The sequence below is a fragment of the Sorex fumeus genome, unplaced genomic scaffold (genome assembly GCF_029834395.1).
Source record: "Sorex fumeus unplaced genomic scaffold, SorFum_2.1 ptg000029l, whole genome shotgun sequence".
Classification (NCBI taxonomy): domain Eukaryota; kingdom Metazoa; phylum Chordata; class Mammalia; order Eulipotyphla; family Soricidae; genus Sorex; species Sorex fumeus.
Window position 1 is genome coordinate 8,387,658 of NW_026606086.1, and position 121,896 is coordinate 8,509,553.

General features: G+C 45.4%; 2 protein-coding genes across 3 annotated transcripts; one reads left to right on the plus strand and one right to left on the minus strand.

Annotated features, from left to right (window-relative positions):
• The first annotated feature begins 7,008 nt into the window (after positions 1-7,008).
• WDR33 (WD repeat domain 33) lies at positions 7,009-115,664 on the plus strand. 2 transcript variants are annotated; one of them, XM_056115453.1, is made up of 23 exons: positions 7,009-7,147; positions 29,232-29,328; positions 44,112-44,338; positions 45,481-45,549; positions 46,050-46,154; positions 48,598-48,693; positions 48,862-49,013; positions 50,702-50,799; positions 89,596-89,722; positions 90,738-90,892; positions 90,995-91,073; positions 91,837-91,947; positions 92,467-92,561; positions 92,819-92,905; positions 93,631-93,770; positions 94,385-94,537; positions 97,040-98,110; positions 101,338-101,446; positions 106,134-106,572; positions 111,844-112,007; positions 112,096-112,188; positions 113,354-113,569; positions 115,058-115,664. In XM_056115453.1, the coding sequence occupies exons 3-23, from the start codon at positions 44,135-44,137 to the stop codon at positions 115,285-115,287; spliced, it is 3,993 nt and encodes a 1,330-aa protein (XP_055971428.1). In that variant the 5' UTR covers positions 7,009-7,147; positions 29,232-29,328; positions 44,112-44,134; the 3' UTR covers positions 115,288-115,664. The 2 variants fall into 2 exon arrangements, with proteins under 2 accessions (XP_055971428.1, XP_055971429.1); XM_056115454.1 differs by lacking the exon at positions 29,232-29,328.
• Positions 115,665-119,427: 3,763 nt separating this feature from the next.
• SFT2D3 (SFT2 domain containing 3) lies at positions 119,428-120,074 on the minus strand. Its single transcript, XM_056115707.1, has one exon. The coding sequence runs from the start codon at positions 120,049-120,051 to the stop codon at positions 119,428-119,430; it is 624 nt and encodes a 207-aa protein (XP_055971682.1). The 5' UTR covers positions 120,052-120,074.
• Positions 120,075-121,896: the final 1,822 nt, after the last annotated feature.

The window sequence follows — 121,896 nt, forward strand, 5'->3', positions numbered from 1 at the left end:
TTTCTATAGAATATGCTGGTACACATACTTGTAACATATCTCCTAATAAATTTAAAATCCATTAAATCAGATCTGTAAATAATTTTCACAGTTTCAAAGTTTACTCCTCTAACTCAGCACTTCTTTTTTTTTTAATTTTTATTAGTGAGACATCATGAGGTACAGTTGTAGACTTACAAATTTTTGTGCTTGGATTTCAATTATACAATGATCAAATACCCATCCCTTCACCAGTGCCCATTTCTCACCACCATGGATCCCAGTATCCCTCCCACCCTGAATCACTGTGAGATAGACTCTTAGAAAGCTATTCATGATTGGATTTCAGTCACACAATATTCCAACACCCATCCATCCACCAGTGTACATTTCCCAGTACCTCTGTCCTCAGGTTCCCTCCCATCACCTTCCATCCCCCACCCCCTGCCTGCCTCTATGGCAGGCACTTTTTTCCTTCCTTCTCTTTCTCTCTCTCTCTCTCTCTCTCTCTCTCTCTCTCTCTCTCTCTCTCACACACACACACACACACACTTTCTTTCTCTCCCCTTTCCCCCCCCTCCTCTCTCCCCCCTCCTTTTGGGCATTGCAGTGCAATACTGATACTGAAAGATTACCAAGAATATCCCTTTACCCACTTTTAACACTCAGTTCTTATCTAGCATGATCTTTCTCTGCTATTATTGTCATACGGATCTCTTCTCTATCTTACCTACCCTCAGCCCCACACACACTTGTAGTTAGATCCAACCATTGACCAGTCCTCCTAATCCCTGTTTTCTCTGGCCATGGATATTAGGCTTCTGCTATATATATTTTTATATATCACAAATGGATGCAGTCATTTTTTATCTGCCCTTGTCCTTCTGACTTATTTCACTCAGCATGATACTTTCCATGCCCATCCATTTACAGTCAAATTTCATGAATTCATTTTTCCTAACAGCTGCACAGTATTACATTGTGTAGATGTCCCATAGTTCCTATATTCATTCATATGTTCTTGGGCACTTGGGTTGTTTCCAGATTCTGGCTATGGTAAATAGTGCTGCAATGAACATTTGTGCGCAGATGGTGTATCTGCTGTGTGTTTTTGGGCCCCCTCCCCCTCCCCACAGATATATTCCCAGAAATGGTATTGCTGGGTCAAATGGGAGCTCAATTTCTAGTTTTGTTTTTGTAAAATGTCCGTATTGTTTTCCAAAAAGACTGGACCAGTTGGCATTCCCACCAACAATGAAGGATAATCCCTTTCTCCCCACATCCACGCCAACACTGGTTGCTTTTGTTCTTTTGGATGTGTGCCAGTCTCTGTGCTGTGAGATGATATCTTATTGTTGTTTTGATCTTCATCTCCCTGATGATTAGTGATGAAGAGCATTTTTTCATGTAACTCAGCACGTTTTTGTTTTGTTTTTTTGAGCTGCATCCAGCAGTGCTCAGGGCTTACTCCTGGCGCTGCACTCAGGGATTGCTCCTGGTAGGGCTTTGGTGACCATATGGGTTGCTGGGGGATGGAACATGGGTTGGCTGTATTCAAGGCAAGAACCTTGCCCACTGAACTGTTGCTCTGCCCTTATTCTGCGTATTTGAAAGAACTGCAAGGATTCGGATACTTGGATATGACTGAATGGCTTCCCAACTCCTTGCACCTCAGCCTAGGAATAACCCAGTTGCTTGTCCCCTTTACTCCTCATCTTTAGGACTTCACTGAAGGGTTAAAGGCACCTTCCTTCTTCCACACCCCTCCGAGACTCCTGTCTTCCATCTGGCTTCTGTTTAGGGTTTCTGTAGCAAGGTTTGGTGATCTGATACAATAGGATCTGAGAGAATTCTCAGAAGGCCTGAGAAACACCTTAGTATATGCAAGAAAAGACCTGGGGAAGCGTGTTTCCATTATTTAAATAACATAGATAATCTTTAGTTAAATAAATGTCATAATAGGCAAACTGGGTTTGATCTCTGGCATCCCATATGGTCTTCTGAGCCTGCCAGGTATGATCCCTGAATACGGAGTCAGGAGAAAGCCCTGGGCCCCGCCTGGTGTGGCCCCAAAACAAACAAAAATAACCTGAAAATAAAAAAAAAACATATACCCTGGGGAGGGCAGCTTGTTCAGCAGCTGGTGGAAGGCTTGAGTTTGGTCCCTGGTGCTGCATGGTCTCCCAGTACTGACAGGAATGACCCCCAAGTACTCAGCTAAAGAGTATACTCTGAGCATTGCCAGATGTGACCTAAATACGCAAAACCAAACCAAACCAAAAAAAAAAACCTACAGAAAAATTAAAAAATTACATTCCTCAGTGATTACAAAAGCAAAACAAAACATCTGTATTTCCTTATGTTCTTGTTCTGTTGGGGGTTTGCATCCTGTGGTGCTTAGTAATCAAAGCCAGGGGTCACATATGGAAGCACACACGGTACCACTTAAGCCTATCATCTGTCCAACAAGGTGTTTTTTTTTTGGGGGGGGGGCGTGGGGCCCAGAATCAATGGTGCTCAGGGCACCGTGAGGTGCCAGCAATGAATCCTAGGACCATGTAAGCTATCTATCTTTATTTCTTGCTTTTTTTGGCCACACCTGGCAGTGACCAGGTGTCACTACTAGTGTGGTACGTGAAGGTGCTTCTGGGACCATGAAATGCTGGGGTTCAGACCTATACATTCCACATGCTAGTCTTTGGCTCATCTAGTTTTTTGGTCTATCTTCCTGGTGTGTGTGTGTGTGTGTGTGTGTGTGTGTGTGTGTGTGTGTGTGTTTAGGCACTCAGGGATCACTCCTATTGGTTCTTGGGACCAATCTTCAGTAACTGGGATTTAAGAGGGTTTGACTGCATACAAGACAAGTGCCTTAACTCCTGAACTCCCATACTGTCAATCTAAAAATTTAAGATCATTTCTTAATCCCCCATTCCAGAAGGATGATTCCAACCCCTCTGGAATGGGGGATTAAGAAATACAGAACTTGACCAGAGAAACATTTCAGGGTTAAGGCACTTGTCTTGCACATGGCTGACCTTAGTTTGATTCCTACACCGTGGGCCCCAGAGCACTGCCTGGAGCAACCCCTCAGCACAGAGGCAAGGGGCAGTATTCTCACAGCACCTGCCAGGATAATCCAACAAGCTCTCCATTCCTAAAAAGCAATCCTACCATTTTATTTCCTTACAAAAATTTTCATATACATATTTTTTTATTTTTTGTTTCTCTTTTTTTCTAATGTAGGAGTACTGCTATTTATTCAGCCATTGATTAAGCTGATTGAATTGAGCATGAACTCCATATTACTTTTTCTTTTTTTATTCAGAGTGTCACAAAAGGCCTACTTCTAAAGTATTGTAAATTGTATATAGTTTGGAGGTTATGATTTTCAAGCACTTAGTTTTGTCAGGAGGTTATCTGCATTTCTCAGGACATCTGGATGACTTAGCTAAAAGGGTCAGACTGACTATGAAGATCCAGTGATGCTAGGGAGAGGACATAGAGAGCTAGTGATTGAACCTGGGACTCTGCATGCAGGGCATGCTTCTTTGACCTTTGAGTCATCTCCTTGTACCCATTTAAGCAATATTTATATTCTTTACACATACTTTGTTATTTGTATATAGTAAGCTTATTTTGAGGCTGGAGCCATAGCACACTGGGTGGGGCATTTGCCTTGCACATGGCCAACCCGGGTTTGATTCCTCCGCCCCTCTCGGAGAGCCCGGCAAGCTACTGAGAGTATTTCACCCACACGGCAAAGCCTGGCAAACTACCCGTGACATATTCGATATGCCAAAAACAGTAACAAGTCTCATGATGGAGACGTTACTGGTGCCCGCTTGATCAAATTGATGAACAACGGGAGGACAGTGCAGTGCTATTCAGAATGTTAATTTTATCTTATTGTTTTATTATTGGTGGTCGTTCTGGGAGTTCTCTTCTTAAACTTTGCAGCCCTTTCTCCGCGCTCTGTGAAGTAGAATTTCGCACGAAGGAAATGGTGGTCTGATCCCGTTTGGAATTTTGGGACAACAGCGACATGGGTCAGGCAAAGCTGTTGACTGAATATGATGTGGTCAATTTTGTTGTGGAACTGTCAGCCGGGAGACTCACATGTCCAACATTTAGATTCGGCCTTCTGGAACTGTGAGTTACCATGGGTGGTCTTGGTCAACATGATGAACTCAGACAGTCTCTCACCCTGTTTGTTCCATTCTAGGCCATGGGTCCTGATGTGGAGTTCTTCGGGCGATCTTCTTGGTTCTATCTTGGCGTTAAAATCACTGACAATGACCTTGTAGAAAGTGTGGTCTTCTTTATAGAACTTCTCCAGCTCCATGTAGAACTTCTTAATTTCTTCATTGTAGTTGGATGTTTGGGCGAGAGTATCTCGCCCGCACAGCAAAGCCTGGCAAGCTACCCGTGACATATATTCAATATGCCAAACACAGTAACAAGTCTCAAAATGGAGCCGTTACTGGGTCCGCTCGAGCAAATGGATGAACAACGGGAGGACAGTGACAGTGACAGTAGTTGGATGTTGGTGCGTAGATGACAAAGATAGAAGCTGCCGGCAATAAGCCATATCTATTCAAACATAAGTATCCGATTCAGGTTGTTAGGCATTTGAATGAATCAATGCTCATGGCCAAGTTTGTGTTGACAAGGACACCGACACCACAGATGCCTCTACTGTAGCATGTTCTGAGGAACAGTTCTTCTCTAGTGTCGAAAACGGCCTGATATCATCGATGCCTTCTCGTTTCCGTCAATTCAATGACGTTGTTCTTGGTCTTCTGTGCTTGCACCATCAGGTCCTCGATGAATGCTTCTGATGCCACGTGTGTTAAACGTGCAGATAGTCATTTTAGTCTTTCTTTGTTTTGGCAGCTTAGTTCGGCCCTAAGATTTTAGCAGCCTCTCCTTGCTCGTCCTTTTCAACGCTGCCATATTGGGGGCTCTTCCAGGGTCAGGGGAATGAGGCCCATTTTTGTTACTGTTTTTGGCGTATCGAATATGTCATGGGTAGCTTGCTAGGTTCTTCCGTGTGGGTGGCATGTTGGTTCGCTCTTCGCCGATTGGCACCGTTGCCATCCCTTGCCACGATAAGGCGGTGAACCATTGAGAGGGTGAGGTGGTGAACTCTTTGGCATTATTGTGGAAATATGGGAAGATACCATTGTTGGCAACATCTACGAAGAATACAATTGACTGGTTCAGCATCTTCATGATTGTGCCAGGAACGCTGAGAGAGAGAAACCCACAAAAAGATCCCTGTCTTTGGAAACTCTTGAGCTCATTTGTCAATGTGGTTTGGTTTGGGCCTCAGGCAATCACAAGCTAATGTCCTAGCTCTCAAAGCTGTGCAGAGAAGCGATAAAGACCTCAAAGAGAGAAGAACAGTAGTGTTGGCCGACGTGGCAGAAGCCAGGAAAAGTATTCGCAATGCCAGCCTGTCCTTCGCCAACTCTAAGACCAAGATGACTGCCCTCCAACGTCCTGATGGATCTATCACATTTTCCAGAAGGGCCATGGAAATGGTTATCCACGACTTCTACCTGGATCTACATCGGATCTACATTGGCTGCTAATGTACTCACCCTGCAGGTACAGGTTGACCTGCTGGCAGCACCATACCCCCTCATATACATATTTATAATTTCTCATTTTCATGTTTGCTAAAAGCCAATTATAAGTATTTGTGGTATCATAAAAACTGTGCCCTGAAAATGTAGCTTAGTGGTAGATAGCATGCTTCAAGTGATGTTATGAAGCCCGGGGTTTGATCCCTGGTACCAATAAACAAAAGGAAGGAAACCAAGCATTGTTTTCTGGTTTTGTGCCATACCCAGTGGTCTCAGGGATCATTCCTGGCAGTGCTCAGGGGACAACATGGAGGGCTGGGTATTGAACCAGGGTTGTCTGAGTACAGGCATGTTCCCTGCCGTTTGTACTATCTCTCTAGCCTCTGTTTAATTTCAGGTCATATGCACATTACCCGCTGTGCTATGCTTTCCAAACGTTAGAAGACAACTTGTTTTTAAGTTGTATTCTCAACAGTTAATTTTAATACTATTATCTAGTGGTTTTTTTTTTTTTTGCTTTTTTTTATGGGGGGCTGTCACACCCACCCAGTGATGCTCAGGGGCTACTCCTGGCTCTGGACTTAGGAATTACTTCTGGCAGTTCTTGGGGGACGATATGGGATGCCAGGGATTGAACCCAGGTTGGAGGTGTGCAAGGCAAACTCCCTACCTGCTGTACTATCGCTCAGGCCCCTGTTCTTTATGTCTGATACAGTAATTTTCCTAATATTCAATCGGGTTGGAGGCATTTAACTATATTTTTGGGTTGTGTTTTGGGGCCACACTGGCCAATGCTCAGGGTTACTCCTGCCTCTGGACTCAGGGATTCCTCCAGGCCGTGCTGGGGGCAGGCATCTGAATGAGCTTTCCAAAGTAGCTGTGCACGGGACTCTGTTTTTGTAACTTGGACTCGGCCTTAAACGAGGGACGAGGGACGGAGACAACCACCGCCCAGGCTGGCATCAGATAAGGCATAAACGCAACAACCGGGAGAGAGGGGCGTGGGGGATGCTTTGACTTAGGTTCTCGAACCTTGGCCAGTGGGGCCTCTCCTTGCAGAAGGACCTGCCTTCGCCTGTAAGCGCCGCAGGGGGAAAAAGTTTCTTCCTCAAATGCTGGAAGTTGTTTCTTTTTTTTTTTTTTTTTAAGCCACCGAGGTTAGCTGACAATAGGCAGAGAGCGGGTCAGGCGTCGGGTCCCGGGCACCGGGCCCGCACCCCGCTTGGCTTTCCGCGCCCCTGCCCCTCGGGAGGGAACAAAAGACCCAAAGACGCCGCCGGGGCGCCGCGTGCGGCCCCGCGGGCCCCGCCCCCGCCCCGCGGGCCCCGCCCCGCGCCTGCGCACAGCGGCCGACGGCCCGGCGCCCCGAGCGCGCTGACGTCGCCGGGCGCGCTGACGCGTGGCGTGATGACGCGATGACGCCGTGCGTGCGCTCGGGGCTGACCGGAGAACATGGCGGCCGCGGCTCCGGCGGAGAGGGCCTGAGGGGCGGAGGGGGAGGCCGGCCGGCGGGAGCGCCCCGGGGAGCGACGCCGGACGCCCGCTCGCCCGCTCGGCGGCGCGCCGCCCCGCGCCGGACGGTGAGTGCCGCGCCGCCCGCGCGCGCGCCCACGGCGGCCGCCGCGCTCCGCCATTTTCCGGCGCGGCCGTTGCGTGCTCGGGGGCCTGAGGGGCGCCGGGGAGCGGCCGGCGGGGCGGAGGGCGACGCGGGCCTCGCGCGCGGCCGGGGCGGGCGGGGTGGGGGGACCGGGCGGGGGGCGGCGGCGCAGGCCCCGCGGCGCCGGGTCGGGGCTGCGGGCGGGAGCGGAGCGGAGCGGAGGCCGGGCCGAGGCGCCGGGCGAGGCTGCGCGCGCGGGCCGGGGCCGGGGCCGCGGGCGCGGGCGCGGGGACGGCTTCCGGCTGCTCGGTGGGTGGGGGGCGCCCCCCGTGCGGCCCAGACGCCGGCCGCGGGGGCGGGACCTGGCCGAGTGTCGCTTTCCAGGAAATCGCTCCGTCGGGGGTGGGGGGGGGGGTCCCGCGCTCCGTGGACTCGGGACGCGGGGGTCGCTCGCGGCGGCCGCGGGAGAGGGAGGCGACCCCCACGCTGCCCCCTCGGGGTCTGATCGGAACCCGCGTGGCGGCCTTTTCCGGGGAGGGCCGGGGGGTCGATCCCGAGGGGCGGCCCGAGCCGTCCGGAATCGGGCGCCAGAGCCGCAAAGCGCGGGTTACTTTTGAGGGCGCCGGGCACGGCCGCTTTCCAGTGCAGATGAACAGGGGACTGTCGCGGAGCTCTGGGGGGGACAGTCTCAGAACAGAAACCCGGGCTTGGAACGGCGTCCCCTCACCCCCGTGAGCCAGCTCAGGGCTCGCCTAAGGACTCCCCCGGGGCCCCGCGCCGCGCACTGTTGGCTGTTCGGGGAGCGTGGACCTGTTTAGTTCGAGCTGCAGAACCGTCGGAGCAGGTTCGCCGAAAGGAAAACCTGCTAATTGTTCCCCTGGTGGCATTTATTTTTTTTTCCCTTTTCCTTCTCCTAATCTTAATTGCATTTGACATCCATTGTCTTTTTGCATTTTTTTCAATTGGTCACCTTGCCTAGCAGAAGGCCAGACACTGGGTCCCAGGGAGTTGGTGCTAACTGCTTGCCTGCTGAGTCCATTTTCTTTTAACCTAGGGGAATCTTTTTTTTTTTTTCTTCAAATCAATCATTTTGTACCAGTGGGATGAGTTTGGATAGGAAGTTGGCTTTAGCTTCGCGGGGCTTCAGGAAAAGTAAATCCTCATCTATGTACTTGGTGGCTTTACTTGTGTTCTCTGGCTTGTGGGAAACATGCAAAACGCCAGATTTGGGGACTGGAGCGATAGTAACTCAGCAGTGAAGGTGCTGCGTGGCGGACCGGGACTTGGTCTTCAGCATCGCGCATGGTTTTCTGAAGTGCCACCGGAAGTGATCCCTAGTGCGGAGCCAGGAGTAAGCACTGAGCATCAGTTGTGGCCTCCTGCCCCGGCCCCGCGGCCCCCCTCCCCCACAAGAGAGACAGATTTCATCATTCAGTGTTATCTTGACCTAAGATTTTAGTTATTTATTTATAATTCAGAACTCTGCGAGCTAAAAGCTACTCCATATATTTTCCTTATTGCCACAGTAGAACTTGCTATTATTGTAGACGGTAAAACGTTCATATTTCAGAGTAATAAAATTACAGCCAGACTATGACTGCCTTGACAAAGATATCAGTGAAAGTGTATTTACTGATGTATTTAGGCCTTTGAGCTGGCTTTACAGAAAGTTAGGACTTTTGGAGGCCAGATCAGGCTGGGCACTTGCCTTGCATGTGGCAGACTAAGGTTTGAGCTCCAGCACCACCAGGAGTAATTCCTGAGTGCACAGCCAGGAGTAACCACTGAGTATCCCCAGGTGTGACCGATCCCCTCTCCCCCCCAAAAATTAAGACTTTTCTTAGTTTTTGTAACTTTTGTTTGTTTGTTTGTTTTGAGGACTTAACTGGTGATGCTCAGGGCTTCCTCCAGGCTCTGTGCTCAGAGACTACACCTGAGTGTGCTGGCAGACCATATGATGTGGTGATCAAACCTTGTCTGCCTCCAGCAACTGTACTATCCCTTCATTCCCTAATCAAGTACATTTTCCCGTTGTTTAAGTAGTAAAGGTTCTACCCTTTAAGATTCTCGATTGACTTCGTTTTCTGCCGAACATTAATTGCTCCAGGGATTTTTTTCTTTTTGGTTCACACTAGACAGTGCTCAGGGCTTAGTCCTGGCATTGTGCTTTGGACTTACTCCTGTCAGTGCTGGTGGGCCATATGTAGTGCCAGGAATGGAATACAGGTTGGGTCATTTGCATACAAGGCAAGTAAGTGCCCTACCTGCTGACCTGTATCTCTGGCCCCTGTTGCAGGATTTTGTGTTGAGACTTTTGTTAGGAAGAGATGTTGAATTTTTTTGTTTCTCTTTTGGGTCACACCTGAGATATACTGGGGTTATTCCTGTCCCTGCACTCAGAAATTACCCCTGGTGATGCCCAGGAGACCATGTGGGATGACAAGGACCAAATCCAGGTCATCTGCATGCAAGGCACTGTATTCTCCAGGTCATCTGCATGCCCTGCCCACTGAATTCTCTCTTCAGCTCCAGTACTTTTATTTTTGAATGCGTTTCCTTGTTGGTAGCATATTTCCATTGCAAAGAATTTACATAACTAGTCTTAGGGCACAGAAGACTTGGAAAATCTTAGACACACAACTCATTCTTTCTGGCCCTTGTAATTTTAAGGTGCAGTTATGAACTTCATAAGGTTTGTATTTTACCTTATATTTAGAATTTGACTGTTTATAAATTCCCAGAACTAGATGTCATATTGGAAAGTACCTTTGATGTCATTAGTGGCCTGGCATTGGTTTCTGTGCTATGCTGAGCACTAGATCAAAAAAATTTTTTTTAATTAATTTTTTTTGTTTTTTTTTTGGGGGGGGACACCTAGTTGTGCTCAGGGATTACTCTTGGCTTTTTGCTCAGAGATTCCTCCTGCTAGTGTTCAGGAAACCACGTGTGTTGTAGGGGATTGAACCTGGGTGGGCTGTGTGCATGGTAAGGGCGTAACCCCTGTATTAACTCTGTGGTTCAAACTAATGTTCTTATATTAGGCCAATTAGTTCAAGTGTTTGAACTTTAGTTTTCTTTTTTCTTTACAACTTTTTATTTAGGTTTTATGATTTACAGTACTGTTAATGATGGTTTCCTGTGCACATAATTCCAACAACAGATTCCTCACCAGTGTACCCCACCTCCTTTTCCCAGGGAATAGTTTTCTTTTTTCTTTTTTAAATATTTTTATTTTATTATTTGGGCTGGAGTGATAGCACAGCGGGTAGGGCGTTTGCCTTGCACGCAGCCAACATGGCCGACCCGAGTTCGATTCCTCCGCACCTCTCGGAGAGCCCGGCAAGCTACCGAGAGTATTCGATATGCCTTCAGACCCTAATTATTCAAATTTGTGTCTGGAGTGTCTGGAGATGACACCTGGCAATGCTGAGGGGTAATTTCTGGCTCTGTGCTCAGGAATTTCTCCTGGCAGTGTTAAGGTGACCCAGATGCTAAGGATTGAACCTGGGTTGCCCTACCCACTGTACTATCACTTTGTCCCCTATAGTTTTCATCTTTCTTTTTTCTTTTTTTGACTTTTTTTTTCTTTTTGGGTCACACCTGGTGAAGCACAGGGTTACTCCTGGCTCTGCACTCAGGAGTTACTCCTGGCGGTGCTCAGGGTACCATATGGGATGCTAGGAATCGAACCCGAGTCGGCTGCATGCAAGGCAAACGCCCTACCCGCTGTGCTATCTCTCCAGCCCTTTTTTTGACTTTTTGGGTCACACCTGGTGATGCTTGGTTTACTCCTGGCTCTGCACTCAGGAATCACTCATGGCGATGCTTGGGGGACCGTAAGGGATGCTGGGGATTGAACTCTGATCCGCCACGTGCAAGGCAAATGCTCTACCTGCAAATGCTCTAGCCCCTAGTTTTCTTTTTTGAAAAACGTTAAACAACAAAAAAAGTTAAACATATTATGAATTAGTGTGATTCGCAGTACTGTTGGTGATAGGGTCTCATGCATATAGCATTCCAACACCAAACCTCCACCATTAGTCTGCTCCCCTCTGCCATTAACTGTAGGTAATCCAGCGCCCTTTCTTTCTTGTTCCCCAGCACCACTTGAAGAGACTTTACTTGCTCCATTAACACCCCTTCTTTTAGTTTTTTTTAAATATATGAAATGTTAACTACAATAATATCTCAAAGGTGAAAGGAAATGTTGAAACAGGAAAGTCCGTAGATTTTGACATTTTTCTGTCTGTGAAGAAAAGTCGAATTTAATTGAAGTCATTTTCAGTTTTATCGTTTGTTCTTTGGGTCACTCCCGGAGTGTTCAAGAGTATTCAAGGTTTACTCTTGACTCTACTGAGGGATCACTTCTCTAGGGGCTCAGGAAACCCAATGTGGTGCTGGGGATCAAACCTGGGTCCCCCATATATAAGGCAAGTGTCCTACCCACTGTACTATTATTCTGTCTCATTTTCAGTTTCTTTTTAAAGGGGGGAAGCACACTTGGAATACTTGAGCTGTTTCGGCTCTGTGCTAGAGTTGCTCGTGCTCAGAGGACAGCAGGGAGCAAGGAGCAAACTGTTGTCTGATGTGCAAGAGACATAACCCCTGTACTGTCTTGTTAGCCCTTTTCAGGGTTTTGTTCTGTTTTGGGGCCACAGCAGGTCATTCTCAGGCTTTCGCCTGTTCTCAGGGATCACTCATAAACCATGTGCAGTCCTGAAGATTGAACCTAGGTTAGGCTCCCTTGGAAGGCAAATACCTTACCTGCCTAGCCTCTTAATTTCAGTTTTTAAAGCACTGTAGCACTGTCCTCCTGTTGTTCGTGGATTTGCTCTAGCGGGCACCAGTCATGTCTCCATTGTGAGACTTGTTACTGTTACTGTTTTTGGCATATCAATACACCATGGGAAGCTTGTCAGGCTCTGCCATGTGGGAGGGATACTCTTGGTAGCTTGTCAGGCTCTCCAGGAGGGATGGAGGAATCGAACCCAGGTTGGCTGCATGCAAGGCAAACAACCTACCCGCTGTACTATGTGCTATGTGTTTTTAAAGATGAACTGAAATATCTTTGTTGAGGATTTTCTGACGGTCTCTGGTACACCTTTAGTGCTATCAGTTGTCTTTTGTGTATGACTAATTAATTTTGATTGTTTCTCTTTTCCTACTTTTGTTAGGTCTTTGTAGACAGGTAATATAGTGTCACATATTTGGGGAGGGGGTGTTTTCTTTTTTTGGGCACAGCTTACTTCTGACTCTGCATTCAGGGATTACTCCTAGTGGTATTTGGGGGAACATATGGTATGCTGGGGATCAAACCTGGATCAACTGTATCCAAGGTAAATGCTCTCCCCTCTATACTATCGCTCTGACCCCAGTGTCTTACATTTTTGTATTTGCATAGTAGGCATAAAAATTGCGGAATGGAAGAATTTTCTACAGATATCATGATTACTGGAATTTTTATTTAATACAGCCTTGGTTTAATTTTGATCCTCATTGATTTTTGACACCATAGAGCCCTTCAGGTCTAGCTGGGTGCATCCCTGCATCACCACTGGTGGTTCCAGCACTGCTGGGTTGATCTGGTTAATCCCCAGCATGCAAAGCCCAAGCAGCATGATCCAGCATGCGAAATGTGTGCTTAGCTCTTGGAGTTATTGCCAGATCTCTTCCCTCCCCCCCCCCCCCCCAATTTTGGGGTCGTACCTGGTGATACTTGGAGACTACTTTAAGTAGGGGAATTGTTTGGGGTTCCAGGAATGAATCATATCCTCACACATGACAAGGCAAACTGTTTTACCCCTGAACCACATCTTTGGCCAATGTCTGTATTCCTATTTTCTGTCTTCTTATTTTCCATGCCAAAGGATGAACCCAGGTCACAAGCATTCAAGGTATGCACTCTATCAATCTCAACCATCTTCCCAGCCTGATAAAATATTATAACTTTAATTTGGGGAGAGGATTTTGGACCATCCCCAGTGTTGATTAGGGTTTATTTCTGGCTTTGTGCTCAGGGGTCATTTTGTGGGTGCTCAGAGGTCCATATAAGGTTCTGCGGATCGAACTGGGATTGGCTGCTTGGATTATAAAACATTTTTATTTGGTTTTGGTTTTGGCCACACCCAGTGATGCTAGGGGTTACTTCTGAGTCTGTACTCAAGGATCACTCCTGGCAGGACTCAGGAGACCATACCATGCTGGAGACCAAACCATGGTCGGCCGTTTGCAAGGCAAGGACCCTACCCACTGAATGTCTCTGGTCCCAATTGTAAAACATTTAATTGTAAAAATTCATGGGGTTGCACTTGGGTTTGATCCCCAGTACCCTATGGCCCACCAGCACCAACCTCCAGGAGTGATTCCTTAGTGCAGAGCCAGGAGTAAGCCCTGAGTACAGGCAGGATTTGACTCCAAAACCAAAAGTAAATGAAAATCAGTAAAGTTGGGGCTGGAGCTCTAATATAGCAGGAAGGTGTGTGCCTTCTGTGGGGTAGGCGCAGAGTCTATCCCTTGCACTACAGATGGCTCCTTAAGCACTGCCAGGAGTAATTCCTGAACTCAGCTGGTATGATCCAAGCCTCCTTCCCCAAACAAACAAAAGCTAGTAGTGTTCAGTGTGAATTACACTGTTACAGGTCTGGGAGCATCTTTTGTCTTGAAATGAACCACACCTGTAGAACAACTGATACCTCATTTCCCCTAAGAGTCATTGTTTCTATAAAGTTATCAACTTAACTCATGATTGGAATCATTTAGTGTTTGTTTTCTTTCTGCTTTTAACATTTTTTTTTCTTTTTGGGTCACACCCAGCGATGCACAGGGTTTACTCCTGGTCCTGCACTCAGGAATTATCCCTGGTGGTGCTCAGGGGACCATATGGGATGCTGGGAATCGAACCCGGGTCTGCCGCGTGCAAGGCAAATGCCCTACCCGCTGTGCTCAATAGCATATGGAGCCCCTAGCATATTCTTTAATATTCATTTAGCAGTATGTAACATGATTTCTTTTTTCCAGTTGATAGTTATATATACACCACAGTTTTGTTGTGTACCCTGTGGTGCTCAGGGATCACTCCTGGCAGTGTTTGGGGGGACCATTATGGGGTGCCAGAGATTGAGCTGATATTCGCCACAAATAATATACCTAAGCATACTATTTCCATGGCCCTGCTTTAATTTTGGTTCTTCGACCCATCTGGTGGTGTGGTGTTCAGGGTCTGCTCACCTCTTGGAAGTCACTTTCAGCCATGCTTTGGGGACCAAGTGGTGACAGGGATGTAACTCAGGACTCTTGCATATGAAGTATGCACTTCAGCACTTGAGCTGTCTCCCTGGTCCAAAGGACTGTTCTCTTTTTTTTTGCCAGTGAATGTGCTTTATTGTGACTGGCTCAGGCCTTGATCACCAGATCCATTTGCTCCTTCCACTGCTGCTGCTTGGTCTTCAGGCGCTCATCATGCCTTCATGACTCAAGAAGAGTCGGTGACGCATGATCTCTCTCCTTGGGCTGCAAATAGAGTGTCTTGTACTTCTTGCCCTTGTAGAATTTTTTGAAGATCTCTTTCTAAGTCTGGTGACTGATGGTGAGAACATGGGTGATGGATATGAAGAGCTTGGACGTTGGGCTGCCTGCCACTTTGGTGACTTGCAGCTGGGACTGCTTCACCTTTAGGTCATCCAGCTGCTTGAGCAGCTTCTCCTTCGTTCCAGGAAGGTCTTGAGCCATGACTGTTCCAGCTGCTACCGCTGCAGCGTGCTCTGAGGGAAAGAGCAGGACTCGATTCTTTTCTGTTGTGGGGGAGGGCGTACTCCTGACTGGCTCTCTGGCAGTGTTTGAGTGTGTCTGGGTTGTTGACTAACTCGAGATTTAGGCAGAGTGGTGGACTCAGAGCTCACGGGATCTAGTTCTAAAGCACTGGGTTGAGACCAGAGAGAGAGTACAGTAGGTGGTGTGTTAGCCCAGTTTGATTCCTGAGCACCTGTAGGAGTGATCCTTGAGCCACACAGTCAGGAATAAGTATGCCCTGAGCATAGCTGTCTATGGCGTAAAAAACAAAACCAAATTTTAAAACTCGTGCAAATTTATGCAAGTGGGGCCAAAAATACAGTACGGTGGGTAGAGTGCTTGCCTTGCACACAACCGACCCTGGACCCCATAATCCCCCAAGCACCGTTAGAAGTAGTTCTTGAGTGGAGTTCATGCCTGGTTCAGTCAGCTTAACCAATGGCTGAATAAATAGCAGTACTCCTACGTTTCAAAAAAAAAAAAAGTAATTCTTGAGTGCAGAGCCAGGAGTATGCCCTGAAAATTGCCAGGTGGAACATGGGCAGTTGTATATGGTACCTGGTATTGAGTCCAGCATCCGTAAGGCAAGTGGCCTATCTGCTGCCATATTGTTTTTCTATTCCTGAAACACTGGGTTGTTTTTTGTTTATACTGAAATGGTTGTTTGTGTATTTTTAAATTTTCCAGTTTTTTTTTCTTTTTGGGTCACACCCAGTGATGCTCAGGGGTTGCTCCTGGCTCTGCACTCAGGAATTACTCTCGGCAGTGCTTGGAAGACCATATGGGGTGCCAGGGATTGAACCTGGGTTGGCCTCGTGCAAGGCAAATGCCCTACCCGCCGTGCTATCACTGCAGCCCCTATCAGTGTTTCTTCAATGATTAGGGTTTGCATGGACTTGGTTTAATGCTCATTTGAGACTTGTACTTTTGGGGGGAGGGGGACGTGGTTAGGCCACACCTGGCAGTACTTATGACTTGCTCCTGGCTCGGTGCTCCATGATCATTCCTGGTGGGGATTTGGGAAAGCATGTAAGGTTCTGGGGACTGAACCTGGGTTGGCCACGTGCAGGGCAAGCATCCTACCCTCTGTACTATTTCTCCAGCTTAGGGAGTCACACACTTGATTTAGGTGCTGCCCAGGACTTACATCTGTACACTTGGTTGTGGTTCTTGTACATACTTGGTGTGACTGAAAGGGACTGCATGGGACCGGAACAGTTGTATAGCAGGTGGGGTGTTCGCTTCGCATGTGGTGAACCTGGGTTTGATTGCTAGCATCCCATGTGAGGGATGCCAGGAGTAACCCCTGAGTATTCTGGTTATAGAAAAGCCAAAAAAGAAAGAAGGAAACGAAAAGAGAAAGGGAATGCACTGGGGCTTGAGCATGTCGCCAACCTGAGTTTGATCCCTGAGCAGCACCAGGAAGTGGCCCCCCTGCCCAAAAAAAGAAGAAAAGGAAAAACTAGCAAGGAAATGTGCAGGTGATCTCACATTCTGCCATTAGTAGCCCTACACTTCAGAGATGCTAGTGTCATACTTAAGTATATGCGGCTGTGCTAGATGTTGAACTTGGGGCCTCATGTTTGCAAGGCAGGTGTTTGTCCACTGAGTTATCACTATCCTCTCTGTACAAGTTTTTTGTGTGGATGAATATATTCAGTTTTATTATGACTGCACCTAGGGCTGTAATTGTTGGGTTATATGATAACACTGTCTTTAACATTTATGGAAATGTTACACTTACTTTCTTTTTTTTTTAAAAAAGTTTATTTTTTATTGAATCACCTTGAGTTACACAGTTACAAAATCCTTCATGACTGAGTTTTAGTCATACAATGTTCCAATACCCTTAGCACATGCACATTTCTCACTCACTTTTCTCACCCCACCCCACCATGGCTCATCCTTCCCCACCCTTTCTTTTTTTTTCTTTTAGGCACTATGGTTTGCAATACTGTTACTGACAGTGTATCATGTACAGCTGCACTTAGTTTTTCAAGTATACCAAATGTACATTGCAATCAGTAGTTAGTGTTTTATTTTACTTTTATAATTTTTATTAAAGCACTAATTTTTATGATTTTTTTGCTTTTGGATAATACCTGGCGATACTCAGGGTTTACTCCTGACTTTGCGCTCAGGAATTACTCCTTGTGGTGCTGGGGGGACCATGGGATGCCGGGGAATGGAATCGGGGTCGACTGTGTGCAAGGCAAATGCCCTACCGGCTCTCCAGCCCCTATAGCACTGATTTATAACTTACTAAAGTATTGTGATTTAGATAGTTACTGATAGTTGAGTTTAGGCATATAGTATTTCAACACTAGTCCCACTACCAATGTCCGTATCCCTCCACCAGTGTTCCCATACTTGATCCCCTTTCCCACATTTCAAAGTTTGGCAGTTGCTGCTTAGATCTCATGTTTTCAGTGTTGTTGGGTCTGTGGCTTTATCACTCTCCCATATCACCAGTATAACTGATGCCCTCACCCCTGTATTTCATTACATCTCTTTCTCATCTTTTTTCTTTTCCCCTTGATTTTTTTTCCCCCTTCTCGTTCTTCTCCTTTGGCTCTGGGGTCAAGAGTGATCCTGGCAAAAACCCCCCCCGCCCCCATTACTACATTACATTTCCATATCCTACAGAGAAGTGAGATCATCCGATGCTTGTTTTTCTCCTGATTTGCTTCACTCAACATACCTTCCTCTTCCAGGTTTCAGCCAATTGCATGATTTTATCGTTCCTTGCAGCTGCATAGTATTCCATTGTATGTATATACCACATCTTTATAATCCATTCATCTGTTGTTGGACGCCTGTTATGGGTTGATTCCATATCTAGCTACTATACTAAGTGCAGCAATGAACAACAGTTCCTTTTTTTTTTTTTGTCTTTTTGGGTCACGACTGGCAATGCTCAGGAGTTATTCCTGGCTCTTCAGTCAGGAATTACTCCTGGCGGTGCGTGGGGGACTATATGGGATCCCAAGGATCAAACCCATATCAGCTGCATGCAAGGTAAACACCCTACCTGCTATACTATGGCTTCAACCCCTTGAATGAATGTTTTTAAGTATTGGGGGTAGATCCTCAAGTGTGGAATTGCTGGGTCATTTGGCAGTTCAATTCTAAGTTTATTGAGGGCATTCGTACTATTTTTCTATAGGGATTAAATAAAAAAAATTCTCACCAGGAGTGGATGAGAGAGTTCTAATTTGTTAGCATATTTACCAGCACTTGTTAGTGTGTTCAGGGCTTTCCACTAGCTCTGCTTAGGGATCATTCTTAGAGGTATTCAGGGGACCATATTGGGTACTGGGGATTCAAACCAGGGTCATGACTTTTGCAGTTGCATATAAGTCAAGAACCTACTCCTGTATTCTCTCTGTCCAGAAAATAATTGTTTGGTCGGTCTCTCTCTTTCTCTCTCTCTCTCTCTCTCTCTCTCTCTCTCTCTCTCTCATTATGGGGTGAAGCGCACACCAGGAGGTGCTCAGGGATTACTTCTGGCTGGCTGTGGGACCATATGGGGTGCCAGGATTTAACCTGGGTTGGTTGCATGCAAGGCAAATGTCCTATCCACTGTACTGTTTCTCCAAACCCTTCATTTTGTGGGGGCTTTACATAACATCGAAGGTCATGTTTTATTGGTAGCATTTTTTTCTAAACAGATCACACCCAGCCATACTTAGGGATTTAGGGTCCTGCTTCCAGTGGTCATTTGCTTGGCATTGTGTGTTGGACAGCTTGGTTCTTGGACCAGCACCGTAATGTTGGATCCTGTGGTGTGGGTACCACTAGGGACACACTTGGCAACGTTCAGAGCACCATTGTGGGGCCAGGGATTGAAGTCAGGTCTGTATACTTGCTCTACCACTTCCTTTATCTACCCGGTGCTGGTCAGGTTCTTTCCTCCCTCCCTCCATTCCTCCTCATTGTGCTCAGGAGTGTGTGTGGTTTTGTTTTGTTTTTGGGCTAAACCTGGCTCTGCACTCCGGGATCAACTCCTGGTGGGCTTGGGCCATATGAGACCCGGTCAGCCATGTGTATGGCAAGTGCCTAACCAGTTTACTATCTCTCTGTCCCTTTAAAAGAATTAATTTGGAGTCTCATCCAACTCTGAGAAGTTCTGTTCTAGGCTCAGTGCTCAGGGTTTCTCTCCTATTGGTGCTCAGGGGGCCATGTGGTGCTAGGGATGGAACCCCAGCTTTCTGTGTGCAAAGTATGTGTTATAGTCCTTTGAGATATCTACCTGGCTCCCAGCAACTCACCTGGCTGTGCTCAAGAGTTACTCCTGGCTCTGCTCAGAAATCACTCCTGGTGGGCTCAGAAGATCATATGGAGTGCCTGGGATTGCGCACAGCCAGCCTCAGCTCAATACAAATCCAAGGATAGTCCTTTGAGATAACTCCAAATACATTTATCTCATAAATACAGGTAACTATACATGATATTAGGGATTGAACTGGGTCCACTATGTACAAGGTGAGAACCTTACTTTCCCTGTACTATCTCTCTACCCCAAGATCCAGGGTTTGATCTTCAATTTTTAAAATTTATTTCAAAAACTTTATAAATAGGCAGGGCACTTGCCGTGCATGCTGAATTGAGCATGCCAGGAGTAATCCCTGAGAATCGAGCATCGATAGGTATGGCCTCGAAACTTAAAAAAGCGGGGGGGGGGAATGTAGAGAAATAATTTTTGTTTTTGTGACCACACCTGGCTGTTTTCACTGCTTACTCCTGCTTAAGGATAATGGTGGTGCTCAGGGGACCACCATATGTAATGTTGGGGATTACAAGTGTGTGTATAATGCAGGTTCCTTAACTGCTCTTAGAGTGTACTATCTCTCTGGTCCCTAGACCTGTCTCTTAAGGTACAAGTGGATATATGTAATTTGTCTTCTTTATGCAGGTTTTTGTTTTGTTTTGGGGGCCACGTCTGGTGATCTTAGGGGTTACTCCTGGTTCTGTGCTCAGAGATCACTTTTTATTTTTTTTCTTTTTGGGTTACACCCGACGATGCACAGGGGTTACTTCAAACTACTCCTCGCGGTGCTCATAGGACCATATGGGATGCTGGGAATCGAACCTGGGTTGGCTGCATGCAAGGCAAGTGCCCTACCTTCTTGTACTATTGCTCCAGCCCCGTCTGTGCTCAGAGATCACTTCTGGCATTCTTGGGAGACCATCTGGGATGCTAGGTGTTAAACCTGGGTGGGCTGCGTCCAAGGCAAGTGCCTTGTGTGCTGCACTATTTCTCAGCCCCTTTCTGCAGTTATTATCTAAATCCCTTTTCATCTGTCCAGCAGCTTCTGTTACCATCATGTCTTGTATTACCTACTCTTTCAGAGATAATTCAGGCTATCATCAGATGTTTTGCTATGTCCCTGTTCCCCCCACATACATAGTAGTCTATATGCAGAATACATGTGTTCTTTGGGTTGTGGCCCATATCCTGCAGTGCTGGGGTGGGTGGGCTGGCTCTCAGCTTTCTGGTTCAGTGCTTGAAGTTGTTGTGCTCTCAGGAGCATGCAATCTCTGGGTTAAAACTGGGCTTTCGGGCTGACAAGATAGTACAATGGGCAGGGCACTTGCCTTATATATTGTTTAATCTCTGGCAATCCCATATGACTCCCTGAGCCTCTCCAGGAGTGACCCCTGGGTACAGAGCCAGGGGTAAGCCTTGGACACAGCTGGGTGTGGCCCCGAAACAAACAAAATATATATGAACAAAAATCTGGGTTTCCCACATGCAAAGCATGCACTCCTGCCCTTTGAGCAGTCTCCTCTGCTTTCCTTTTGCTTTTTTGTTTGAAGGGGTTTTCTTTTGGTGCTGCTAGGGACTGAAGGCTCAGTGCTGCTCTGGAGGCCAGGTGATGCCAGGGATGGAACCTAGGTTGGGTGAGTGTAAGGCACGTGCCCTTAGGTTCCCTCTGTTTTTGTTTCTGGACCATGTACTCCTGGCTCTGCGCCTCAAAGATCACTTCTGAAACAGTGGAATACGTGGTGCAGGGCACCTTATCTTTCTGACCCTACTTTATTATTATTTTTTTGATTTTCAAAGAGTTGTTCACAGTAGTTGATTACATTCAGTATTTCAACACCAATCCCACCACTATTACACCTGCCCACCCAAGCCTGCCCCAAAGGCAGATGCTAACTTATTTTGTATTGCTTGTTATAAATGATTGACTAAAAATGTTCCAGAAAGGTTTCTTTAGAGGAAAATGTGTGAAAATTGTTATATCTCATCCTGGAGCCATTATGTGATGTGATCCCTGAATTAGAGATCACTAACATGTTGTTAGTTTGAGTTTTGAGTTTGAGTCTTGAGTGCTAATACACACACACACACATATGTGTATGTATATATGTATCTATTTTTTATCAAGATTGTTGTCTTCTACCTTACACCCGTCAAATGTGGTGTGCTACTCTTGGTATTCAGTGGCATAATTGTATGAGATGTCCTGGAATTCTAAAAACATTTTTTTTTTTTTTTTTGCTTTTTGGGTCACACTGGAGATGCTCAGGGGTTACTCCTGACTTTGTACTCAGGAATTAGTCCTGGCTGTGCTCAGGGGACCATGTGGGATGCTGGGAGTCAAGCCCGGGTTGGCCGTGTGTAAGGCAAACAAAATGCCCTGCCCACTGTGCTATTGCTCCAGCTCCAAATTCTAAAAATTTTTCATAGGGTGCTAGAGGATGGTGATTTTGGTGTCTGGAGGCATCTTTGTAGCGTGCTGCTCTCTTCTGAGATTAACTTGTGAGTCTGGATCATAGCCCACTGAAATGGCACCCAGAGGCAGTTTTGGGGGCATGACTGTCAGGAAAGTGGAAGTGAGGGAGATGGGTGGAGGGGTCCATCCGCTCCTCCTGAAGCCTGGAGATTGAGTCACAAGTCCCACATATCTGGGATTTCTGGTGGATTCAATCTCGGATGGGTGGGTGGGGGGGCTCAGGGTGAGCCTGTGAGGTTGGCTGTAGTGATTGGGTTTGGAGGTTTGCAGCTTCTGACACAACTTTAAAAAAAATACATATCTATATATCCATATATAGGTAGAGGGCTGGAGAGATAGCACAGCAGGTAGGGCGTTTGCCTTGCACGTGGATGACCCGGTTTCAATTCCCGGCGTCCCATGTGGTCCCCTGAGCACCTCCAGGAGTGACTCCTGAGTGCAGAGGCAGGAGTAACCCCTGTGCATCGCCAGGTGTGAACCAAAAAGCAAAAAAACAAACAAAAACATATAGGCAGATATAGGTTGGAACAATATCTGTTGGAACAGCACCTGGGGTGGGGCCTAAGCACAGCCAGATGTTTATTCTTCCCCCCCATAAAAAAAAAACTCACAATCTCTACACACACATACACACACAATGTTTAGAACTACCTTCGTATAAGTCATATAACTCCTTAGAAGTTATACACTTGCTTGGATAGTTTGCTACTTTTACTAGTCCTGAATAAACAATGCTGCTTTGGATATATTTGTCTGTTTGAGCAACATAGGAACATATTTGTAGGGTTGAGTCTGTAAATGGAGGTGCTTAGTCAAGGTGTGTGCACTGTCATGTGTAATTACGGCTTTTCTCACATCAAACCAACAATTTGTATTATATATTTTGCTGCTTTTTGTGTTCTGGGTTGTACCAGCTGAGTTATGATCTTAACTCCTGCAGGGCTCAGGGAATAGAACCCAGGTCTCCTGTGTACAAGGTGAGCGCCTTACCCCCTTTATTACTTCTTCAGCTTCTGTATTTTGTTGTTTTTTGTTTGTTTGCTTGCTTGTTTGTTTTGGGGCCGCAACAGCGATACTTAGGGGTCACTCGGTGGCTGGGGATTGAGCCCGGGCAGGCCACGTGCAGGGCCAAGTGTCCTGCCTGCTGTGCTATTACTCTAGCCTGTATTGTTGATATTGTTTATTTTACTTTATTTTGGAGCCATACCCTGTGATGCTCAGAACTTTCTCGTGACTGAACTCAGGGATTACTCCTGGCAAGGCATGGGACTATATCGGGTTCCAGGATAGCTTTATTGAATATAATTGACATCACTAAATATGTTTGGGCTGGAGTGATAGCACAGTGGGTAGGGCGTTTGCCTTGCACGAGGCTGACCTGGGTTTGATTCCTCCGTCCCTCTCAGAGAGTCAGGCAAGCTACCGAGAGTATCCTGCCTGCATGGCAGAGCCTGGCAAGCTCCCCTGGCAAGTGGCGTATTGGGTATGCCAAAAACAGTAACAACAGGTCTCACAATGGAGATGTTACTGGTGCCCACTCCAGCAAATCAATGAACAACGGGATGGCAGTACTACAGTGCTACATACATTTAAGGAGTACGACATGATTCTTCTAGGGGGATGGGAGGCCTTTCATTACTTAGTCTCTCAGGGGGCCTCTCAGCTCATTGTGGCGTGCTGAGGAAAGTTCTGTGCAGATGGAGGAGAGCAGGGCTGGTCTGTGTACACAGTTGGCACCTGCTTCAGCCCTTCAGACTGTCTTCCTAACCCTAGAGATTGTTTAGAGTCTGTGTGTACTTCAATAGTACAGTGCCCTGCCCACTGTACTATCTCTGGAAACCCTATCTCTACTTTTAGCTTGCATTTTTCCTTAATTAGGGATTTGAAGAGTTTTGGCCGACACCTGTGGTGCTCAGGACTTACTCCTGCTTTGTGCTCAGGGATAGAACCCATGTCGATGCCTTACCTGCTGTACTGACCCCTGATCCTAGCTTCTTAATACATCCTATGCACATACATTCTGTAAGTTTGTCTTTTCATTTTGTTGATATCTTTTACTGTGCAGAAACATGTGGTTTAGTTTCAAATATGCAGGTTGTGTACATTATGTGGGTTGGAGCGATAGCACAGTGGTAGTGCGGTTGCCTTGCGCTCGGCCTTCCCTGCCGAGCTGGGTTCAATTGCTCCGCAATTCCTCCGCCCCTCTTGGAGAGTCCGGCAAGCTACTGAGAGTATTTTTGCCTGCATGGCAAAGCCTGGCAAGCTACCCGTGAAGTATTCAATATGCCAAACACAGTAACAAGTGTCACAATGGAGAGGTTACTGGGACCGCTCAAGCAAATTCATGAACTCCGGAGGACAGTGCTATTAGTGTACATTACGTACATTAAATCCTGAAAGGCAATCCAGTGTGATGGTAAAATTTTGTAGATTTTACTTACTAACCATTTTTTGTTTTTTGGATCATAACTGGTTATGTGCAGGGGCTACTCCTGGCTCTGCGCCCAGGAATCACTCCTGACAGTATTCGTGGGTCCATGTGGGATGTTGGCGATTTAACCCAGGTTGGCTATGTACAAGGCAAGCATCGTGTCTGCTATACTAACTAGCTAGCTCTTTGGCTCCAAAACTTGCAGATTTAAACAAAACATAAATAATTTGGGACGGGGGTAAGATATAGGTGAATAATGAAGGTATGGCATATATACACACAATGTGATACTATGCAGCTGCCAGGAATAATAAAATTATGCAATTTGCTGCAACTCGAATGGAATATGAAGAAGTTAAGAAGAACGTTCTCATTTAGCTATGGTTATGGAATAACATTACTGAAAAGTAATGTATCCAAAGAAAACCCTTGGTCCTAGATTACAGAGATGGTAAGGCCAGAAAATGAGAGAAATGGAGCAGGGAATTAAAAGAGATGGTGATCTGTCTGCTCTTTCTAATGTCAGGCACAAAAGTTAGGTCAAAATGGTTAAAGATCTCAGTATCTGACCTGAATTCATAAGGTACATGGACGAAAACATAGGCAAAACCCTCCAACATTGAAACTGAAGGCATCTTCAAAGATGAAACCTGCTGACCAAGCAAGTGGAAGCAAAGATAAACAAATAGGATTACATAAAACTAAGAAGCTTCTGCACCTCAAAACAATCTTTGTCTAAGATACAAAGAAGCCCATGGTATAGGAAAAATTATTTACCCTGTAGCCATTTGTTAAAGGGTTAATATCATAGTTATATATGACACTGGTAGAACTTTACAAGAAAAAATACATCCAACCCCATCACAAATGGGGAGAGGAAATGAACAGAAATTTCCTCAAAGAAGAAATACAAATGGACAAAAAGCACATGAGAAAATGCTCTATGCCACTAATCATCAGGGAGATGCAAGTCAAAAAAACAATGAGATATCATCTTATACCACAGACTGGTACACATTCAAAAGAACAAGAGCAACCAGTGATGGCACAGGTGTGGGGAGAAAGGAACTCTTCTTCATTATTGAGGGGAATGCCGACTGGCCCAGTCTTTTTGGAAAACAATATGGATGGTCCTCAAAAAAAAAATGAGAAATCGAGTTTCCATTTGACTCAGCATACCTCTTCTGGGAATATACGTTGGGAGCACAAAAACATAGCAAAAAATGCACTTCTGTGTTCGTTGCAGCATTATTCACAATAACCAGAATCTGAAAACAATCTGTGTGCCCGAGAACAGATGACTGGATATAGAAACCATAGTACATCCACATAGTAGAATACTACACAGCCATTAGAAAGAATAAAATCATGAAATTTACTTATAAATGGATGGACATAGAGCGCATCATGCTGAGTGAAATGAGTCAGAAGGAAAGGGACAGGCATAGAATGACTGCATGTGTGGGAAATAAAAATAGTCTGAGACGAATATCCAAGCCCAGGGTAAATGGGGGCCAGGAGAACTGGTCAGTGATTGGAAGCTTGCCACAAGAGTGTTGGGTGAAGGGCAGTTAGCATAGAGAAGGAACCAACATGACAATGATAATTGGAAATGATCGTTTTGGACAGGAACTCAGTGTTAAAAGTAGGTAAAGGGATAAACATAATAACTTCTCATTATCTTTATTGCAAACCATAAGACCCAAAAGGTTGGGGGAGATGCCTACCGTAGTGGCAGGTTGGGGGCAGGGGGTGGCGGGAGGGAAACTGGGATCATTGGTGCTGGGAAGAGTACACTGGTGAAGGGACGGGTATTTAAACATTTTATGACTGAAATCCAATCATGAACAACTTTGTAATTGCATATCATTGTGATTCAGTTAAAAAATATATAAAAAAGAGGCGGTCCTGGGGCTGGAGCCACAGCTGGTAGGGCGTTTGCCTTGCACGCGGCCTACCCGTGTTTGATTCCCAGCATCCCATATGGTCCCCCGGGCACCGCCAGGGGTAATTCCTGAGTGCATGAGCCAGGAGCAACCCCTGTGCATTGCCAGGTGTGACCCAAAAAGTGCAAAAAATAACCAAAATGGTCCTGGGGCCGGAGTGATACTACAGTGGGTAGGGCATTTTCCTTGCATGTGACTGATCCGGATTCGATCCCTGGCATCCTATATGGTCCCCCAGCACCGCCAGGAGTAATTCCTGAGTGCAGAGCCAGGACTAACCTCTGAGCATCACTGGGTGTGACGCATAAAGAAAAAGAAAAAATGGTGGTCTGGAGGCAGCAGGGGGCAAGACTCATGAGCCTTGGATTTAGCTCAGGTGTAGAGGCAGGTATCTATTTGTGTCCACTAGAACCAATGCGGCTGTACACATGAGTCCTAAAGTACAGTAATTAAACTTACAATTGTTGCTGTTAAGGAGGTTGATTGGGAATGGTGGGAGGGACCTTGGGGACATTGGTGACAGGATGCTAACTCTGGCAGTGGAATCGGAGTTGGTATACTGTCCAAATTTCTGTTGACAGATTTGCAAATCATGATGCCGAACTAAAACATTAAAAAATTTTGGGTGTAGTGGTTTGGGCCACATCATACGGTGTTGAGTTATTCCCAGTTCCTGCTCAGGATTGACCCCTGGTGGTGCTTTGGGGATTGTATATGGTTCCAGGGATAGCAAAACAAGAGCTATACCTCTTGTATCCACTTTATTTTTAATCTTTTTTTTTCCTTTTTGGTCAACCAAGTTTTTTCTTTCTGTGCAACCCAGCGATACACAAGGGTTACTCCTGGCTCATGCACTCAGGAATCACTCCTGGCGGTGCTCGGGGACCATTATTTTTAATCTTTTGATTATACCGGCCAGCCCCCCTGGAGCGATAGCACAGCGGGTAGGGCGTTCGCCTTACAAGCGGCCAACATGGCCGACCCGAGTTCGATTCCTCCACCCCTCTCGGAGAGCCCGGCAAGCTACCGAGAGTATTCGATATGCCAGACACAGTAACAACAAAGTCTCCAATGGAGACGTTACTGGGCCCGCTCGAGCAAATCGACGATCAACGGGAGGGCCTTTACCTTTACCTTTACCTTATACCGGCCAGTGCTTACCTGAATCTACTTTCAGAGATTACTCCTGGTGTTGGAGAACCATACAGGGTGCTAGGGGTTGAACTGTGTTGGCTTTGTGAAGGAAAGTGCCCTATCCACTGTACTGTACTATCACTTCAGCCCCTCTAAATTCTTACTAGTTTTGAGTAATTTTATGAATGTACTGAAGTTTGTCCATTTGTCTGCTGAACGCTGTCTGGGTTGCATGTGAGTTTTGGTGTTCATGATTAAATGTGCCGTACTCTACCAATAATGCAAACGAGAATGCCTAAAGGGAGGGAGCTGGAAACAGGAGAGGGGAGAGGAGAGAGCCTGCTGGAGAGACAGGCTGGGGTGAGGGTAGGTGGGATGGAACTGGGACATTGGTGCTGGGAATTGTACACTGTTAAAGGACCGGGTGTTGGAAAAGTCTATGACTGAAAGCCAGTTAAAACAACTGCTGTAGAAATCCACGAGTGAAATTGTTCTCATGAACATGTGATCTCAACTCCTTGGGGAAATATTATGTTGTGGAATTACTGAACTGCTTGATGTGCTGCCAAAGAAATTGAGACATTTCAATTTGGATGGCCACATCGACGAGCCCATATGTATGCGTGGTGGATACCTAGTGGTCTTAACTATCCTTTTTCCCCCATAGATAAAAAACTGTGACTATGCAGTTTAGATTCAGATAAAACTTGTTTTCGGGTCGTATATGCCCAGTTGTTCTCAGGGCTTACCTCTGATTCTGCACTCAGGAATCATTCCTGGTGAGGCTCAGGGAACCATAGGGGGTGCTGGAGATTGAACCTGGGTTGTCCATGTGCCAGGCAAGCACTCTACCCACTGTATTATCTCTCTTGTATCAGGTAAAACATTTTGAAGAATAATTATCATTAGTCACATGGGACTATTATATATTTTTGGTTTGGGGGTCACACCAAGTGTTCATTGCCTCTATGCAGATGGTTCTGGGGAGATACTCTGAGCTTCTGGCATGCAGAGTATGCTCGTAGCCTAGTATGAAGTAAAGCTCCTCACCATGTGGGTAATTTTGTACACGCATAGCTGGAGGCACATAAAGTCATGCTTTCCCCACTTCTAATGACAGGAGGTGTTTTGGTTAATGTAGTAGCAACTAGATTTTACTCATAATAGTTTCCTTTTGAAATTTAAAGTTATTTTTGGTATAATAGCATTGTGTGAATTGTTCCTGCTAAGTAACTATTCACTTAAAAAATTTTTAAGTGGAAGAGGAAAAATAATATTCAGGATTTTATTTATTTATTTATTTTTTTGATTTTGAAGTCACACCTGGCGATGCACAGGGGCCACCCCTGGCTCATGCATCCAGGAATCACTCCTGGTGGTGCTCAGGGGACCATATGGGATGCCAGGAATCGAACCCGGGTTGGCCGCATGCAAGGCAAACACCCTACCCGCTGTGCTTTTGCTCTAGCCCCAGGATTTAATTTTGATATTTAATTTTTTTTCTTAAATTAAGAATGGAAATTATTTACATGATAAAAGATTTTAGAACATCAGTGGGATGAGAAACTTGATGTGATGCCCTTTTGGGTGGTGCTACCATACAGTGTTCAGAGGCCTGGGGTCTATTTCCCAGCATTGCACGCCACCTCAGGTGCCTTGGCCCTGATACCGTGCTGCTTAGTCCTAGTGGTATTGAGAATCAATATGGTAGCCCCAGAATTGCTTGGGGGGCTCTGCAGTGCTGGGAATTCCACTTGGGGCTTAATGTTCCAGGCATGTTCTCCAGCCCGAGTCCTCTCTCCAGACTCTCCCTACGTCTTACCTAGATTTTGCCAATATGTCTTACCAGACTGTTTTCTAGAGACTGGCTCAAGAACAGCGGTATTCAGAAGGTAGGTCATAGTGGTGGGAGCATCAATTATAAAGATCTTAAAAATGTATCTATGTTTTGCTGGTGTGGGGGTGGCGGCTGTGGTCTCTCCCCAGCCCCAGCCATGTTTTTTGTTTGTTTGTTTTTTTGCTTAGGGGCCTAGGATCCAGATAAAACTTGGCTGAGTGGTGCTGGGGATGCAGTTCTACGTAGGCCCTGCCATGCTGCGTGGGGGGAGAGCATGTGCCTCAGGTATGTGTCCCCGTGTCCCCTCCCTCTGAGTGACCGACCGTGTTAAAGCCTTCTACAAATTGCTGAGTCAAACTCCCGAGGGCTGAGACCTAGAAATCAGGGTTTCAGACACACCGCATAAACGTGTGTGTTCGTCCGTCGTGTGTCACCCCCCCGCTTTTTAAACATCCTGTATTAAGGCCCTCTCATGCCTGTGTTCTTCCTTGAACATGTGTCTCCACTTGCTGCTTTTATGCTGGAGAGGCTGAAGTTTGCATATTCCTCTCTCTGCCCTTACGTTTTTCTAAGTAAATTTATTCAGTAAAAACTATCTAGCTTTGCTTAAAAAAGTACTAACTCTGAAAGTGTGCTGTAGATGATTTAGTTTTTACCTTTTTTGGGTGGTGCAGGGGCCACTATCTGTGGTTTATGTGGTGTCCCAGTCAAACCCTGGTTTCAGGTTTTGTGAGGAATGCATGCTAGCCCTTTGAGCATCTATCTCCTCAGCCCCTGGATTATCTTTAAACAAATTAAGAAATAAAAAAAAATGTAAGTGTCTGGGAGTATTGATAATTTCAAACTATGTAAATAGGCTGCTGCTGCTGCGGAAATTCTGTTCTACTAAATTTAGCATTCATTGGTGGTACCTATATATGGTATGTATTACTTAGTGTTCCAGTGGTGGTATCTCGTTTTCCTATGTACCAGGGCACTTAGAATATCAAGAATAAAAAGCATTCAATGTTTGCTTATAAGGAATTCATAGGGTGACAGGTTTTTGATATGAACAAACAGAAAACGCCTTCATATGCACCCATGGCCTCTTGCACTCCCCTGGATCATCCCAGTGTTTCATTTTTTTTATTTGGTGTCTTGCCCAGCAGGGGTCAGGGGTCTTCCTGGATTTCTGCTCAGGGTTCACTCCTGGCATTGCTCAGTAGACCATATGAGGTACTGGGGAGTGGACCCTGCTAGCTGTATGCAAGTTACATAACCCCATGAATACTGTCCTGACCCTAAAAATTTTGTTGTTTTTCAGCCCCGCCCATTCTTGCTGGGGGAAGTGTACATGGGCATTATTTGCACTCTGCCTTTTGAACTCTTCTCCAGCCCCTATGTAGTCTTTTTGTTCTTGCCTTCTGGCCATATCCTGTGATACTTGGTTTCTTCTGCCTCAGTATTTGGGGTTACTTGTGGCAATGCTATGGGGCCGTGTGGTACCAGAGATTGAACCTGGTCCTACTACATGCGAAGCACGGAGCACTCTGGCACTATTCATGTATATCTTTTGGGGGGTGGGGTGGTGATTGGGATTTTGGCCACACCTTGTAGTTTTCAAGGTGCATTGTGTTGCTCTCAGGGATGCTTGGAGGACCATGCCATGCCAGAACTGAACCTGGGCCTTCTGCATGCAGAGCATATGTTCTAGCCCCTTAAGTCATCTCTCTGGCTGTTATGCATGTATTTGTGCTAGTGTCAACAACTATGAATAGTGTTAGAGTAACACTAGAATTATGCACGATGTATTTTGGAAGTGCAAAGACTGCTAAATACATTGAGCATAGTAAGCATAAATTTACAAAAATATTTGAAAATATAGGTATGGGAATATACTAACAAATATGGGAGTATTTGGCAAAATCAGATTTTAGAAAAGCATATGAGAAGAAACCCCATAGCCCCAACAGTTGTTGAGTGGCAGAGAGCACAGTTCTTGGAAGCATCAGCCTGTGGTGTCTTGAGTCTGAGCCCTGTACTTGACCCCAATTGCAGGCACAGTGCCATGACAAAACTATGTCATGAATATTAACAAATGTGGCTTCTGTAAAAATGTGTTCGGCTGTATCATAGTATGTGTACCCCTTGGTTATTACAGAAATAACACAAAAGAAAGGGCAGTTGAGGGGGAAATCACCCTATATAGGGACTGGAGTGGTTAGTACAGTGGGGATGATGTTTGCCTTGAATGCAGCCAACCCAGGTTCGGTTCATATGGTCCCCCGAGTACCACCAAGAGTGATTCCTGAGTGCAGAGCCAGGAGTAACCTCTGAGCATTGCAGAGTATCTACAAAACCAAAAATACATTTTTTTTAAAGAAAACAAAACCAAAAATACATTTTTTAAAAGAAATCACCCCTACATCATTATGTGACCCATATCTATGTGGCTATTATTTTTCTTTTTCTTCTTATTATTTCGTTGTTTTGGAGCCATATCTGGTGGCACTCAGTGGTTACTCCTGGCGGGCAGGGGACCATTATGGGATGCCAGGGATCGAATCAGCTGCATGCAGGATAAGCCCTCCACCCATTGTACTATCTCTTCACCCCCAGAAGGTTTCATCCAAACTTCATGCTCTTACCTTTTGAATTTATTTCTTCGTATTTTAAAATTTTGTGGTACCAAGTATCGAACCCAGGGTCTTCCTTGCTTTCCTTCTATTTTGCAGCTATTGTGCATGTGGCTTTTTCTTTTTCTTTTCTTTTTTTTCTTTTTGGGTCACACCTGGCAATGCACAGGGGTTAGTCCTGGCTCTGCACTCAGGAATTACTCCTGGCGGTGCTCAGGGGACCATATGGGATGCTGGGAATTGAACCTGGGTCGGCCGCGTGCAAGGCAAACGCCCTACCCGCTGTGCTATCACTCCAGCCCCGCATGTGGCTTTTTCAGCATAATTTTTCTTCACATTATTTTTTTAGGTTGTATGCATTTTGTTAAAAGCGTCAAGCCTGTTTGCTGTTGGGTATTTTGGGCTGTACCCAAGCGGGCTGAGTGTACTCCCTCTGTGTCTGGTGTTGGCATCTGTCGTTCTCAGAGCACAGGTGGTGCTGGGGATTGGACCTGGGCTTCCTGCTTGCATTCTGGGTTGAAGAGATAGTACAGAGGTTAAGGTGCTGGCGCTGCATGGTCCCTTGAGCACTGTTGGGAGTGGGACCTGAGGACCACTGAGTGTGGCTCAGAAAGCACCAGCTCCCCTCTGCCCTGCTCAGATCTATCACCCATGTCACACAGCCCCTGTGTTATCTCTCTCCATAGGCTCCCCCTTTCCTCTTAGTTTTCCTCCATGGCGATCAGGGGTTACTCTTAGATCTGTAATCTGGATTCCCTTAAGGAGAATTTTATCACCTTAGTTTCAAGATTCAAAATAATTTTCTTCTTTCTTTTCCTTTGGCTTTTTCTTTTGTCTATGCCGGCTATATTTTATTAACCAAACCATTTGTCTAATAGATTATTTTGTAATCTTAGTTTCTGTGATCTATGTTTTTTCTATTTCCTTTAAATTGGAGGAGAGTTACAGGGAGCTAATAAAATTGTTTACTTTTGATAGATGTAGGAACACACTTTTGGGGGCTAGAGAGAAATAGTACAGGGGTTAAGGGCGCTCACCTTGCATGGAGCCAACTTCGGTTTAATACTGCATAGGGTTCCCCAAGTATCATCAGGAGTGAGTCTTGGGCAGAGTCATGAGTAAACCCTAAGCAGCATTGGGTGTGGGGGCAATCCCCCACCCCCAAATAAAGAAATATGATTCTGTCTGTTTAATAGGTGTGGCCTTGCTGTAAGGAAGACTTTATCAGCTTGTTTGGCATTAAATTTTTCATCATGTAGCTTATTCCCCTAGAACTGATTCTTCTGATCTCCATAGCATCTGAATTATTAGTAGATTGAGTTTGGAAATAGAAATTATGTATTGTTTAAGCACATGTGAAAAGTGTATTAGTTGTATTTTCCATTTAAACTGTTCTGTACAATGCATTTAAAACAGACTTTAGAATTAAACTCTGCTGTTTCCTTTTCCTTTCTTCTTTTTCTGGTTGCCCGAGCAGTGCTCAGGGATCCCTGGGCCATGCTCCAGGCCATCAGGACAGCCTGGGTGGTGTATGCATGTGGGCCTGTGTGTCAGGAACCAAGGCAGGCATGTGCAACAACCCTTTAATCTCTTTCCCTAGTCATGCCTTCTTTGTTTTAAGTAACAAAGCTCAGATTTTCAAAAATACCGTATTGGACTGAATGGCATGTATGTTGTCATTGAGTCAGACACAGCTTTCAGATAAAACTACTCTGAGCTTTTGGAAAGCTTACTAATCCAGCAAAGAATAAAAAGCTTGGTTTATATTTTTGTTCTTTATAACTTAATACATGATCAGTCATCATTCCCCTCCTCACTATCCTCAAGTAGATTCTTCCTATTTGGTATGACTCAGTAGGTAATTTTTGGGTCTGGAAACGCTAGGGTTTCTGTCCAGAGAGACAAAGTAACCCCAGGTGTCCCTGTGAGGGTGAGAGGGATGGTTTGGGCACATGCTTTGCATGTGGGAGCTTAGGTTTTGACCTTCAGCACTGCTTGGTCCTCCACATATTGTTGGGAGTGACCCTTAAGCAGAGTCAAGAGTAGCCCCTGATCATCACTGGGCATGGCCCCCTCCACAAAATAATTCACTAAATCATACAAAATAGGAATGTTCTACTTTGGGGGGGGGGCACACCCAGTAATGCTCAGGGCCTCATCCTGGCTCTACACTCAGGGATCAGTCCTGAAGTGCTTGGGGGACCATATGAGATGCCAGGCATCTAACCTGGATTAGCAGCGTGCAATGCAAAAACTCTACCTGTTGTATTATCGATCTGGCCCAAGAATTATATTTTCTTAAAAACAAAACTGAGGGGCTGGAGGGATAGTACAGTGGGTAGGGCGTTTGCCTTGCACATGGCCAACTCGGGTTCAATTCCCAGCATCCCATATGGTCCCCCAAGCACTGCCAGGAGTAATTCCTGAGTGCATGAGCCATGAGTAACCCCTGTGTATCGCCGAGTGTGACCCAAAAAGCAAAAAGCAAGCAACAACAACAAACTGAGGCCTGGAGAAAGTACAATGGATAAAGTGCTTAACTTGAATGCTGCCACCCTTATTTGATTGAATTTGGCTCCCTGAACACCTCCAGGAGTAACCCCCAAGTGTAAGCTTGAAATAACATCCTCCTCCCAGCACTGCTGGGTGTATATAACTTGCCACTCCTTTATCCCCTACGAAAAAGAACTAAGGCGCTGGGAGGGAGTTTACAGGGCTGAGCGAGCTCTGTCTGATGTGTGGGAAATCTGGGTTGGAGTGCTCACACCGCATGGTCCCCCAGCATTTCTTGAGTGATCCAGAGTACAGAGCTGGGAGTAACCCCCAAATAGTGCTGGATATGGCCCAAAAAAGAACAAAAACTAGAAGATCTGAATTCTGGTCTGTATTTTCCAAGTTGAGTAAAAATTTAGTCTTTTAAGTTGTTTTTGGTTTGGTCCTGGAGCTCAGCGCTCTTTACTTAGAGGTCACTTCTGGCAGTGCTTGAGAACCAGGTGTGGTGATGGGGATCAAACCCTGGTGTACCTTACCAACTCTACTATTTCTTTGGCCCATTTAAGTTGTTTTTTAATGTACCAAATTATTAGATACTATGTGTAAAAGAATTTTGAGTTCCCAGAGTAATATTTTAAAATGTATTTATAATAGTACATACATGTACCTTCACGAGGTATTGACTTAGTTTCTTTTGGGGATGGTGGTGTAGGGTAGTGCACCTGACAGTATGTAGGGCCAATACTTACTACTCAGAAATCACGCCTGGTGTGCTGTGATTCCAAGGGGACCATGTGCCTTTTCAGAAATCAAACAGGACTCAGCCATATACAAGGCAAAGCGCTTCAACCTCTGTACTGTCTTTGGTTTGATAAGTATCATTTGCTGTCCCAAAAATGTGTCCAGGGGACAACCATTTCTGATGATATGTGGCTGGTTAGTACTGTGGCCCGATGCCATTCTCGAATGTACTTGGCTGATTAATGCTAGGTTAGGTGCTGCTTCCTGGTGATGCAGATTCTGCCTGGGTGGTGCTGGGGATAAAATTTAGGAGGTTTGCATGCGAGCAAGAATCGTGCTCCATTCTGAAAGTATAGTCTGCATTCTAACCTATTTTAACCTCTATGTTGTTGAGACATTTGGACATCATATAAAACAAAAAACTGAATCTCAGTCCCTGCAGAAATGAACTCAAAATAGAACAGAGCTCTGAATGCATATGGTAAAAGATTTCTTAGAGGCCCAGGTAGAAGATTGGAATGGTTTGCATGTATGATTTGCATGTATGATTTTGGGTTCTGTCCCTGACACCACATGGTCCTTTCCACACTGCCAGGTGTGACCCCAGAAAACCTCAGATAGTTCTTGGATGAGATCAAAAGCTCAAAATAGGAACTTGACAAACTTCTCTTTGAAATGTCATGTTGAAGTATACTGAGAATGAAAGAGCAGCGTATGAAAACATTCACAAACCACGTATGTGATACCCAAAAAAAAGACAAGATTTGAACAGAATTTGTGCTGGAGATGCTATATTTTGGGAGGCAAGCAAGCACCCAAAATGATGAGCAAAAAATTACCCATTATTAGGGAAATGCAAACAAAAACTGAAACCACGATGAGATCCGGGTATTCATCTATTAGACTGAATGAGAAAACTACTGTTTTCTTTTCCTAGATGACAATAGATAGTTTTTGTGAAGATGTTTTTGTGAGGATGTTTGAACAGCTGGAACTTTCATGTATCTCTGGTGGAGTGCAAAATGGTATACATACTTGGGGTGGGGGGGAGTTTGGCAGTTTACTCTAAAGCTAAACAATTTTTTTTTTTTTTTAGATTTTTATTAGTGAAACACCATGAGGTACAGTTGTAGATTTACAAATTTTGTGCTTGGGTTTCAGTTATACAATGATCAAATACCCATCTCTCCACCAGTGTCCATACTCTACCACCACTGATCCCAGTATCCCTCCCCCCCTTCCCCCATCCCACCTTGCCTCTGTGGCAGGGCATTCCCTTTTGTTCTCTCTCTCTCTCTCCTTTTGGGTGCTGAGGTTTGCAAAAGAGGCATTGAGTGGCAATCATGTTCGGTCTAAAGTCTACTCTCGGCACGCATCTCCCATCCTGGGAGGATCCTCTCAATACCCTTTATTTGGTCCTTCCTTCTCTATCTCAGCTGCCTTTTCCCCTAGCGTGTGCAGCTGGCCTAAAGCTAAACATTTTAAACATGCACCTCAATGTAGGTTTTCTTTTAGGGACTGTGGTGGGGGGAGAGAGGACATCTGATGATACTCAGGGCTTACTCCTCACTCAGGAATTACTCCCGGTGGTGCTTGGGGGAATATGTGGGGTGCTGGGGATCAAACCTGGGTCTGCTACCAGCAAGGCAAACACCCTCCCTGCTGTATTATCGCTCCTGTAACCAAATTGCCAAGCACTGGGGCTGGAGCTATAGTACAGCGGGTAGGGCGTTTGCCTTGCACATGGCCGACCCAGGTTCGATTTCCAGCATCTCCCAAGCACCGCCAGGAGTAATTCCTGTGTGAGTGAACCAGAAGTAACTCCTGTGCATTGCCAGATGTGACTGCTCCGCGCCCTCCCCCCCCCCCCCGCCCCCCAATGCCAAGCACTGTCAATAATCTGAATGCTCTTGCAATGTTGAATGAACTGATACCTTCAAAGAGTTCAGCAGTAAATAAGAGGAATTTATTTTGGTATCCCACATCTAGTGGTGTTTGGGGATTACTCTCATCTCTTGTTCAGAGGTTCTCTTGACAGTGTTGGGGATGGGACACACATTTCTTGTGCTGGGATCAGAGCCAGGCCTTATGCATGCACTGCAGCAGCTCCTTGAATGGCCTACTTGATTTATTTATTTATAGTATGGGGGAGGAGTTTGTCAGTTTACGCTCATGATTTATTTATGTTTGGGTGCCTCACCTGATTGTGGTGCTCAGGAATCACTCCTGACAGGGTGCAGGGCACCATATAGAGTGCCTGGTTGGCCCTTGTGGGTTTTTTTTTTTTTTTGATATTTGAGTCACACCTGGCAATGCACAGGGGCTACTCCTGGCTCATGCACTCAGGAATTACCCCTGGTGTTGCTCGAGGGACCATATGGGATACTGGGAATCGAACTCAGGGCGGTGACATGCAAGGCAAATGCTCTAACCACTGTGCTATCACTCCAGCCCCTTGGCCCTTGTGTTTAAAAAATTTTTTGTTTGTTTGTTTCTTTTGGGTTTGGGCCACACCCCTTGATATTCAGGGATCATTTCTGGTGAGCTTGGCAAAATTTTTTTTTTCTTCCTTGCTTTTTGTGCCTATGTGTTTTTGGGGGTGGACTACTCTTGGCTATGTACTCAAGGGCCACACCTAGGGGTACCAGATTCAGACCATTGTAGCTGAAGCCACATCCATGGCAGATGCCTTAACTTCCGTACCGTTTCACCAATTTTGGCTTTTTACCCTCTAATAATAGCGTTTCTCAGTGTGAGGTTATATTTGTCTTAAAAAATGTATTTTATTAAGGTTCCCCTCCGCACACAGACCTGGCGGTGCTCAGGGCTTACTACTGGCTCTGTGCTCAGGGATCACTTCCTTGGGACCATCTGAGTTCCAGAGATCAAAACTGGTTTGGCTATGTGCAAGGCAAGCTCCTTATCTGCTCTATTTATCTAGCCCTTAAGATTTTATTTTTTTTATTATTTATTTTTTATTTTTTTATTCAGAGTAGGTAAAGAGCTTACCTTGCACACACCCAACCTGGGTTTGATGCCTGGCACCACACGTGGTCCTCTGCCCTGTCAAGCAGTGCTCAGGGCTTACTTCCGTATTGCAGAGCTAGGTGTGATCCAGAGCCAGTGAATTCAGTCCCTGGCACAGTATATTGACCCCCAAGCATCACCAGGGGTTACTCTTGAGGACAGAGTTGGGAATGACCACTGAACACCCTTGGGTGTGGACCCCCCATTTCTTCTCAATTTCCGTCCTTCCAAGTAAGCAACTTACTGAGTCTGGGGGAAAAAAAATAGAGTGCTAGGTTTAAGCTGTTTGCCTTGCACATGGCCAGCCCTGGTTGATCCCTGTACGGCATTGTCCTTTGAGCACTGACAGGAGAGTTCCCTGAGCATCACTGGATTGTGGCCCCAGAATCCCAAAGAACAAAATCTATTTTGTTCCCACCATAAGTGTATATATCTATCTCACAGTTCCTTTCCTGGCTATTTTTTTGTTCATTCTGTTTTTGAGGTTTTGTTAGCATGCAATTTACTCAGAGGTTTGGGTTTTATAAAATGAGTCATTGTTTGTGCAGAAACACTGGAGAGCCAAGTCTGGGCGTTCCGGTTTGTTCAACATACCGGTCACTAGATTGGCTGGTGGAATATTGAGGGAAGTAACTTTGATGTCATGGAGATACCCCCACCCCTCCAGGTCCCTCTGAGAGTGCTCAGGGCGTAATCCTGACTCTGCACTCAGGGATCATTGCTGCACTCAGGGATGAGTCCTGGCAGTACTCAAGGGACTATATGGGATGCGGGGATCTAACCTGGGTTGGCTGCATGCATCCTATCCACTGTACGAGCTCCTAGTTTATTTGTCTTGAGCTGCTTTTCCCTTGCCCAACCCCTTCTCTTCTCTGTCATTGTCTCACTCCACCTCAGATGTGAGGTAAATGAAATTTATTTGAGGTAAATGAATATATATGTAAATATAAACTTCAAACCCTTCTTTGTAGTTTAAATGGCGGTGTTTTGTTACTGTAGTGCGAATGAGTACGGCAGTGAGAAGAAATTTTTTTTTGTTTTTGGAGGGGGGGGTCACACCCGGCGATGCACAGGGGTTATTCCTGGCTCATGCACTCAGGAATTACCCCTGGCGGTGCCCGGGGGACCATATGGGATGCTGGAAATCGAACCTGGGTCTGCCACGTGCAAGACAAACGCCCCCCTACCCGCTGTGCTATCACTCCAGCCACAGAAATTGTATTTTTATAAATGAAACTTTTCTGCATTTGTGTGTATACAAATAAAATACATGCAAATGAAAATACATTCCAGTTTAACATGAATTCTGATCTATAATAGTAAATATGATTAGTAATAGTAAATATATCGATACCTTTCATTTTACTTTCCTTATATTTAACTTTTGGACTTGAGTGATAGCACAGCGGGTAGGGCGATTGCCTTACACGCAGCCGACCCGGGTTCGATTTCTCCGTCCCTCTCGGAGAGAGCCTGGCAAGCTACTGAGAGTATCCCACCTGCACGGCAGAGCCTGGCAAGCGTATTGATATGCCAAAAACAGTAACAAGTCTCACAGTGGAGATGTTACTGGTGCCTACTCGAGCAAATCAATGAACAAAGGGGGGACATTGCTAAGTGCTATGTATTTGACTTTTGGTACTCCGTTAAAATAATGTGATCCCCCCTCCCCCCACTATCACCCTGTTGTTTACCGATTCGCTCAAGCAGGCACAGTAACATCTCCATTTGTCCCTGTCACGGGATAGTGTAGCCCGATGACATATTGGGGGCTCCTTTAGGATCAGGGGAATGAGGACCATTCATTGTTACTGTTTTTGACATACCGAGTACGCTACGGTTAGCTTGTCAGGCTCTGCCGTGCGGGCGGGATACTCTCGGTAGCTTCCGGGCTCTCCAAGAGGGATGGAAGCTTTTGGGGCAGCCTGTAATCACCTTTACAGGTGTTCCTAGTCAGGCATGTAGGCGGTATGATACTCTCAGTAGCCTGCCGGGTTCTCTGAGAGTGAGAACTAGAGAATAAGAGCTCCCGGGAGCTTGGTTTAAAAGTCTCTGGATCCTGGCCATTGATGGGGTTACACGGCAGTTGGTGGGTGTAAACTGTCTAGCTACTGGAAAGTGGGGTAGCTGGTGGAGGAGGCCCAGTCCCAAACCGAGCAGGCTTTGAGATCTCAGCCCCGGGTTCCGTACACCTGGGTTCCTCTGCCGGTTCCTCGTCCAAGCGTGTGGAGAGTGGTCTCAGCATGGCTTTGGCTGGGTCCTGGAGGTCTTCAGCTGTCGGGGGGTCTGCTCAGGGCGGAGAGGGAAACTCAATCCGCCCTCCTCCACGGGGCCCCGGTGAGGACAGCCAGGCGTGGGGGCAGGAGACTCTGCCTTGTTCTCTTCCTGGAGCTTGGTTTTAGAGTCTCTGGATCCAGGCTGTTGATTTTTTTTAAACAAATGTTTTATTTACTCTCTGGCGGAAAGTTGTTTCCCGTTCTTTAACTGAAGTTGTAATCTCATACCATAAAGTCTATTGTTTTAAAGCATTTTAAAGCATTCAGTTTAGCAGCATTTAGTACATTAACAGCTTTACCTCTTTCCAAAACATTTTCATCTTCTCCAAAGGAAACTAATCTTGTTAGCAGTTAGTCCCCATTTTAACCTTTCCCTGTCCCAGGCATCTGACAGTCTGTTTGGTGTTCTGTATAACTATTCACCTCGTCTGCATTTTTAACGTAAATGGAATTATAAATTTGTGACATTATACTTGACTCGTTTATATTGTTTTTGAAATTTATCCATGTGTTGTGGCATGTCTTGATATTTTAATAATCTTGTTTTGCTATGAATTATTTAAGCCACTTTTGATGTATGTTTTATGATATTTTATTGGAAACGAGTATTATGGTCATTTTTTTCTAATAGAAATTTGGTTATGAAGCAAAAATAGTAAATTTGAAATACAGTTTTCAGAGTTGTGTCTTTTAAAAATTACTGGCATTAACATTTAAGGGTTTATTGGTGGGAAAGAGGCAGTGCACACCTGGCAGTGCTCAGGACTTACTCCTGGCTCTTCACTCAGGGATCACTTCCTTGTGGGCTCCGGAGACCATATGGGGTGCCAGGGTTCACAACTGGTCGACTGAATGTAAGAGAAATGCCCAGCCTGCTCTGGCCCCTTAACATTTAATATAAGCCATTGGGCCTGAGAAACAGCTCGGTGGTCTGAGCATGTGCTCGACTGATAGGAGGCCCAGTTTCTATATATGGCACTACATGTCCCCTGAGCATAGACTTGAGTAGCCTCTGAGCACCTTCCAGGTGTGTTTCAAAAATAAATTAAAAATAAATTAAAAATACCCCCAAATAAAATATAGGTCATTACTGAGATTTGAATGCTGAAACTGGATTCATGGGTAGCTAAGTAAATTTTTTCACCAAACAAAATGCTTTCAGTGCATTTTTGTGTATTCTAATTTAATTCATTGATGGCTTGTCATTTTTTGGTGGATTAATTTTGGGGGCTATATCCAGCAGTGCTCAGGACTTAACTCTGGCTCCGTGCCCAGGGGTCAGTTCTGGCTGTTCTTAGGAAATAGCAGTCTGACTGCTGTCAGCTACGTGCAAGGCAAGCGCCCTAACCCCTGTATGATCTCTCCAGCCTCATTTTTTCCAGTGATTTAAAAAATATATAATAATTTAAATAGTATGATTACAACAGTCTTTTAAATTTGTGGGGTTTTTTCCCCCCCTAGTATAGAGTTTGGGCCATACCCAGTGGTACGTAGGGCTTCCTCCTGCCTCCATGGTCAGGGTTCACTCCTGGTGGTGCTCAGGGGGCCATATGTGGCCCCTGAGATTGAACCCAGGTCAAGATTAGTTGCCTTAACCCCTATACTATCTCTTCAACCCCAGGTTCATGGTATTATGTACAAAGTTACTGCACACTTCCAGCACCAAAGTGCCCGTGATTCTGCACCACTGTCCTTATGTCACCTCTGGTCTGATCTACTTTTCCCCACTGTCCACTTTTCTTTCCTTTTTTTTTAGGGGGTGGGGGCACACCCGCCAGTGCAACTGATTAAGGGACGATATGGGATGGGGGATCGAATCCATTTCAGCCACATACAAGGCAAATGCCTTACCTGTTGTACTATCTCTCTGGCCCTGTCACTTCTGCTCTGACACTACGCCTATTACCCCTCCACTCCCATTTCTTTTCTTTTGGATTTTTGGGCTACACCCAGCAGTTCTCGGATTATTCTTGGCTCTGCACTCAGTAATCACTCCTGACGGTCTTAGGGAACATAAGGGCTGGGGATTGAACTGTGTGGGTCATGTGCACTGCAAGTGCCTTGTCCCTTGTACTATCTCTGGCCCTGGCCTTCAACCCATTTTTTTTTTTTTAGATTTTTATTAGTGAAACACCATGAGGTACAGTTGTAGACTTAAAAATTTTTGTGCTTGTGTTTCAGTTATACAGTGGTCAAGTACCCATCCCTCCATCATTGCCCATTTTCCACCACCACGGATCCCAGTATCTCTCCCACCCCCCATTTCCCCCATTCCACCCTGCCTCTGTGGCAGGGCATTCCTCCTTGTTCTCTCTCTCCTTTTGGGTGCTGTGGTTTGCAAAAGAGGCATTGAGTGTCAGCTCGGTTTTTGATAAATTTTATAATCCCAGACTCAGTGGCCTTCTCAGATTGCTCAAGAGTATAGGGATGGTGTGTTAAATGCACGTTTTTATTTCGCTGTTTCTGTGTTGTGGGAGCTAGAACTTCTCTCCCCATCTCCTTACCTTGTGCTTGGGGAACCATGAAGGCCTGGGGAGGGAACCCTCAGCCGTCATATGCAAAGCGTGGGTGTCAGCCCTTTGAAACCTTCCCCCTGCCCCAGAGTTAATTTAGTTTTTGTTTGTGGGGGTCGCACCTGGTGACACTTAAGATTTAACCCCAGCTCTGTGCACAGAGCTTACTCCTAGCAGTGCTTAGGAGACCATATGTGGTGTTAAAGATTGAACCTGGGTTGGCCACGTTCAAGGCTAGTGTCCTTCCTGCGGTATCTTCTCGACAGCCCAAGTCCTTTTATTTTGATGCAGTATAGATCTTTTTGAATATGTTATTTGTTTTGCTATTCCAGAAAGATGAACACACTTAGCAGGTTTTTTTGTTGTTGTTGTTGTTGTTCTGTGCCAGGGAGGGTGTGATGCTGGATTCTGTTGTGCACTGTAACCTTATCATTAATGTTACTGTAAACCACATTGCCAAAAATAAAGTTTCGTTTTTGTTTTTGGGCTACACCCAGCGATGCTCAGGGATTACTCCTGGCATTGCATTGAGGCATTATTCCTGCCAGTGCACGGGGGACCATATGGGATGCTAGGGATCGAACCCAGGTTTGCTGCATGCAAGGCAAACACTGCCTGTTGTCCTGTCTCTTCATCCTTTGAAATAAAAATTTTTGACCTGACTAGCAATAAATATATAGCAATAAATGTATACACATGTATACTTTGATTCTTTATAGTTTGATTTGTCTGTGAAGAGTCATCACTTTAAAGTGATAACTTTAGTAGGTAGTGAGATGTATTTGGGAGTCCCAGAGTAGTAGTTCAGTGGTTAAGGCATTTATCTGTGGCTGTGGCTACAGCAATGGTTAAAATCCTGACACTGCTTATGGTCCACTGGACACTGCCAGTATTGATTCCCCCTCCCCCCCAAAAAAAAATAAAGAAAAGGGCTGTATTTGGGGGGAAGTTCCTATATAAATTCACTAAGATGAAACTATACTTAAAGGAAAAAACAATATGTAACCTTCTAGAGGAATACTGATAGTGAAGATGTGAGGATGATTATTTTCTAAAGTATTTCAGAACTCCAGCATTTTTATAGGAGATGGTGATTGGGAAAGGTGAAATAAAATAATTTCATCAAAAAGTATTGTTTTAGGGGTTGGGGAGAGAGTACAGTGGGTAAGGCACATGTCTTGCATGGGGCTAACCTGGGTTTGATCCCTGGTACCCTATATGGTCCCCTGAGTACTCCTAGAAGTGAACCTTGAGTGCAGAGCTAGAACACCCCTGAACACCGTTGGGTGTGGCCCCATGCCCTGCTCCCTGCAAAGCAAAGAGTGAAATGTGTTTATTCAGAAATGTTTTAGATAGTATTACAGTGCTGCTATTTGTAGTGAACATCTTTTTCCCTACCTTAGTGTTCTAGGACGAAAGCACCACCATGGCTACAGAAATTGGTTCTCCTCCTCGTTTTTTCCATATGCCAAGGTTCCAGCATCAGGCACCTCGACAACTGTTTTATAAGCGACCTGATTTTGCGCAGCAGCAAGCAATGCAGCAGCTTACTTTTGATGGAAAACGAATGAGAAAAGCCGTAAACCGGAAAACCATAGACTATAATCCATCCGTAATTAAGTATTTGGAGGTAAGTACATGGCATACCTTTTAGATGTGCAGGCTTAGCCCTTTTTTTTTAAAAATAAGGTTTTTAAAGAGTTGGAAATGTAGTTTAGTGGTTTACATGTAAAGCAAGTAAGAGTTCTGTAGAAAAGAACTCTTATTTGCTTTCCATGTATGAGGACCTGGTTTAATCTCTCTTGTTTTTGTTCTCTGCCTGGCAGTACTCAGAGTTTAGTCCTGGCTGTAAGCTCAGGGATCACTCCTGGTGGTTTCAAGAGCCCATGGAGATTGAACCATGGTTGACTATATAGAAGGCAAACATCCTACCCACTATTACTGTTACTGTTACTCTGGCTTCTGAGTTTCAATCTTTAGCAGTACAGAACGAGAACAAAAATGTAAAACTGCAGGGTAGTAAGTTATTTAAAACAAGATTTTGGAGGCTGGGGGAAAGGCTCCCAGGTGGTGCTTGGTATGTATCGGGGCCCTACCTAGCGATTCTTGGCCACTGGCTGGTGTTCCACGGAAAGACCTACCTGTGTGGTGCTACCGGGTCGCTCTGTTGCAGTGCTTCCAGTCTCTGGCACTGTACCTGGTGATGGTTGGAGATTGTGTGCTATTGGGAATTGAACCCTAATCACTGTATTGCAACACCCACAATTTTGGGGATAGGTGATTGGTCTACCCCTGGCTGTGATCCTGACTGTTCATAGGTTGCTCTTGGCAGTGTTTGGGGGCTATATGGGTGCTGGGGATTGAACCATAATTGACTGCATGCAAAGCACCCCTGTACTAGCTTTCCGGCCCATAAAATGCCCACTGTTGAACCTTGATTTCAGTCTCTAACACCTTATTCTCTCCTGTCCCATCATTGGTTCCTATAGAGGGGACTCGAAGATACCCACTATCGTTTATGTTTGTGTGATTTTGGGGCTATGCCCAGCAGTGCTCCTATAGAGACCATATGGAATTCTAGGGATCAAACCCTAGTGGACTTCATGCAAGATAGAAGTGCCCTACCTGCATGTACTATTGCTCCAGACCCTTGTTTATGTTTTAGAACTGAGAATAATTTTGTTCTGTCTTCATTTAGTCACAGCTTATGTTTTGTTAATTGCTTAATTTCAAACAGACCATTTAACAATTTAATTAATTTGGTTTCAACAGAATAGAATATGGCAAAGAGACCAGAGAGATATGCGGGCAATTCAGCCTGATGCAGGTTATTATAATGATGTAAGTATGGAGTGCTACTCTTGTTTAATATGTGATCTGAAATTCAAGTATGCACATATCCTAATACATCCTTAAATTGAGATAAGCCATTCCCAAGGAGACATTAATACAACTGTGTAAACCTCGGTTATTCCCTTTGATCTCAGTTTAAATTCTGTTTTAAATCTATTGACAAATGAGCCTTTTGATTATGGGCTTAAAGTAGTGTCTAACAAAATGTACTTCCTCAAAAAGTGTGTAATGAAAAAGGTTTAAATTTAGCTTGATGTGAATATGCATAGGGAATCTTGTCCTTAATTGTTACTGTTTAGTAGTAATAGACATTCAACTTTATTTTATCTCCATTTTCCTTAACTTAGGTTATAATTTATTAAATATTTTTGAATGCCCTAGAATTTATCTTTAAATGTTGAAATGAGTACCTTACCATGCCCTTGGTTTATGCCTTGTGAATAACCAGGAGCTTTTAGGAACTAATTTTCTTGTTTTCTTTTTTGTAGTTGGTCCCACCTATAGGAATGCTGAATAATCCTATGAATGCAGTAACAACAAAATTTGTTCGGACATCAACAAATAAAGTAAAGTGTCCAGTATTTGTTGTTAGGGTAAGTATTAGGCTATGTCTTTCTATTTATCTATCTATCTATCTATTCTTTTTTTTTTTTTTTTTTTGGCTTTTTGGCTTTTTGGGTCGCACTTGGAGATGCTCAGGGGATGCTCTGGCTCCTCACTGAGGAGTTACTCCTGGCGGTGCTCAGGGGACCATATGGGGATGCTGGGGATCAAACCTGGGTTGGCCGCGTGCAAGACAAACGCCTTACCTGCTGTACTATAGCTCCAGCCCGACTTTGAATATTGTGGAGAAAAATAGACCCAAGTTAGTCTGCAGATATATTCAACAGAATAGCAAGAATTTGGGGTAGGGTACTTTACGTGTGTGCTGCTGGCTTGGGTTCAGTAGTGCACTATCTGCTACGCTAACCCACAGTGCATAATCTCTGAGCACTACTGGGTGTGGCCTGACCCCAGAAGAGACAGTGATGGACATACATAGATGCAAAGGAAAATAAGTAGATCTTAGCAGATAATAAACTAGGAAAACAAGAAGGTTTTGTTTATAACAATCAGTGTCACAATAAATAAAATTCCAGGTTTCCTATATATGTATAGCTATGAAATTTAGCAAGTAGTCTTCATTTTATATATGTAATATCCCTTTTTCCTGTTATAATATTTGTAATTTTTTCATCTGATAGTTTTATTTTGGATAATGGGGTTGTTATGTTATTTTATTTACATCTAAGGAAATGGATGTCGTTTATCATAGAAATCAAGGGAATAAGTATATTGTAGTTTGACTTAGTCAACATAGTCACAGATTCTCCTTCAGTATGCAGATTGTGATATGCTGTGACTGGTATATTAGGGGTTTAATTTATTTATTTTTTATTATTATAGACCCTTGATTTCACAGGTTATTTATAAAATAGTTGCTTCAACCAATAAATGTTCCAACACCAATCCCACCACCAGTGTCCCTAGTTTTCTTCCCAACCATCCCAGCACAAATTTACTTACTGTTATAGCACAAAGGCAAATGGAATTATCAAATTTTAGATCAATAAAAGTGAAATTGTGTAACTGTTATATCCCACCTATAGGAATGCTGAATAATCCTATGTAGTTGAATTATCCCCATATGGTCCCCACAATGATGTTGACCAAAGTCATAGTCTGAGGATCTGTTTTGCTAGTTAGTGCTAGTTGAGCCTCTGTTATTTATTGTTCATCAAGCTTGGTGAGGTATTATCTGAACCACATATACGACTGCGCAGTTCAGAAGCTATAGATCTAATACAGTTTGGTGACTTGGCGGTTTTGGGGTTTTTTTTTTCCCCTTCTCATTTTTTTGATAAGGTTCAGTTGAGCTGGACAATTTCTAAGTCAAGAGTGTTGGATGTGACTGTGGGATTCTGGGCTTTCAGGCAGAAGGGTGAATTTGTCCTCTCCTGTTCTGAGAAGGGCCCAGAGTTTTTTTCCCCGAACCGGTCTGTTCTCTTGGAGCATCTTTAAAAAAATTTTTTTTTGAGTAAATATAACATGATTTTTCACTGCTTTGTTCTCAGTGGAAGAGAACTTTATTCCACCTTGTTTTCAGCCTCCTCCCTCTTCTTTCTTCCCTCCTTCCTCCCTCCTTTTCCCCATCTCTTCTTTATTACTACTACTTCTACTACTGCTACTGTTATATTTTGTTCACACCCAGCTATTCTCATAGTTTGCTTTTGGCTCTGTGCTCGGGGATCACTCCTGTTGATACTTTGAGAACAACTCTATGTGTGTGGTACCCAGAATCAACCTCATGCAGGCCAAGCACTTTACCCCATGTACTATGTTTCCAGCTTTGGCAGGGAGCTTTAAAACATTGCTTGTTATAGAGTATATTTAATTGCCAGGAAATTCTGTAGCCTTGGTATTCTTTAATTAGTCTGTACCCCATCCCCCTTTCATTTAAATGCTGGTACCTTTTTTGTCTGAATTGGTTTGTTGATAGTTATAATAAGCCAAATTCTTTTTTTAAATTTTATAACTTAATATTAAGTCATCTCTTTAGTTACAGACATTCAATATTCCAACACCAATCCCATTACCTTTGCCCCTTCTGGCCACCTGTAAGCTGAATTCTTGAGTTAGAGTTTTCCTAAGTAGCTAACCCATCTAATTTATGTCAGCCTTCCATATACTGTAGGTAATTGAGATCCTTACATATTTTGTTTTGAAATGCTCTTTAACAGTTGTTTATAACTTAACTCGGTACTCATAAGGCACTTAAGTTTGAATTTTGGTAATTAGCTCAAGAGCTATCCTGTGTTAATGCAAGTTCTTTTCATGATTCTTGCTTATAAAGCTGACCTACATTTAAATGGAAGCACTTTTTACTTGATATCAGTTGTGCCAGTTTTATTAAAGACTTTATGTGTTTCAGAAATTTCTTAGGGTTGGGGATGAGGATTTGTTACCTTATATAATTTGTCTTTTTTTCTTCTCCAGTGGACTCCAGAAGGAAGACGGTTGGTCACTGGAGCTTCTAGTGGAGAGTTCACCTTGTGGAATGGACTCACTTTCAATTTTGAAACAATATTGCAGGTAACATTAATTCTCAGATGGCAGCACAATTCTGTGAGAGAGACTGTAAAGTGCATGACATTATTAACTTAAAATTGGACAAATGATCACTGAGTATTTATGTGCCTGTATAGATTCATACTGCTTTCTTTCATGTACGGTGATTCCAAATGTTTTCTGTTTCCATAGGCTCATGATAGCCCTGTGAGGGCCATGACTTGGTCACACAATGACATGTGGATGTTGACGGCAGATCACGGAGGATATGTGAAATACTGGCAGTCGAACATGAACAACGTCAAGATGTTCCAGGCACATAAGGAGGCGATTAGAGAGGCCAGGTTTATACACAATATACCATTTTTTGTAGTCCCTATTGTCATGGTTAAATTATTCTCTAAGTGTATTCTGGGTGCAGAGATGCATGGGCTCTGTCACATTCTGGGAAACTTTCTGCACCCTATAAACACAATATTTTTCTTTGTTTTCACACATTCACCATTTTGCTGGCACTTTCCTGAAGTAGTGTTATCCTGGTTTCAGCCTTTGCAATATGTTAGAGATGTATTGTCTGCCGCATTTTGCACTGGTTTTCTCTTCTCATTTATGGTTAATAATGTGTATACTTTATTCTTTTTTATTATCTATTGTGTAAGATAAGATTATTTTCTTTCAAATAAAGAATTCAGTCTTTAATTATACAACTGAATAAAATCTAAAGCCTACAGAAAACACCTTCAGAGTTCACACAAAATACAAGGGACAAAAAAGGCTTAAGTGAAGACCCGGTTGGCTTGGTTAGGCCACGACTTCAAAAAGGAAAGTATAGTAGGACTTAAAAAGCACACAGATAACTCTGGACGTGGTAAGCGTTAATGGATTAACGAATGGGTTCTTCAAGCTTTGTGATCAGATCTTTGTCAAGAAGACTCTAGGACTTTTCTTCTGAATCATTGTTGATAACATCACTAATGCAAATGTATAAGTGGAGTTTTAAATAATATTCAGTAAGCTGTATCTTTTTACGTATCAGTGAGACATGTATAGTAAAGCCGGAGAAAAAAGTTTCAAAAACAAGTCTGAAGAATTGCTGCAGCCTCAAAATAAAGCTCCGCAGCATTCGTTATGGTTGTGCCACCCACATGTGGGAGGAGGTCGGCAAGTTTGTAGACACATGATCCACTGCACTCACTCTGTACTCTGAGGATTTTAACAGAAATTACCGGACAAAAACGCTTCTGCTGAGTCTCTGCCTTAGTGTCCTGCCCATACGGTGAATTTTCAGTTGGTCCTTCCTTAGTCTTGGGATTCAAAAATAAAAGAGAGTTCATAGAGTTAGTAGAGAAGCTTGATAGTCTTTCACAATAGCAAGGAAAAATGATTTTCTCTTTTACTGCATATTCTTTGGGATTAAGCACAAATCTGAATGCTCCTAATGTTCCAGTTTTTCCTCAAAAATACCAGTATCCATGAGATAGCTTGCAAGGAGGATGTGAAAACTTTTCCCAGATCTTTTAAATAAAAAGAAAAACTTGATATGTAGGATGTGGTCTTAAATAGCCTGCCTTTTCTCAGCTTATGTTATAAAGTATTAGAAGCAGAAGCTGATGCTAATTTCTTGATGAGTATTCCTGTGGGATTTTAAGAGACTTCACAGGAATATTGCAAAAATAACATTCATTTAGCCTCTACACATAAATTAGCTTTGTATTTTCTGTTGACAGGATAGGCAATACAGTACTGCACTACAATACTGTGGGAAGTTTGGGTAACATTAATACTAATAATACACCTAAAAAGTTCTCTGAATAGTAATGATAGAAAATGTGAGAAGCAGCTGCTTGGTTGAATTCTTTTTTTGATGAATTTTGGTTAGGTGACATCATTCTCTTTAAGGGCTTCTTCACTGTTGGAGAATTCCCCCTCCTGTTTATAACGCAGCACAATTTTTATTTTTCCCTGTCTGAGAAGCACAGATAATCTGTTAAATGCTGACTTCTTTCCCCTGCTGTGTGTCTTCATGTAACAGTTTCTCACCCACGGATAATAAATTTGCTACATGCTCTGATGACGGCACTGTTAGAATCTGGGACTTTCTTCGTTGCCATGAGGAAAGAATTCTCCGAGGTACGTGTACTAACAGTACTGATTGGAATATATAAATAGAGACGGCATTTGTGGTTAAATCACATTGATACCACAAACCCCGCTTACATCTCCATTCAGCTTTCTCACATGTACACCATTTCAGTAAGACTCTTTAAAAGAAACTTGAACTCAGGTTCACAATCATTTTGTAGACTTTTTTTCCCTAATAATGTTATCTGTGAATTCTTTCAGCTATAAATTAAATACAGGTTCCCTCCATTTCCTCCCCCTCCAGTTACTTGCTTATCAGTATGCTTATTTAGGGATCAGTATGCTTCTTTAGGGCCCTACTTTTTCTTATACTCAGGATGTCTTCCTTCAACATACTGACACTGTAATTCTGCTTAGAGGGCTCACAGTTCCCAGGCATTCCTTTCTTAGTGAATTAACTGAGATACTGATACTTAGACTTCTCAGTATTACTGGTTTTGAAACTAGGTGGCCTTTCAGTATACTAAACTTAAACTACGCAGCCCACATATTTTCAAATTTTGGATTTCTTGTTTAGTTTTTTTTTTTTTTAAAGAATCTCATGCTCTACCGACTGAGTTAGCTGGGTGCTTACTTTCATTGATTTTATAATTATTAACTAAAATCTTCGAGTTATTAGAAGAAAATATTTTCACTTGAATTAGCTTACTATTTCACTTCTTGAAATAGTAACAACATATCAGTGCCATTTATGTGACTTAAATGGTGGCAGGGAATGAGGGAATATTTTTATGTTGTATATATGCATTGAAACTAAACATTTCTGACAAAATTCATTTCTTATTAACTTGGAGGAGAGTGCTCAGTTTGAGTCTGTACTGATTTAATAGTACTCTAGATAAGTACATATACTATAAAATTATTGTCATCCTCTAGCACATAAATGAAGGATGGAATAATGGATGCTATAGATGCCATAGATGCTATTTGGTACCAAGAACTTACCTTTCAAGGTCTAGGGATATGGCTCAGCATTAGCGCACTTACCTTGCAGGTGTGAGGCCGAGGGCTTGATCTCCAGCACTTTGAACATGACTGTTCAGACTTCCTTTTCTGTTCAAGAGTTTGCAGTTGTCTTGGTTTACTTGTCAGGTTCTTGCGACTTTTCAGAGCTTTATGTGTATCTTGTTGGGTTCATGCTTTCTAGACAAAATAAAGGCTCTTGGTATTTATATTTCAACTTAGAATTTATCCAATTCAGATTTGCTTAAGCTTTCCTGACTTTGCACATTTTATTTTCTTATCCATAGTACTGTATTGTATTAGCGAAGAGAAGGATATATCTGTCATTTGTGAGCTTGCTCAAAGATAGTTTTATTTTACAACTTCAGAATTAGAATTTCAGAGTAACTTCAGAATGTTTGAGATCATCTAGTCTTAAGTTATTTTATGGATGAGGACAATAATCCAAAAGGCTTCATTGATAATGTTCAGGGTAAGTGTTTAGAATCTGTACTGGAATCTTCCTACTTGATTCCTTGACTCAATGCTGCGCTCAGTGCTGCTCTCATGTCATTCTTTATCATTAGTAGAAGTCCTTAGGTTTTAAGTGGAAATAAAGTAAACACGTTTTAGGCATTAAAAATCTAAAAAACATAGAAGAAGCAAAATAATTTTATTCTTTATAGAAGTATTTTGTTCTGAGGCCATTCCAGGCAGACTTGGACCATCAGTCACTGCGTTAGTTGGCGAACGCTTCCCAGTCACATTGGTTTGGGAACTGGGACAAGTCCCCAGTATCCCGCCTTGCCGCCCTCTCCTCCCCCCCCCCCCCCCCCCCCAGCAGTTTCCCTCTTTCTCTCTCTCTACTTATGTGCATTATGGTTTGCAATACAGATGGTGAGAGGCCATCATGTTTGGTCCTTTATCTACTTTGAGCACACATCTCCCATCCTGAGTGATCCCTCCAGCCATCACTGACTTAGTGACCCCCTTCTCTTTCCCATTTGTCTTCTCCCCCAGCTTACACGGCAGGCTTCCAGTGATGGCACAATCTTCCTGCCCGTGTCTCTACTGTCCTTGGGTGTTTGTCGCATATTATGATATTTTATATTCCACAGATAAGTGTAGTCACTCTGTGTATGTCCCTCTGTTTCTGATTCACTTCATTTAGCCTGGTACTCTCCGTGAGCATCCACTTATAAGCAAATTTCATGAATTCATCTTTCCTAACAGTTGCAAAGTATTCCGTTGTGTAGATGTACCAAAGTTTCTTTAACCAGTTGTCAGTTCTTGGGAACTCGTTTTTTTTCAGATTCTGTCTATTGTGAACGTACAAGTGTAGATGAACTCTGACGCTTTGTATTGGAATAGTTTTACTTAAGTAAAACGGGTGGGCTGGAATGATCGGGCATGCAGGTGGAATGCTTGCCTTATATATGGCAACCTGGCAACCTGGTTTCGATCCTTCGCACCCCACATGTTTCCCTGAGCCCTGCCAGGAATGATTCCCTGAGCACAGAGCCAAGAATAAGCCCTAAGCACAGCCTGTTATGACCCCAAAAACAAAACGAAAAAAGTCCAGTATGAACAAGGGCTGGAATGTATGTAATTCAGCAGTAAGGTACTTGTATATGTGAAATATTGGATTTTATCTTTTATTCCTGTATCATACCCCCTCTACCCCCCCCCCCCCCACACACACACACGCAATGTCCCGTAACAAGTAACTCCACTAACATGGAGTGTTTGAAGATTAAAACCACATCATGGGGGCTAGAGTGATAGCACAGCGAGTAAGGGCATTTGCCTTGCACGCGGCCGACGCAGGTTCGATTCCCAGCATCCCATATAATCCCCCGAGCACTGCCAGGAGTAATTTCTGAGGGCATGAGCCAGGAGTAACCCCTGTGCATTGCCAGGTGTGGCCCAAAAAGCAAAGAAAAAAACTGCATCGTGGACATCTCACTTCATCACTGTACTTTCATTTGGACATATTTTGGATATAGATAGTTACTGTTCTGAAGATGTAAAACCTTGGATCTTGGTAGGTTATTCTTTGTAAATAATTATGAAACAGAAAAGACTTAGTAGTTCAGACGTGTTTAAAGAAGTTAAACTGTTGGATTGTAAGATAGAATTATATACTGTGTATTCACATTTTAATTGAGGTTATTTTAGATATTGAGGCAAGATGGTTTTCTTGAATGAAGTTTGGCTTAGAAAGATGTGAGAGAAAAGTGGAGTATGTATTTTAGATTTTATACCGAGATTTCTTCTACTTTTTGCTCTTACTTGAAACACTGTGCTGTGGCAAATGCTTGTGAAAATAGATCTGTGGCTTAGGTGGTTTATCTATGTTCTTGTTGCTAGAATAGTTGCTCTTTTTTTTTTTTTTAATTGGTGTTGGACTTCACCCTGGTTCTGTGCTCAGGGCTCATACCTGCTTGTGTTTGGTGACCATATGGTGATGAGAATTGAACCAGGGTTGGGTGTGTGGAAAGCAACTATCCCTACCCTGTAGTGTCTCTCTCGCAGCCTTAATAGTCAGTAGTTTAATTGATTAAAGGACAGTTCTCAGACATTCGTGAATATATAGTTTGCAGTTTTTTTTGGGAGTGTCAGATTATTATAATTAGTAATTTAATCTGTTTTAAGGAAGAGTCTTTACATCTTACTATTATTATTCAGTTTATTTTGATTGTGGGTTTTTGTTTGTTTTGTTTTTTGCTTTTTTTGAGCCATACCCTGGCAGTACTGAGGGGTTACCCCTGACTCTACACTCAGGAATCACTCCTGGCGGTGCTCAGGAAACCATATGGGATGCTGGGGATCGAACTCAGGTCGGCCATGTGTGAAGGAGGTGCCCTCTGTGCTATGCTGTCCATTCCAGCCCATTATCGTTTTAAATATCTATACATCAGTGCATTTCTTACTTTCATATTGTCGAGCTTCCCAACAGATTAGATCTTTGCTAATTTTCATTTCACTTTTCTTTTAAAAAAATTTTTTGGGCCCCCTACTGTATCTTGCTCATTGTTAGGAGTCATTCTTTTTTCTTTTAACTCTTGAATCACTGTGAATTTCAGTTACTCATTGAGTTTCATGCGTACAATATTCCAACACCAGTCCCTTTACCAGTGTCCCCTGTTTATCTCCGGCTCCCAGCCTGCCTCTGCGGTGGGCACTGTTTCCTCCTTTCCCTTTATCCCTGTGCTGTTACTGAAAGGGTGTCAACTGTGCCACTTTCCCTGCTTTCAGCACCTAGTTCTGTTAAGAGTGACTGTTTGCTTTTAACATTATCTTGGTGGTCCCTTCCCTGTCCTACAAAGGACCAGTTGTCCTGTGCTTGATTCCTGTTTTGGGGGTAATATTCTCCTATAGTGTTTCTCTATATCCTGAAAATGAGTGTGATCATTCTTTGGACATTTTTCTCCCGCTGACTCATTTCACTCAGCATGACACTTTCCATGTCTATTCATGTATCAGCATATTTCATAACTTTGTCTTTTTTAATGCCTGCATAGTATTCCATTATGTAGACGAACCATAAATTCTTCCCCCCCCCCCCCCCCCTCTTTTTTTCCCTCTTTTGTTTTTGGGCCACACCTGCAGTGCTCAGGTCTTAACTCCTGGCTTTGCACTCAGGAATTATTCCTGGCAGTCCTCAGGGGACTATATGAGACACCAGGGATTGAACCCTAATCAGCTACACGAAGGCGGGCGCCCGACCTGCTGTATTATCACTCTGGGCTAGCATAGCTCCTTTATCTACTCATCTGTTCTTAGGGAGTGCATTGTTTATAGGTTTTGGCTGTTGTGAATAATGCTGCAATAAACACAGAAGTGCAGTTGTCTTTTCTGCAATTTGGTTTGGATGCCTACAGTAAATTCCTTGGAGCTATATTGCTGAGTTGTATGGAAGCCCAATTCCTAGCTTTTTGGAGGAATGTCCATAGTTTTTTCCAAAATGCAGGGCCAGTGACCTCTTAGCACACCTGTATTGCAAATCATAATGCACTAAAGGAAGGGGAGAGAGCAAGAAGGAAACCGCCTCCCGTAGAGGGAGCTGGGGTTGTGGGGTGGGGTGTAAACAGGACATTGGTGGTGGGGAATGTACACAGGTGGAGGGATGGGTGCTGGGTCATTGTATGACTGAAACCCAATTATAAACAGATTTGTAACGGTCTGTCTTATGAACATTCAGTTAAAATTTTTTTTTTAGAAAAGATAATGTGGAGTTCATGCCCAATTCAGTCAGCGTAATCAATGACTGAATAAATAGCAGTACTCCTACATTTAAAAAAAAAAAAAGGCCTGACCAGTCGAGTTACTCTTTACAGTGCCCAGGATTAAACTTGGATGTTTTATTATTTTCCTTTGGATCACACTCTGCATTGGTGCTCAGGGCTTACTTCTGACTCTGTGCTCAGGGATTAGTCTTTTCAGTGCTTGAGGGGATGCCCGCGATCAAATCAGGATTGGTCACTTGCAAGGCAAGTACCCTCTCTGCCGCACTGCTCTGCTCTGACCATAAGCTATCGTTTCTGAGTAAGGTTTTGGGGCTTCAGCCATATGTGGAGGTCTGTGGGTACTCCTGGTGGTGTTTTGGGAACCATCAAGGGTATACTCTGATAAGAATGAGTCTACTTGGTAATGGGAGTTAAACTCAGGGATTTGAAGATACTATACATGTGTTCCACTACTTTGAGCTTATCCCAGGCCCCTCTTTGATAGTTCATATATATAGATATAGAGATAGATAGATATTTTGTGTGTGTGTGTGTGGTGCTGGGGATCAACCTTGGACCTCACATGCAAGGGAAGAGTTCCACTAAGGAGGTTCATTCCTGGCCATTTTAAAGTTTATAACTGATGCCTGGGACGTGGCCCCGTTGACAGAGCCCTAGCCTTTTTTTTTTTTCTTTTTTTATTAGTGAAACACCATGAGGTACAGTCATAGACTTACAAATTTTGTGCTTGGGTTTCAGTTACACAATAATCAAGTGCCCATCCCTCCACCAGTGCCCGTCATCCATCACCACGGGTCCCAGTATCCCCCCCCACCCCCTATCCCCCCCATCCCATCCTGCCTCTGTGGCAGGGTATTACCCCTTGTTCTCTCTCTCTTCTTTTGGGTACTGTGTTTTGCAAGAGAGGCATTGAGTGGCAATCATGTTTGGTCTATAGACTACTTTTAGCATGCTTCTCCCACCCTGGGAGGGTCCTCAAAACACCCTTTATTTGGCGCTCTCTTCTCTATCTGAGTTTCCTTTTCACCTAGCATGTGTGACTGGCCTTCCAGTCATGGAGCAAAATTCCTGGTACTAATCTCAGCCATTCCTGGGTATTAGTCTCCCTTTTTGTTGCAGAGCCCTAGCCTTGCAGAACTTTGGAAGTAGCTGGAAAATTGAAGTATACTTTTGGCTTTCCCCACTTTTTTCACTATTGGATATTGACTCTCAGGTATGTAAGGCAAGTGAGATGTATCCCTGGGCAGTTTTTTCATATTTATTGGAAAAACTGAGTAGATCTTTTTGTTTTGTTTTGTTTTGTCTAGCGGAACACATGTGTGGTATCTAGTAGTGCTTAGGTTTACTCTCACTCTATTCTCAGACATCACCCCTGGCAGGAAAAGAATAGGAATAAGGGACTGGAGAGATAGTGTAATGGGTAGGAGACTTGCCATACCAACCCTGGCTCCCAGCTCCACCAATCCTGATCCCTGAGCACAGAACAACTACAGGAATGCCCTCTACACACCTTGCCCTCCTAGCGTTCCTCTCTCCCACGGCGGGGGGTGGGGAGGAACAAGATAGAGAGAGAGAGAGAGAGAGAGAGCGAGAGCAAGAGCGAGAGAGAAGGGAAAGCAAGATAGTTGAGTGCTTTGCAAGCTGGGAGTAGCTCATGTGTGCCATCAGGCATGGTACACAAAAACAAAATTATATTCTCAAAAGGTAATATGTCAATGAGAGAAGTTAGCACAGATACTGTTGTCTTCCTACTTCCTACTCTTTGTTTTCATGGTGTCAGGGATCAAACTCCAGGCTTCAGATATGCAAGGCTTATGCTCTGCCACTGAGCCACATCTCTTTTTCCCGTTTGCTTTGTCTCAGTATATTAGTAGACTTGAGTAAGAATTACTTCTGAAAGTAATTGTTGTTTTTCTTTAACAACCCAAACAACTGTAGTGACACGGAGCTGGGGGTTCACTCATAGCTAGCACTTCAGGCCCCGGTGGTGCTGGGCCTGAGCACCTGTACATCTTGCCACGTCTTTCGGGGAGGTTGTATTAAAAAACTAAACTGATTGATAAAATAGTCATAATTTCTTGCAGATAAGTACCTTTTTGGCATGGTTTTACAGTATACTGTTTCTCGTGTTATTTTAGAGAGTTGGTGCAACTTGAATTTATGACAGTCTTTAAACACTGTGGTGGTTTCTGTGGGATGCTTCAAAGGCCTAGCCAACACAGGGGTCCTGTTGGACCTTTGCACATTTCCTAAGCCGGCATGCAGCGTCAGTAGAGCCCTCTTGCCGCTGGGCCTGTAGCCTCTGCCCACCCCACCTGTAGTTCTGAACTGCTAAAATGTGGCTGTTAAGCAGAGATCTAGTTCAGGATACATAGTCTAAAAGGTGACCAAGTGATTTCTTTTGTTGGTCTATATACATACTTTTCTTTCTTAAAATTATTCCTTCAAAACTTGAAACTTGAGCTTCAAGTACCCAGAGACAGCATCACCATCTCCCTTTGCATATCCAGAGTTGTGGGCATCCTCATTCAGTGACAGTGTCAAGGTTGGTTTTGTCAAAGGCGGAAATTCAGATACTTGCTACCACAATAAAAAAATACTGAGGGAAGTCAACAGGAACACAGAACCGAGGAGTACAAAGGTGAGTCCCAGAAACTCCATATGAGGCGCTCAGTATTTTATCTCTAGCAGAAATACTATATATTATTAAGCAGAAATAATATTTGGTCATAATTTCTTGCAGATAAGTCTACCTTTTTAAGAGCATAGAAGTCAAAGATCAGAGTAGTAGTTCTTGGTCCTATCAATCCTTCTGGTTTTTTTTTCTCTAACTTTTTTTAAAATTTTTAATCTCTTGTTATTCTTCATGTATGATGGTTGTCTCTCATGGATCTGCCTGCTGGCATCTGCAATTCAGCCATTAGGCAATCTTTGGCAGTACTTTCGTGGGTCATGATAGAAGACACGACTCCATAACCAGATGCAACATAAGTTGTTCCTTGAATATTCCTGATCTGGTTGGCAAGCATAGAGATCACTGCAAAATTTTTCCCTGGTTTTTTGAGGTTGGGTTGGGGGGTTTGGCGCCATACCTGCTGTGCGCTAGGCTTCCTCCTGGCCCTGCCCTCAGGGATTACTCCCGGCAGGCTCTGGGGCCCACACCTATGCTGGGGATCGAACCTGGGTCAACCTAGTGCAAGGCAAATGCCCTACCTGATATGCTCTCACTCCAGCCCCACAAAAGTCTTTTCTTGTCCTCTATCCCATTTAATCTAGATTAATAAAAAAATTAATCTAGATGGCTTTATTTTGAAATTTTTCAGGTGATTCAAATTTACTAAAAAAATTTCTGAATGTCAGGATTCAAAAAGATAATGTGATGTCAAATTTTATAGGTAAAATTTAAATTAGAGATAAACGTATAAACATAAAGTCTGTATTTGGTTTGTGGGTCTTTTTTTTTTTGATCAGGGATTCACTGGTGGTGGTAGACAAGCCTGGGGTGGTAGTGTTTGTGCTCTGCGTGCTAATGCTAATGAGCACATGCTCCAGTTCTTTCCACAGATATCAGCTAAATACCTTTTTTTTTTTTTTGGCTATTTTTTTGTCACACCCAGGGATGCCCAGGGGTTATTCCTGGCTCTGCACTCAGCAATTTCTCCTTTTGGTGCTCAGAGTCCGTATGGGATGCTGGGGATCAAACCCGGGTCAGCCTCAGACAAGCAAACGCCCTACCCGCTATAGGCTTGGGCCCCAAATGAGAGTTTTAGATAACTAATGTGAATTTTTTTTTCTCTTCTTTTTTGGGTCACACCCGACGAAGCTCAGGGGTTACTCCTGGCTTTGCACTCAGGAATTACTCCTGGTGGTGCTCAGAGGACTATATGGGATGCTGGAAATTGAACCTGGGTCGGCTGTGTGCAAGGCAAACGCTCTCCCCGCTGTGCTATTGCTCCAGCCCCATGTGAATTCTTTAGGTGTTGTTCCCTCTCCCTTCTAGTAAAAATAGATCCGAGTGGAGGCGTTTCATTACTGAGTGAGTCCATTGTAGAGAATGGTCTCTAAACCATGAGGAAGAGTTAAGAAAAGTTTAGTATTTAGTTTGAGTGAGGTATGAAAGCAAAGTTGGTTTTTTTTTTGTTTTTGTTTTTGTTTTTTGCTTTTTGGGTCACACCTGGCGATGCACTGGGGTTACTCCTGGCTCTGCACTCAGGAGTTACTCCTGGCGGTGCTCAGGGGACCATATGGGATGCTGGGAATCGAACCCGGGTCAGCCGCGTGCAAGGCAGACGCCCTTCCCGCTGTTCTATCTCTCCAGCCCCGCAAAGTTAATTTTAATTAAAAAGTTTTATTTAAAAGTAGATTTACGTTGGTCATGTGTCTGTAAAGTAGATAGAGAAGATGTAGGTTTTCTTATTTGGGCTTAATTATGGCAGTATTTTCCTGAGCAGTATGGAGGGAAAAAGCTGTTGTCTGAATTTTGTAGAACTGGATGTTATTTACATATTGTTAGGTTAATCATAGAGACATTTTTCCTTCAGTTAATGATTCAGTTCAGTAGTATTTAATATGAATAAGGTATTCTGCTTGCCTAAAAGTAAGTGGCTTTCAGAAAACGACTAGAATGTGGAGAACGCCATGAGGAGACGCCAGCTGAATTCTTCCAGGTGTTTTCAATGTTTCCAGATCTCTGGAGAGGCCTTCCTGTCTCCTTCCCATAGTTTAGAACCACTGGGACCTCACCCAGTGGTGCTCTAGGACTACTCTTGGATTAATACTTGAAGAATGCTCCTAGTAGTACTTGTGAGGCAATATGGTATTGGGTACTGAACCTCAGGACTCCATATGCAAAATATACACACTAGCCTGTGAATTCTCCAACCCATGAACTATTTTGAATTTTTTTTTATGATTTTTCCCCTTTATATTTGCTTGTATTTTCTCTGGGAGAAGTAAGGCAACACAGTTCTGTTTTAGGAATAAGATGAGAGAGATTAAAACCCAATGTAAAAATGGGGTTTTGACCCACTCACTAGAGATCAAATCCCAAATAGAATTGAGTCATTATCCATTGTTCAGAATAAGTCTTGACACTGGACATGCATTCTCATTCGCAAAATGAGAATGCTGAACACTCTTAATATTTTCTTTCTTATTACTCTAGATTGACATTTTAAATATATCCAGATTCATCTGGAAAATAAACTGAAATTCTTATTTGTCGGTTTGTTTATTTAAATCTTTTGGGGGGGGGGGCCCACACTCACCTTGTCCTACTTAGGCTATTTTTTTGTTTCGACAGTTTTCAGTATACTTGTCAGTATTGCTTTTGAATTTATCTCAACTTGACAATTTATTTTAACTTGATTTTGAAATTACAAACAAATTGCAAGAGATTTTATAGCCAAGTGTCCAGTTTGATCTTAAAAACTGGAAATATAGTCTTGAGTGATGTTTTAGAGCACAGGTTCTTGAACTTCGTTTACCAAAACAAATTACTCTATGTCCCCATGGGAACTTACCTTAATTTAGTAAACAGAGAAAGTCCCCACTGTTGCACCCAAGGATGCTATCACGCCCTGGAATATTGCCCTCATTGGGAAATAGTGGTTTTAGTTTTGCATCACTAGAACATTTCATCTCTCCTCATTTCATTGATACTCAGAAGTTTCAGCACCATTCCAGTAACATCATCAGGACACTTTTCTTGTTTTGTTTTTGGGCCACACCCAGTAGTGCTTAAGTCCTTACTCTGTACTCAGGGATCATTATTGGCTGGCTTGGTGGGGGCAACCATAAGCTGATCCAACCTGGGACAACTGTGCAAAGCAAGCACCCTACCTGCTATACTCTGCCTAGGAAACTCTCATTGTTCAAGAAGTTGTTTTTATTGTAGCAAAGAACACAGGTTATAATGTATCCGTAAGTTAATTTTTACTGTATTAAGGTACATAGACTGTGGAGTTTGAGTAGTTTGAAAGAAATTCAAGGAGATGAGACTTCCTTTGGATTGGGTGCTGTAAGAGGGCGGGAACATTTTTTTGATTGTGTGTCAATAGTAAATATTACAGAAAATGAAGTTAAAACTGAAATTGTCAAGAACATGTCACGGTACAGAGATAATGGTATGAATATGTGCAGGAGACCTGGGTTACGCACTTTAATGGTATTTTGAGCACAGAGCCAGGACTAGCCCTGCACCATTGCCAGGTGATGGCCCCCATATGCACCCCACTCACCTAAAAGCTCTCATTTAGGAAGAGTTTGGTGTTTTGTGAGTTGTGTTAACCTTGTTTTTTTCTTACTTTAACCTCGTCTAAGCACGATTCAATTGGATATACATGTTTAGAGCATTATCCGGAAATAGAACAAAATGATTTTGCTGTAAATAGTACTAAATAGTACATCATATTTGGGTGGGTTTTTTTATTTTTTTATTTTTGATGGGGCAGTGGGGGGCACAAGATGATGCTCAGGATTCTCTTGACTCTGTAGTGAGAAATTACTCCTGGCAGTGCTTGTGGAACCATATGGAATGCCAGGGATCAGACTAGCTTGACTGTGTACAAGACAAACACCCTACCTGCTATGCCATTGCTCTGGCCCAGTACTAGGTACGGTTTTTTTTCCTTTTTGGGTCACACCCGGCGATTGGTTCTCAGAAGTTTGACTGGTTATTTTCCTCCTCAGAAAAATTTTAAATAGAATTGACCCCTCAAAGATAGGGATTCGATGGGGAAAGGTCATTTGCTGACAGTGATAATGGATTTGTTACTTGAACAAGCTCTAGTGATGCTGACAATTATGTTTTTATGTAATAGTAGTTGGGAAGCCTGTTGTATATTAGCCAGTATAGGCCACTTTCCAGCTGACCAGAAGGGAGTTCTCCTGTCTTTGTGTCTGGGGCACACTAATATTTGCCTCTCTCAGTGTTTAACTATTAAATATATATGTATATATTTACAGGAGTTGTTCTTTGGAAAAAATTTTACGTTGGCATATAAACAACAACATACTAGGAACTGGTGCTTTATATCTTTGAAGTCAAGTTCATTTTCTCTCTCTGTGGATGTGAAGCAGTAAATAACAAAAGAATTTCAGAATAAAAGTTACAGTAGTGTAAAATACCTTAACTGTCAGGTTGTCCTGAGGTAGAAAGAAGTTTTGATAGTCCCACCCTTAGGTTTGTGTATCAAAGTATTTCTTTCTGTGAGAAAAGAAAATTTGTGTTTCTCTGTTTGCTGTATTATAGATCAACATTTCTCAATGAGGGAACCACAGGTAAAAAATGACATAAATGGGGACCATGGCATGAGACTGGGGGTCAGCCAGTAGGCGAGGGAAGTCACAGAACAGAAATTAGGTCAGAGGAGAGAGGCATTAGATACCAGCTGTGTGCTAGGCCCGTCGGCATGGAGGCAATGACCAGTTAGTCATCCTTTCTTTGTGAACAGTGCAAGTGACAGCTGGTTGGAAGTACTTTTGGGGGGTAGATGGGTGGTTTGGGACACCTGGTGATGCTCGGGGTCACTCCTGTTAGCTGGGGGGTACCGTATGGGGTGCTGGTCGGTCAATGCATGCAAGACAAGGGTCCTACTTACAGTACTATCTCTCTGGCCCCAACAACACTTTTGGAGGGTGGGAGTGTGTGGGATTGAATACAGGGACGTGTTGATGGCATCACTTTATGGCATATAGATGCAGGGCATTATGTTGTACATAGAAGATTGTTCTTTTTTTGGGTGGGAGGGGTCAAACCCATCAAGGCTCAGGGATTGCTCCTGGCTCTGCTCTCAGGAATTATTCCAGGCAGTGCTTGGGGAATGCAAGGGGTGGAACCTGGGTCAGCTGCGTGCATGGCAAACGCCCTACCCACCATACTATCACTCAGGCCCTTAGAAGACTGTTCTTATCAATTAATCGGAGACTAGTTGCAGTGACTCTTAAGTGCTAACTGTTTGGGCCAAGATGATGATTCACAAAGGCAGGAGTGCATTGCATGCCTGGCATCTGAAGTCTTGAGTTACATTGTCAGTACCATGTGGTTCCCTGAGCTTTCTGGGGTTGCCTTGGTGAGTGTCCCAGTTCTGCTGGGCCCTGACATGGAATCCTCAGACACACAGGGCCAGACCAATTATTACAAGGAGTGGCCCCTGAACTTTTTGGAGACCCTCCTCAAATAAAACAAAAGTGAAAATAATTAAAAATAAATGAAAGAAGACTTATCAAAAGCAGGTGCTTATATAGCCTAGCATCTGCTTCTGCAGATCTGGAGAGATCTTTAAAATGTGGACATCTTCAGAACAAAGTTTGTCTCCTGGTAAACTAAGGTAGGTTTCTTTGGTGGTTTCGTCCTTCAGTAATCAATTGGGCGGTGTCAGGGGCAGTTCTCCTAAATTAAAAAATTCTCCTTTTGAAAATTCGGTAACTACTCAGTTTTAAAACTGAAAGTTATGCTTGTAGTTAATATTTAAACTTAGTATTTATTAAAACTTGAGTACGGCTTAGTAATTGTGATCTTCATAGTTTTTGATCTGTATGAGAACCTCAGATCATTAAGAAAGGATTTATAATTTCTTTTTTATGTATTGATTTGCATTAATCTAAGTATGTAATTACAGAATAAGATATTTTTCTCAGATGATTTCATCAAGAAAAGTATGTTCCATTTTTGGTTTTTAACACTGTAGTAAATTTTTTCTGAGATTTTACTTATATACATAAATACAGTAGAGGGTTTTATTTTTCCCCCCCTTTTTTGTTATTTTGGTTATTTAGAAAAAAATACCTTCCAGAGTTACCACAGATTTTAAAGTTGGTAAGGAGCTCATTGTGTAACCATTTTGGGGTGAGCCACGGAGGGGATAGGACGACACCCTCTCAACACTTAAAACTTCTGGCTTTAAGACTCAGAGGGCTACATGCAGTGCTGGGGCTGGAACCGGGGTTGACTGCGGCAAGGCCTTATCCCTTCTGCTCTTTAACCCAGTTCTTAGCCATCTTCGAAAGGGTAAGGGGAGGGCGTCTGCCTTGCAGTACTCAGGACTTAGTCCTGACTTAGCTCAGGGATCACGCCTTGCAGTGCTTGGGAATAATGCCTGTTAGGTGTTGGGCATCAAATACTGCTGACCACGTGCGAGGCAATTACCCTGCTCACTGTGCTGTGCCTTTTCTCAGGCCTGCCCATTTGATTGGTATCCAAGTTGAATTTCTGTGTTGGGGGCTTGGGCCACTTCTGGTGGTGCTCGGGTGCTCTTCCTGGAGCTCAGAAGTTACCAGTCAAGTTATACTGTTGGGCGCAACAGTAGCCACATGCAAGACAAGTCCCTTGCCTCCTGCACATTCTCACCACGTCCCCCAATTTCTTCTTTCTGTATAATTTAGGCATGTAGGCTTGTGGTACATTTTCTTGATTAAACTGACTGGGGAAGCTTTGTATTTTAAAACTAATTTTATCTAGACAGCAACTCTTACATGATGGTCCACAAAAATTGCTTTTATATTGTGTACTGTAATCAGTAATTAGCGTGTCTTTTTATGACCAGAGGGTTAGATGTACAGTGACACTTGTTTTACTAAGTCTTCTTCATCAGTGATGAACTTCGTGCTGTAATTGTTTTGTTTTGGGCCATACCCAGTGATGATCAGGGCACTCCTGGCTCAGGACTCACTCCTGGTGATGCTGGGGGACCATGTGGGGTGATGGGGATCCAGCCTGGGTCAGGCACGTGCAAGGCAAACGCCCTCCCCACTGGACTAATCTCTCTGGTCCACTGTTTTGTTTTTGTTTTTTAAATAAATGGGAGATGCATACATGTATTTATTTTTCACCATATAATTTATGGAAATATAGTGTAATTGTGTGAACAGTGGCTAAGTGACAAGAAAGAAACAACAGCCAAATCCTTCCTCATGGTCTTCTAGATATAGTTGATAATCTACTTGAGTATTTCAGCCTCCCTCTGAGTTTTTCTTTTACACAGCAGTCACATAAGAGTTTGATGGTCTGGTTTTGAATCCCGGCTGAATGGTTTTTCCGACTCTGTGTTTCCTTCTCTGTAAAGTGGGGCTATCAGACCTACCTCACAGGGCTGTTGTGAGGGTCCCAGAGGACTAAACGAGGAGTCACTTAGCATATTTCAGGGATGAAGTACATGTCTCCTCCCTTAGTTTCCTATGTGGAAAGAAAGGTGCTAGAAGGTAGAGCGGGTATAGAGATCACAAGTTGATCTTAAAGGAAGTTGAAATTGTTTAGGAAAAGTATTAAATAGGATTTATTGAAGAGGGCATTACTGGGTGAGGCATTGGGTTGGGCTCTCCTAGATGGTCATGCTATTTTCAGTAGCCATGCTCAGGTTTAGACATGTTAAAAAAAACCAACTGTACTGTAAACCACATTTCAATAAATAACATTGTACTGAAATGGAACTATGACTTATTTTTTAAAGCTTCATTTGTATAAAATCCTCACGATTTATGCTGGCATGTCAGAAATTACGTTAATTATATTAAAGCTTTACTCTTAGCTCACCATCCCCAAAGTTCTGTTCTTTTCCCTTTTTTGCTTGCTGGTTTTTTTTTTTTTTAATAGATTAAATTAGATCTTTCTTGAGAACCATACCATTAGATTTTATTAGAGTTGGGTTTTTTTAAGTTTAAATGAATTCCTATTTGATAAGAATAAGGTATACTGAAGTTTTCATATTTGTAGCAGTGTTCTTTCCATTGCTTTATACTCATTTTACAATATCCTGAATATAAAGGCCCAAAATGGTACTTCTCTATTATGTGAATTATTCCTTTAGGCATTTTAATTTTGACACTTTAAAATTAGATAAGAATTTAAGAAATCTGTTACAGATTTTTTTGGACTTCTTTTATATTTGGTCACCATCGAAATTACAGAGTTACTCATGATTGGGTTGGGTTTCAGGCATCAATGTTTGTACTCAATTTCTTCACCAGTGCACCTTACAGATACTTGTAGAATCACCATTTGTGGCCACGTTTTAGTTTATTGGAGTTCTCACAATGAGAACTGTAACAGTCCTTATTTAAACAGTCCTGTTTCTCTTTACTCTTTGTTGCCTCTTCTGAAAAAATAGTGAAGGAAAAATCATTCATCAGAAAGTTAAAATTGAGAAACTTCCGTTTACTACTTGATTTTAATTCAGTGTGATGCTGAAGTTAAGAATTGATGACAGAAACACCTTAGCAGCCACCCGCTACCCCACGGAGCACAGACAGGCTGTGTGTCTGCAGGCGCTCCAGCTGATCTGGGAAATGCTGATGACACAATGTAGTGATTTATGTGTGGTTCACTAGCAAAGAAATATATAAGCTGTCGTCATACATGCGCAAATACACGTTCTTCAGAGTGCAGCCATCTGACTGAAATAAGTGACTTTACCAAGCCATTGCAGTACTTCCGATGCATTACTTTGCTCTTTTCACCTGTCACCGGGAAGATGAAGGATGAAACCAAAAGCGGACCGCTGTCTTAATAGTGACCTCTGTGGAGATCTGACTGGGAGCCTGGGCTTTATTAACAGCACCCTTCTCCAACCAAATTGGAGACCAGATGTCACATTAAGATGCATCTCCCTCACCCCATCACTCATGCACCACAACAAGTGTATATACCATGAAAGTAAAATTGGGGTAGCATCGGAAGATCTGGGCTCCTATATTCTCTGTGTTATGTAGAAGACCAAGAGCTATGGGAAATACTCCTGGGGGCATGAGGGGGCAGAAGGTAAGGAAAGGACTGAGTGGGTTTTGTTCCAAACTTGTTTGCTCGAGTTTTCTTCTGCAAAGTTACAGAGATCAAATTCATTGAAGGTTCAATCATAAGCAAAAAAAAAATCATCTTCCCCTTCTGTTTTCCAATCTCACATCTAGCAGTTGTGTCACTATTTTGGAAATGAATGATTTGGAATGTTACATGTTTATTATGCATATGTAAAAGATATTCTTTGGAAAGAACTACCATGCAACGTGGGATTACACTTGATACATCTCTACATCTCTTCGTACTTATTTTCCTCCCAGGACAATTTATCACCATCATCTTCTCATACCTTCTCTGCCCAGTCCTTTTTAGGTGACTGCTCTGTAACTTAGGATTTGTAAGAGATTTTCCCTGATGATGGGTGTGCATTCACCTTCCTGTATCTCTCTGTTTGTTTCTTCTCTTGTCGATTTTCTTTCCTAACAATGAATTTGATGAGACCGAAGAGATGCAGTACAGGGTTTAGGCGCTTGCCTTGCCTGTGCTGACCATAGCCTGACATACGATTCCCAGCACCCCACAGAGCCAGTAGGCCCTCAGCCCTCCAGTTGTGCCCCTGCCACCTGTGCTCCACCTCCTCCAGATCTTTTTCTCTTTTTTGCTTTTTGGGTCACACTCGGCAATGCACGGGGGTTACTCCTGGCTGTATGCTCAGGAACCACCCCTGGTGGTGCTCAGGGGACCACTTGGGATGCTGGGAATTGAACCCGGGTCGGCTGTGTGCAAGACAAACGCCCTACCTGCTCGCTGATCACCAGATCATTTTGATGAGTCAAAGAGTACAATTGAACTTCTGGACAATACTTTTGAGGTGGTTCTTGATGTCGTGGATGTCAATAATGACAATGTTTATCTGAAAACACAGGTGACAATTTTAGAAAATTTGTGCCATTTAAAATTCTGCCAAATTTTAAAATATTACACACATAGTAAAATCTTAAACTTAGCAAACACTCCACAGAGATAATTTTTCAAGACTCAGTTGTTTTAATTCAAGCTGTTAATGAGAATTGCATGCAGCTAGGGATCTGGCCGGGCAGTAGAGAACATTGCCTCACAAAGGGCGAAGCCTTTGGGTGATCCTGCAACAAACAAAGATCCAGAGTGAAATAGAAAACAACACACACACAGTGTATTTAGTACATTATTTCGGTGTGTTTGATTATTTTGTTAAATTTGACAGTGTCTGTTGCTTTGTTTAGAAAGTAGTTACTTGCTTGTAGTTGAGGACAGCTGTTCTCTGGAAATGAGATCGGTTGAAAGGGTACATAGTTTGCTCTGTGGTAACTTAGCACCATAGCCTTTTCACTGACTCATCTCTCATGGAACCTAGAGTCTAAATAATGCCTTAATAGCGTTTTTATTTTGAGCTTGTTTTTTTTTCTGTCACCATGAACCCTTCCCCCCACCCCCTAGGCATTGACCATATAAACTTTTTGGTCTTGTGTTTGGGCCACATCTGGAAACACCCAGCCTGAGGTACTGCCTCACTAGCCTCTGACTCTTTCCCCTGATTTTTTCTAAAATTTGTGATCATTGTCAGTTTGATGATACAGTTGTATCTACTGTGAAAAATTTTAAAGTAGTTTAGGGAACGACTTGCATACATCATTTTAGCACTAAAAATCATGACTTTACCCAACACTAATTAATTAGTGACCTCAAAACTAATTTATTCAGTTTTCTTCCTTCTGTCATTTTTCTCCTTTTTTTAGTTGTTGATTTTGAGTTTTAGGTATTTTTTTCTTTTTCTTTTTTTTTGGGGGGGGGGCACACCCAGTATTGCTTGGGGGTTACTTCTGGCTCTGAGCTCAGGAATTACTCCTACTGGGGTTTAGGGGAGCAAGTGGGTTGCTGGGAATTGAACCTGGATCAGCTGTGTACAATGCAAACGCCTTCCCACTGTACCATCACTCCAGCCCGTTGTTTCTCATTTTTCACCCTCCCCATATTAAAGCAACTTTTTAAGGTAACTTGGTTTTAGCATTCTAAAGGATTATATTTTTGTTGTTGTTTTGATTTTGGATTTATGCCACAACCAGCAGTGTCAGCACTTGCTCCTGGTTCTGTGCTCAAAGGGCTGGGTGGGGGATTGGACCATGTGCAGTGTCAGGATTACACCAGACTGTATGAAGGCCTTATCCACTCTACACTATTATTCCCGTCCTGACGTGGCTGCTTTTCAAGCTGTCCTATTAGGCAAAGCTAATTACATCCCAAGGAAAGTTACTGACTTCCTACCCAAGGAAAGCATGGTAGGTTGAATATGGAAATGTGAATGGAGTTTGTTTTAGTTTGGGGGCCGCATTCAGAACTTCATCCTGCCTCTGTGCTCAGGGATCACTCCTGCTGGGCTGTGGGACCTTCCGGGGTGCGGGGGATAGAATTTGAATCGGCTGCAGGCAAGGCCAGTGGCCTACCCACTGTACTATCACTCCAGCCTGAAAAATGCTAACTTTTATGATTCACTCTAAATTGTATCAGAGTAGCTGATCGAATGAAACTAGTTTTTTTCTTAAGAACATAGCTATTTTTGGGAGGGGGGTGTGGTCGTCCCCAGCAGAGGGTAGTGGTTCCCAGGTGCCCCTCGCAGGATTACCTGGTATAGCTGTGTACTAAGGCTATGCTGGCCGCAGTCACCCCAGTAGTACTTGGGTTCCCCAGGGACACATTTGAAGGTTGGTAGGGTGTCACCAGGGTGGCACTGGCAGTGCTTGAGATGGGGGGTGGGTCTTTATGGTTTGGAAAACACCCCGCACTGTCCAAGCCTTATTCCAGGTTTCCTTGGGGTAGTACTGGCGGTTGGGTTGAAGATGCCCTCTCTTTCTATCTCTTCAGTCCCATGATTTGGGTGTTTAGTGCAATATGTAGACTTTTTTGTTTGTTTTGTTTTCTGAACTTTGGAAAAATTGTTATTCTCTCTTTGTTTTATTATACAAAGTACAAGGAAATGGAAATGCTATGGACTTTTAAAAAATCAGTATTCTCATTGTTTCATTCAATAAAGTACAAGGAAATGAAAATGCTAAACAACTTCAAGGAAATACTGATATTATTAATGTTTAGTTTGTACTAATTTTGTTGTTCATGTGTCCTGATTATTACTGGGGCCTACATTTCTAGACTAGTTAAAGATATTTTATCTAGGGCTGGAGCGATAATACAGTGGCTCGGGTGTTTGCCTTTTGTGACTGACCCAGGTTCGATCCCTGACATCCCATATGGTCCCCCAAGCACTGCCATGAGTAATTCCTGAGTGCTGACCCAGGAGGCACCCCTTAGCATCGCGAGGTATGACCCCCCCCAAAAAAAAATTTTCTTTATCTTTTGAGATGCATGAACAAAAATAAAATTGTATATCTTCATTTTATACTAAAATTTATGGGATCGTGGTTTCTGTTTTCCTGTTTTGTCCAGATTTACTTGTGGCCTGTGTTTTTTTAAAATTTTTTTTTTATTGAAGTAATGTAGTTTGAAAGTGCATCTTTAAATAGTTTTATCACTAAAAGTCTAATTCAGTTCCTCAACATACTGAGCACTTTTGCCCAGTTTACTCACTACTTTTTTTTGTTTTTTTCTCACTACTTTTCTGAGGTAGCAGCTAGTTTGATCTTACAGTCTAAGCGTTTGCTTTCATTTTATTTTGTTTATATCCATGTGCCAAATGAGTGGCATGTTCAGGAATTTGTCTCTGTCTTTCTGACCTGCCTCACTGTCCTGTGCTTTGTCATTACATGTTACTGTAATAGCAGGATTTCATCTTTTTTTTTTTTGCTCAGGGGTTGTTTACTCCTGACTCTGTGCTCAGCAGTTTCTCTTGTTGCTTGGGGAATTATACGGGTGCTGGGGATCGAACCCGGTCACCAGTGTGCAAGGCAAGCATGCTACACACTGTACTGTTGCTCCAGCCCCATGATCTTTATTTCATTTTGGGACTCAGTGGGCTGTGCCAGAGGCCACTCCTGGCAGGGCTTGAAGGACCATTTCATATGTCAGCCTGTGCAAAGCACCTTACCCACGTCCCCCTACACTCTCCCCTAGTGTCATATTGTGTACGTATATCCTACATCTAGATTACCCTGTCATCAGTCCGTGTGTTCCTTTCCAGCTCTCAGGCATTATAAATAATGCTGCAGTGTTCTTGGGGAACATATTTCTCTTTTTTTTGGCTTTTTGGGTCACACCCTGCGATGCACAGGGGTTACTCCTGACTTATGCACTCAGGAATTACTCCTGGCGGTGCTCAGGGGAGCATATGGGATGCTGGGAATCACACCTGGGTTGGCTGTGTACAAGGCAAATGCCCTACCCTCTGTGCTATCGCTCCAGCCCTACATATTTCTCTTTGAATAAGTTTTTTATCCTAGTCAATACAAAGAAGTAAAGTAATAAGTTTTTTTATTTTATTTATTTATTTATTTTACTTTTTGGTTCACACCTGGCAATGCATAGGGGTTATTCCTGGCTCTGCACTCAGGAGTTACTCCTGGCGGTGCTCAGGGGACCATATGGGATGCTGGGGATCGAACCCAGATCGACTGCGTGCAAGGCAAATGCCCTACTCGCTGTGCTATCTTTCCAGCCCCGAGTTTTTTATTTTAATTACTTGTGGAGTCTCTGTACTATTTAACATGATGTCTGTAACAGTTCATATTCCTTTCATCCACATACCATACTTCGGTTCTCCCGTAATTGTTTCATGTATTTTGTTTTGCTTTGGAGCCACACACATGGTGCTCGAGGCTTGTTTCTGGCAGTTCTTAGAGGACTATGTAGCAGGAACAAACTTGGGCTTCTGCAAAGAATGTGCTCCAGCCCATAGAACCGCTTCTTCCTGTCCTGTTTACTCTTGATGTCCCTACTCATAGGTGCTCACTGTTTGGATTAGCATTTCCCTAACGAGACGTATAATATCTTTTCATGTGTTGTTGGCCATTGTATAATATCTATGAAAAAGTGTCTGTACAGATCTTCCTAAAATCAGTGTTTTAATAAGAATGCTATTTTTTCTGTTTTGTTTTGGGGCCATGCTCAGCAATGCTCAGGGCTCAGTCCTAGCTGCACCGAGGAATCACTCCTGGCCGGATCAAGGGGCCATATAGGATATTGAGTGCAAGGCAGTCTGCTTATCTTCTGTGCTATCTCTCTGGCCTCAAAGAATGTTAGCTGAAGGAATGTTTCTTAGTGGGCATCTAGCTGATGTTTTCATCATAGCTGATGTGGGTGTTAGGGATTTTCCTGTCAGTGTCATGGGTATATGAAAAGGTTGATATTAACACATTGATCCCAAGCTTGAGGCACTGGTACAGTTTGTCAGATTTCTTCACTGTCTGATAAAATTCCATTGCCTCCTTTTTTTTTTTTAATTAAGAAAATTTCTTTATGCCCACCTTGAAAGTCGCCCCTGGCTTAAGAGGGGTGAGAAGTTGTACGTCAGAACCTTGAAAGAGTAACTATGTAAGTTCTTTGGAATTTTTGCGCACAAGAGCGTCAACTCTTACCTTTTAATTATATGTCTCATTATTAGTTTAATGGATAATAATTTTATTGGAATGTATTTTGTTATAATGGAAACAATTGTCAATCCAGTTTTCAATAGAAATTTTTTTTCTACCACTTTGAAACAGAATTGGAGATATTTTTCCAAGATCCAGTTGTCGTGTAATGCCATTTCAGATTAGTCTTTTGGTTTTTTGGGGGTGTTCGGGGACCATAACCAACATGCTCAGGCCTTACTCCTTACTCTTCACTCAGGGGTCACTCTTTGCAGGCAGCCAACCTAGGTCTGATCCTGACACCCCACATGGTCCCCTGAACTCAAGAGGACTGATTTCCTAATGAGGTGGGGGCAGGAGTGGAGAGGGAGGAAGAGATGGGGGAAGAAAGAGGGAGGGAGGGAGAGAGGAAAAGAGACAGACAGACAGACATGATGGTAATTGGAAGCAGGACCTTTTCATACATGCAAGGCAAGTGATCTACACGCCCAGCCTGACTGTTTTGATACAGGTAATTTTCTTTGACTTTGCCATTGTCAACCTACTTTTCTTTCAAGAGGTGATTAGGAGTCCGTTTACCTGACACATGCACATTTACTCACGGGCATTCTGGCAAAACTCAGGTTCCAAATTCAGTTAGTGATATGCATAACCATGATTTCCATGGTGTTAATTGGATGAGATTTTTGCTTTTATGTATAGCAACTGTCAGTTTAGAAAAAAAACTATATTCTTAATGTTAGAAGTGCCTTAAAGTATCATTTTAAATTTGTCACTGTGGGGGTCAGGGAGGTGTCCGGAGGGTGGAGCAGCTGCTTTCTAGGCAGGTTCCTGGTGGGATTCCCAGCAGCACATGGCACCTGAGCACTGCTGGGTGTGGCCCCAGACAAAAAGAAAAGAAAAACATTCTCATTTTCCTTTTTGGTTGTCCTTTTTCTTTATTGTGGGTTTCAGTTGTGACTTCTTTCTTTTCTGACACTCTGGTTTTCATTAATCTAGCATAAGCTCTGCTCTTTCTGATAGTCCTGATGCTGTCAGACTCTGTTGAATAGAATTATGTACACATCAGATTATTACTCTTGAATATCAGTGTGCGCAGAAATATTTCCTAGAGAATCTTTGATTAATTACATCTCATCTCACTCCCCTCTGATCCCCCCCCCCCCCCCCGGTCCATCCTAGATTCCTTTCTTTTTCGCCTCTCTCTCTGTCCCTATCTCTCTCTTTCTCTCTCTCCTTCTGTCTCTTTTTTGTTTTTGTTTTTGGGCTACACACAGAAGTGCTCAGGGCTTTTATTTCTACGCTCAGGACCCCTCACTTCTGGTGGCTCTTTGGAGGCCATATGGGGTGTTGGGATCTCACCAAGTCAGTCACATGCAAACTGAGCACTGCTGGGTGTACAGTGCTATAATCCCTATACTACCTGAGACCCAGGCTTCATTTCTTAAAGATTTAGCTGCTGATTTCTGCATTGTATGTGGAATACCTTCCCTCTCATATCTGACAAATAACTGAAATATATTGTAATATTAATGTAATACTGTGTGAGTACACCAACAATATTCCTTTTTACACTTCTTTGACAGATATTGTCCAAGATAGCCATGTATTTCTTTAAGTTTTAAAAAAATACAGCTAAAATCAACACAGATATTGGCTTACAATATGTTGCAGAGTTTTCTCTTTCTGGTTTTTGTAACTGAAGAATAAAGGGGTGTATCACATTTGATCTACTTATCTCAGGCAGTGTTTTGGAAATAGGTTAAAGAATTTCCTGTTGTATTATCTCTGGTGGGCTGGAGCGATAGCACAGTGGGTAGGACGTTTGCTTTACACACAGCCAACCTGGGTTTCGTCTCTGGCACCCTCTTTATGGTTCCCCAAGTCTTCTAGGAGTACAGAACCAGGAGTGAGTCCTGAGTACTACCAGGTGTGGCTCAAAAGAAGAAAAATACATGGTACAGACAAATAGAAGTCATTTTACTTGTATATGCAAATGAAATTTAAGTATGGGTTTTGCAAATTTACCTCCTTTTGAGTTTGCAATTTTATGTTTATATATTGTTTGCTCTTCTCAGCATACACATACACTTGATAGTTTTTTTATAGCTCCACTTTATACCACTGAACTCCGCTAAATCCTTGCTTTTGGCCATAGGTTCTTGTGAGCTTTTTCTTTCCTGAAACTCCACATTAAAGGTATGGTTAAAGATCCTTTTCTATACCTTTCTTTTTTTTGCCTTTTGGGCCACACCAGTGATGCTCAGGGGTTATTCCTGGCTCTGCACTAAGGAATTACTCCTGGCAGTGCTGGGGGACCATATAGGATGCTGGGGATCGAACACGTGCAAGGTAAATCCCTACCCGCTGTACTATCCCTCCGGCCCCTCTATACCTTTCTTAAATGCTCCTCTTCTTCCCCAGAGACATCCATGCAGCATAATAAGCTAGTGTCACAAAACTTTGATAAGTATTGAAAGAGCTAAGAACTGAGGACCATGGAAAAAGACCAACTTTCCAAATTCAGCATTGTTCAACTTTCTTGACTGTGAGACTCCTTTTTATTTATTCATTTATTTATTTGATTGTTTTGCTTTTTGGGTCACACCTGGCGATGCATAGGGGTTACTCCTGACTCATGCACTCAGAAATTACCCCTGGCGGTGCTCAGGGGACCATATAGGATGCTGGGAATTGAACCCAGGTCAGCCGCGTGCAAGGCAAATGCCCTACCTGCTGTGCTATCATTCCAGCAACACTGCCCAAATGTCTATTCTCCAGCATTGGCCATTTCATTTTATAAGAGAGTTGCGTTGTTTGGTTTGGTTTTGTTTTTAGTTTTTGGGCCTCACCCAGCAGTGATCAGGGCCTTCTCCTGGCTCTGCTCTTGGGAGTTTCTCCTGGCGGTTCTCAAGAGACCATACAGGATGCTGGGAATCAAACCCGAGTCAAGCTGAGTGCAAGGCTGTACTACCTACCTGCTATACTATCACTTTGACCCTATTTTTTTTTTTAAATGAATCAAGATGCTAAACATGATCACTTCGATGTTTATCTTTACTGTGTAAGTTTAAAATAATTTTACAGGAACGGAGGAGGCTAAAATATTAATGAATTGCATTTTCTTTGGCAAGCATATGTTTCTCTTTAATTTTTTTTTTAAACTTTTTTTGCTGTTTTGCTGAAGTGCTTTATGTTTATCTTAAACTTATCTGTTAAATTTTATGTCCTGGTGGCTGGACATAGCCTGTGTTTGTTACTAATGTTTGACATATTTTATTAAATGACAGTTCTATAACTGTTAATATTGTACATAATTTTAAGTTTTTTGTTTGCTTATTTCCTTCCTGTATTAGAAAATGTTGGTGCTTTTATAAGTTATGTATAAAGGACAATTTTCTTGAGATTTGTTTCTGTCCTGTCTGATCCAGGAAAAAATAAAATGGGAAAATGAACATTTTCTGATCTTCAAATAAAAATCTCTGCATTGGATTATCAGACTGTTTGCCCAGCATTGGGAACCATATGCTTTGTCTTAAGGCTTTTTGCCTGTGTTGGGTGAGGTCCATTAGGATCTGGTGACATATGGAGGATTGATTAATTCTGGGAAGATCCTTAGGGCACAGAATTTACCTGCAAGTTTGCAGACACCAGGGACCCCATTTTTTAAGGAGAGAGTTCAAAACAAACCTCTTCCCATAATTGGTGTCTAGACTCCACTGTTTTGTTTTCTTGGCTCTGAAACAGCAAATGATGAACTGAAAGACTCCACTTTGCACAAAACGTAGGTTCAGTATTCACAAATATTCAAAGACTATTCACCTATCCTGGAATTTTTAGGATTCTAGAGTTTAGTGGAGAATTCAGTTTATTTCTAGATCTCTATCTCTTAAACACACCTTACCATTTTTACATTTTTCATTGAGAAGAATTTATTTTTTTAACTTTATACTTTGAGCTCCTTTAGGAAGGAAGTTGCAGAAGTTCTTTAAGGAAATTTTCAGTTTTTGTGGAGAGAGTTCTTTTTAAACACTGCATTAGGTTTTGACTCTGTTCCCCTTGCCCTCACCCTCTGGTTTTTAATTCTAGTTTTGACTCAGAAAACTTTTATTCTAAATATAAACAGATTATGTGAGTCTACAAATACTTTGACTTTGTTCATGCTTAATCCTTGTTTTCGCTTAGATCACATTTTAGAGCTTAAGGACCCATAATTAAAGCCTAATAAATGTTGCCATGGTATATATTTACTTTGAATTAGTGAATGAGCACAAAGATGAGTATGTGACTGATCAAGTGAGTGAGGAAAATTGTTTATGCCTGTCCAAGACAAACTATAATTCATGGTTGCAGTCTGAAAATTACTATGATATAACAAGTTGAAGAATTCTTGGCATGTTTGGCATAAGTTAATCCACAAGGCAATACCACTTTCCTCCAAGAGATGCTAACTCTCTCACCATTCATTCAGCTAAGACACAGGGAATGTTTAGCTTGATTTTTTTTTTTCTTTTTGGGTCGCACCCGGCGATGCACAGGGGTTACGCCTGGCTCTGCACTCAGTAATTACCCCTGGCGGTGCTCAGGGGATTATATGGGATGCTGGGAATTGAACCCGGGTCTGCCGCGTGTAAGGCAAATGCCCTACCCGCTGTGCTATTGCTCCAGCCCCTGTTTAGCTTGATTTAAAAAAAAAAAAAAGAGAAATGTAGGTATTCTTGCCCTCTGTATTTCACCTTTGGAGATAACCCAGACTGTCAGATTGGAGTGGAATTTTTTGGGGTAGAACTGGATTATAGTTGCCACATTCCTTTTTTTGGAAGGAAGGGTTCTTCTGGTCTTAGAATCGATTGACTACTTCTCAGTTAAAAGAAATGCGTCTTTTTGGTCTGTTCTTAGAGGTATAAAGGTATAAAGAATTTGTCCTCTGTAGCCTACTCAGATACGTTTGAGAATGTGAGAGTTGAACAAAAGGAATTCTTTTGCTACTTAATTCAGCTGTTAGTAAGATGAAAGGAAGACTGATTGGGAAGAACCACGGCCAGTGGTTCATCCTTAGCACTGTCATCTGTGAACATTACAGAGTTCGATGGCTTTGCAGGTCTTTTGTAGCTTCTTCATCAATTAAGGGTGATTGGGGGGGATTTGTTTTTGTTACTCATTTGAAATAATTAAAATAATCTAATTATAAAAATTGAGTAGTTTCTTGTAAAATGGCCACTTGTCTAAATCAGTGTTGTCTAATAGGAATTTTTGTGATAATGAAAACATTTTGTGTCTGTTTAGCATGTGACTTTTAAGATTTGAACTTAGTGTGATTCGGGAGCCTTTTTTTTTTTTTTAATTTTTGTTTTGACAGGACTCTTAACGGTGTTTTGGAGACATGTGTCTCCGTACCCCGCCACCAGTGAGTGCCTCAGGGTCCCTCCCTGCCACCCTCCGCCTTCCATCCTCTTTGTAAAACTGAGTTCTGCAAACCACCTCTTGGTCTGTTGCCTTTGGCCACTTATTTTTCCCTTTCTGGGTTTCTTAGTATTCCACAGAGAGATCATTATTTACCTGCTTTCCTCCTCTGACTCTTCATTCAGCTTGATACCCATAAACATGGATGAGAATTCCATGATTTCTGTATCTTCTAGCTATGTAGTATGAGGAGCCAAATTTTAACTTTAATTAAAATAAAATTGTCACTTGTGCAAGTTAAATTCTTTTACGTGTTAAAGGGAATTCCACATAGAGATTATAACAGCCTCATTCTTTAGTGATTTACAATCAATATTTAGAATTTGACCGTCGTACCACCAAGTCTCAATATAGAACTCTTCAATTATTTCTCATTCTTGTGTCAAGTATGTTTGGAGTACCTTGACCTTTCCCAAGGATTGTGTAGTAATCATCTGGTAAGCACATGTCAATAAAACATGCATTAAATTTCTTTTTCTTTCTTTTGTTATTTTGTGCCACCTCCCGTTGTACTTAGGGGTTCCTCTTAGCTCTGTGCTTAGAGATCACTCCAGGTGGTGTATATACATTTCTAAAGTTCTGACAGTCTACTAAGATTTTGTGCTTCTGACTATTTACCTTGTCATTCCCCTTGAGAATTAGGCCTCATTCCTTCATACCACTGTGTGGTTAATCAGAAGTGGTTTTGGTATTACTGAGTGGTATCTTTGGGTATGAATGGTGCCAGGGATTGAGCCTGTGGCTTCACACATGCAAACCATGTACTCTTTTCACTGAGCTTCTTCTCCAACCATTGAGAATTTTCTCTTAGTATTGTTAGAGTTTTGAGTCTGAGAAGTTTAATTAAATGCCATTGTAGGAAACACTTGGGTTTTTCTTTGATAAGTTTTCTGTCCTAAAAAACTCAAACCATTTGCAAGAGGTTTTTAATAGGAAAATGTCAAGGTTATTAAGCCATAAAACTACTCAGTTGAATTAATTTTTCAATTCTGTATTTGCTAATTTCTTCAACATTGCAGACAGTACATTCTTGGAACTTCCAGAGACTTGAAATGATTTTATCCAGAAATTCTGGATCTTTGGGAAAAATGATGTGAGGAGGTGGGGCATGGGGTAATAGCCACAGTTGTTCAGATTTTACTACTGTCTCTGTACTCGGGGATCACTTGTAGTAGGCTCTGGGGTTCACACCAGGTATGGGGATCAAACCCAGGTCAGCCTCGTGCAGGACAAACTCCCTACCCACTCCTACCTGAAACATATTTTTAGCTAGGACCTGTTGGGTGATGAGCACTCATTGGAAACTAACGTTTCTTTCAGCTTTGAAGGATGGAAACTTGTGGGTGGTTATAATTAGAGTAACATAAGCGCATACTAAGAATTAAAGTAGGACCAGGTAGGGTGCTTGTCTTGCACAACCCCGACTCGGATTCAGTCTCCGGCATCCCACATGATCCCACAAGCCCTCCATGAGTGACTCAGCAGAGCCAGGAGCAAATCTGAACACTGCTGGGTGTAGCCCAAGAACCAAAAATAAATTAGGGGCTGGAACAATAGCACAGCGGGTAGGGCGTATGCCTTGCATGCGGCCGACCCGGGGTCGATTCCCAGCATCCCTGATGGTTCCCTGAGCACCACCAGAGCACCGCTCTTCCTGAGTGCAGAGCCAGGAGTAATCCCTGTGCATTGCCAGGTGGACCCAAATAAAGCAAAAAATAAATAAATAAATAAAATAACATCAAATTGCTGAGCCATAGTCCAGGGTTCCTGGCTCTCTCGCGTTCGGCTGACCAGGGCGTCCCTGCCACTGTCCCTTCCTTTACAGCACTGCTGCGTGTGACCTGAAACATGGCAAATGGGGAAAAAAACCTACCTTATTCTCATTTGATTTCTTCTCCTCAAGAATTATTACTAGCTTAAGTTTATATTTTTCCTTACTTGACTAAATTATAATTTGCTCTTTTCTGTTTATCTATTTTTGCTTTATTTCTGGGCCACACCCGGTGATGACTTTGCACCACACACAGGGCTGGCTCTGTGCTTGGGGAGCTCTCCCGCGGTGTTCAGGGACTGTGTGCAGTCCGAGGATTGAGTCTGGATCTGCGGCCCAAGCGCCCTACCCCCTGTATGTCTCTCTGGCCCCTCTACTTATGTTTTATTTATTTTGGTTTTTGGGTCACACCTGGTGATGCTCAGGGGTTACTCCTGGCTCTACATTCAGGAAGTACTCCTGGCTATGCTCGGAGGACCATATGGGATGCTGAGATTCGAACCGGGGTCGGCCGCGTGCAAGGCAAATGCCCTACCCGCTGTGCTATTGCTCCAGTCCTACTTACGTTTATTTTTAAAAGGCATGTATTGAAGTGTAACTCACACATGGAAACAGTCACCTTTTTTTTTTTGGCTTTTTGGGTCACACCTGGCGATGCACAGGGATTACTCCTGGCCCTGCACTCAGGAATTACTCCTGGCGGTGCTCGAGAGGCCGTATGGGATGCTGGGAATTTAACCCAGGTTGGCCGCGTGCAAAGCAAACGCCCTACCCACTGTGTTATCGCTCCTGCCCAATAGTCGCTCCTTTCAAGTGTATGTAGCCCTTTGAATTGTGACCAGCGTACGAGCCACAATCAAGACATCACCGTTCAGTCCCTCCTGCAAGTTAGTTTCTTGTCCCTGCTTACTTTCTCTGGTCACTATTAGAATTGAGATCACAAACATTTCTGTCACCCCCAAGTGGACGTCCTCTCTCTGCTGGTTTTTCTGCGATGGGATGCTTGCTACCGTGACAGCATCAGGGGCCTCTCTTCCAAGTGTGTGCTGAAGCTCCTCAGTGTTCCATATTGGCCCTAACAGCTGGACTTTATTACATTCCAGGAATTTTACTGACTCATACTTAGTTCATTTCCAGTTGTGCCATCCTGACAAGCACAATAAATCTCTGTAAATCTTCGTGTGCTTTTACAGCTACAAGCAAAGAGAAATTCCTTGCAGAGAAATTAAAAGAATCAAAGGTTATGCAAATTTAATACTTCAACACATATGGCCAGGAATCTCCCTAAAATGTACTAATTTTACTTTCTAACCATTTATGGATGAGAGCACCTTTTCTTATTTCATTAACTTTGGGTGTCACCAAACTTAATTTTTATTCTGGTTTGGTGAAGAAAATATCTAGCAGAATATTTGGTATTCAGCATTGTTTCCACCCCACCCTCCAATGTTTAAAAATACTCAAACATCCCAGCAAAGTTCACATACAAAATTCTAATTCACTTATGGTTAAAATCACAATGTCCTATTTTAAGAATAAAATTACCTTTGTTTCCTCCATACCAATGTAATTTTCATTTCAGTTTATCTCTACCTGTATTTTGATAATTACATGTGTATGTTTCAATAATTATTCTTATAGCCTATGCAGTTTGTGGGGGTGTTTTGTTTGCTCTTTACTTGACTTTGAGTTTTGGGGTTTTGGCTGAGTCTTTGGAGGGAGGGCAGTGCCAGGCCCGACCCGGGATCTCACTCATGAAGTCAAGTGTTCTACACTGAGCTACATCCCCGACCCCTGAAAGTTTCTTTGTATTAGTAGGTTTTAAGTTTTTATATAGTTGTTCACATTAATTGATCACATTCAGTATTTCAACACCAATCCTACAACCATTGCACCTTTCCACCACCATTATTTCGAATTCTACCACCACCACCCAAGCCTGCTCCAAAGGTAGACGCTAAATAATTTATTTTGTATTGCTTGTTATGAATAATACACTAAAAATGATCCAGAAAGGTTTCCTTAGTGTGTTTTTAATTTTTTCCTAACAGTGATAATGTTCATTTAATTGTGTCACTGCTAAAATGTATTTATATTTTTTTCACTATTTTGAATAAGGAATCAAGTGGCATCCTCTAAATAAAAAGTTATTTTAACTCGTTTTTATAAAATGTATTGCTTTTGGTTTTATTGTTGGGTTTTGGGTTACACCTGGTGATGCTCAGGATTTATTCTGGATCTGCACTCAGGAATTACTGCTTGTGGTGCTTGGGGGACCAGATGGGGTGCTGGGGACCAATCCCAGGTTGTTTAGGTGCAAGGCAAGCGCATTACGTGCTGTGCTAACCCTTCCTCCTGACTTTGCCTCTGAACTCAGGACGCATTCCTGATGTTGCCGGGGATTGAACCTAGGTCAGCTGCATACAGGCCTTCCCTATCCTACCTCTCCGGCCCCTAAAATTATTTATGATAATTTCCTACTTGAAATTTTTTGTCTAAATGTCTCAGCATGGTCTTGAGAAGACAGGGTTTTATCTCATGTTTGTTTTTATTTTTCTTTACTGAGAATTCAGAAGCGCTTTTTTTTCCCCCACTGAAGAAGGAAGCAATTATATATATCAGTTTGCTTCTGTGCCAGTTGTTTTACTCTTGTTTTAATTGAAAAGATTGTAAAGGAAGAGGGATGTGACTTGTCAGTAGAGCACTGGCCTGTGGGGTTTGCTTCCCAGCACTTTAAGAAAATCTCAAAAAGCGATAAGTATATGCTACGTAAATCTTTTTATATGCTCATTCTCCAGAGATGATCCACTGTTCCTTCATTTTTATAAACTGAATTTTTCCCCAGATCCTTCATCTTTTTTACTGTTTGGAAGTCACCAAGCAGTGTGCAATGATGCTCTCACACCCAGCGCGCAGGGAAGGCCACACACCCTTGTCCCCTTCTTGGAGAAAGTATCTTCGCAGTTACTGATTTATTTGCTCTTTGTTTTGGGGCACTCCTGACAGTGCTCAGGACTTTTCTTGTCGCTGAACTCAGGGATCACTCCTGGTAGGGCCCAGGGGACTGTATGGGGTACCGGGGAATCACCCCTAGTTTCTGTGCATGCTAGGCAAACACCCTACCCACTGTCCTATTGCACTGGGTCTTAGAGTAATTTTTTAATTTTTTAATTTTTTTGCTTTTTGGGTCACACCCAGCAATACTCAGGAGTTACTCCTGGCTTTGCTCTCAGGAATTACTCCTGGCAGTGCTTGGGGGACCATATGGGATACCAGGGATCGAACCCGGGTCGGGTGCATGCAAGGCAAACACCCTACCCGCTGTGCTATCGCTCCAGCCCCCTAGAGTAATTTTTTTTAATGCATTTTATTTTGGTCATCACTGTTTATAGTTCTGTTAATGCCAGGGTTTCATACAGAAACATTCCAGCCCTACACCGACCTCAGAGGGTTTGACTTTTTTTTTTCCCCTTTTTGGGTCACACCCAGCAATGCTCAGGGGTTACTCCTGGCTTTGTACTCAGGAATTACTCCTGGCAGTTATCAGGGGACCATATGGGATGCTGGGGATCGAACCCGGTTGGCCTCGTGCAAGACAAACACCCTACCAGCTGTCCTCTCATTGGGTTTGACATTCTTTACGCTGTTTCTTTGTATCCTGCTTGTGAGAGCAAGGGTTCTGTTTGTCCCTCTCCTTCTGACTCAGCACGATACTCTGCACATCCTCCCATGTACCCACTAACTGCAGGATTTCATCTTTTCTTATAGCGGAGTAGTACTCCACTGTGTATCCTTGCACATAGTTTTTTCATCCAGTCACTGTTCTTGGACACTTAGGTTGTTTCAAGATTTTTTGGGGAGGTGGAGGCACATCTAGCGGTACTCAGAACTTACTCCTGACTCTCTGCTCGGGTCACGCCTGGTGGGCTCCAGCAGCCACATGTGGTGCCAGGGACTGAACTGCATGCCAGGCAAGCACTTGACCCACTGTACTCTCTCTCCAGACCTCTTTGGTTATTGTGAATAGTGCAGCAATGAACAGGAATGCAGTTGTCTTTTCTGAAGAGTTTTTGGGCCTCCTTTAAGGTTGATGAAACGCAAGCGTTTCGTGCCCAGTTTCTTGCCTGCTATGTACCATCTTTCATTGTGCCTTTGTGCATGTAGACAAAGTCAACAGTTGTATATTTCTGTTTTCTCAGACTTTGTAACTCTCAGGCTAACTTGGTGGACCTATGAGGCAGTATAGGCTTTCAGAGTGATGGCGGGGCGGGGGGATCCGCCAAAGACTGGAGCAAGTGCTTGCAACAGTGCTCCTGGGGTCCATCTCCAGCCTACGGGGTTCCCTGAGTACTATCACAGTGTGTCTTCTGAACTTAGCCCTGTGTGCCCCCACCACTCTCCCCTGCCAGACAACCCCCAATCCCTTAAAAGAAATGATGAAAGAAAGGTTCAGCTCCCTGCATTTAGGTCTCTAATCTGCCACATATCCACCTGCACAGTTGTGGGTAAGTTCTTTATCCTGTTTGAGTTGTGCCTTGTAATCTTTATAGGTAAGACTTTACAGACAAGATAGCATACATCTTTGTTTAGGTTAATAACGTACAGGCATGGCATATGTTTACTAGTGGTATTGTTATTAAGAACAAATACCACTAAAATCCAAGAATCAGTGCCAGTTAGTCTCATTTGTATTAGCGGTAGGCAGTGTCCAGAGCTCATTGGGAAACCAGAGCAGTGCCCAGATTACCCCAGAGTTGGCCACGTACAAGACAAACCCCTTTACTCTGCTCATTCTCTTCGGCCCTTAGTGATGTGGATGGTATGGGCAAATTCATTAAACAGAAAGGGTAGGTGGGCTTCCTTGCTTCAGCTTGATTTGAATAAACCTTAGAAAACCTATTTATTTTTGGGTGGGGTGTACACCCAGGGCTTTTTCCTGACTTTATGCTCAGGATCATTCTTGACTGTGCCATGGTTTCCAACTGAGGCTGGCCGCATGGTTTCTCTCTGGTGCCTCTTTTCTGTGCTCTTTTTTTGGGGGGCGGGGGCTTGGGGAGGCACATCAGGGGTTACTCTTCTTTCTGCACTCAGGAACTATTCCTGGCAGTGCTCAGGGGACTATATGGGATGTCAGGGATTGAACCGAGGTTGACTGCATGCAAGGCAAATGCCCTACCCTCCGTACTATCTTTCCAACCCACGGGGACCTGTAAAATAAAAATAAAGATTTTATTTCAAATTTTATTTCAGCATTGTTAATGACAGCGTTTCCTGTTTATAACATTTTAAACTCATTTTTCCACCAGATTGTCTTCTTTCCCCATCATTATCTCAGTCCCTTTTTCTCCAACTCCCATTTTTGTTTTGTTTTGTTTTGTTTTTCTCTGGTGAGCCAAGAGAAAATTTGGCTGTGCTCAGTGCTAACTCTTGGTTCCCTGCTCAGAGATCACTACTGGAGGTGCTCGGAGAGGTTAGATGCAGTGCCAGGGACCAAGCTGGGGCCAGCTAGATGCAAGGCTTGACTCCCTCCTCTCTCTCTGGGCTCTGCCCATGAAGTGCTTCAATTCCCTGGCCACCTCCCAGGTCAAATCTCCGACGACATTGAAAGGGAGGCCGATGGGCCCTTGCTTGTCTTGCATTCTGCCATCCTGTGCTGTCCCAGTCCTCTTTCCATCATGCCCATCTTTCCATCTTGGTGTGACCATGCTGGGCTCTGACTCGGATGGCAGCACTGGCTCTGTGGAGCTCACTGGGAGTCACAGCCCGGGTGCTCGCTCCGGCAGGTGTGTCGTCAGTGCTCGTCCATGTGCTTTGATGGCAGAGTCACTGCAGGATGGCGACGCTCGTGCGCTCTCCTGTGTCTGCTTGCCCTCCCTGCCTGTTGTCTTCCTGGGCTTCGTCTCTCCCTGGCGACGCTTAACAGGGCTCATGGCCCTTCACTGTGCGCCCCAGTCCTGGCTGAGGCGGGGCTGGAAGTCTCTGGCATTGCCAGCGACTGCCGACAGCAGAGCTGCTGAGATCCCATCTGGCACATGGCGCGTGGCCAGGAACTGAACTGTGATCTTAGGTTCGCAAGGCCGGTGTTGTCAGCCATTGACCTCCTACTCTACTCAGGAGTTAACGTTCTCAGTTTTTGTCTTCACAAGAAAGCAATGATGCAACTCTTCTTTCCACCTTCAAGTATCAGTTTCAAAAAGGACTGCAGGGGTGCCCAAGCAGTACAGTACAGTACAGTACAGTACAGTACAGTACAGTAGTACAGCAGGCAGGGTACTTGCCTTACAAACGGCCAACCTGGTTTCGTTCCCAGCACCCCACATGGTTCCGAGCACCCTCTGGGTGCAGCCAAAAACAAAACCACCCAAAAATAAATGAAAAAGGACATGTTCTTCATAGAAAATACAGATTTAAAAAAAATGAAATTCACTGTAAATCCACCATCACTTGGGTCTTTGTTCAGAGTTTGGTGTCTGGACTTATTCCCGCTTTTCTCTCTATAGATACACATATAAAGTCATTTATGGTATTGGTATTGATTTATTTGCTTTTACAGTGTTAGCACTTGGAGTGCAACACACATATTCTTTGTTTTATCAGTGTTTAAATCAGGACTTCATAGACTTTTCCCATTTTAAACCAACCCCTTTTTGGTTGAGAATTTTAAAAGTATTTTTATGTTATGATTTATTCAACTTTTTTGTTTTGGGGGGCACACCAGGTGATGCTCAGGGGTTACTCCTGCCTCTGTGCTGAGAGGTAGGACTTGGCACCAGATGGGTTGCTGGGGAACGAACCTGGTCGGCTGTGTACAAGGCTTATATCCACTGTACTATCTCTCTGACTCTTCAGAATTTTTTTGGTGTCGGGGAGGGGCGGCACACCCAGCCGTGCTCAGGGCTTACTCCTGACTCTGAAATCATGGATCGCTCCTGGCAGGGCTTAGGGGTCATATAGGTGGCGGGGATCAAACCCAGCCTGGCTGCGTGCAAGGCAAGGATCTGAGTATGCAGTACTAACGCTCTGGTCCCTCGAGAATATTTTTACATGTCCCCAAGCATATGAAATAGGCACACAGACCAATCATTTGTTGATAATAAATTAAAATTTTATTTTAAAACATTTTTCACAGCCCTTACATGAATTGTGGGTTTGTGACCGTGGTTTAAGAAGCTAGGATTTAAGTCTAGCATTGTCAGGAATAATTTTATGGTAGATGTTTCACATTCTGCTGAGTATATTTGCCCTACTGCAATTTATATATTTAGATTCTATTTAGATATTTATAAATGAACCGCATCAGTAAACATCTTTGAGTGCAAATCTTTGAACATTCATTATTTCCATAAAATACATGGAAAGATTTGGGTTGTTGGGTGGCAGAAAATGCTTTTAACACACATAAACAAGCTGTTCTCAAGACCTATCTCTGCCGCTTATCAGCGAGGGATATTGTCTGTACCCAGCCTATGCTTGTATGGGATATAAATGATCTTCCTAGGCATTGTGCAAATTCACTTTCCAGATCCTCTGAAACTTCCTGTCTTTCTCTGTCCTGCCTTCCTTCCCCCTCCAGCTCTCTAGACACTGGAGTGAGCTGGTTAGAGCAGGAGCTGTTTCAAAGCATTTTTTCCCTCACTTTTAGTACTTCTAGCATTCCCTCACTTCTCAGCTGTTTCTTAGGGCATTTGCAATTTAAATATTCTTGAAACTTTTTTGGGGGGAGGGTGGTACAGTATTGTTTTTATTTTTATTTATTTATTTAGTTTGTTTTTTGGGTTATACCCGGCAATGCACAGGGGTTACTTCTGGTGCTATACTCAGGAATTACTCCTGGTGGTGTTTAGGGGACCATATGGGATGCTGGGAATCGAACCCGGGTTGGCCGCGTGCAAGGTAAGCGCCCTACCCGCTGTGCTATGGCTCCAGCCCCTTGTTTTTGTTTTTAACTCATGCTCATTTCTTGTAGGTTTTGAATTTTCACCTTTGTCAATTTTGCTAATAGCTAATCTAGAGCATTTCTGAGATGACATCATCCTCTCGCATAATGACGAGGAGAAAATGCTCTAAAATCTGTATTCAATCTAGGGTCTGACCCCAGCTCCTATTTGCCTTTTGGATTCTCTTTGGATTCTGATATGTCACATAATCCCTTCAGTTCTTTTTTTTCTTCACTTGTAATGTGGAGATCATACTAATACTTAAAGATTTTGTGAGTTTTTAGAGAGGTAGAGATTCTTTGAAGTGCTTGATACACTGAAATGTTAAACGCGTGCGCACACACACACACACACACACACACACACATACACAGTGTATATTTTATTTTCTCATCTAATGTGTGAATAGGGTTGGAGCGATATAGCACAGCGGGTAGGGCGTTTGCTTTGCGTGCAGCTTACATGGCTAACCCGAGTTTGATTCCTCCACCCCTCTCGGAGAGCCCGGCAAACTACTGAGAGTATTTTGCCCGCGGGGCAAAGCCTGGCAAGCTACCCATGAGGTATTCGATATGCCAAACACAGTAACAAGTCTCACAATATTACTGGGTCCGCTTGAGAAAATCGATGAACGACGGGAGACAGTGACAGTGAATGTGCGAATGAGGCAGGGGTCTCTCTTTTTAGACTGTGATTCAGGAAATGGAATCAGAAAGAAGGAATACTTTCCAAAGTATTGTCTAAATCTGAATTTAAGGCTTTTGAACTCTGAACATGGAAAAACTAAAGGGCATGGCAGGAATCATGATTGAGATTTGTGCATTAATCCAGGCACAGTATTCAAAGTTGGCCCATGGTACAGCTTCCAGATTGCCTTGACTGGCCCAGAAGATGAGCTTAGGTCCTGGGGGATGTGGTTTGGTTCTTGGGTGTCTTGGCAGCGAAGCCGTCACTGCTGTGTTTGGATGTCTTCTGGGCATCACACAGGAGAGTCTTTGCAGACACATTTCAGACATTGGAGCATGAGGACCAAGATATTTCCTAGGTTGATTTCATTTGTTCTTAAATTAGATTGTTGTTCTACTTCAGTTTCCACGCGACTGATGAGGTTTTTATCTTGACTTGTTTCTGACAGGGCATGGTGCTGATGTGAAGTGTGTAGACTGGCATCCAACCAAAGGGTTAGTGGTCTCAGGAAGCAAAGATAGTCAACAGCCAATCAAGTTCTGGGACCCCAAGACTGGGCAGAGTCTCGCGACACTGTAAGTGCCAGGAACCTCCCCTGGGCCCTTTAGCACCGGGACAACCGTGTGGCATGCTTTCTTCTGCTTCTGAAAATATAGTCCAGACAGCATGGAGATGGATGATTTCTCCCTACATCCCAGAAACAAAACAGAACCTGTGTTCTTCTGCCACCTAGAGCTACGTTTCCAGTGGGTATCCCATGGGTGAAGTAGAGGCTGCCGCTGAGTGGTTATTACCGGTCTGGCTTACTGGCCTCCCGGAAATATATTCGCATTGTGTGGAGTTGAAGTCTCTGTCACTACCAGAGCATTGCCCAGCTTTCTTCATTTCACTGCATTGGTTGATCCTAAATCTTCTCTCCATTTTTGAGTTCGTTTTCAGTTTTGGTCTGAGATGCTTACTTCGGATACAGCCACATAATAAAGACTGACGTAGAACTATCATAAACATCCATTTTTATCAGTCTGCCATTCATATGATTAAACTCGGCAGCTTTCCCTGGTTCTGTAATCGGGAAAGGAGCCAGACCAGGTGAGGGGCCAGGATGCAGGTTGCAGTGCTGCACTCCTGGCCACCGCCTACTGGGTGGCCCTTAGCAGGCCCCAGCAGTTCCCGTTTCTACTTCAAATTAACCCTCAAGTATCTACTTCAAATTAACCCTCAAGTTGTCTCTTGTTCATTTTCATGCTTTGTTTGTGTGGGAGCTGCTTCTTAGAATTTTTAAAATTAGAAGGAACTTTGTAGAAAAATAATTTAGTCATTTTGTTTAACTGTTTCCCCTACTCCAAATAATTTTTTTTAATCCAATTTGTTACTTTGCTGCTGTTGAATGGTTAATGAAAGTGATGCCTAGTAATGGACATTGTTTCCGTCATCCACTTGTTTCTTGTGCACTTTTTGACTCCACTCTCCACAATGTTACATGGGCCATACCCTCTGGTCTTGACCCATGTGCAGTAATGGGAGATGTCATTAGGGCAAGTGCTACTTGTACTGAATTGACAGGTTGTTTTCTTGGTACTTTGTTTCTAGTCATGCCCATAAAAACACAGTCATGGAAGTGAAATTAAATCTCAATGGCAATTGGCTGCTCACCGCCTCACGTGACCATCTCTGTAAACTTTTTGACATCCGAAACCTGAAAGAGGAGCTGCAAGTCTTCAGAGGCCATAAGAAGGAAGCCACAGGTCACTGCCATGAGCTGCCCCCTCTGCCCCGTGACTGCTGCCCCGAGTGCTCTGTCTCTGAGACCCTAATCATTTCATCCTTTCCTGTGTTTTGTTTTCTAGCCGTGGCCTGGCATCCTGTTCATGAAGGTCTTTTTGCCAGTGGAGGGTCTGATGGCTCTTTGTTATTCTGGCACGTTGGGTATGTGTCACACCTGTTTCCGGGGGTAGTGTGGTTGGAGGGGAGTCGTAAGTGCTGGGAACTTTAACCCAGGGCTTCACTGGTGGGAGGCACCAACTCCACAAAATCCCTTTTTTACACAAAAAAGCTCTAGTTCAGAGAACATCTGAGAGGGCAAAACACCATTCATTTTTGTATCTTTTTGTGGGAAACTTTGCTGTTTTCAATTTTGTAAGCCCAACTTGTTACCTCTTGTTTCATCTTGTGGCATCCTTAAGAGAAGGTAAAAAAGATTTTCTTGGTTGGTTTGTGTTTTGTGCGGCTTTTTGTTGTTGTTGTTGTTAAATTTATTTGAAAAAAGTTACAAAGCTTTCAGATTTAAGACTTGGTCATATAGTGATCAAACATTGTTTTGGTTTTTGGTGTCAGAGTTGCAACTGATGACCTCACACAAAAATGGTCTGAGCTCTCCAGCTGCCCGATGGTCATACCCTTCCCTCTGACTTACTGGGTGAAGTCTTTTTGTTGCCAGGGATTGAACTCGGCCTCATGTGTAAGACAGGTCCTCTACTGCTGAGCTACATCCCTTGCCCCTGGTGAAATTCTTGAGACATTTTCTTTTTTTCTCAAGTGTTCTTTAGATAATGAATATTTTATTGATGACAAATCAGAGCCTCTGAAACATGTGGAATTGAACAGCCTTTATGTTTCATTAAAAGAGCATGTCTTTTTTTGTTAGTGTTTCAGAATGTTTCTGACAAAGTTTTCTCTCTACCTCTTCTAGGGTAGAGAAGGAAGTAGGTGGAATGGAAATGGCCCATGAAGGAATGATCTGGAGTCTGGCTTGGCACCCTCTTGGACATATTCTCTGCTCAGGTTCAAATGACCATACCAGGTAAGCTTTATATTACAAATAACAAAGAGGAACTGGAGCAGTAGTACAGATTGGGAGTTTGCCTTTCACGTGGCTTTACTGAGTTCAGTCCCCAGCACCACTCATATGATTCTTTGAGCGAGCCAGGAATAAGCCCTGAGCACTGCCAGGTATGGTCCATAAACAAACAAAACCCAAAATTAAAAAAAAAAAAAGGAATAACCATAGTTTTGGATCAGTAGAAAATAAATTTGTATGTATTGTTTATTGATTGATCAGCAAACTCCTCGGTTTTCTTCCAAACATTTTTATAATGACTTAAAAATATACAAGAAGGAGGCTGAAAATCAAGTATGACTTCGCTTTGTATTGAATTTTGTTTTGTTTTCTGATTAAATGTTTTCACATTTTTACAATGCCTTAGGAAAAAGGCATTGTAAAACTGTTGTGTTTCTAAGGAGTATACATGGTTAGGTGCATAGAAGGACAACAAAATTGCTCTCTTCCCTACCTTGATTCTCAAAAATTTTGTTTCGACAGCAAATTCTGGACCCGAAATCGACCAGGTGACAAAATGCGGGATCGATATAACCTAAATCTATTACCTGGAATGTCTGAGGATGGAGTAGAATATGGTAAGACTTGTTGCACACCTATCCTTGTGAGAGTCTGTAAAAGCTTGTTGGATTTTGAGATGATTATCAAAATGTAATTTTAATTTAATAGTTTGATTTGTTTACCACCATTAAATATTTGCGTCATGATTGTATTTTATGTAATTCATCTTTACAATTGGTCATACTTATAACTTTATATTTCATTTTAATGAAGTTAATTTTATCGAACAGTTACATTTGTAAAGTCTGGACAATATCTGTCTTCCTGTTTCTAGATGATCTTGAACCTAACAGCTTGGCAGTAATTCCAGGGATGGGAATACCAGAACAACTAAAGTTAGCTATGGAGCAAGAACAGATGGGTAAGAGAAATATCTCTTTAAGGGGTGCAGGGCCAGAGAGATAATGCAGCATGCTTACTTTGCATGCAGTGACCTGGGTTCCATTCCTGGGGTGCAGGTGGAACATCCATGCCCGACTAGGAGTAATCCCTGAGCAGAGAACCAGAAGTAAGCTCCGAGTACAGACAGGTGTGACCCCAGACAAACAGATCCATAGTGGTGGGCCTCATACCTGGTGTGCATGTAGCCAAGTTGAATCCCGGGTTCCCTGTGGCTGCTCAGGCTCCCTGCTGTGGCTGACCCTCAGCATTTCAGCCCAGAGCAGCAAGGCCCGTGTCTGAGGCCCCTTGACCCACTGAGTACTGCTGGGATGCCCTTAAAACTTTTTTTTTTGTATAGATCTACTTTCAGTTATTTATTTATTTATTTAATTTTTGAGGCCACACCTGGCGATGCACAGGGGTTACTCCCGGCTCTGAACTCAGGAATTACTCCTGGCAATGCTCCGGGGACCATATGGGATGCTGGGAATCGAACCTGGGTCGGCTGCGTGCAAGGCAAATGCCCTCCCCGCTGCTGCTATTGCTCCAGCCCCTACTTTTATTTTTAATTGTATTGAGAAGTGTTAATAAAACTGAAGTGAACTTCATAACATTTAAATTTTCTGTTTTGAAAAAATGTGTTAATTGATGCGGAACTCAGGCGTGTTCATTTTCCTGGCTCACTGCTTGTCTTTATGGTTACAGGGAAAGATGAATCAAATGAAATTGAAATGACGATTCCGGGCTTAGATTGGGGAATGGAGGAGGTGATGCAAAAGGATCAGAAAAAAGTACCCCAGAAAAAGGTTCCCTACGCAAAGCCTATTCCTGCTCAGTTCCAGCAGGTAAGTCCCTGGGCATTCCATCCTCATCTGTGCGCTGAGAGACCATATTGCAGGTCACTGGCCTTCAGAAGTGTTTCTCCTCAGTTCTCTCCTGCTGAGTGTGTTTCTAGACTGAAGACAGGTTTTGGAGCATTGGTCACGTGATTCAGGCATTCGTAGCCAATACTTTTCATTTGTACAACCTTATAGTGAGTGCTGAGTTTGTCGGGAATCTTTTAGATCTTTTGATTCTCACCTTATTCTCATCCAAGTTACAAAAGGAATGAGGAGAAGGAGTGGAGTAGAGAAAGTGTGTGGGGGTCACTCTGTGCTAGTTTCTTCTGCTTCCTTAGTCCTTGTGCCCTTCTGAGGCGCACTGTAGCTTTGCATTCTCTCTGACCTCGTGGTCTCACTAGGAGTTTCTGCCTTGTGCTGTGCTTATCCATCTTCCTTCCTCCACAAGCTAGCAGGGGAAGCAGAGATGACTGGCCAGACCTCCGTATATTCAGCAGGCTGGAGTGGGCCCAGGGTACGATCAGTGGTTTTCTCCTGGATTCTGTTGAAGAGTTTCCTCCCTCTAGCATTGTAATTTTCACACCGAAGATAATATATTCCCTCTTCTCTTCTTTCCCAAGGCTTGGATGCAAAACAAAGTTCCAATTCCTGCCCCAAACGAGGTGCTAAATGACAGAAAAGAGGACATTAAATTGGAGGAGAAGAAAAAAACACAAGCAGAAATTGAGCAAGAAATGGCCACTTTGCAGTATACTAATCCACAGCTGCTGGAGGTGTGTGAAGCTCCTCGGGGGGGTCTGAGGTGACCCCGGAACATAGAAGACTTTTTATGAGAAAAGTCTGTAAGATGGTCCTGAATCATACACTGTGTGTGTGTGCATGTATGTTTGGGATCTGAGATGACCCAAGAAAAAGAATGCCCTTCATGAGAAGGGCCTCTAACATGGACCTGGTGCATACACTATGTGGCTCTTTCCCAAGACTTACAGATTGCTTTTTATGAATAGGTCTCTTAAGATGAGTCTGAGCCATACACTGTGTGTGTGTGTGTGTGTGTGTGTGCGCGCGCGCGCGCGCGCGCGCTTGAATTTTCTGTGGCACTAGGGTCTTACACATGTGTGGCTTGTGTTCTCCCACACAGTTATATCAGGGACCCCACACCACAACAATTTTTAAAAAAAATTTTCCCACTTGGTTTATAAAATTGTTAATGATGCATTTGTTTCAGTCATTTAATATTCCAGTCCCAGTCCCACCAGTAGTATAACCTTTCTTCCACCATTATCCCCATTTTCCCAAACATCCCTCAAACTTGCACCTTTCGCAGACCCAAATAATTTCAAATAATTTATTTTATGGGGCCGGAGTGATAGTATAACGGGTAGGGCATTTGCCTTGCACATGACTAACCCAGGTTCAATCCCGACATCCCATATGGTTCCCCGAGCGCCTCCAGGATTAATTCCGGAATAAAGAGCCCTGAACATTGCTAACTGTGACCCAAAAAGCAAAAAACAAAATCAAAACCACAAATAATTTATATTTTTTATTACAACTAAATGGCTAAGGAATTCTCAAAAAAAAAAAAATAACCAAAAACTTCAGTCAAAGAAAATTTCTTAAAACTGTTATATCTCACTGTGGGGACATTAAGTCCTTGTCTGGGACTTTACTAAGCCGTTGTTGCTAGTTGAGCCTTCTGTGTCAGTGTTTTAGTTAATCGAGCTTAGTTGGCCTCTCTGATACATTCCCATCTAATTTGGTGTGCTCCTACTGGGCTGTCAGTATTGTAGAGTTGGAAAATGTCACAAGGCCACCAATGAGGCCACGCGCTCCAGAGACTCTACAACTGGGCAGTGAGTTTACATGGCAGCAGTATTGGGCTGTGGATGTGACTGCCTGGGCTTCCAGAAGTACAGAGGTGGGGGTGGGGGTATGGCTGTCCGCCCCAACTCTGAGAAGACCCCGAAGTTCTCAACCTGGAAACTGGTGTACCTGAAATTTCTCTGGTGCTTAGTCATGAAGCTCTTGAATTGGGTCTTTCATGTGGCGGCAGCCGTGGTGGTGTGAGTGTGGCTGCCACGGCTTCAGGGCAGGAACTCAGTCTGGCGCCCTTCTGCCCCCCTCCCCCCCCCCCCCCCCCCCCCCCCCCCCGCCCAGTTCTCAGCTGGAAGACTGAATTTTTGCAGCCAGCTGATATTCATGAGTGTGTAAAGCTGGGCTGATAGCTGAGCTTACGTGTGTAGGTTCTGAGATGAGCACCACCACCATCTCTTAAGCCTAAGCACTATATGTAGGGAGCTAGTTTTTTGTTTTGGGTTTTGGGTTTCTCCTGCTGGTGCTCAGGACTCTTCCTCCTGGCTCTGCACTCAGAAATCACTCTGGTTGGCTCGGAGGACCGCATGGAGTAGCAGGGTTTGCACATCAGTTGACCACTGTGCAAGGCAAGCATTTTCCTTTGTACTGTCTCTCTGGCCAGGCAGCTGTATTTTGAAAGAATCCTGCTGGGGCTGAGAGCAGGCTGAGCGTGTGATGCGGAAGCCTGGGTTCAGTCCCACAGCACTGAGCTAGGAGTGCCCTGAGTACCGAGGTGTGGCCCCAAAACCAAACCCCAAAAAAGAATCCTGTTTTTTAGCCGGTTCCCATAGGCAGGGAGAGGGATAGTCTTTCCCCTGCTTCCCTTTCTCTTCTGTTGTTACTGTCCTGGCCTGGTAGGGCCAGGGAGTTGGGCTCGGCCGCGTGCCGAGATCTGACGGCAGTGCTCCTGTATTGGAGCACTCTGTTTTGTTTTGAATCCTAGACAGCAAAGTCCTCAGGACTGTGTGCAGTGCACGGGGGCGTCCGGATGCAGGGGCCAGAGTTAAGACTTCACACTCGCAAGGCAGGTGCATTTGCTACTGAAGCATTTCCCAGGTCCCCACATGGATGTTTATAACAGAACAGCTAAAGCCAGCCTAGCATAAATTGGGATTCCCTTCTTTTTCTTCAATAAAATACTTCTAGAGCAGTTTATTCATTCTCTTTCCCGTCTCTGACACCCCTAGGAAAGGTAAAACGCTAATGCACTGTATGCATGCACCCCTGGCGGAGCTGGGTATGGACAGCCTGACTGTCATACTGTCATTTCTTGGCTGGAGCGAGTGTGCAGGCCTTTGTGCTCTCAGTCTCTGTCAGGCAGTGGTCATGTCCCCCTGGAGGCTACCCCTGCAGCCCCTCGTGGCACTCCTGGTTGTCAAGGTCCTGTCTCCCTGACAATGTGCTTTTTCTTTTTCCAGCAACTGAAGATCGAGAGACTCGCCCAGAAGCAAGCGGAGCAGATCCAGCCGCCGCCGTCCGCGGGGACCCCTCTCCTCGGCCCCCAGCCCTTCCCGGGGCCGGGCCCCATGACTCCCCTGCCGCAGGGCTTCCAGCAGCCCCACCCGGCTCAGCAGATGTCCATGAACATGGCCCAGATGGGGCCTCCAGGGCCGCAGGGACAGTTCCGACCTCCTGGACCCCAAGGACAAATGGGCCCACAAGGCCCTCCACTGCACCAGGGAGGTGGGGGGCCACAGGGATATATGGGACCACAGGGGCCCCAGGGCCCACCCCAGGGAATGCCGAGGCCGCAGGACATGCACGGACCCCAAGGCATGCAGAGGCACCCTGGCCCCCATGGCCCTCTGGGACCGCAGGGCCCTCCGGGTCCGCAGGGAGGCTCTGGGCCTCAAGGTCATATGGGTCCCCAGGGACCACCTGGGCCACAAGGTCACATCGGCCCCCAAGGCCCACCAGGCCCCCAGGGTCACCTGGGTCCACAGGGGCCGCCCGGTGGCCAAGGTATGCAGGGCCCCCCTGGCCCCCGAGGAATGCAGGGGCCGCCCCACCCCCATGGGATCCAGGGCGGGCCAGGCGCGCAGGGGATCCAGGGCCCCGTGTCTCAGGGACCACTCATGGGACTGAACCCCCGAGCCATGCAGGGTCCTCCAGGCCCCCGCGAGAACCAGGGCCCTGCCCCGCAGGGCATGATGCTGGGCCACCCGCCGCAGGAGCTGAGAGGCCCGCACCCTCCGAGCGGCCTGCTGGGGCATGGCCCCCAGGAGATGCGGGGCATGCAGGGCCCCCCGCCCCAGGGAGCCATCCTAGGCCCGCCTCAGGAGCTGCGCGGCCCACCGGGGGTCCAAGGCCAGCAGGGACCACCCCAGGGCTCCCTGGGACCTCCACCTCAGGGCGGCATGCCGGGCCCCCCGGGGCCTCAAGGACAGCAGAACCCCGCCAGAGGGCCACACCCGCCACAAGGGCCCATGCCGTTCCCGCAGCAGAAGACGGCCCTGCTTGGTGACGGGCCGCGGGCCCCCTTCAGTCAGGTAAGAGCCTCTCCTGGGGAGGGGCACTCCACGGGGCTGCCCTGCAGGAAAGGATGCGTGCCTGAAAGGATGGTCCAGTGCAGGCTGTGTGGTTTGGGGCCACATCCAGTGGCCTTCAGGGCTGACTCCTGGCTCTGTACTCAGGAATTCCTTCCAGCAGCGCAGGGCACATATGGAGTGCCAGAGATCCGACTTGTGTGGGCCGCGTGTGCTGTCCTTCATCCCCTTGCCAGCCTGCTCCTCACGGGTTCCCGTAAGGGACCAGTACCCACCCTGGTCAGGAAGTGGAAGAGCCTGGCACTCACCCCTCTTTTTTGTTTTGGGGACACACAGCAATGCTCAGGACTTCAGGCTCAGGGGTCACTCGTGGTGGGCTGGGGTAACCAGATGGGGTGGTGAGGGTCAAACCTGCCCTGCCCACTGGTGCATCTCTTCAGTCCGGGGCTCTGAGCTCTGGAGTCGCTGTCTCCCAGCCTGCCGCCAGCTGCCTGCCTTCCGTCTGCACCTTTGGAAGCTTGTCGGGTGATGTCACAGTCTGGTCTTTCCCTTTGCAACTCAGCAAATGTTTTTAAAGATAGCCCAGTTCAGGTGCGGATGTCCTCAAATGGCAACTCTTTCAGTGACATCCGTTCAAATTTTTATCTCACCCATGAACATACGTAGAAGAACTAACATTTCTGTAGAGATTTTCTTCTTTTGCTAGTCAGGCATGCGCTGAGTTCCTGCGGGAGAGACGGTCTCAGGAGCGCTCAGGCTGCCAGGCTGAATCACAGAGTAACTGCATGAGTCTGAACTGATTCAGCCCTGTTCGGCGCCCTGCCTTGTGTCGTTTTCCCTGAGTTCTGAACAATCTGAGTTCAGAGCATTTTTTTAGGCGCAGTGTGAGTGAAGGTTTCTGCCCCAGCTTGTTGTTAACGTGGGTGAGTGAGCAAGCAAAGGAGTGCTGAGTCCCGGGTTGTCGGCTAGAGACGTGCTGCGGATTCCGCCAGTGAAAACCTTCAGGGTGTTTTGCTAAACGGGCTGTGGGCTGGGCGTTTGCTTTACCTGCTGATGCAGGTTCCATCCCTGGCACCATATACAGTCCCCCGAACACTGCCAGATGTGATCCCTGAGTGCAGAACCAGGAGTGAGTCTGAGCACCACCGGATGTGGCCCCCACACAAAACAAAGAACCGGCTTGATCAAACACCTTTGAGAATCTTTATTGTCCCCACTGGACTGGTAGAACAATGATATGAACTTGTAAAATTAATTGGTTGTTATTCTCCATGTAAACCTTCCAGAACGTAAAACTCTGTTATACATTGAGAACAAAAGACATTTGAAAACTTTTAAGTTTTTTTTCAGATTTTATTAGCTACTTTTCAGAATTTATGAGGTGAGTCAAGATTTGCCATCTTGAATTACCTAAAACTTGAAGTGCTCTGTGTTTGTGTGAGCATCTGGTCACTTACCTCCCAGGCGTGTGTTGGAGTTACTGAGTTCCTGCAGCTTCTGTTCTAATGAAACCTGCTGCTCAGATCCTCCATCCTTGTTATAGAGACTCAAGACCTCAAAACTCCCGCTCAGCCCTAGTTCTGATTTTGTTTATTTTTCTCTGTGTCTTTCTTTCTTTTTGCTTTTTTGGTCACACCCGGCGATGCATAGGTGTTACTCCTGGTTCTGCACTCAGGAATCACTCCTGGCGGTGCTCCTGGGGACCATATGGGATGCTGGGAATCGAACCCGGGTCGGCCGTGTGCAAGGCAAACGTCCTACTCGCTGTGCTATTGCTCCAGTGAGATGGTTGGCCGCACTGGACAGTGTGTGTGGTGTGTGTGTGTTGGGGGTGGTCTCAGTCCCTAGCACTACATTGTCTTCCAGGCACCCCAGAATCAATGCATTAACTATAAGACGTCATATATTCAGTGACTAAACCTACTATGAGAATAGTTTAAACAGCATCAATAACAAAATTGTTTTCACATCCCAGCTTGTTCTAAGGAAAGGGAGCCATGATAAGAGATACAACACTAGTTACCAGCAGTTACTAGCAATTTCTGTGCTGCTTTGCTGTCCCATTAACCCAAACAATTCTTTTTTTTTCTTTCTTTCCTTTTTTGTTTTTCGTGGGAGGGCTTGGTGCACTGTGATGCCCAGCAGTGGTGGGGACACTTCTGATGGTGCTTGGTGCCAGGGATTGATCCAGGGCCATGCATGTGAGGCCTGGGCGTCCCCTGGGCCTCTTTCCCAACCTTATCAGCATATTCCTCCAGTCACTTTAACCTGTGCACAGTGATTCCATCTACTGAAACAACAGGATTAGAAGGCTGGTCTGGTCAGAGTGCAGGAAGTCAGGTTTCAGTTTGTTAAAAATAGGAGCAAAGATTTGTATTTCATCACTTTTGAGATGTAAAATGTCCTCAGAAGTAACCAAACCTTTTGCTCCTTTTTTTTTTTTTTTGGCTTTTTGGGTCACACGCAGTGATGCTCAGGGTTACTCCTGGCTCTGCACTCAGGAATCACTCCTGGTGGGGCTTGAGGGACCATATGAGATGCCAGGGATTGAACCCGGGTCAGCTATATGCAAGGCAAACGCCCTCCCCACTGTGCTGTTTGTGTATAAAAAAATCTTAACGACTTGATAAAATCAAAGCCCTCATTGGGTGTTGGATATTTAGGCCCGTCATCTAGTTGGAAAAGAACACGTAGGGTTTTGGGAAATTCTGGGTATAAAATCGAGCTGACTTAGCTGGAGAGATTTCCAGGGCTTTCCCTGGGTCAGAAGTTGCTCTTCTGGGCAGCCTGAGTAGGACAGTAAGTAAAGTGCTTGCCTTGCATGGGGCCAACTCAGGTACAATCACCAGCATCACATATCGTCCCCCCGAGCCTGCCAGGAATCATCCCTGAGCATAGAGCCAGGACGAAGCTCTGAACACTGCCAGGTGTGGCCCAGAAAACAAGAAATTGCTCATCTGTGCAGAGTTTGTGGTGATGGTGATCACTGCTTTTTATATAGTTCCAGTCAGGCTTTACAAGAAAAGATCTGGCCTAAGTAAGCCATAAGCAGATAACACTCAGTCACTGAGTGTTATGGGAAGAGAAAGTATTTCTTTTCCCCAATTTCTGGTCAACTTGAATACATTTGTCATTTATTGCTGGCTCCTTAAGGGGTAACTTGGTGTCTTTTGTCTTGTTACGTAGTAAGCAGGTGTCCGACTTTCCTTGCTTTCACACTGTCTTTTCAGGAAGGACAGAACACAGGCCCCCCACCCTTGATACCGGGACTGGGGCAGCAGGGATCACAAGGGCGCATCCCCCCTCTTAACCCCGGACAAGGACCTGGCCCGAACAAAGGTAAATAGCTGCTTGCCCTAATGAGAGATTGCATTCCACTTTTACATAAATCTTACAGCAAATAGTTCTGTGGGTGAGTATTTGCTAAAATGGTATTTTTAGTCTCCAGAAAAATTGAGGGCAGTTATTTCAGTTAATAACTTTGTCTTACGTGGATCTCATAGATTTGCTCTAGGTTAGCCAGACGACCGACTCCCAAGAGGGTGCCTGACAGTCCCTCGCTTTAAGGCCCCGTCCTGTGTCATCCTTGGCGTTCCTTGGCAGAGGAGGCAGTTCTTGTGCTCACTGTGTGCAAGGGCATGGTGTCAGCCTCTCAAAGAATGGAAGGGCTCGTTTTGACAGCAGGAAGAATTCAGGCTTATTAACTGAATCTTTCTGCTCCCCAACAACTTGTGTCAAGTATTGAATTTTTTTTCTTTTTCTTTTTGGGTCACACCCAGCGATGCACAGGGTTCACTCCTGGCTCTGCACTCAGGAATTACTCCTGGCGGTGCTCGGGGGACCATATGGGATGCTGGGAATCGAACCCGGGTCAGACGCATGCAAGGCAAACGCCCTACCCGCTGTGCTATTGCTCCAGCCCCTGGATTCTTTAGATGTTATGGTGTGCTGTAGAATTTGGAGAGAGACAAGCAGTGGACTGCATGGAGAGTATCTCCGGAAGACTACTTGCTCATTTTTCATTGACTAAGCCCATAGCACCCTGTGGTACATTTTCGTTTTCTCATCCCATTTTATCAGATTAAGGGAAGTGCTTATATTATTAAAGGGAAGGGAGTGATCAAAGAATTAGAAGAGAGCTTTTTTTTTTTTTTTTTTTTTGCATCACACCCTGTGGTGCTCAGGGGTTCCTCCTGGCTCTGCACTCAGGAGTTACTCCTGGCGGTGCTCGGGGGACCATATGGGATGCTGGGGATCGAACCCAGGTCAGTCGCGTGCAAGGCAAACGCCCTACCCGCTGTAATATCTTTCCAGCCCCAGATGGGAGCTTCTTGATCCCACCACGTATCAGTATTTGATTGTGAGGCTCTCTTGGTTTGGTTGATCCTGGTATTTAGCTGTAAGGAAAGCCGTGGATCCCTGCAGTTTGCTGTCTATATCATCAGAGGGAGCGCGACAGATGCAGAGCCATCACTGTCACGTGTGGGGTGGAGAGAAACAGCACAGGAAGCAGCAGTGGTCAGCGTTGACAGACCCTGAGGGATGGCCTCGGGGTTTCGCTGGCTGGTCATTGGGCAACCCCGTGGGAAGATCCTGGGGGGGGCGGGTGCGGAGGGTGCCGGAACATTGTATTCCTCGAGTTTCGTTAGTATAGTACTGTCAGTCCCAGTGTCTAGATAAATTAGAGGAGAAAAATGGTTTTTGATGAGTCTGGTTTGGGAAGAAGCATTAGGCCCAATAGTTGAGGGAGTGACAGGCCCTTGTTCTTGCACCTCTGGAGCTAGTGGAGCAGGACTAGGAGGCTTGTTGGCAGAGATAGGGTGTTGCGGGGGGGGGGGGGGGAGGGCGTGGCCATGCTGCAGCCAGTGCATTCTTGTACCTTTTTTTTTTTTTTTTTTGCTTTTTGGGTCACATCTGGCACTGCTCAGGGGTTACTCTTGGCTCTGCATTCAGGAATTTCTCCCGGCGGTACTCGGGGGACCATATGGGATGCTGGGGATCGGACCTGGGTTGGCCGCATGCAAGGCGAACGCCCTACCAGCTGTGCTATTGCCCGGGCCCCAGATGCACTCATTCTTAATTGAACCCCTGAACCCATTTGCACATGTTAGGGTCTCATCCCCGTTTGACTAGATTAAGAATAGTGCTTGTTGCGGGATGATCTTTCGCAGATGTATATGTAACAGGAGGAAGTATGTAAGGGAATAACAAATGGCCACAGTCCTACACAACCAAGCTCTCTGGGGCGGGGCACTGTGGGCAGTGGTGGAGGGGAGCCTACGCTCTGGAGGATGCTGTGTTGGATAACTGGATGCCTGAAACCTTAACATGAGCGGGAGTAAATCGTGTTTTGACTCCCCCCCCCCCCCCCACGGGGAAAAAAAAAGGAAAGAAAGGTACTCATGGGGCTGGAATGATAGTATAGTGGGTAAGGCACATGCCTTGCATGTGGCTGAACTGGGTTCCATCCCCGGATTCCTAAGTGGTCCCCCAAACCCAGCCAGGAATAGCCCCCTGAGCATCATGGGGAATTGCAGAGAGAGAGAGAGAGAGAGAGAGAGAGAGAGAAGTACTTGTTAGCCTTGGTGCATGGGAATCTAAATACTTAAAGTTTGTGTGTTATTGGAGGTAGGAAAAGGAGCAGTCAGGAAATTAGGAGAGTGTTTCTTTCATATAGATGTGATTGCCAAGGAAAGCACTGGGAACTCATCTTGAAGGCTAGAGAAATAGTCCAGGGTTTAAGGTGCCTTGCATGCGCATGGCATCCCGCACTCAGTCTCCCGCACTGACTGTATGGTTGCCTGAGCACAAAGCCCTGAGCAGCCAGGTACGGCCCCCCTCCCCTAAGCATCCTCCTACTCCTGAGGAGTCATCTTTACATTTTGGGCTCTGTGGCACGAGTCTTTTCCCCAGGGTACATGCTCGAGACAGCCCAGTGTCTTCCTGGCCCGAGTGTGCCAGCCACCTCTCCTCCCTCTCATCCTCCCCACTCCCGCACACCCCGTCTCTCCATGTCTGCCTCCTGGGACCAGAAAGAAGGGAGAGTCAAGAAGGTGGCCAGGCCCTCCTCCACATGCTGTCCCACCGCAGTAGGGGGTGTATTCCTTCTGATTTTTGGGGCCAGGTGGTTGGGAGAAGCAGGGCACTCGCACAAGTAAGGGGAGGGTCAGAGTGCATGGCACGGCCCAGTGAAAGGGCTGACACGACCTCAGAGCCCAGCAACTCAAGTCGAAGACGAAGCTGTTAGCTGCAGGGACAGCCTGAGGAGCAGGCTCTGTCGGCAGGAGGTGATCTAGGGCGTGTGCAAACTGAGAAAAGAGATTCTCTCCTCACCAGAGAGGATTGAGTTCCTGGCGGAAAGAAGAGGAGGCAGAGATTCCGAGAAGGGTGGACATCTAGTGTGGCATCTAGTGTGGCAGGTTTTTTTTGTGTGGGGGCCACACCCAGACACACATGCGGGGTCTGCTCCTGGCCCTTCGCTCAGGGACAGTGTGGTATCAGGAGTCCAGCCCAGGTGAGCCACGTGTACGGCAAGTGCTCTGCCCGCTGTGCTCTCCCTCCAGCCCACAGCGTGGTGATGTTAGACCAGAGATGTTCAAGGTTTTGTTCCTGTTGAAGGGTGAGGAGAGATGAGGAGGGCCACACTGGTGACTGTCGGCTACGAGGGAAGGAAGGACACGTGTGTCTTGCTGCAAGGAAAATGCAGTGAAAGGCATGAGCTGGGAATCTCTTTTTTTTGTTGGCTTTTGTTTGGGGGCCACATCCAGGGGTGCTCTGGGGTCACTCCTGGTGAGCTCTGGGGACCCTGTGGGGTGCCGGGGAGCAAACCTGGGTCGGCCATGCACAAGACAAGTGTCCTACTTGCTGTACTATTGCTCTGGCCCCAGAATCTCATTTTTAAACATCTGTTGTTTTAGAAGCAAGAGCGTCCCATGGCTTCCTTTTAAAAAAGGTTCCATGTAAATCGTTTGTTAATTATAAAATAGGGATGTTTCTAGCTAGTTGCAGTTCTTTCAATTTGAAAGGTAAATCCCTTTTGAGTTAGGAAGTAAGCAAAGTTAACCATCTCAAATTCCATTGCCTCTTTTCACTTTTATCCATTCTTTAAGTACCTTACATGTATTCATTCAGGTATTTACCTTTGATGGGTTTCGAACCACCGCAAACAATGGTGATAGCATTGTAGATGAGGAATTTCTTTCTGTTTCTTTCATAGAAATGATCAGAAAAAAAATCTTCCTCTCAAAATTAGATCAGGGGCTGGAGCAGTATGCGGGTAGGGTGTTTGCCTTGCACTCAGCCAACCTTGCACTCAGCATCCCATATGGTTCCCTGAGCACTGCCAAGGGTGAATCAGAGTGCAGAGCTAGGATTAACCTCTGAGCACAGAAGGGTGTGACCCCAAAAATAAAATCCCAAAAATGAGAGCACAGGAAGGTTCTTAGGTTACCATAGCCCTCACTCGAAAGACCCATGGCTGCCGTGTCTGGCCGAGCTCTTTATCCCGGATGCGGATACGTGGGCAGAGCGAGCGCTCTGGGTGCTTGCAGGATCCCAGCTCCTAGCCCTGCACTCAGGATCCTGCCCACGGGAACGAATCAGGGAACTGTGAGGTGACGACCAAGCTTTGTTGGGGTGCCGGCTAGCGTGTGGCTTTCTGCCCAGCGGCCTGGCCCTGCCGCTTGTCTCCTCCTGGTGTGCTCGGTCGCAGGGCAGGCGTGAGTCCTGACCCAGAGAGGTTCGTCCTCGTGGCCTCTGCATCAGGTGGCAGCGGCGCCCGCTGACCCTTGCTCATGGCTCTGGAGGCAGACCAAGCGTTCGCCCTGGGCCCGGCTGCTGCGCCAGCACCCTCACGCCGCGGTCTGTGCCCCAAAGCCCCCACTTCCTGCCGCTTTGTGCTGCCTTGGGGACTTTTGTCTCCTGAGGAGAAAGGCTGGGTGTAGGAGCCTTGCAGGAGCATGAAACGGTGGGAATGCGTGATTGCGGATGCCCGCGAGATGGTAAAAGTCAGCTTTGTTTCCTCTAGGTGACTCCCGTGGCCCCCCAAACCACCACATGGGTCCTCTGTCAGAGCGGAGGCATGAGCAGAGCGGCGGCCCGGAGCACGGTCCTGAGAGGGGCCCTTTCCGGGGCGGCCAGGACTGCAGGGGTGCCCCTGATAGGCGCGGCCCTCACCCCGACTTCCCCGACGACTTCAGCAGACCAGATGACTTCCACCCCGACAAGCGCTTTGGCCACCGCTTACGTGAATTTGAGGGCCGAGGAGGACCTTTACCCCAAGAAGAGAAGTGGAGGCGTGGGGGCCCCGGGCCTCCGTTTCCCCCCGATCACAGGGAGTTCAGCGAGGGGGATGGCCGGGGTGCAGCCCGGGGGCCCCCAGGAGCATGGGAAGGCCGCAGACCTGGAGATGAACGATTCCCCCGGGACCCTGAGGACCCACGCTTTCGGGGGCGCAGAGAAGAAAGGTGGGACGGACACTCTGGGTCCCTGACCCTCCCCCGGAGTCTTTCGCCTCTCTCCAGCGTTCCTTCCGGGTTGGGGACAGTCATCTGCTCCACCCCCTCTCACCGTCTCCCAACTCTGACCCCCTTCCCACCTTGCTTCCTCCTGCGGGCCTCCTAATCTTATGCCACCCACCCCCTCGGCACGGCTCTCACCTGCGGCCCCCTTGGGGCCCTCCCATCTAGCCCTAAGTGGAGAAATGCTGCTTTACTCCTGATGACTAGTCCTGTCCGCTCGAGGGCCTGTATTTGCATGGGAAAGTTATGCTTTTTAACCTTCCTCTGATTATTAACTAATTTATTTGGGGGCTGCTCCTGGCTTTGTGTTCGTGAGTGACCCCCGGCAGTGCTCAGGGGACCACGGAGCATCACTGGGCACGGAACGGGGGTTGGCAGCATGGACGGCCAGCACCTGAACAAACCCCTGTGTCATCTCACAGGCTCTTTCTTAGTCTTTTTCTTTTTTTTTTTTTTTTTTTTTTGGACCACACTGACAGTGCTCAGGGGACCATGCAGGGTGCTGGGGTCGGCGCAGCCAATGCAAGGCCAGCGCCATGCCCGCTGAACTCTTTATGGCCCTCTGTAATGTCCTTTTTTGTGTATGTGTAATTTTTAGTACTTTTTACGGGCTGGATCAGTATATACTATGCAGCATTTCTTGGATTTAGTGAGAAACCTCACAGCTCTTGATGACTCCTGCAAGGTGGGAATAAAGGAGTCCTTAGAGCATTTTCATGGGATTACCTAAAGAGTCCAACAAAGTCAAACTGAAAAATCACCTCGCCTTTATTTTAAATTTTACCCCACACGGGGGCTGCTCCCAGCTCCGTGCTGGGGTCAGTCCCAGTCGCTCGGCGGCCTCCCGCGTGTGCAGCCCGTGCCCAGCTGGTGAGCTCTCTCCAGCCTTAAATCTTGCTTTTAAACCCAAATTAGGTTGAGGTCAGACTTGAACTCTCAGCTTGCTTGGAATAAAAATGGAATAGAAGAAATATGGAGAATACAGGATTCGTGGAATCTCAAGTGAGACTTGAAAGAATCAATGCTGTGATAATCTGCTGTAACCGGGTGTTTACTCTGCCAGGCCATAGGACGCACTGGGGTCGGCCCCCATGCTCACACTGGCCAGCACCTGAACAAACCCCTGTGTCATCTCACGCCATCACTTTGTGGGTGGGAAGTGGGACGACAGAACAGGTTCCGGCCTGTCTGGGCCCAGGACTGCTCAGGTCCCCTTCCTGCACATCCCCCGTCCCTGGGCTTTCCCCGCCTCACTCCTTTCTTGCTGCTAGAGGATGACAGTTTCCAACTTGACGGGATCTCCTAGAAAAGAACGGCCAGCAAGGATGAAATTCCAGGGAAGACTTTAAGGATAGGCATTCGCAGGTTCTCAGTTTTCTCTGGTCTTGGGGGCTTGACCCAGTGGTGCTCAGGGACTCCGAATTGCTCCCTGCAGTGCTTGGGGCAAAATGTGTGGTGCCAGGAATTGAACCCAGGGCTCCCCTCTGCGAAGCATGCTTGTCAGCCCTCAAGCTCTCTCCCTGCCCAAGGCTCCCCATTTTCTTGAGGGTGTGTTTGATGACACACAAGCCTTTGCTCTTTGTCTCCTTTCCGTGGGCTCTGGCGGCAACTGTATTCCTTGCATCTCTGCATTTGTGCAGTTTTAGATTTTACTGTTTGATTCCCTTCCTTCCTTCCTTCCTTCCTTCCTTCCTTCCTTCCTTCCTTCCTTCCTTCCATCCTCCCTCCCTCCCTTCATCCTTTTCTTCCCTCCCTCCCTCCCTCCCTCCCTCCCTCCCTCCCTCCCTCCTTCCTTCCTTCCATCCATCCATCCTCCCTCCCTCCCTCCTTTCGTCCCTCCTTCCCTTCCTTCCTCCCTCCCTCCCTTCCTTCCTTCCCTTCCTTCCTCCCTCCCTCCCTTCCTTCCTTCCCTTCCTCCCTTCCATCCATCCCTCCCTCCCTCCCTCCCTTCCCTCCCTCCCTCCCTCCCTCCCTCCCTCCCTCCCTCCCTCCCTCCCTCCCTTCCTTCCTTCCTTCCTTCCTTCCTTCCTTCCTTCCTGCTGAGGCCACATCCAGTGGTATTGGGGATCCTTCAGGCTCTGTGCTAGGGAACTCATGGTGTAGAGGATCAAACCCGGGTTGGCTATCTGCAGTGAAAGCTTCTAAAACCCTTTTTCATCTCTCCAGTCCTAAGTCTGGATTTCTAATCTGTTTTCCCTTTCCTCTAAAACTGAGCTGAGCTGAGCTATGCTGTTATGTTTTTGTTTTGGGCCACATCCAGCAGTGCTCAGGGATCACTCCCGGTGCAGCTCAGGGGCCTGGGGAATGTGAGGCAAGCTGCCTGCCGGCGGGACAGTCGCCCTGGCCCTGAGCCGTCCTGCTTTCATCTTCAGCTTCTCTTGCTCCGTTGGCTTTTGTTGTTTCCTCTGCTTGCAAGGCACGACTTCTGGACGCCCGTGGCCCTCTGCGGTGAGCTCTCGCCTCTCGCGCCCAGTGCCGTCCTTGTTCCTCATGCTTTGAACACCGCTTGACATTGAGTCGTGCTTCTCTTGCTGTCCAACGACACAGGTTTGAGCTGCCTGGGCCCCTCTAGTTTTGCAGCCGGTGTTCTGGGTACAGCTCCTTCTGTCCAGCATGCGGCTGCTGACCCAAGAAGGATACAGGGATTCATTGTTTAAACGAAATGAATATTGCTGCTTCAAATTTAATTTGTGCACAGAAGAGCACAGGATAGAAATGTCTAGGAAAGGAATTGTTAGATAATGATATGTCATTTTAACTTTTTTTTCTTTTTTTTTCCTTTTTGGGTCACACCTAGTGATGCACAGGGTTTACTCCTGGCTCTGCACTCAGGAGTTACTCCTGGCAGTGCTCAGGGGACCATATGGGATGCTGGGAATCAAACCCGGGTCGGCCGCGTGCAAGGCAAACGCCCTACCCGCTGTGCTATCGCTCCAGCCCTCATTTTAACTTTTTTAAATAGCAATTTTCTTAAAATTAAAAATTGCTTAAAAGACTAGCTTGAAAATACAAAGTAATATAGGAGAAGTGAGACAATTGGAAAATCACTTATGTGACCCCACCCCCACTCCAGGTGTTTAGGTATATGACATAGATATGCAAATCAAACATTTACCGATAAGAAATAATAAAGTCAGTTTTTAAACATGCCTTTAAAAGTTATGCAGTCCCAGATAGGGCAGGACCCACAGTTTTAGGAAGTTAAGCACACTAGTGTTTTCATGAGTGAAATGTCTTTTAAAAAATAAAAGGGGCCGGAGCGATAGTACAGCGGGTAGGGCGTTTGTCTTGCACACGACCGATCCAGATTCAAACCTGGCATCCCACATAGTCCCCCCGAGCGTAATTCCCCAGTGCAGAGCCAGGAGTAACCCCTGAGCATCGCTGGGTGTGACCCCAAAAGGAAAAAATATAAATAATTGTGTAAAGGGAGTTTTGAGGATTATCAGAGAAATTCTAATTGGACCGAATATTATGTCTTAGTAGAGTGATGACAATGTTATAGAGCAGAAAATCTTTGGGCAAGAAGTCTGAAGTATTTAAGGGTCAAGTAGCATGTCAGCAGCTGATTTTGAAACACTTGCAAATCCTTTGTTGTGTTTTCCTGGGTTTGTTTGTTTGTTGTTTTGGTTTGGGAGCCCCTTGGAGTGGTGCTCAGGACTTACTCCTGGCTCAGTGCTCAGGGGTTTCTCCTGGAGGTGCTTGGGGGACCATCCGGGTCCTGTGGATGGAGCCTCATTATGCTACATGTGAGGCAAATGCCTCTCCTGCTGTCCTGTCCTTTCACACGTAGTTGGACAGATGGACACTAAGGCACATGCGGAGAACCTTCTGGGTGTGTGTTCTGTTCGTGAAGCGTTACTGAAATACTGTGTTTCAAACTAAAGTGGTGGTCGAGAGAAAACTTAAAGGAGATGCAAGAAAACGTGGAAGGCCGGCACAGGGGTGGCCAGCGGCGCCCGTCGGCTGTCCTGCCCTGGTGCTGTTCGTGCGCCCTCCCAGCGGGCCAGCCTCTTTCCTGCTCCTCACTCGGCTTGGCCACGCGGCCAGTGCTCCCTTGCGGTATTTCTCTTTCGGTGACTCTCCAGCCAACTTAGCTTCTTGCTCCTTGAATTCCCGAGGGACATTGAAATCGTCCACCAGCCAGGGCAGCAGGCTCCCAGCGAGCCAGTGGGCAGGCAGTTCAGATGCCGACGCCTGCTCCCTTCATCGGGGTCAGCGTTAGAGCTCCCCTGGCCACGCTGGTGACAGTCATGCTTTCCCGGCCCATGAGGGCAGCGCGGGTGATTCCAAACAGGCAGGCAGGAGTCTGGATCCCTCCCTCCCCCTCTTTGGATGAGATCATATTACAGAAATGAGAATGATAGTAAAAAGTTGGAAGGCGCGGGTAATGAGCTTGGACTGGGGGTCAAGAGGGAATGAATTCAAATTCTAACATTTCCTGTGTGTCCTTAGGTGAGTGACTTAATTTCTCTGTTCTCCATATTCTTGCTGGTAGAACAGAGTTGATGACAGTGGCAGTTTCCTGTAGTAACTATGGGGGTGAAATGTAGTGATTTAGGGAAAGCGCTTGATATGCTAGATCAGTTGAAAGTGTTCACTCCTGGGGCCGGAGAGGTAGTACAGTGGGGAAGGGGCTTACCTTGCACGTTGGGCTGACCCAGGTTCAATCCCCAGCAATCCTACATGGTCCCCCTGAGTAGCGCCAAAATGATTCCCGAATGCAGAGCCCAGAGTAACCCCCGAGCATTGCTGGGTGTGACCAGTACCTCCGTTTCCCCCCACCACCCCACCCCACTCCCCGTCAGTGCTGCTTGTATTCCTTCCTGACAGCATAAAAGCGAACCTACCTGCTCGATGGTACATTCCCTTCCGGTCTCAGTGGGCCTGTTTTCATTTCTTGTTTGGGGCCCGCACCCAAAACATTGCTGGCAGTGCTCAGGAGTCACTCCTGGTCTGTGATCCCTGCAGCCTCAGAACACCGATTTGTTTTTAAATTTGACCCTGTTTTCTTTTGACTTCTGGTTTGGGGCCATCCCTGACGGTGCCCGTGGGCTGTCCAGCTCTGCTTGGGGGCTGCTTCTGGGGGTGCGTGGTGCCCACCCAGTTGGGTGCCCTCTGGCCTAGGACTGGAGCTTTTCACATCTTCTGCTTCTCTGAATTCTCTGAGAGTGGCAGAGGATTGCATGCAGTGGGTGTTCTGCTTTCTCCCGGCAGCTTCAGAAGGGGAGCCCCCCCGCGACATGAAGGCCGTGCTCCCCCCAGAGGAAGGGACAGTTTTCCTGGTCCTGAGGACTTTGGTCCAGAGGAGAATTTTGATGCTTCTGACGAAGCGGCTCGGGGGAGAGACCTGAGAGGCCGAGGTCGGGGTACCCCGCGCGGTGAGTGTGTGGGTCGGAGGAGGTCGGGGTGCAGGGCGGCCGTGGACGTGCAGACAGTGGGTGAGGTGCCGCTGTGTCTGTCCCGCAGGAGGAAGGAAGGGCCTCCTGCCCACACCTGATGAGTTCCCTCGCTTCGAAGGTGGCCGGAAGCTAGACTCCTGGGATGGAAACAGAGAGCCAGGTGAGCAGCTCAGGGCAGCTCGGGGGGTTCCCGGCTCGGCCGTGGAGACCTTCCCGGACTCACCAGGCCTTTTTCTTCCAGCTCCCTCTCCAGCGGGTGCTGAGCTGTCCGCAGTATTCTGTGTGGACAGGTAGATTATGGAAACGGGAGAGTCCTCTTTTCTTCTTTAACTCAGACTGTTGAAGGATTTCATCTAAATAGCAGTCTGCTCTTTTCACTAGGTCGGGTTCATTTCGAAAGTATAGCTCAAATGAAGGACTGTTTCCTCACTCCTAATTGCTGACACAGAAATTGATGACATATCGCTACTCATAAAGGAAATCTCTGGGGTCCTCAAGTTTTGTTTTTTGTTTTTTTGATTTTGGCCTTTTGGGCCACTCCCAGCAATGCTCAGGGGTTACTCCTGGCTCTGCTCTCAGGGATGTGTGATGCCGGGGATCAAACCCGGGTTAGCTGCATGCTGGGCAAACGCCCTACCTGCTGTGCTATTGCTCTAGCCCCTAGAGTCCTGAGATGTTAAGTGTGAAAACATTCTGAGGTTTAAAAATAAAAGAAGCACTTTTTGTTTGGAGGGTTTTTGTTTGTTTAGTGTGAAGAACACCTTGCAGTGCTTTGGGCTCATTCCTGTCCTGTACTCAGATATCGCTTGTGATGGGGATTGGGGAACCATATTTGGATTGAACCTGGGTTGACTGCCTCAGGGAAAGTGCCCTCCCCTCTGTGCTTGTGTCTAGAGCAAAAACCACTCTTGTGGGCCTTACCTGCCTCTCCTTTTAGGATGAGTGCACATTTCTTGTGTTTTCTTTTCTTTTTTTGGGGGGGGGGGGTCACACCCGGTAATGCACAGGGGTCACTCCTGCCTCTGCACTCAGGAATTACTCCTGGCAGTGCTCGGGGGACCATATGGGATGCTGGGGATTGAACCTGGATTGACTGCATGCAAGGCAAATGCCCTACCCTCTGTGCTGTCGCTCCAGCCCCACTGTCTTTTCTTGTTTAACTGTCATCATGCTGTAGCTTGTTCCTGACCTACGGTGAGTATCAGGGAATGTTTCTAGCATGAATGGAAGTTGCTACTGACTCCAGACAGCACCGCTTCTGTGTGCTTTTGGGATTGTGAGAGATGGTTTGATGCCTAGCCTTGCGATTCTGTGTCTCGTTTAAGGGCCTGGCCACGAACATTTCCGCGACGCTCCTCGTCCCGACCATGCCCCCCATGATGGCCATTCCCCAGCTAGCAGAGAGCGCTCGTCTTCTCTCCAAGGCATGGACATGGCCTCTCTGCCTCCTCGAAAGCGTCCCTGGCACGATGGGCTAGGGACCTCTGAGCACAGAGAAATGGAGGCCCCAGGGGGGCCGGCAGAGGATCGAGGTGGCAAAGGTGAGTGGAGCCTATGCTCCCGTGAATGCTTGGCTCATCCTCTGTGCCCGGCGGCCCTTTGGCCTGGTGTTGACTCCTGATCCCACTTCCTGGGACACCCCTCTCTGATGTACACGCGCTCGCTGCAAACGGCCTCCCTCTGCCAGGGGCGATGTGTCCTCCCCTGTGCCTGCTGTCCCCGAGGCCCCTGGGAGGAGCGTTACCTGTGTCCAGAGGTGCAGACCTGAAAGGGGCTCTCCTGCTTCTCGATGGGTTCGGAAGTTTGAAGCTCTTGCTCCTGTGGCAGAGGTCAGCGTCAGCCGGGAAGGCCGCTCTGCGCTCTCGGCCCAGCTTTGACTTGCCTTGGGCTCGCACGGCTGCTCACAAGTCAGTCTGCTGCACTGCCAGGTGTGATCGAGAGGGAGGAAATGCTGTGGTAGGTTCTTGGTGTTTGGTTATTCTCAGCACAGAGTCCTTGTAGGTTGCCTAACATGGCACAGGGGGTCTTCCCCACCCGAGCACACATGTCATGGCTCGTGATGGGTGTGACCTTGGACTGGGAAGGACAATTGACACCTGCCAAGCCCAGTCAGGCTGTATGGCTGGTGTGGAAATGACCTTCCAGCTGACAGTTCTTGGCCCAAGCACTTCAGGGAGGCCTTGACAGGGCTTTGTAAGACACCAGAATCATTCTTTAGGTTAGCTTTCCTAACCTTCATCTCAGTGAACTTCATATTCCACTAAAAAGGATTTAAGGCACACTAAAGTTGGCAGTAGGTCAGAGATGTAGCCAAATCTTTCAGTTCACTTGAGAGATGCGCTTTTTTGGGGGGGAGGGTTGGCTTTTTGGGTTACACCCGGCGATGCACAAGGGTTACTCCTGCCTGGCTCTGTGCCAGGACTTGCTCTCCTGGCAGTGCACAGGGGACCATATGGGATGCTGGGAATTGAACCCTGGTCCGCCGCATGCAATACAAATGCCCCACCTACTGTGCTATTGCTCCAGCCCCAAGAATTATTCTTTAAATGGAAATCAGAGTGCCACATTACTACTATGTTATGTGGGATAATGAATTACAGGTGCCCTGTGTTTACTCAGATCAGCCTGACACTTGAGTTACTTCCAGTTGTGTATCTTGTTGTCCCTTCAGAAGTCAAGTCAGTGCTGTGCAGGTGTTCCCTCAGAGTGCCACTAGGTGGGTGATTGACTCCCTAAAACTGGCTCCCTGCATTTCAGTGACTTTCTCTCCTGGCTTCTTGGTGCCTCCATTATACAGACAGACTTGGGGGACTTCTTCTGTTGACCCTGAAGACACAGTCACGACCCAGGATGGGTGTGGTAGTTGTCAAGAGCGAGGCACATATTTATTTACGGGGGTGCCTTGCTAATTGTCCCCAGAATCTGTCTTAAAGAAAGACTCAGAGAGTTTCAGTTTGTCCAGGTGTTAGGCGGCTTTAAGTCTCTGCTGAAAAACGTGTATCACATGCAAAATTGATGTTTCGTTGCAGGCCGAGGGGGCCCTGGACCTTCACAGAGAGTGCCAAAGTCGGGGCGTTCCAGCTCCTTGGATGGAGACCACCATGACGGCTACCACAGAGATGAACCTTTTGGGGGCCCTCCAGGCAGTGGCACTCCTTCGAGAGGGGGCCGGAGTGGCAGCAATTGGGGGCGAGGGAGTAACATGAACTCTGGCCCACCCAGGCGAGGGACCTCGAGGGGTGGCGGGAGGGGTCGGTAGGAGTCGGACGAGTCGCCCTCGGCCTCTGCGGACAGTATTTAAGAACTTCCTGTGGACTTGCTAAAGCGACGGAGGAAGCTGCCCCATGTAGCCTGCGCTCTTTTGGGGCCCTGGAACCCGAGCCCCACGAGACGAAGAGCCTGCTGCTGGCTGCCCCGAGCAGCTGGCCTTGTCCTGTCCTGTCCATCCTCACTGCCCTAACTCCCTCATCGTTTTGTGAAGATACATACAAGCTGGAATCTTTTTTTTTTTTTTCTTTTTGTAAGTGTCACAGACTTGGAGCCCCTCCACAAATTTAAGTTCATGTCCTATTGGGAATTTGTTTCTATATGTACAGTTTGTCAGAGGAAAAAAAAAAAACTTTTTTTTTGTATGAATACAGAATGTGATTTACTCAAGAAATAACAGAAAATTAGTTGTGTTAACCTTAAAAAGTTTCCCCTACATCTGGTGTCCTTAGGGGTGTCACACAATTGTGGTGATATTGGCGAAGTGTGCTTTATTAACTTTTCTCCTTTTGGGGAGGGGTTGGGTGGTGGGGAGGGGTCAGGTGGTGGAGAGGGCACATACTCAAGTGTTTCTCCTGGCTCTGAACTCAGAAATCATTCCCGGCAGTGCTCAGGGAACTGTAGGGGGTGTCATGGATCAAACCTGGTGGGCTGGGCACAGGGCAAGCACCCTACCTGCTGTACTATTCTTCTGGCCCCATATTCATATGTGAACTTTGACCTGAAGTGGTGGCTACTCCCATCAGGTCTCTCCCACCATGTGGGCCTGACCTGACAGTGCTGTGGTGCCCTCAAGGCTCGCCCTGGTAGTTGAGACTAAAGGTGCATGGCATGAGGTGAGGCTCAGCGTCAAACTCAGCATCTCTTCGGCTCTGTCCCCAACGCCAGCTTTTATGTTCAGATTCTTATCTGCCCATCCCGTTTGGTTCTTGTAAGAAACTGAGACCAAGGAGATACTACAGGGGTTAAGTGCTTGCCTTACACACTGCCAATCTTGGTTCAACTCCCAGCACCACACATGGGCCTGAGCTCGACCAGCAGTGAGCCCTCGGGATCACCAGTCTGACCCTAAAAACAAAAATGCAGAAAAGTATACTCTGAAGGAAAAACTCAAGTCTGTCAAAGCAGGGGTTCATCGTGGGGTTTACTTCCTGCTGCTCACTTAGTAGGCATGAGTCACCTTTTGCCTGCTGAGAAGAACTTGACCTAAGATGGAAATTACATGCACTCTTTTAATCCCTATAAACCATTTCACAAGGTTATTTAAATGAGGAAAGATTAGACAAAAACATGTCAGTTTTATAAAACTCTTTTCTTCTTTACTATGTGCAAATGCCCAGCTTCAGTCCAACATGGGGGAATAGTATACTTGGTCAGTTCAGTAATGCTAAATGTCTGTCACTGTTTGTTTAGAAAAGGGGACACTGACACAGTTGCAGTGTATCAAAAACTACCCCTTGGTAGAGCAATAGTACAGTGGGCAGAGTATTTACCTTACACACGGCCGATCCTAGTTTGATCCTGACACCCCATGAGGTCCTCCAAGTCCCACCAAGAGTAAGTGGAGAGTTACAAGAAAGCCCTGAACACCACTGGTTGCGGCCCCCAAACCAAAAAACGACATCAAGCCTTTCAATAAATGTTACTATAGAAAATGGTAAAAGCAAGCTAAAGACATAGTGCGTAAGGCTCTTGCCTTGCATGTGGCCCACTCAAGTTCAAATCCTGCACCACACATGGTCCCCTCAGCCCTACCAGGAGTGACTCCTGAGCACAGCCAGGTATGGCCCCAAAGCCAGTAATAATAAAACATAAAAGCTATGTTATTTCTGCAGAATGGGAAAATGTTAATCACATAAGCCATTAGAACATCTCGAGTGAATTTTACTTTATTTTGAAACTCACTTGCTATTTATCAGCACCTTGTTGGCAAAGACACAATTAAGGGGCTTGGGTGCTTTGACTCTGGTTATCTGTTGTCTACTGATTTAACCTAAAATGAGATGTTTTCATCGAACTCTAAGAAGGTAAAAAGAATGCAGGAGAACAAACCCATATTGAGATGAGGAGCATTTTTCTGAGGTTCATGTGGGAAGAACTTGTCTCAACAAAATTAAGCTATAATTTTAAACAATGATTGCACTCAACAGCTAGCAAGGTCATATTTTGAAATTTTATTTTGGGAAAATTAGGATCTATGGGTTAAGCACCTAAGGGGGATTTAACACATTTAAAATATTTAATATTTAAAATATTGTCAAAATACAAAGCTGTGGAAAATTAAACTATTTTTAAACTTTAATTCTTAAGGTTGGGAAGCAAATTTCTAAAAACAGCACCAAGATTAAAATGCTATTAGAAACTTTAGTCACATAAATCTAGAAAAATTTCAAAATGAAACAGCACCCAATGGTGCACCCATTTCTGGTTGAAGAATCCCTGGTAAATGTTTGCTCCTAACCTAAGAACACCCTCACCATTTGGCTGTTCCCTTGAGGTAGGTATCTGTTTACTTGGAGAACAAGAAGTGTTAGAGAATTCTGAAAACCTAACAGTGCATTGTGGGTCACGTTAGGTTACTCTCAGGGGTTGGGCTTAATTCACTGATGAAGTCATGGGAACAGATTTTTATTCTCGTCAACAAAAGACACTCCAGTGCTGAGAAATGTTTAAGTTGGCACGGGAATTCTGAAAACCATTCTTTACAAGTTGTGCAAAGCAATGAACCAAAAGGCAAATCTCAACTTCAGCTGAGCATGCTTCTTAAAAAAAACAAAACCAAAACCGATACATGGATGTTCCAACCCTAGAATTCACTGAACTGTCCAGAGGTGATCATCCAGGAATCATGATGGGAACTGGTAAAGTTCCCATCCTGTTGAGCCACTGGCAAAGAATTTTTAAATCTTGCTTTCTAGTTAGTATATATTTATATGGGCTGCAGCGATGGCCTGTTCAGTATGCCAGAAGCAGTAACAAGAAGTCTCACAGCAGACAATAGTTTTATGGACTTATACTACTGGGCCCATACTTCCTGGCAATAAATGCAACAAGATCAAGTGCTTGAACTTAGGGCTGGAGCAACAACAGCACAGTGGGTAGGGTCCTTGCCTTGCACACCAACCCCATTAAGAGGCACCCCATAAGGTCCCTGAGCACCACCAGGAGTGATCCATCAGTGCAGAGCCAGGAGTAAGACCTGAGCACAGCTGGTGTAGCTAAAACCTTTTTTTTTTTAAAGTGCTGAACCTGTAGCAAAGATATTTGGCCATGGGGCCGAGCGTTAGCGAGTAGGGAGTTTGTCTTGCATGCGGCCCACTGGGGTTCAATCTGCAACCCCCAAGCAGCGCCAGGGCTGATTCCTGAGTGCAGAGCCAGGAGTTACCCAGCATCGCTGGCTGTGACACAAATAGAAAAAAAGAAAATTGGGGGCCACTATTTATCTTAGAATACATTAGGCATAAGGTCAACTGCCGTATAAGAAGCAGGTAACAAGGGGCCAGAATGACAGTACAGTGGGTAGATGTTTGCATCGCATCGACCCTGATTCAAACCCCTGCAACCCGTATGGTCCCCCCAGTCCACCAAGAGTAAGCCTTGAGCACCGTCAGGTGTGGCCCCCAAAATAAAAAAGCAGATGATAAGGTCGGTGATCACATCTGGCATCGGGATTCCGTCTAAGAAGTTCACAGGTCGAGCTCGGGGCTCTGCTGAACATGTACTGGATACCACGTGTCTCTTTGGGGCAGGAAACGTCCTTTTTTGGTCCATCACTCGTCTCATGGAATCTTTCGTATTAGAGGTCTTATTAAGATTCTTTGAAAGCAGAACGCGACGAGCTTTTAACCGTCCATGACTAAAGCGAGAGCTTCATCAGATACATTGCAGTTCTCGTGCATCGGACAGAAGAAGAGTCACTTCCAAGGGCCACGGGAAACAAAATTAACATTCGCTTAGAATATATCGCTGTTTTTTTTGGAACGACAAAGGTAAAAGTCTCGGGGGCCGGGATTCACCAAAGCAACCGGTGGAAACACGAGTCTTTCTCCTCCTTCAACGGCAGCCGGCGAGGACGGCGACGAAGGCCCGACTTGGGCCTCGGGGCCCCGAGGCGCCCAGGCTCCGCGCGGCGTCACACGGGCAGCGCCGGGGCCAGCCGCGCGCCGGAGCCCAGGCGCCCGAGCGCCAGGCGCAGCGCTGTGCCCGCGCCCCGCGGCAGCGCCTCCAGCAACGCGGCCAGCAGCGCGGCCACTTGCGCGCATGCGCCCAGCGCCGTCCAGGGCGTGCTGCGCAGGCGCAGCGCGGCGTACAGCGTGGCAACCAGCGCGGCGCCGTAGAGCAGCGCGGGCGCCGACAGCGGCCGGGCGCACGGCGCGCCGCCCCGCAGCAGCGCGCCGCCCGCCAGCGCCAGCACCGAGCCCAGCGACCAGAGCAGCGCGAACTTGCGCGCCCGCAGTGGCAGCATCGGCGCGTAGAGCAGCGCCAGGCCGAAGCAGAGCGCGGCCAGCAGCAGGCACACGCCGGCCGCCGCCCACCGCTGCGTGCGCCCCAGGCCGGGCAGCCACGCCGCGTCCGCGCCCGCGGGCTCCCTCCGCGCCCAGCGCAGCCCCACGCGCTCCAGCCACGCGCGGCCCGGCCCTCCGCCTGCCGCGCTCTCCGCCGCCGGGTCCGCGGCGAGCAGCGGCTCCTGGGCGTCCCCGCCGCCCGCCTTCCCCTGCGACAAGTACTCCTGCAGCTGGCGGTGCAGGTCCGCCATCTTGGCGGCGCGGGCGCAGCGAGTCTGCCTCACTTCCGGTCCCGGCCGGCCGGAAGCGGCTGGTCTCCCCGCGGAGGGCGGCCCGCCCTGCCGGAAGGGGCGGGGACTGCCGGAAGTGGGCGGTGGTGTCGGGTCGGGCGCTGCCTCTGCCGCGCTCCCGCTGCCGCCTCGTGACCGGAGTCACCTCGTCCGGGAAGTGGCGGGCAGAGGGGCGGGCGGGGAAGGGACTCGGCGGGGCGGGAGGCACCGGCCTCACCTGACGGGGCGGCGGGGTGGGCGCTGCCGGGGGCGGCGCGAGGGGCTCCGCGAGACCCCGGCTTGGCCGTGACGTGGAGGGGTAGTTCTGGACGGCTCTGCCGTGGAGGCACCGGCTCGAGGGCCGTGTCCCCCACGCCGGGACAGACAGAAGTCCTGGGGGTCGTCGTCTTTGTTTGCCGACGGGCGGCCCACCTGGTCGGATCCCGGAATCTCAGATCGTCCCTGAGCACTGCAGGAGTGATCCCTGAGTGAACCGGGAGTAACCCTGAGTGGTCCCGTTGTAACCCTGAGTGATCCGAGAATGAGCCCTCAGTGATCCCGGAGTAACCCTGAGTGAGCCCTGAGTGATCGGGGAGTGAGCCCTGAGTGGTCCCCGAGTAACCCTAAGTGAGCCCCCAGTGATTTGGGAGTGAGCCCTGAGTGGTCCCGGAGTAACCCTGAGTGATGGAGAATGAGCCCTGAGTGACCCTGGAGTGAGCGGGAAGTGAGCCCTGAGTGGTCCCGGAGTGAGCCCTGAAGTGATCCCGGAGTAACCCTAAGTGAGCCCTGAGTGATCTAGGAGTGAGCCCTGAGTGGTCCCGGAGTAACCCTGAGTGATCGGAGAGTGAGCCCTAAGTGATCCGGGAGTAACCCTGAACATCGATGGCCTGGTCCCAAAAACAAAGGTGGTGGTTTTGTTTCTGTTTCAAGTCAAGGTCGGTTTAGAGTCAGGCTCCAGCTCCAGCAGCCAAGGAAGCCCCTTACCCCGTGTGTCCTGGGTAGTGGCAGCTGGCTCTGGCTTCCTGTCCTGTTCCCATTGGTGCCGTTTGCAGGAGCTCATCTTTAGGCTCCACAGTGCTGACAGACCAGTCAGTGGGTTTTTGGGGTTTTTTTCCCCCTGTTATTTTTATGAAGTTGTTCCCAACCATTCATTACATTTAATATTCACCAACCCCACCACCATTGCACCTTCACACCACTATATTTTGAATGTTTCCACTCCAGATCCTAAACTGTACCCCTAAAATAAAATAAATTTGTATTGCTTTTTATAAATCACTTAATCACTTAACTTCCCGTTACTTGTCGATTTGCTCGAGCGGGTGCCAGTAACGTCTCCATTTGTCCCTGTCGCGTGCTAGTGTAGCCCAATGGCATCTGTTCGCTCTGGGATCATGAAGAGCCTCAAACCGATCGTTCATGATCTTCACGAAGAAGTCTGACCATCTGGTAAGTGGGCGGCCACGTGGTCTTTTGACATCCCGTGGAATCCAGTCAGTAACAGCTCTAGTCCAGCGGTCGTCTTTAAATCTCATTACATGACCAGCCCATCTGATTTTTGACACCTTGGCAAATTAGACAGCGTCCCTGATTCTTGATCGTCGAGGGATGTCGGAACTCCGGATTTTTTCTCTCATTTGAGTGAAACGTGATATTCCAAGCATAGCTCTTTCTATTCTTCTTTGGAAGACCTGAATAGCATTCTCATCCTGTTTGCGTAGGGCCCAGGTCTCTGAGGCATATGTTAATGCAGGAAGAACAGTGGAATCAAAGAGATATGCCCAGAGGTTCTTCGTCCTCTTAGCTATTTCTTCGACGTTCTTGAAG

Bases quoted from the DNA above. Each gene is read 5' to 3' on its own strand.
- WDR33 (XM_056115453.1), top strand. From the start codon at position 44,135: ATGGCTACAGAAATTGGTTCTCCTCCTCGTTTTTTCCATATGCCAAGG. The intron at 50,800-89,595 runs GTACGTGTACTA...TGTTTCTGACAG, and splicing joins TGAGGAAAGAATTCTCCGAG to GGCATGGTGCTGATGTGAAG. The intron at 112,189-113,353 runs GTGAGCAGCTCA...GTCTCGTTTAAG, and splicing joins GGATGGAAACAGAGAGCCAG to GGCCTGGCCACGAACATTTC.
- SFT2D3 (XM_056115707.1), bottom strand. From the start codon at position 120,051: ATGGCGGACCTGCACCGCCAGCTGCAGGAGTACTTGTCGCAGGGGAAG.